At 40.1% G+C, this 143,556-nt stretch overlaps 9 protein-coding genes across 19 annotated transcripts in view; 6 read left to right on the forward strand and 3 right to left on the reverse strand.

The window, feature by feature from the left end:
- Window positions 1-12,456, reverse strand: part of htt (huntingtin) — a 31,644-nt gene extending 19,188 nt beyond the window's left edge. For 2 of the 9 annotated variants that reach the window (XM_084930443.1, XM_084930442.1), the window contains exons 1-29: window positions 12,082-12,456; window positions 11,224-11,307; window positions 10,691-10,811; window positions 10,516-10,575; window positions 10,269-10,348; window positions 9,946-10,084; window positions 9,702-9,843; window positions 9,388-9,566; window positions 8,938-9,142; window positions 8,537-8,584; window positions 8,195-8,272; window positions 7,672-8,075; window positions 5,113-5,304; window positions 4,054-4,180; window positions 3,847-3,962; window positions 3,649-3,760; window positions 3,314-3,451; window positions 2,819-2,977; window positions 2,631-2,728; window positions 2,355-2,494; window positions 2,136-2,199; window positions 1,926-2,026; window positions 1,674-1,820; window positions 1,271-1,391; window positions 1,031-1,176; window positions 751-932; window positions 422-639; window positions 145-271; window positions 1-66 (exon numbers count right to left, since the gene is read on the reverse strand). The exon at window positions 1-66 is cut by the window's left edge and continues 62 nt beyond it. In XM_084930443.1, coding sequence (XP_084786569.1) covers window positions 1-66; window positions 145-271; window positions 422-639; window positions 751-932; window positions 1,031-1,176; window positions 1,271-1,391; window positions 1,674-1,820; window positions 1,926-2,026; window positions 2,136-2,199; window positions 2,355-2,494; window positions 2,631-2,728; window positions 2,819-2,977; window positions 3,314-3,451; window positions 3,649-3,760; window positions 3,847-3,962; window positions 4,054-4,180; window positions 5,113-5,304; window positions 7,672-8,075; window positions 8,195-8,272; window positions 8,537-8,584; window positions 8,938-9,142; window positions 9,388-9,566; window positions 9,702-9,843; window positions 9,946-10,084; window positions 10,269-10,348; window positions 10,516-10,575; window positions 10,691-10,811; window positions 11,224-11,307; window positions 12,082-12,179 — 3,892 coding nt within the window. In that variant the 5' untranslated portion in view covers window positions 12,180-12,456. The remainder of the gene's footprint in view (window positions 67-144; window positions 272-421; window positions 640-750; window positions 933-1,030; window positions 1,177-1,270; window positions 1,392-1,673; window positions 1,821-1,925; window positions 2,027-2,135; window positions 2,200-2,354; window positions 2,495-2,630; window positions 2,729-2,818; window positions 2,978-3,313; window positions 3,452-3,648; window positions 3,761-3,846; window positions 3,963-4,053; window positions 4,181-5,112; window positions 5,305-7,671; window positions 8,076-8,194; window positions 8,273-8,536; window positions 8,585-8,937; window positions 9,143-9,387; window positions 9,567-9,701; window positions 9,844-9,945; window positions 10,085-10,268; window positions 10,349-10,515; window positions 10,576-10,690; window positions 10,812-11,223; window positions 11,308-12,081) is intronic. The other 7 variants (XM_084930440.1, XM_084930441.1, XM_084930444.1 and 4 more) reach the window with 7 other exon arrangements.
- A 4,081-nt stretch (window positions 12,457-16,537) lies between these two features.
- Window positions 16,538-66,515, reverse strand: grk4 (G protein-coupled receptor kinase 4). 2 transcript variants are annotated; one of them, XM_084930450.1, is made up of 16 exons: window positions 66,176-66,515; window positions 53,051-53,146; window positions 43,834-43,946; window positions 42,751-42,828; window positions 42,089-42,189; window positions 35,530-35,622; window positions 34,997-35,060; window positions 34,593-34,733; window positions 30,366-30,556; window positions 27,228-27,265; window positions 26,628-26,717; window positions 25,798-26,006; window positions 22,776-22,913; window positions 22,061-22,198; window positions 21,004-21,135; window positions 16,538-19,751 (listed from the first exon to the last, which is right to left on the reverse strand). In XM_084930450.1, exons 1-16 carry the CDS (start codon window positions 66,225-66,227, stop codon window positions 19,695-19,697), a joined length of 1,731 nt encoding a protein of 576 aa, XP_084786576.1. In that variant the 5' UTR covers window positions 66,228-66,515; the 3' UTR covers window positions 16,538-19,694. The 2 variants fall into 2 exon arrangements, with proteins under 2 accessions (XP_084786576.1, XP_084786577.1); XM_084930451.1 differs by having other exon boundaries at window positions 20,958-21,135; window positions 66,176-66,514.
- Window positions 66,516-71,975: 5,460 nt separating this feature from the next.
- On the forward strand, window positions 71,976-85,101 carry LOC146384958 (target of Myb1 membrane trafficking protein). Its single transcript, XM_084930452.1, has 15 exons — window positions 71,976-72,178; window positions 74,579-74,663; window positions 76,045-76,123; window positions 76,411-76,560; window positions 77,420-77,554; window positions 77,641-77,790; window positions 77,936-78,052; window positions 79,626-79,759; window positions 79,842-79,884; window positions 79,997-80,123; window positions 82,004-82,070; window positions 84,033-84,123; window positions 84,212-84,271; window positions 84,361-84,403; window positions 84,490-85,101. Exons 1-15 carry the CDS (start codon window positions 72,106-72,108, stop codon window positions 84,633-84,635), a joined length of 1,500 nt encoding a protein of 499 aa, XP_084786578.1. The 5' UTR covers window positions 71,976-72,105; the 3' UTR covers window positions 84,636-85,101.
- Window positions 85,102-85,150: 49 nt separating this feature from the next.
- Window positions 85,151-87,103, forward strand: LOC146384959 (noggin-2-like). Its single transcript, XM_084930454.1, has one exon. It carries the CDS (start codon window positions 85,371-85,373, stop codon window positions 86,373-86,375), a length of 1,005 nt encoding a protein of 334 aa, XP_084786580.1. The 5' UTR covers window positions 85,151-85,370; the 3' UTR covers window positions 86,376-87,103.
- Window positions 87,104-87,114: 11 nt separating this feature from the next.
- On the forward strand, window positions 87,115-92,164 carry get3 (guided entry of tail-anchored proteins factor 3, ATPase). Its single transcript, XM_084930453.1, has 7 exons — window positions 87,115-87,292; window positions 88,201-88,348; window positions 88,802-88,950; window positions 89,046-89,196; window positions 89,368-89,475; window positions 90,429-90,626; window positions 90,708-92,164. The coding sequence occupies exons 1-7, from the start codon at window positions 87,150-87,152 to the stop codon at window positions 90,834-90,836; spliced, it is 1,026 nt and encodes a 341-aa protein (XP_084786579.1). The 5' UTR covers window positions 87,115-87,149; the 3' UTR covers window positions 90,837-92,164.
- A 112-nt stretch (window positions 92,165-92,276) lies between these two features.
- On the forward strand, window positions 92,277-106,935 carry best2 (bestrophin 2). The gene is made up of 9 exons (XM_084930455.1): window positions 92,277-93,452; window positions 93,534-93,628; window positions 95,604-95,837; window positions 96,228-96,382; window positions 96,475-96,552; window positions 98,030-98,182; window positions 98,308-98,388; window positions 98,682-98,836; window positions 99,081-106,935. The coding sequence occupies exons 1-9, from the start codon at window positions 93,208-93,210 to the stop codon at window positions 99,853-99,855; spliced, it is 1,971 nt and encodes a 656-aa protein (XP_084786581.1). The 5' UTR covers window positions 92,277-93,207; the 3' UTR covers window positions 99,856-106,935.
- Window positions 106,936-131,512: 24,577 nt separating this feature from the next.
- LOC146384962 (transcription factor JunB-like) lies at window positions 131,513-133,527 on the forward strand. Of its 2 annotated transcripts, XM_084930459.1 has the most exons (2): window positions 131,513-131,989; window positions 132,250-133,527. In XM_084930459.1, exon 2 carries the CDS (start codon window positions 132,288-132,290, stop codon window positions 133,176-133,178), a length of 891 nt encoding a protein of 296 aa, XP_084786585.1. In that variant the 5' UTR covers window positions 131,513-131,989; window positions 132,250-132,287; the 3' UTR covers window positions 133,179-133,527. The 2 variants fall into 2 exon arrangements, with proteins under 2 accessions (XP_084786585.1, XP_084786584.1); XM_084930458.1 differs by having other exon boundaries at window positions 131,513-133,527.
- A 995-nt stretch (window positions 133,528-134,522) lies between these two features.
- Window positions 134,523-138,449, reverse strand: prdx2 (peroxiredoxin 2). The gene is made up of 6 exons (XM_084930460.1): window positions 138,320-138,449; window positions 137,285-137,405; window positions 137,011-137,164; window positions 135,521-135,643; window positions 135,261-135,391; window positions 134,523-134,908 (listed from the first exon to the last, which is right to left on the reverse strand). The coding sequence occupies exons 2-6, from the start codon at window positions 137,385-137,387 to the stop codon at window positions 134,826-134,828; spliced, it is 594 nt and encodes a 197-aa protein (XP_084786586.1). The 5' UTR covers window positions 137,388-137,405; window positions 138,320-138,449; the 3' UTR covers window positions 134,523-134,825.
- A 3,692-nt stretch (window positions 138,450-142,141) lies between these two features.
- LOC146384964 (protein Wiz-like) overlaps window positions 142,142-143,556 on the forward strand; it is an 8,118-nt gene continuing 6,703 nt past the window's right edge. The window contains exons 1-3 of the mRNA XM_084930456.1: window positions 142,142-142,205; window positions 142,730-142,823; window positions 142,982-143,470. Coding sequence (XP_084786582.1) covers window positions 142,811-142,823; window positions 142,982-143,470 — 502 coding nt within the window. The 5' untranslated portion in view covers window positions 142,142-142,205; window positions 142,730-142,810. The remainder of the gene's footprint in view (window positions 142,206-142,729; window positions 142,824-142,981; window positions 143,471-143,556) is intronic.

The following is a 143,556-nucleotide window of genomic DNA, read 5'->3' on the forward strand; positions in this document are numbered from 1 at the left end:
AGAAGTTGCCAAAGGTGGTCGATTTGTTTACAGTTGTTGAGCCTGTACTGTCTGTTGGCCTACCTGCTTTGAAAAACTCCACTTAATATTCTGAGACTCACAGAGATGATCTGTACCCTTTTTTAAGCATGGTGAGGCATTTACCTGTGTTGGCCTCGCTGCCTTTCTTTGGGCTCATAGGGGTGGCACTGGGGTCGGCAACCTCCTTCTCCTTGCCTTTCCTACGAATGGGACTGAGGGAGGGGGTGTTGCTCAGGGAGGGGAGAGTGGCCTATAAAGTTGGTATAGAATGCAACAACAGAACACAATACATCAGACATCCTGTGGATCAAACTTGTGCTAAAATGCACCTGAATGCATGGTGCCAAATATTTTCTTTCATGAGTCTGTTAAACCAAATAACTCTCCTTATCAAACGCACCTTCATTGCTGGTCCTGGTGGTGTATCATCCAACACATGGGCACAGATGTTGAGGACCTTCAGCAGATGGGAAAAGAGTTGCTCCACCATGACCACCAAGGAGCGTTCTGATAGCGCGGCCCAGGGTTCCTCCAACTTACTTGGGCCTCCACTACTGGTCCCACTGCTGCCTTCTTCCTCCCCAACCCAGGGATTACGCATACATTTAGGAGCCACAGCTGAGAACATCATTAGGGTAGTGATGAATCAACAAATGTCAGAGTAAAACATGTTCATGTCATATTAAATTATATGTAAAATACCTGAAACTCTTAAAGTAAATTACCCACCAGCTATGAGGTTTCCAGAAAGTAACAGTGCATCCTGATGCGCAGAGAGATCCAGTGGAAACCAGGCAGAAGACAATAAGGAGAGCACTGTGTTGGCAATTCCTACAGTCAGAGTCCTCCGCTCTGCATCTGGTGCAGATGAGGTGGTTGAAGAGGCTGGAGCACTGCTAGGCTGTGATAAACTGCAGAAAGGAGTGAACAGACAGAAGGTAAGGGGAGTCTAGAGAAAGAGTTGAAATGATTATGTAAAAAAATGTATTAATCGGTGCAGCATACAAACCTGAGGGTTCTGCCCCTACTGCGGTTAAGACTAGAACGGGATGAAAAGTTGCTATTGGAGCTAACATAGCCACAGTGCCAGCCTGTGCTCCAATTGCCCACTGGAAAATTTGAAGCTAGAAGGCACAAGGCCTCACAGCAGCCAAACTGCAGAGAAGACAGCATGATAAATATTTAGATGTTATGAAACAAATGCCATAAACTTGCTTTAGAGCAGGCAAACAATGAGCTGAAAACCTACAGTTAGAGCTCTGGAGGTAGACGAGGTCAAAGCATGCGAGACGGCAGCAACTACTCTGGACAAGTTGTTCTCCAACGTGACATCAGAGATAGTGTTGGACATGTTGTAGCCTCGGTATGTCCTGGCGACAAAATTTTAAGTAATTATTCCAAGGTTCCCTCAGGAATTGTGTATTTAACTGCAAAATCTTATAAAAGCTTGTGGCTCAAAGCATTTCTTATCACAAGAAAAATATGTTTGGGGTTGAAAATAGCTCTTATATTGAGTACAATAAGACACATTGTACTAAAAAAAGGATAACCAGGTCAACAAGGTTGAGAACTTCTTCATAGTAATATAGGCTAAGCTGACCTTTGATGAGGGACGAGATATACTGGAAGTGTGTGCGCGCGTGTGTGTGTACCTTGTGATTGTGCTAACTGTGAACTGGGATGGGGGTTGTGTCTCATGCATAAGCAGCTGCAGATAGACTGAACTCTGGTCTCGGGCGATTGCTACCACTGGGTCAACCTGGCCCTGGTCACAGTCATAGAACAACCTGGAAACTAGTCTGTAAAGAGACAGGAAGAGAGATATGACGAAAGTCAAAAAGGGCTTATTTACAGTCCACTACATAAAGGACATAGCACGTGCTATATGTGAAGAGGCATTTTACCTTCTGACCGCAGAGGCAGCCACGTGCCGTACTCTTGGATCGTCATCTCCCAACAGATGTATGACCACATCATTCAGGACTCTATCTTGCAGCCGCAGACGCTAGAAAAATGTAAACAAACAACACCAGTCAACAGCTGAATGCAGAAACCCAGAAAGGATATTTCAAAGAAAAGATCATAAAAAAAAAATAATCAGAAAATAACCTTACCCCAGTGTAGTGATGAGCTCCTTTATGTAAAGTCTCAGTTTTCCTCTCCAAAAAATTAACTAATCTAAAACACGGGAAAAAGTAAAAAAAAAAAAAACTTTAAAAAGCAATTATAGGTAATACAAAGTAAAGGCGAGCTTAAGTTTAAAGTTGAGTTATTATTATTTTTAGAAAGCAGAGACTGTATATAACAGGCATCAGGATACAAAACTATCCTACCGGAAGTCTAATTCTGCCAGAGTTTCCAAGAGCTCAGTGCGAACAAGCCAATAGGAAGAGTCCTTCAGTGCAAAGAGGTCAATCACCAACTGCAGGCCAAGCTCACTCAGGGTACTGCTGCAAATAGTCGTGATGCAGTGCTGAAACAAAACACACAAAAAAAAACAATGGGTCAGACTCACAAACAAAAGCACAGACACAAAAAAGAACTTGAGGGACAAAACAAGACAGAGATAGAGTAGAGATTACCAACACACTCACACAAAACCATCTTACCCTCACTGCAGAGCAAGCCATCTTGCAGGTGACAGAGGATTCATCTTTCAAAGTCTTCTGAAGCAAAGGCACCAAATCCACCAGGGACAGTGGGTTACCTAGAGTACAGACAGACAGGTATGATAGGCATCTTTAAATACTCTCAATTCTTTGCAAAATGCAAGTAAGACAAAGACCAACACACAAACCTGTTGCACTCTGCACACTGGCCAGCCAAGTGTGTATGTTGAAACGTGTTTTGGTGAGCGCAGCCTGTATGATGGCTGCACATAGGATAGCTGTAGCTCCTCTAATCTGGGGGTCTCCATGGTCAATGAGGCCCAGGACATCACTAATATATTGTTGCTCTGAAAAGGTAAAAATAATAATAATAATAATAATAATAATAATAATAATAATAATAATTATGCCAAAAAGTGTTAAAAGGCACACAAATAAGTTACTATTCTGTAAATGAAAAATGCTTTCACTGTAACAAATGTTGTGCAGAGCGCCTTCAAACAAGACTTTTTTTTCCAAATCAGAGTATGAAACGCACATGTCAAAATGCAAGTAACAATAGCTGGATTCTATTTAGCTTCTTAGTTTCAGTACTGGGAGCATACACACCGGTTTACTATTGCACGTTACTTAGACATCTACTAGATAGGAGCAGTTTTGGGTTTTTTTTCTTCAGTTCTTACCTACTACTGGAACGCCGTCCAGCGGCTCCAAATAGAGGGAGTTAAAGAAGGCTTCGGGATGCAGCGCTGCCGCTGCTCCAACACAGCTGAGAGCCAAGGCTTTCACACTTACTCGCACCTCTTTGTCAGGAATCAAGCCTGAAGAAACACAAAGCAAATAATAACACACACAGATGTCAAAAAGTCACAGGAACAAGCACAACTCCGATATATGAGAGGCCTGAGAGTAGAAGTTGTACTTTGCTGTTAGATATATTTTGACAATCAGATCAAAGAGTCAAATTTTCAGTTTCAAAACGAAAAAAAATTTGGTATTGGGCAGAACACCCACTCACCATTTTTTTGTCCTGTTAGTAGGAAGGAAGCAGCAAGAAGCCGGACACAGTGCACTAGTGGCTCCGCACTCTGGTCTGTATAGTGCCCAATTGGACCTTTTATGCGTGATGGCTGACAGAAAAGCAGACAAGTGACATAATGTTAACCTTTCACTTCAACCATATATGACAAGCACGGAGAGTTTTAAGTCACTTTACCTTATTATCGGGCTCGGGTTCAGCAGGTTCATCCTTTGGTATGAAACGGTCCACACTGCTGTCTGAACCCTGCCGGTTGTGACCGCGGCCGTCGAAGAGATGAGGCTTGCTAAGAGCTATACACAGAAACAATAACCACCATTAAAGCTTTCTATTAGGCAGAGCCCATCTGCGTTTATGTGTGCATAGCTGTGTACACAAACGCACCAAGTGCTGACTGCAGGAATGGTTCTTGGGGTTCTTCTTGGGAGGAAGGTGCTGTTCCTTCATCTTCTTCATCCTGTAGTGTTCCAATCTGCATTCCAGAGTACTGACTCTCACTGCCATCCAGTACCTTATGCACACACAAACAAATAAATTAAAAAGAAACCATCTTCAGAAGGGAAAACTCAAATTCATAAATGTATTAGAACTGGCAGTTTGCCAAACTTTGAAATGTAACTGCATGCACATGATACCTAATAGTTTCGACTCACCGAGTTAGTTACTGGACAGAGGAAAAACATAACAAATGACTAAAACTACAAATTAAATTTAAAAAAATCCCCCCATTAAACAGGTTTACTGAATCATGCTTGGGTCAACACAATTCACAGCAAATCAACTGCATACAGGAAAAAGCACAAGCTTAAAAAGTCAACAATCCAGAGGAAGACCAAGCTTTTGCTCCAACCTGACCCTGAAATGCTAACAATATTTTTTTATTAAGCAGAACTACAGCTCTTCTAAAGTGCATGTTATTCTCTTGGTTTTGGTTTGCATGACTTCTGACAGTAAACCAGCTTGGTAAGAACAACTCTCCCTCGCAAGATAAACCAATTTAATGGTACAATAAAAAAAGAAGAGAGAGGAAAATGTGAATATTGTCTTATTCTCCAAGTTTGGCTGGAACAAAAGCCCGTCACAGCCTCTTCAAATGGTAGGGAGAACCAAATCTGAAGAATTACAAAAAACAAAACAAAAACAAAAACAGTTGGCCTTCATGCCTCTCCTTTTGAACTTCACTCCAGGCCAGTCACACGGGATGTCAAAGCTGCTTGCTTTTATCAAAACGCATCTGATTTTCAGGAGGGAATACCTCAAAATGAGGGGGGAAAGAAAGGTGCATAATCTACTGTCGGTGACAACAGGAGGGGAAAAGAGGCAACAAGCTAGGAAAAGTCTTTGCATGGGTTGAGCCAACCAAAGGAGAAAGAATGAAGAAAGCCAAATGTATTGAAACAAGCAAGCCCATCCCAGTCTGTTCACTGTGTCCTGCAGGCTGACCTTGTCACTACTGCTAGAGGAGGAGGTGGCATAGAAGGAGGAAGAGGAGGTGAAAGAAAATGAAGAAGACGAAGAGGAGGCAGTGTAGACAGATGAGTCGCTGTCTGCGGCATCGAGACCCTCAGTGGAAGCTGGCGAGGGTGGGGAAGGCTCAATCACCCGTGGCAATGAAGTGTGACTGGTACGAAGTGACTGGTACGAAGGATATAGGAAAGGGGAGGCAAGACCACAGAGGTAGAATTATTATGTAACAAAAGTTCTGTAGTTGGGGCCAGAAAGGCAGATTAACCTGACACTCCAGGTACAGCAGCAAAAATCTGCAAATTAAACTTTTTCTTAAGTAACATTTGAAAGAGTTAGAGTTTTATTAAATGAGTGGATGACAGAGTTAAAAATCTAAGATAGAAGTTTTTTTAGTTTTATTTTGCTTTGATTTTATATGTACTAGATTTTAAAGAAAGTGTTGCATTATGCATATGCAGCCTTTATTGTTTCAAGTCCTGAATGCATCATCTAGGAATGATGCTCGTGATTTTTTTTAACCTTAGGAACATGTTTTGCTGCTGATAAGAAAACTGGTTTCAGAAGAGTGAAAAAGCATCCCCCAAAATAATCCTAACAGGAGAAACAGACCGTGAACTTAATCCACAACCAAGTCCAACAGTCAAAATTACTGTGTCATGATTAGGAGCATAATAAAAAGACAAAAAAGTAATGACATAGAAAACAAGTCCAACTGCTTCTGAAAGCATAACAGGGGAAAATAAGACTTATCCGCTTCTCAGTCTGACATCATTAGCTGTTTCCAGGTCCAAATTCCTCTTCGGTTCCCAAACTCAAACAAACACTGGGGCATCATTGAGAGTTAGAAACTGTCTAAATCCTTTCATCTTTGATAAAATGATCAGTGTGGCTGCTCTACCGGTTTAACATCCAGGCATTCATGAAAAAACAGAATTTCTGAAGTTTAACAGAGTTAGAAGTAGGCTGGGAGTTAGCTCGTTTTGATTTCCATCTGAAGATAATGTACAATGTTCTGACTGAGGGATTTCTGAAAAACTAAAAACGCACAGCTCTGCTATCACGTCAGACATGAATGAAGACAGAAAACTGAACAGCGGCGACGTTTGTAGGGTTACTGAAGTTGGACTAGCTGGTATATAATAATGTGCCACGTTGTGGCTAGCTACAGAGCTATGGTTAGGGTAATATAGAAACACATTAGCATAGTGAAGCTAAAGGATAGACGCTGTCTTTTTTCCCCTCAGTAAATGTTAACGTGAGGTTCAGGGATGGGCAGAGACAAATGCAATCGCATGGCAGGAAAAAATGCTGAAAGAGAGCCAAACTTCAGTCAGAAGTGATGATTCATCTCCATCACGAGGTAAGTCATTAATATGGTTTGGATTACTTGCTGTGACAAATTCCTCATCCTCAGCTTCATGTACCTGTTCAAATCTTTATTAGCCTCAGGGTGACCTGATTCAAATATTTGGTGTCCAGCAAATCGTGAGCCAATAGGCTGTAGTTACATCACAAGGTTTTAAAAACTGAGCTTTAAAATGTGCTGCAGATGAACACTAGCAATAAAAATCCAGAGAAGTCGACAGTGATCACTGACTATTTTTAGGGGCTTCTTCAGATTAAATTTAAGAAGATTCAAAGTATTAAAACACCATAAAAAGACAACAGCCTTAATAAACGCAGGGTTCATACATAATCACTTAACAACCAGATTGTGACTTATTAATGTTAGCATTATGGTTGAACACTTAAGGATTTCATGTTCCTTTTTTCCTGCACAAAAGACTTAAGGATAAAAACTGATCTTCTTCTTGAATCATCTCAGGAAAGTATATCTAGCTGCTACTCTGATAAGCTGCTTTTTATCTTTTAAAAAGTCTTCAGAAAGAAATGCTAGTGTAAAGGAAGTTGTTTTGTAATCACCTACTGTTAATATGCTATTCAATATCACTACTGGAAGAAATATTTATTCTCAGGGACAAAGAAATATATTTGACCCCAAAATCTTTTACAATCAATTTAATTCATTTTAAATGTAATGTTATTTTTAGCACCAGTTCATAACAATCTCATGGATTGTTATAGAATATTACAGGAGCATTCCCACCTCTGAAGAACTGAGTGGTAGTGGTGGTGAAGAGAGGAACACCATCTACCACAAGTCTTCAGGAAATCAAGGGGGATAATAAAGTTGTGTAATCACCAATATTACCAATATTCCACTAATGCTGAAGAAAATAAGATGTTTTCAGTGGGATAGAGGTTTCGTAACTCACCCAAGTGACTCAATAAACTACATCTAGATCAACAGAATCAACGTTCTGGGAAGTGAAGCATCATTTTCAAACCAAGAAAAATGCCATCAGAGACATAAAGGTTCAGAGGTAATTAATGGATTGCATGGTAATTAAATCCATCATTGTCTAGGGAAGCACACTGTTCATTGTATTCAACAGAAACCCACACAATTACTGGATGTACAAGCTGTAGTCTCAAATAAAATTAGCCATGTGCAGTCCTACCCAGTCAACTTACCAGTTCTGCTACATCCGAAGGGGTGACAGCTGAGTCCGGTCCCTCTGTGGTGGTTTGGGAGGAGTCGCTGGGTGGAAGTGAGCGATCATTAGTGCCTAGCAGTGTCCCACTTTCTCCTAGAGGCCCTCCCTCTGGAGTCGCATTCTCTGGGGTGGTGTAGTCAGCAGTCTCTGGGGTAACATTTGCCCCACCACTGGAGCTCCGACTCAGCATTTCCTCCTCGTTGTCATTGGGCGACTCTGGAGTGCCTGATGTAGATGTCCCACCTCCGCCACCGCCCTGTTCTGAGGAGGCACTGAGGTCCACAGAATCACCAGGCTGCAGAGCATGCTGGGAAGACCGAGGCTGTTCAGTGATGATGTCCACCTGGGCTGCAGAGGAGCCGTCTGCACCAACAACTGATGCTAAAGTAAGAAACACACAGAAGCTTTATTTTTGCTCCACATACTTACACTGTGAAATTAGGAACACAGTCAAAGTTGACATAAACTTGACAATTTGCTTGCTGGTGTTTGTATCTCACCTGTGAAAGCACCAGTAGTGACCTCAGTCCTCTCAGGGTCATCCTCCAACCCATCCTCCTCTCCAGAGAGCATTTTACCTGGAAATAACAGGTTTATTGTCAATATGAATCTGTAAGATTAACAGCAGTTTAAAAGAAGGAAAGGCACTCAAACCTAAGTGTGGGGATTTACTTTAAATTGAGCACAAGAATAAAATTTAGATATACAGGGATAATAATATGTAATTTTAGGCAAGTCCACGGCCTTTAGTGCCTCACAGTTGAAGGTAAACTTGTTCAAGCGCTGATTGGCACATCTGAGAGAGGAAAGAGGTGAACAGAGGAGAGAAACAGACTAGTCACCTCTCTGTTTCCTGAGGAGGAGTGGACTGCAGGAAGACCCTCCCCCCGCTGCAAAAGGCATGAAAACAGGAAGCAGAAATAGAAGTTGAGGAGTAGGAAAGTAGTACAGGCTCAGAGAAGCTTATAAGAAACAGAAACTATTATTTAAGGATGTTAGAAAATTTGTTAAAATGCAAAGAAAAAGGCCACGAACAAAAGAAGAGGCTAGAGTGGAACCCCAACCCAGTTTGTCCATGTGGTCCCCTGGCAAGGTCAGCATAAGTGAATGAATTATAAACTAGTTGAAACAGATAAAAATCGTGTCTCTAGAGCTGGTTAACTGTGTAAATATTTCTAGACACATATCTAAAGGGATAATAAAAAGCACTGTTTAGATAGTATTAGTCAATTCATGTGATTACCAATGAATTCAAGGATGCTGCCAGAACGTGAGCGGTTCTCAGTGTCCTGACGAAAAACGGTGGCATGTGGGATGCTACCAGCAGTAATGAGCATGTGCAGAAGCTCTGGTGGGGGAGTCCTGAAGACCTGCTGCAGCAGCTCCAGAGCAGCTGTGACCACATTGTGATCCCAGTGCTGTGTGTAGTGTAGGGTTAGCTCATACACCTTTAAAAGACATGCATACAGAATTATTACACATCCAATTATACAAGTGTATACAAACTCTTTTTTCTTATTTTTATATATATATATATATATATATATATATATATATATATATATATATATATATATATATATAGATAGATATAGATAGATATAGATAGATATAGATATATATATATATATATAGATATATATAGATATATATATAGACACACACACACACACACACACAAATTCCATCTCACCTGCAGCAGTTGTTCGGGTGTTGGCTGTACATCAGCTTCCTTTCTCATGACACCAAAGCTTCCTTTAAGACTAGTGGAGTTGACATGCTGCTGCAGCAGAGGCATCAGGTAACGAAGGGTTAGCAACACCCCCAGTATTAGATGGCTGGGGTGTTCATCATCCACCGGAACCAACAGACCTGGAAAAAGGCGAAAAGGGCAAAAATTCTAAATTAGCTCACATATTTTAACACAAATGAGCTTAGTAAAATGTAAAAGGGTAGAAAAGACATGTCCACAGTCTGTGCTTGACAGTGAGCCTGTGTGCGACCTACCCAGAAGCACATTAAGGAGCCAGGTGTAGAAGTAGCTGGTGCGTCTGGAGTGCTGGCAAATACTAACTGCTGAACTGGCTGCTGTCCGTCTAATGGTCGGGGAGCTGGACTTCAGATTAGCCACAAATGCCTTCAGCAGCACCTAAAACAGAAATAGTTGGATTATGTTTAAAAAAAAAAAAAAAAGTTTCCACTGGCCTATGATTTTTTTTTCTACTTTAGCACACAATCAGCAGGTGAATACCTTGATTTCACCATCATTGGCAAAGTGTCCCAGGGCAGACATGATCTTGGGCATTGCTGTAGCAAGTGTCTCCTGCACAGTCTCTTCCTGCCGCTTTGTGATTCTGGTGAGGCACGGCAACAGGTTGACCAGGTAAGGTCTGCGCCATAAGGGAGAGAGAAGAAGTATACATGAAGTAAAAGCAAAATAAAAATATGCATATGCAAGTAAAAAAGCACAGATGATACTTTGATATTGTCCCCACAAAAGCAGCAGACTATAAAATAAGACATGTTGTGGATAATGGTTTAAAAAAAATGTAAAAATATTATAAGTTTGCATACCTGCATTTCTGCGGTCTGATGAGGTGGGCAAGCTCAGCAAACCTCCATAAAGCTGCCCTCAGACTCCGAGAGGCACCATTCTATTGAGCCACACAAGCAATGATGTTACCATGTCTAACATCTGACCGTACTTTCTCTAAAGAAACATCAAACAATTTCTTTTCACATCTAACACTGGCCTATAGTCTGAGAGTAAAGACGTATAAGGTGTATTACAAAATGCTCACTTTACAACCCCATGCCTTACCTTTTTAATTTCTTTGTACAATTCCAGCTGCAGTCTAGGCAAGTTGGAGTCCATCAGTGCCTGAAAATGATCAAAATGAATGATTAACACTACCACCAACAACACCAAACTTATTTTGACAATTTTTGTCATTGATATTCTTATTCATTTTTCCCATCTTGCAGATTTTGCTCACTTTGATTATTTTGTTCAGGCACTCATCGGCTACCATCCGAACATCTGATTCACTGTCATCACTGCAGAGCAGGAACATCTCCATGGCGATACCAAGCAGTTTCTGAAACTCTGGAGATGTTCTATTCCCAGGACCAGAGAGAGGAAAAGCCAAAAATATATTATTTTTTTCCCTTTCTCAAACTGTTAACCCCCTAGCATAAACTCACAAAACTGAGGAGCAATACGTTTTTTTCCAAAAAGGACATTACAGAAAAGAAAAAAAAAAAACTATATGTAAAGACGAACATGTCCCCACTTCATTCCCAAAATACAAAAGTGAAACCAAATATCACAGAAATCAGTGAAATCAGGTGTAAAATCACTACTGAAGAAGCTCTGGTTGCAAATGGCATCACCCTGCACCTCAGACATTCTTTACAGAAAAGCTATCTTACCGTTTATACAGTTAGTGAAGGTGATAGGAAACCCTAAAAGAATATAAAAAGATATGACTCACACCAACACATATTTAGATCAAATAACAAGGAATACCTCAGTGACTGAGCCACAATGTTTTCACATATTGTCAGACAGTGGGTCACCCTGTCCTTCTTTGTGGCAGCTTGCTCCTTTTTTCTGTGGAAGATAAGACAAAATGCAAAAGATGACGTACGCGTGTGTGTGTGTGTGTGTGTGTGTGTGTGTGTGTGTGTGTGTGTGTGTGCACAAAGTAAGACTGAATTTAGGTATCTTGCTTATAGCCATGGAATGCAGTGATTAAAATAATAACTATAAGTCAGAGCCATCCCCTAAAACTGTATTCCTTACGCACCGATCCCATCAATTCATTTCTTTACAAGCTATATAAATGAATTCCTATTCCTGTGTTTCAACCAACAACGGACGAGATCTGTAAAACTTCTTGGAGATGACGCAAGTGCAGGAAGCCCCGCTATGTTGATCATTCCATTCATAACCATTTGCCCCAAAGCAGTTTAAATATTATGAAACTCAACATCCTCTGCTACTGAATACACATAATTACGTCCTTGAAATTGATCCTCCTGACTCTTTCACGTGTTCTTGGCATCAGCCTTCTGTGTTAGCCATCATTCAGCTGTTCTGATCCTAAAATCAAGCTAGCAAACAATCAGATCGCGTTAGGATAGCGAGCATCGCTAAGCAGCGATCTAAAGCATGGCAACAAGTGGACCTAAATGAGCTGAGAAGTATGAATAACACCTTAGCCTCATTCCCAGTTTACGTTTTAGTGCAGCTGACTTAAAGCCATCTATTAAACGTTGGTTATCTACCCGAAATGGACTAACACTGCTAGCACGATAAGCTAAGGGTCTAGCCTAACGGCTCCTCGCCTCCTATTCTGTCACCGCTGGACAAAAATCAACTTACTGCCTCTGAGCGAGCTCCTCGGCGGTCGGTGGTCCCTGCTGCTGCTGGAATGACTTCAGAGACTCAAAGGCCTTCATCAATTTCTCCATGGTGGCCATTTTAGCAATCTACAATAAGCAAGCTTGCTTGACGAGCTAATATTTACTATGTGAGCTAACTAGCTAGCAGAGTAGAGGCAAGTTAACGTTTGCGCACGTAGAGAGCAAGAGGTGCGTAGTGCGGCGAGAGTGCTAACACTGCTCGCGACAGCTACCACCAGCTCTCCGCCTTGTCTTCTCGGAGAGCGCCACTTATTCTTTCACACTACTATTCCTAAATAAATCAAATGCAGGTTGATAATAAGCCATCTTTGATGCAGCATTGCGTTTTCCCACCAATCACACCAGGAAGTAGCTTGTGTGACAGGTTTACTGAGAGGGGAAGGGTGCAACGTCAGCAGCCAATCAGAGTCCGGATTTTTGTTGAGTGGCTTTAGAAAGAACCAATACGACACTGTGATTTTTTTTCTTTTGTTGTTATTGTTGCAGTCACGAGACCGCTGAAATCTGGAGTGCAGGACAGATTTGTTCAAGTGTAATTTACAAGTATTGACTTTAGTGTGTGCGCTGATAACAGGGGGTGTCAACTGATACGAGAGCGTAGGAAGGAAAAACAAATGCACGGAAACCAGCCCCTCCTGACACAGTTATTCGATCATTTATTCATTTGTTAGTGCTATGATCTCTGACAAATTGGAAGAAGCAGGTAATGAATGGAACAAAGGTAGGTCTAACGGCATAAACTTTAAGTATTTTACTTTCGATTTCGTTTCTTTTTTATTTATTTTTTTTTTTTCAGATCAAACTAATTGCAATATTAGACAAACATAACCCAAATGAATACAAAATGCTGTTTAAATGATTATTTCATTTGTTAAGGGAGGAAAAGCCACCCAAATCTACCTGCTCCCTAAACCTAATAACTGGTTGTGCCTCCCTTGGCCGCATCAACTACAGTCAAGCATTTATTGGGATAATTGCTAATGCGTCTTTCACAGTGCTATGGAGGAATTATGGCCCACTCTTCTTTGCAGAATTGTTTTAATTCAGCCACATTGAAGGGTTTTTTGTTTTGTTTTTTAGCGTGAGCGACCTGCTTAAGGTCATGCCAAAGCATTTCAATTGGATTTGAGTCCAGACTTTGACTAGACTGTCCAAAACTCTTTTTTTTTTTTTTAGATGTGGACTTGTTGGTGTGTGTAGAATCATAGTCCTGTTGACCTAAGTGTGCTTGACTTTCAGGGTTTGAGTTAGTGGCCAGATTCTCTAATTCAGGATTGTCTTGTAGAGAGCAGAGTTCATGATTCCATAAATTACGATAAGTTGCCCAGGTCCTGAAGCAGCAAAGCAGGCCCAGACCATCATACTATCACTACTTTAGAATTTATTCTAATAGGCACCAAATCAAAACTGACTAAAGTTCCAACCAGAAGTCTTTCATTATCCAGTGATAACTGTGTTGGCACACCTTCCCCTCCGGTTAAGAGTCTTGGTGTCATCCTCGACAGCACGGCACATATAAATAATATCACTCAGTCTTCTTATTTTCATCTTCATCATATTAACCGCCTTTGTCCTTCAATCACTCCAAACAGTACCGCCATACTTGTCAATGCTTTTGTTCCATCTCGTTTAGATTACTGTAAGTGTGTGTCTGACAAGGTAATCAGCAACACAGGGGCACCACAAGGGACCGTCCTCTCCCACTTCCTCTTCACCCTCTACACCACAGACTTCAGCCACTGCACAGAGACCTGCCATATTCAGAAGTTTTCTGATGACTCTGCAGTGGTTGGGTGCATCAGCAGGGATGATGAGACAGAGTACTAGGCTGTGGTCGACTCCTTTGTCACGTGGTGTGAGCAGAATCATCTTCTGCTCAACATGGCAAAGACCAAGGAAGTGATCGTGGACTTCAGGAAGACCAGGAAACACTTGACCCCTGTTTCAATCCAGGGGGTCAGTGTTGACATTGTGGATGACTATAAATACCTCGGAGTATACATTGACAATAAACTGGACTGGGCTAAAAACACATCAGCACTTTACAGGAAGGGCCAGAGTCATCTCTATTTTTTGAGGCGGCTGAGGTCCTTCAACATCTGCCGGACAATGCTAAGGATTTTCTATGAGTCTGTTGTGGCCAGTGCAATTCTCTACGCCGTTGCATGCTGGGGGAGCAGGCTGAGGGTCGCAGATGCCAACAGACTCAATAAACTGATCCGTAAGGCCAGTAATGTTATGGGGATGGAGCTGGACTCCCCTAAGGTGGTGTCGGAGAGGCGGATGTTGTCCAAAATAAAGACAATGTTGGATAATACCTCCCACCCACTCCATGACATGCTGGTCAGTCACAGGAGCACGTTCAGTGAGAGACTGAGATTACCGAAAAGCACCACTGAACGACACAGGAAATCATTTCTGCCTGTGGCCATCTCTCTGTACAACTCCTCCACTTAACACACTGTATACCGCAATGCAGGATCATACTGGACTAGCTACACCCTTTTTGCACACGGTCTTCTTTCTTATTCAGATATATATGTATGTATGTATATATATATATATATATATATATATATATATATATATATATATATATATATATATATATATATATATATATATATATATATATATATATATATATATATATATATATATATATATATATAGTGTGTGTGTATGTGTGTATATATATATATATATATATATGTGTGTGTATGTGTGTGTGTATATATAAAGTATTCTGATTCTGATTCTCTATGGTCTGCCTCATAAATCTCTCCATAAATTGCAGTTAGTTCAAAATACAGCTGCTTGTATTATATTCCGAATTAGATCTACTAAACATATAACACCTATTCTTAAACAGCTCCATTGGCTCTGTGTCAATCTTAAGATCCTGCTTCTTACTTTCAAAGCGCCTCATAACCTTGCTAGACTATATTTATCTAATCTTCTCCATATGTACTCACCCCCTTGTACACTCCACTCTTCTTCAGCTTCCCTTCTACCTGTTCCACCTGCTTGCCTGACTTCCATGGAGCTCAGAGCTTTTAGTTGTTCTGCCCCAAGATATTGGAATGCACTTCCACCAGCTCTCTGACCTACAAACTCTCTCTCCACTTTAAAACCCATCTATTCAAAATTGCATACCCTTCCTCGTGGTTCCGTCTTAGTCTATTTTTTACCTTGTTTAGCTTTTATACTTGCTTTCATACTTATTTTTTTACTTTTCATTTACCTTATTTATTTATTTATTTTTCTTTTTGTACTCATGTAAGGTGACCCTGAGGGTCTTTAAAGGCACCTATAAATAAATAAAATGTATTATTATTATTATTATTACTATGTTTGATTGCTGATATGATGCTCTTTTTATGAACCTTTGTGTTTTTTCAGTCAGCAGTGGTTTTCCCTTCAGAATTCTCCCATAGGTGCCATTTTTGCTCAGTCTCTTTTTTTTACTGTTGAATCACGAACACTAACCTTAGCTGAGGCAAATTAATCCTGCTGTTCTCTAGATGTTGTTCTGGGTTTTTTGGTGACCTTCTGGATAAGTTGTCAATGAGTTCTTGGAGTAATTTTGGTAGTCGCATCACTACTGGGAATGTTCACCACTCTTCTAAGTTTTCTCCATTTGTGGATAATGGCTCTCACCTTGGTTAGAAATGGTTATGTAACCCTTTTCAGACTGACAGATGTCAGTGACTTTGCTCCTTAATTGTTCTTGAGTTCCTTTAGATTGAAGCACAATGTGTTGCTTTTTGCAATCTTTCTGTCTACTTCAGATTGGTTTCTATTTACATGATTTCCTGATTAAAAAGGCTGTGATTTAGCAAGGGTAGCATTACCTTTCCACATATAGAGCGTGATGGCAAAATGCAAACTGCATCCAGGAGAGAAACAACTCAGTTTTGTTGCTAACACAATTTCGGCTCTTTGCAAGCATCTCAGCAGACAGCATGCTAACGCTTAGATAGCCAACAACCCAGAGTGATGTTAAAGCTGATTGAATACTGACCACAGCCCCAGATATGCTGCTTAGTGATGGTGATGACTTTCAAAGCAGAGCCAATGAGAATCGATAAGGATTTTTAATCCATAAGTGATATCGATAATGGAATTGCTAAATTCTTATGAATTCCCATCCCTAGCTTCATCATGCCTTTAAAATGAAATCATTTAAAAATTGATTTTGTAATTACCCGGGTTATCTTTGTCTTACATTAAAATTTGATGAATGCTGAAACATCTAAGGGTGACAAATATGCAAAAAATAAGAAAAGAGGAAGGGGGGGGATACTTTTTTTCCCCCCAGCACTAGATCATTACATTTTATACTCTTCCAATCGATGGCCTTTTATTCACAGTAATAAAACAGAAAACACAGATCAAATAAGTCAAGACACAAGTATTTTTATACAAATGGCAGTGTATTATTTCATAATTACAAATGTCAGATATGGTACAACAACCAGTGATACAACTTGTACAAGAATTAACAATGACTGCAGTGGTTGAACGACATGACTGTACAGATACAAAATAAAGAAGAAAAATCAAGAAGTCCCAGGCCGAGTTTGAAAACCCATAATCCATCCATCATTTCTCCCTTTCTCGAAAATATTACTTAACTGACAAATCTGGACAAAAGAACGTGAAATCCCGCAAAACCTCCCAGCCTGTGTCGGTGGTCATCCCAAAGCTAGACTTGAGTAAACTAAATAACTTGCGCTTCGAAACGTCGCTGGTGAGCGCCATCCCAGTGTTCGGGAAGTGGCTTGACTCACCATCAGAGTCTTGGAGGAAAGGCAGAAGAGAAGGAATGCGCTTTATGAATTCAAAGACTCAGCTGGTCGCCTTGCGATTCATAAAGATGTCCTCAGATACCAGTGAGATATGTTGGCACTAGAAGGTCATAATTTACATATACAAGGAACCTGAAGTATTACAAACTGATACATGCTTGAGTAATAAAACATATGCATTTTTCTAAACAGGCATTACAATGCACTTAGTGCGGACATTCAAAACTGTTGAGCTGTTTAAAGTTCCTTTACGCAAAGGAATTTCTCTAAGAATGGACGGAAGGATAAAGAGGCTGAAAAAAGGCAGGATGTCAAAATTTAACTTGGTTATTGGCACATTTAATAAAGGCTGTCAGTCTTTCTCTACTAAATTCTTCAGATAACAAAGAAATTCTAATTTAGTTTATGTTGCTTTTGGTATCACTGGCAAAAAAACAAAATAAAAACAAACCAACAAAAGGTTAAAGACACTTTTCCCATAGTCATTGTCAAAACACACCATTAGTGCAATGGAACGAAAAACAGAATTTCTTCACTGCTATATGGAAGGTGTAAGAGTAAAGATGGTCAAAACAATGATAGAGTCATGGGTGGTGAACACAGTTTAGTTTCCTTGTGAGAATGAGTGAATCAGTTACATGTTAGAAATACATAATTTACAAGGTTTTTGAGGCTAAAGAGCTAAAAGGCTAAAATCTACAGAGGCAAGCAAAATCAGCTTCAAATGTGCCTGAGAGCAACAACAAACGAAATAAAGACACTAAGAAACTCAATGACAAGAAGCCAGCGACAGCTAGATGCACCCATCTGATTCCTGATAATGGAATGTGCAACAGGGGACAAACTCTTAGAATAAGCCACTTCTCCAAATTAGGTAATTACATAGGGGACCTATATGTGTGCCACTTTAAATGTATACAGTTTCAAAAGTGTTAGGAATTGAATCAAGCTCCTACATGAGTCTGAAGCGCTGTATTGACAAAATGCAGACTTTGCTTTTCTGTAGAAAAAAAATTGATTAATCATTTAGGTTATACACATAAAACTAACATGTGCAGGTGGGGTATTCACAGCATTAAAAACAGAAGGTGGAAGTAAACAGCAACTGCCTCCAAAGCTAAATTCATAAAATGAGTCTGAAATGCCTCAGAAAAAAGCAAATGGTGAACATGTTTGCTTCTTTTTTTTATATAAATGGGGAAAGTAAAGAAAATGTATTTGCTCTTGGCTGATTAACTTGGAAGGAAACAGGGCTGTAGGAAAATGTAAAACAATCTTGTTTCTGCAATTCAGAACTCAACTGATTGTTAATTTCTCGGCATCTGCGCACATGAGCAACTGTCTCAGGTCATTCCTGAGAGAGCAACATCCAAGCTCTGAATATAGTAGTCAAAGGTGCCCATCATCAGTAACAAATTCTACATGTATCTCAAACAGTTATAGCTAGGGAGGATAAATGGAGGCCAACTAGCGATCAGCCAAGCACAAAGGCCAAAGACGGCTGACATCTGAACCAGCGGATCAGGCGCAAGAGTTTTTGTTGTTGTTTCTTTTTTAAAGAAGCGTTTGTCAGCTGCAGGCCAGGTCTATGTTACATTTCCAACATCGCCTCCTTTATCATCTGTCTTCCTGTTCCAACTCAGTCAAATGTGTCCAAACACCCAGAGGCTTTCTGGTCTGCTTAAAACAATATGCATGCTAAACAATTCAAAACAACTGGACACAGTCAGAAAAGGAAATAAAAGCCAGAGAACACAGCAAAGAAAAAAAGACGAGGAATAGAGATAAATCACCCCAAAAATATTCAACCTAAGTGAATAATGTAACAGACTTTTACTCAATAGCTGTGCATCTAAAAATTAATGTTCTGAGCTTTTGCAGCTCATGAAAAAAAGATTTCTAGAGAGGTCCAGTAATGATGGGGATCAGGCTTCATGTTACTGCAAATGGCCTCCACCATATCATATTTACTATTTAACTCTTACACGTGCTAAATAAACCACAATTAGGAGTAAACTCGCCACCTCTGCTAGAACTGGGTCGGTACAGGAACCTAGAAGTCAGTTCACTACACGGCCACCTGCATAACTGAGCTGAAGAGAGGGATCAGATTACCTAAACCAATTTAAATACACAGGGGCAGTAAGTCCTTGAAACAGACAGGAAAAGTTAAGCAGTGTGGCATTAACACAGCAACGGTAGTCTAGATTCATTTTTAACCCCGTTTCTTTAGAATCTACACACTTCATTTAGAACTACCTGAGCCTTGAGGCATTTGGAGGCTAGGGTTAGTTTGAAACCAGGCAGAGCTGATGTACTAAAAACATGTCACGCTGGCCAAATCAAAGACAAAATTACAGCTCACAAGAAAACAAAAAGGCCTTATGCTACATTGAGAAAATAAAAAGACTACTGGTACTGTGCTTCTTAAAAACAAAACAAAAAAAAGCTCCCCAACACACTTTATCCATACTCATTCCAAAAGAAAATAAAAAAGGAAATAAAAATGTAAATGTATGCATTCAAGTGGTACTTTTATGGCTTTTTGTACAATACAACCTTTAGTGAAAATATACATCTAGACATAAATTCAAGTACAAATGTACAAAATCTTTAAACTCATACTTTTTTCTTTAATTATAATACACTTTTAATACAGCTCATAAATACAGGTCAACATTCACTGAGTTCCTAAGATTTGCGCTCGGTTGGAGTTTGTGGAGAAGTTCTGCGGCGGAAGGGTGCAGGTGAAGGGAGTGGTTTAAAGTCGCGAGGGCCCTTCAGTCTCGTCATCACTGTAACTGCCCTCAAAGCAGATCTGGGAAGGAGTAAAAGTGAGGATATATCACTAACATTGGAAACCTGCATCGCTGCACCAGCTCACATGTGCAAGATGATGTCACCCTTGCCTGTAACCCTCACTTAACCACATTAGATGTGGTTTTTCAGTAGGGCCAAAGCTGGAATTAGTAAAATACTCAACTGCAAGCGAGTTAGAAGATGACATACTGCAAGACATGCAATTCAACGTATCCATAATAACCAGAATAGAAAGTGGGACTGCTATGTAAACGTGTGCTGTTAAAGCACAAGCTCTCTCTAAAGATGTGAAATTTCCTTGACAGAGATCCGTGAGCAGGCATCCTTTACTGCAAAGAGATGGCTGATCTTTGACTGATGTTCATTTTCTGAATCCAAGAGGGACCAGAGAACAGTGTCTGCAGTCTTCATCTCAGTCTTCTATGATCCTGACAGCTTCCACTAATAAGATAAGTTGGCCTGGAAGTAAGTCTAAAAAAGGTCAGGAAGGAAAAATAAATCTGTAACTCTCATTCTCCTTATTATCTCTCATGTTCAGTGCAGCTACTTTTCCACATAGGGCCAGGCATATTTGGATGACTTTTTTTCCCATGATTTAAAACCAGAATTTTTGTATTTACTCTTGTTAAAATTTGTTTGATAACCTGAAACACCCAAGTGTGATGAATATACAAAAAACAAACAAACCCAGAAGACATCAGGAAGGGCGCAAATACTTTTTCATGACATGATACACTATATGCACACAATACTGCCCCACCTAAACCATGGGACCCTAAAGGGCAGTAAGGGCTCACATATCTTCTTATTCAAATCTCTGGGATCAAACAGAAGTTGTGACAAAAAAGGTAGGAATCTGTGTGAAATTACAAGAATTCAAGGGAAGTTTAAAGCACAATATAAGGTCCAGTAATAACAAACAGGAGGGACATAGTGAAAATACCCTGTAAGCTGAACAATCCTGCAAACAAACATGCTGTTAGAATCATTATCATCACTGAATTTACATCACTATTAGCACATCCCCTAAGCACAAATCACCCCTTAAGAATATGCGAAGCGTTTAGTGAGGAAGGGTTACACAGAGAAGACGGGCCTTATTCAAACAAAGTTTCACAGCTTAGAGATAATATTTCAACATGCTGAGTTTGGATAAGGCCTTGGGAAAAAAAAGAAGCAAGGAAAGTAGGAAGAAAGGAAGTACCTTAGCCCCCACCCCCTCGCACAGTTGCCGGAGCACTAGCACTTGCCTCTCTTCTGAACAGGCGGTAGAAGAAGCCTCTCTTTGGTGGAGGGTTAGGCCGGTTCATGTCCAGGTCTGGGCACAGTGTCCCGTCTGTCTCGTAAACGTTGATTTCTTTGAAGCACTCCATCTCGATCATCTACACACACAAAGAGAGTGTGAGTAATTAAACCTCAAACAGGTGGAAATTAGTTAGTAGTCAAATCTGCTGCAAGGAATCTTTTGTCTTTTGAGATTCCCCCTGCTAATAAACACACACATAAAAATTTATATGTTGAACATTTTGAAAATAAAGTCTAAATTTCAAGGTTAAAGCCAAAAATGTATTTTGAAAAAAGGGGAAATGTGGAGATTATCGTTGTTGTTGCAAGACAAGCTGCCATGTTTGCTATACCCTCTACAAAACGCAATGTTTAGAGCACCCAGTTAAACAAATTGATTGGTCGTCTCGTGATATAAAATACATCCACTTTATTGCACGAAGGTGTAACCATCGATAACCTTGCATCTGTCCATTGCCAGCCCTTTCCTTTTGGCCGCTCTTTCAGGTTGTGTGTTTGTCCGTCTGACCAGATGCAGCTTTTTGCACCATCTTTTCATCGTCCTCATATTTATCACCACACTTTATGTGCTAAAAGAGAAATAATTTCTTTCTTGGTTACAAAAACCAATTCTTGAGTATGATTTCACTAACTCAGAGGGTACAGCAACTGCGGCAGTTTGCCTTGAAACAAAGACTGTAATCTCCACATTTCAACTTTTTTCTCAAAATAAAATTACAACTTTAATCTTGAAATTTCAGCTTTATCCTCAAATTGGTTGTTAATATTTTTTTCTTATCGTGGCCTTAATACTCCTTCGTAGGAGTGACTGTCATTCCCTCTCCATTCATGTTGGACATTTAGGACATAACTGAACACCTGCACTTACACACATGCGCCAACTTCACATGCAATGTACACTTATTATTACTCTGTCTTCCAAATTCATCTTAAAGCAGAGTGCACATCATTTATGCAGGGTGTAAACAATGACATCATCTCAACGGCCTGAGCTCGCAGTACCTCGTTCTGCCAAGGGATGGAGACACTGCCTGTGACAAACTTGGAATAAAAGTCGTCATCTGTGGGGTCAAGGTTCACGCCTTTGACAGTGGAGAACTGCTCAATGTCCAGGACATCTTTACAGTACACAGCTCGAGGCTAACAGAGAAAAAAAGAAGGAGAGCATTGGAATGACTCAGTGATGTCTGAATGATAAGGGAAACGCTAAACCAGACATAAGTGAAATCAGATGGATTCTTGATTAACATGAACTCTTCACATGCTTAGGATTTCCACAGTGCTCTGTTTTTCCTCAACGTGGCCTACTCTTGTGTATAACCCAAAATAGAACCACAGATAACACTATCTACTTTCAACTATTGATTTAACCCCTTAGGTCAGTACTCTCCCTCCCTCATTCCATTTACGGCACTGAAAATACAATGACTTTCACTTTTTTTTTTATCTTTAAATCCCAGTTAAAGAAAACATAAACCCAACACAAAATTACAGTGCTACAGAGTTTCTGGTTAAACTAAATTTATCTGGGAACATCATTGCCATTAAAGAAGGGCAGCTAACATAACGACAGTGAAATTACACACCCACTTCTCACCATGATAACAAGCTGCTTATGTGCGTTTGTTTACTGTGACAGTGGCATTTCCTGCAGAGTTTTTCCAAGCTCTGAAATGTTCCTGTGTGTACTGTGAGTTTGGAGATGTGAGGATCTTACATCTGGGATGAAGGGAGGGTCCAACATGTTGGCCTCCAGTCGTTTAAAGTTGATATTTCTGAAGATGGGGTGCTGCTTGACCTCTATGGCCCCGCCACCCTGACAGCCCAGTCTCTCCTTGGGGTCCTTGGCCAGGAGCTAAGACACAGCAAAAGAAGAGGAAGAAGGAAGACACTTATAAACACTGCAACCTTCAAGAATGATCTGCATTTGGTTCAATTGACCGAGGTAGATAATTTTATTGCCTTATACATTTCTCACTAGAAAGGACATCAAATTAAAAAACCCATTTAATAAATCACACACAAAGAAGAGGGAGGAGGTTTCCTGTGATGCAGGCTTTTACGACTAATCCCTCCAGTTCAGTGTATACAAAACACACATAGCTGAGTTGCATGTAATCCTCTTGACTGTTTGTTTCCGACCCCACATAATCTAATAAAGACTACGCAAATCCATATGCTCAAAGGTTAATGCAGCTCTATTATGGCTAGAATTAGAGAGCGTCACTGTAAGGACTTCTGGGTAATATTACCAGCACACCACCTACAGTGCAGCAGGCCGACGGTGCGGATTGAGGGCTGTTGAGTGGTTTGATACTAGCAGACACTCTCACTGGCCCCGTTGTCACCCTGATGCCGATCGCTTTCACAACCAACAAACCGGCGGCGTCTCACTTTTCACCACATCTTTTTTGTCCTTTTTTTTTGTCCTTGTGCAACTCTCGTCCAATTTACACCAGGATTCAAAGCAGATTTTCACTCTCGCTTTCTCCTCTTGAAAACTCACATCACTTGTCTATTTTGGGATGTGGTAATAGCCATCTCTTTGGCACAGCAGATATGGTCCCCCACCACCCCCACCCCTCTCCTTTGCTGCATTCTCTCCTCTTCCTTATTATCTTTCTCCCATTTCTTGCTGAACCCTTTCGTCTCCCTGCTCCCCCAACTCCTCCTCTCCCTGGGGAGTCTTTAAATCTGCTGAACCGTGGGTCACAATGTTCCACGGCGTCACACAAAAAAATGTACCAATGCTGCTTATAAGCAGAGCAGCTCAGTGGCTCCATCATGGAGATTGTGTCAGACAGAGGAGGGGGGGGGGAGAGATAAGCTAAGTGAGCTGAAAGAAGCAGCTCATCTCCTTAAACAAACTGAGACACAGGGTGAAATGACCATGTATCATGTGAATTAGGTAAACAAAGCTTTTCAGCCTTTTTCAGCTCACTGTTTTGTCTTTACAGTGAATTCCAGCCAGTAAAACTGAAAGTGCTCGCCCAAGCCAGTGGTGTGATTCCACCAGATTCAACTCCTCTGAAAGTCTATTTTTGACAGGAGCTGCGTTGAGGCGCACAGAGCAGAAAAGAAAGGCAGGGAAGGCAGGAACATCATATAGCACACAGCTTATGTATGTACACACACGTGTATACACACACGTGTATATATATATATATATATATATATATATATATATATATATATATATATATATATATATATATATATATATATATATATATATATATATATATACACACACGTGTATATATATATATATATATATATATATATATATATATATATATACACACACGTGTATATATATATATATGTACACACACGTGTATATATATATATATATATATATATATATATATATATATATATATATATATATATACACACACGTATATATATATATACATATACATATATATATATATATATATATATATATATATATATATATATATATATATATATATACACACACGTGTATATATATATATATATATATATACACACACGTGTATATATATATATATATATATATACACACACGTGTATATATATATATATATATATATACACACACGTGTATATATATATATATACATATATATATATATACACACACGTGTATATATATATATATATATACACACACGTGTATATATATATATATATATATACACACACGTGTATATATATATATATATATACACACACGTGTATATATATATATATATATATAACTAAACTGAAAAATCTCATCATTGTTTCCAGGATCAGCAGCTATGTCAGCTAAAATGAAGGTAAAACTGATAAACCCTCCACCAACTCAACCCGAGTTTCTCCAGGTCAATGCTCTGGATACTGATGGGAGACATTGCAAAGCTTCTTATGACAGCAGATACATAGATGCCATTCTGGAACAGCTGGACTAACTGTGGAACATGAATGGGCTACAGGTACAGTTACAGGTCTCATACTAACAGCAGTGACAAGGACATTAGCAAAAAGCAAAACCAGTCACAGGGCTACCGAGATAGCAATAGTCTCTGCAATCCCTTTCCCTTTTTGGGGGGTTTTGTGGTTGCTGCCTCTCCATTGCACCTGTTGCCACCAAAGCAGGTGACAGATTCAGAACTTTTGAATATTTCCTAACTTGACAGAAAGATGAAGTTTAACTTACTTCAAATCAAATGTTCCCTTAAGTTTTTGAGCAGTGTAGTCCTCTACCTCAGTGTAAACAGTGTAGCTTTTTCACAAACAGAGAACTAGGCACACACTGACAGAAAAAATGTGCAGTACGGTAATCTTGGCTTGCCTCTCACCCACTAATTTTCTCCTTCCTACCGGAACTGAATGAATGAATATAGTTAAAAACTAATGTGTAGAATTTGGTCCAAGTTAACTCAACATATAAAATAAAAACACCTCTTTAAAGATCTTATAGTAATTTAGAAATTAAGAATTTGTAGTAACATAACTTTACTGTAAAATTCAGCAAACGAGTTTTGCTTTAAACCAAATAAAAGCTAATAAATGAACAAAGAAAGAAATCATGCTACTCAGAACATAAAAGTTGCTACATATGACAATAATGACACGTTATTTAAAAAGACCTGAATATTAACTCATTGCTGCCACCACATCACTTTGTATCTTCATTTGCAGTTGGTTCCCGTCCCTCCACCTTTCACCTATTCTCAAAACTCTCGCTGTCATTTCTTCAGCCTCACCTGTCTGCAGATGTCTTTCGCCTCCTCAGAGAACTTATCAGAATATTCTTCCTGGTCCTCCCGCACTCGTCTGTCCACCTCCTCACGCTTGACACGTTCCTTGCGCTTGCGGAAAGGTGACTGGCCCTGGATCATCTCAAAGATCAGACAGCCCAGCCCCCACCAGTCCGGACTGAAGGTGTAGCTCTCATTCTGGATCACCTCGGGTGCTGAAACGGGAAGGAATCATGAAGGGTGAGGAAAACTGACAGACAGCTGTAAAATCGGAACTTGAAATGTTGGCTTAACGTCGAATCGCATTTTTCCAGAAATTTCAGCGTTGCCAAAAAAACGACCATACACACGGCCCGTTTTACTGACAGTGTCACAAAATGAGAGGACGTGGTATGCTCACCATTAGGTCTCAGGTGGCCATAAAACTCAAGAGCTGCCAGTATGTCCAATACAATAAAACAGAATAATATTATCATAGGTTGTTCTGTCTCGACTCTAACATATGGCACATTCAGTTCAATTTAATTTATGTAGCATGACTTCACAATAACAACAATCACCTCAACATACTTGCACATTGTTTTTAGATGTGAGAATGTGCCAGACTTTGGTCTTTTACAAGTCTTGTCAAACTCTTCCAGTGTATCGGAGGCATAAGGAGAACTGAGATAGATGCTGAAGTTCAAATAAGGAAACCCAATACATGTGAAGAGAAGTTAGCAGAACAGTGCTGTGATTTTGCTAAATCAGTGCACTGAGCAAAGACTTGAGAATAAAAAGGAGGAAGAAAATCGACATCACTGGGCACAATGTAATGAAAAGGAACCAGTTCTTACCCATGTATCCAACGGTGCCTACTCTCCCTCGTATCGTCTCCCCTTCAGGGATTTGCACAGCAAGGCCCAAGTCTGAAATTCGAATATGTCCTAAACGATACCCACAGATAAATCGCAAAATGAGAGAGTGTTCAATTTATGTTTCAGATTTAAATGCATGCTTTCTTAACAATAATTTTCAAGTTATAACTTACAAGGCACACGACAACATGCACACAAGACATCCACAGTGCCGTGGAAATGGCCACGTTACACTGACTTTGAACAGAAGCGGGGAGAAGGAGAACGAGGGGGAAAGAGCGGTGCTAAAAATGGGCACATTCCTCAATTTCAAGATATGCCCAATTTGGAGAATAAATGATCTAAGTGTGAGTCAGAGGAAAGAGCGTGATGTGAGAAACTTGAGATGACTTTTCAGCCCCAAAAGATGGGGAGACGTTCTGCTGCTGTGCTTGAACATTACGAACACGACAAGTTACAAAGTGCGTGTTTGTTTTGGACATCATGAGCCACAAGTTACAGAAAAAAAATAACGGCCCTGGCACACACATGAAGTAAATTAAACAACAAAGCAACAGTGAAAAACGAGCTAGGACATACCACGGTCATCCAGAAGGATGTTTTCAGGTTTCAGATCCCTGTAAAGAGAAAAAAAAATTACACATTAGAGATGAATTCTGATTTTGTGATAATTTTAACAACAGGGAGAGAACATTAAACCCTTGGATAAATATTTGTATTATTTATGAATTTATTATTCTGTTTTCTTTAGTTGCCTCTTCTCTTCTTGAGCTACTACAGCCTTTCATGTATCATATATCTTTATTTGCTTCATTTATTGCACCAGCCTGTAATCTCCTGGCTGAAGCTTTAAAACTTAAGCCTTTTTTAATTAAGCCCAGTCTGTTCTATTCTATTTAACTTGCACAGCAACATGTTATTTTACTCTTTTGTAATCAAATCTATCGGACTGCTGCCAACTTAAAACCACAATGCCAACTGTGAAGGTTACTGTAACACATGCTGAGATCAAGACGCACGGCATGTTGTTATAACTACACCGGCCATGTGCATGTGGGTCTTTTAAGAACATCAGTGTTTATGTTAACATTACTCTCAGGCCCCATTGAGTTTGACATGTGAATTACACCTCACTGAAATCAGTACACCATTAATCTGGTCACACTTCATCATTCAAGATTTCCTTCTGCACCCTTCCCACTGTTACCCTCCAGTGGAATAAATCGCTTCATAACACCAGAGCTGGAACAAATGGTTGGAAATAGTGCTGGGTTTTTTGTTGTTGTCTTTTTCAGCCATCTTGAGCACTGAAGTTTGCCACTTAGGTCTTTTTCCTCAATGTATCCATATTATATTACTCTGCTGGGTTAAATTTGTTTTCAAAACGCATATTATTATTCTCTTACTGTACATTGTTGCACTGCATCTTATCACCCCTGGCCTGTTATGCACCATTATAGTTCCTGTTTCTTTAAGGTCAGACTGGACTCATACAAAGCCCAGTTTGCTTTGACTGGTCTGTTGGAATGACAAAAATGAGGCACAGCTGGTTACATAATGGCGTAAGGTTAAACTATAGCTCCAACCACAGTATAGAGCCACTGAGATTTTTGATGGCTGTGATGACTTGGAAATCCCAAGTTATACATTTATGTTTATATATGTCATCTATTTTTAATCTAAATGTGACTTTTTTCTTTATAAAAAGGAACATCCTGGTGTATTTAATATGAGAGGTTTTTTTTAATGCAGCTACAGAAAATTAAGATAGTACACAAGCTTAGGCCAGAAGGCTACGCCCTCACAGTAGCTGAAAAATATAGCTAACATTGCAGCACAGACATAAATTTGTCACACGGCATAATTAGTACAAGTTCAGGATTTTAACACTTAATAGCTGCAGATTGAAAAATAGCTTTATAATACCGCCTGGTTTACATTAGTCTTTATGAGCTTCTGTCACTATTTTACAGTTGTTCCCTTGTCTGATTAGAAAAACAGAAAAGCGTGTCAGGGAGAATGGGTTTATTAGGAATTCTGCTGTTTTAAAATACAGTTTATAGAAGTACACAGAGTGGAAGAGAATAAACAGACGGTAATATTAGTCCAATTTACCCTTAGCCACACTCTAATGTATCTCCAAATACATATCATGTTTGGATATTGTATATTTCCTACATATTAATTTCATTGGACACGTGCTTCCTTTTGCAGCCGGTAACAGAAAATTTGGTGTGCTGTAGCTCAGACATTTCACAGTTAAAAGTGATGAAAACCAGCTCTATCAAGGAAATAATGGCAGGCTATCCAGGTGCAGATGGGTGCATCTGGATTTAGCTGGGGCAGCTCTTCATTCTTTGTTTAACTGCATTTTAAAGTATACTCTTAGTGGGTGTTATGCCACCAAAGTTACATAGATACCAGAAAAGTCTGGACTACAAACAAACTTTTTTGCAGCTTAACTGCAGTGTTTTCTGATGTTGAAAATAACCACATTTCATCTAAGACCACTATAGGCAAAAACAATTTCTATTCCATCTGCAGTAATTCATATTTGGCAGAAGGCTTCACCTTTCCATTCACATACTTGGAAAGGCAGAGGCGGGGGAGCAGCAACAAGACAGTCAGCCACAATCGAATATGGAAACATGACATGAAATATGGAGCTGGGTTCCAAGCAGCTTGCAGATCTATACTGAAGGTAGGATAAGGTAGCTTAAAGCATGCCTTATGTGAGATTTACTAGTTAGATTTGTACAAGGATCTTAGCTGAGCCACTGGGTGATGTGGGTTAGCACTGAGATCAGGTGATTTATCAGGATCTTGAACTTGACAGAACTGCCAGAAGTAATGTTGGGCATGGACTTTAGCCTTTGTAACTTTCCAAAGGTTTTACTTTAAAATAGTATCCTAAAAATTTGCAATATACTTCCGTAAAGTTGGCAGAGTTTAATCCAACATATCTTTTAGTGAGAACCAAATCAAAAAGTGCAAAATCTTAAAATTTGAGTCAAAACCATTCCCTCTCAAACTTTACGTCCAGCCTGTTAGGCATCGTGTTACAGGTAACTTTGATGGCATCACTGTGAAAACATCACGGTTATTTCTGACTTTAGAGAGTTCCTTTCAGAACCCCAAAAGACATAATCTATTTTTTTTCCTTTTACTGGTAACGATTCACATGAGAGTAAGCTGAACTTTAAATGCCAGGGCATTTAGCCAGCTGTAAGCAAATACTCTTGTACCACAACATGCTTACATAACGTGGTTCTAGGGCTTTAAACCTCACAATATCGTCCACAGAGACACAGATCCTTAAATATCTGTGAACAAGTCCCAGCTCCTAAACTCGGTGCAGCAAATATGATGTCAAATCCATCCATCCATGTGGAGCATATCCACAAGATGTGGGGTACAGCCTGCACAGGTCAAACTCACCTTCACACTTACAGGCAATTTTGAATTACCAATTAACCTAATAAGCACATCTCTGAACTATGGGAGAAAGCCACGGTATCCGGAGAGAGCTGCAGTCATGAGCAACACATGCAAACTCCACCCAGAAAGGCCAAAAGCCAGCCCGTGAAATCGAACCTAGGATAATCATCCTGTGAGGCGGCAGTGTTAACCAGCATGCCGCCTATAATATGGGGCTACTGTTTAATTTACTATCTACACCTATTCCAAACTTTTTTCTGACACCATGCGTGAGCTTACCTGTAAACTATCCTCTCACGGTGCAGGTCCTCAAGGCCACAGCAAATCTCAGCAGCGTAGAAGATGGCTCTTTGCTCATCAAAGCCTGAGTTCCCCATGTTGTAAATGTGAAACTTTAAGTCACCACCATTCATTATGGTCAGCACCAGGCACAGCGCATCCTTGGTCTCATAGGCGTATGCTAGACTAACCTAGGGGAGGGAGGCAAATTTGGGGAAGAGGTAATAATGGGAGGAGGCAAGAAGAAAGGAGAAAATGTTGAAGAAGGCATGAGTGTGCTGGAGGAAGAGGGAAGAGAAGTGCTAAGAGACTAGTGAGTGGCTAGAAGAGCATAATTGCTTTATTTGGTTTGCTTAATGTCCCAAATAATCATCCATTATCCAGAATGGAACGTCAAGAATGTACACAAAAGAAACAAGGAGATATATCACAGATACAGAAAATCATCCTCTCTCTAATCCCACCATCCGTCTCTTTTCTTCCCTCATTCCCACCAGCCTCCCTTCATTTCCCCTCCCTGTGGGTCAGTGACACACAGGGTACAGTGTGCGCATACGTTGTTGTGTACAAGCAGGATGTTGCTGCCATCAGGAGGATTTCCATCTGCTAGAGCATGTAGTCAGAAACAAACCACAAAAGGAAATATTCTCATGGGCCAAGTGAACAAAACACACACACTCATATATACATATATATACAAAATGTACCTAAACAAACACACAAATATGTGCTCCAAACCAAATAATCTTTCTAAATTCTTGTTTATGTGCTGGCAAAATACATCGATTCATTGTGGCACCACAAAAGCCTTTTAGTTTGCTTAGTGATTCATTAAAATGTATGAATCACTATGAGCAGACATCCAAAAACTCTCCCAAATATCGAAGACGTTCAAGTGTGTAATCAAATGTTCAGTAATTGCTACTCTAGTATTATCAGTTCAGCTTTTGTTGTGTATGTCTTGCTGTATTTATGGTTTACACGCATGCAGCAAGACCCTTAACGTTCTGAGCTCTACTCCTTTGCCTAAAAGTTAAGCATTTTCGTAGAAGTGTGGTTTATTTCATTCATTCTTATTTATTTTACTGTGAAAAGGGAAAAATCCTGTTTCAAAGAATATGAATAAAAAGTGTCAGCAAAAATAATAGAAATATTCAGATAATTCTCATATTTATCTTTGTATTTTCATGCTGTTCTTCTATGGAAAAACATGAAATTACAAGTCTGACTTATCTGCAGGGGAAAAATATATATTATATAATAATTTCATCATATTGGTACCGGTATCAAAAAAAATTCAATATGATATGATAGTGAGTCAAATCTGCATCGCAGTGAGGCAGCTCTACCTCATCCTCACCTGCTGGAAATTTTAAAGCAGGGTCACCCTGCTCCGTGTCTCACACCCACACACAAAGAATATGCGGATGGGTTATTGGTTAAAACATACAGCAAACTAACAGTATGCACTGACTAATACCATGCAGTGATCACAAAAAGGTAAAGAAGAATAGCGAGAGAGAGAGAAATGAGGGGTTTGAGAGAGCACTTGACTCTTCTGCTTGCTACTGCTGTTTGGTCAGTGTTGCTAGGCAACAGAGCTGCTCTCGTAGGTAGAGAGGCACATGAAGAGTCATCAGTTCTGCCTGCAGCACCGCGAACAAACACGCACACACACAAACACGCACACACACACACAGAATCATGTGCCAATCCCAGGTGACAAGAGCTGCAAGTCTGAGGTTCTGTAACAAGCCCACTCTAGCCTGTGTGTGTGCGTGTGTATGTGTGTGCACATGCATGCTCGTACACATGCTTCTGCCATGACTCACTCAAACAAGGACAGGCTACATAGCTCATGCTGCATCACAAACCAGCTAATCCAGCGTGTAGTACAACTCAAACGGCAGCCAGTACATTCAAACAGTGAACATGGACAGGCTTTGAGGCAGGGCTGCAGGAAAGCCAGGTTACTGTACTACAGATAAATATCACTGTTAAGTCAAAGTCACACAGTATTTTTCCTTTATGCACAAAGTACACACTGCATACAGACCAGACATTTACATGAGTATTAGCCACTCCTTGCCATGTTCCAAGAATGTTAAATGAGGACTTGGTGTAATTTTGTTGTCTTTGGAACAATCATTTTTGAAATAAGAAGCAACACTGAGCCAAAGCTAAGCTTTCTTTTCCGGCCTGAGCACCTGAGATGTGTTTGTGCATGCAGCTGGACGAAATGGAAAGAGAGGCACACATCCCCAGTTTTCCAGTGGGATCGGAGTCTTGATGGGAATATGTAGTATTTAAGCTGGATCAAAAAATTCAAGCATTTCATTTTTTATATTCATGACATGTTGAAAGGGGAATAAAGAAAATCAGAGCGCAATACAAGAGGAAGCAGTGCACTGCTAGACAGATATGCACAGTCAGACAGAAAAGGGGGGCAAGAGAACTCAATTCAGTTACTCCACAAAACTATCGCTTAATAAAGTCCTACTTTAAATATGAGCCATGACTAATACGATATCTCTTTTAGTAGTAGACTTCTCCTTTTGGTATAGCACTGAAATTAAAAGATTTAACAATAACCTCTACAGCAAGGGAATCTGGTGGCTCTGTTACATTGTGCTAGCATGCTTTCATAGGCAAGAGTGACTGTAATGTTACTGCGGTTATACAATGAAGAAAAATTTTTATCCTGATGTGAGTGGTCTCTTTTTTTTGTCCTAAAGACACGAGGGTTTACTAAACGGTTTAATGAATCTAAAAGTGATTCAAGTCATATGTTATGGCCTTAACATATTTTGGAACAAAGTGTTATATAGCACACTTCAAATCACGCAGTGAGGGAGTATCTCAAAAGAATTGTGTTCCATCCATCCAGCAGACTTCTACAGACTTGGAGAGTCAGTTCAAAGGCACAGTGAAGCTGTTCTGTTAGCATGTGGCAACCCAATACCACACCACGACACTTTATGTTGTTTTTTCCTTTAATTTGTCACCTGTCGGTAGGTGACTCCCTAAAAAGGTTTCCGATGCGCTGCTAGCCAAAAACCACTGCTTACTCATGCCTATGGTTCAATTTATAGAAATCCTCCATAGGAAAATCAGCCAAGAGCAATGGCATCACTAAGAGCCGGAGGCACAGTGGCAGGCTAATGATTTTTCTTTTCCTTAGGCTGGCACACATGCTCAGAGAAAGGATACTGTACCATTTCATTCTGCAAGCAGCTGCTCTGCTCAAATGTGACTTGTGTCTGCAACTCAGATACCGCGGGTTCTCTTTTTAAAAACAATTCAACATTTCTAACGGCCTTTGTTTTAGGTGGTGCGGTTGGACAACAAGGAAGAACAACTTTGATGCCATTTCCTGATGAAGATGGCACCAATACTATTGTGGCATTCTCTGGAGATCGTTTTAGCTTGTTCCTCAGATTGATGCTTCCTCAGAATTTTCAGTTCCTTAAATATCACATTCGGGTTACACACTTTAACATGCTGCTTTTACTTGATGACAGATTTGTTTTGGTGAAATGAATTCCAGTCACATATGGCAGGAATGTCTGAGAAACTTAAGAGTGTCTGTGACGTAATGCTGAGCTGTCACAGAGTGGCAAACTTAAAGTAAACCATCACAGAATTCTGGGGGGAGCATTATTTTAACACCTCTGCCCCAAGAAGGCAAAAAAAAAAAAATTAATCTAAAAATACACAGGAACAAAACAGATTTCAGTCAAATTCAGTAATGCATTGACAGATGATTGAGGGCTGACAGTATGCTCCAAATGAAATCAAATCTGGCGTGTTTGCAGAATAGCAGGTTTCTTATGAAAATAACCAAGCTGGCTTCAATTGCTGCAGCACAATCAGCGAGCGCAGCTGAACTTGTCAACGTGTTTCCACATCCTCCCTAAACGCCCCGCAGAATGCTCTCACCTGCCACTGTTCAATAAGATCATGCGTCTTTTCCCCCCTTTTGTAGTTTTATCTCATCATGTCTTTTTCCACTGTGGCTCACAACCTCACTAAACAAACAGAGCTCGAGTTGTGGCGTCTATCTTTAAGAGCTGATCGACAGCCTTTGCAAACAAGCCATTCCGTTTCATTTGCAGGATCCTGCAGCCGACAGTGCTCTCACATCCACGCATGCACGGTCTCGCACATAGACGGGCAAAACAAGTAAAATTCGGTTGAAAGGTTGAATAAGAAAAAAGTAGTACTTACTACAAAACTACTGTTAACTTTTTCTAAAATGCGTTTTTCGTTTAGTGCCATTGCTTCACCTTTTCTTTTCTTCACTCGCTTCTTTTCCAGCTTTTTACAGGCGTACATCTTACCGGTGGCACGTACTTGGCAGGCACAAACCTGGAAAACAAGCAGCGAAAAAAACGTGATCGCACTCACATGCGCATTAAAAATAAAACACACGCCCCTAAAATATAACTAATGGAAGTTAATATGTCACACTGCAGATTTTCCCACCCAGCATCACTGGAGTGGCGACAAACGCTGGTGCATTAACTGACAGTTAACAGTTACTTGTAACCAATTAACTCATTAAAGTTTAACTATAACTTTAGTCATTATAATTCCACCTTATAAAACATTATTTATTCCTCATTTCTTACCTCGCCAAATCCACCTTTTCCTAGTACTCTGTAATGTCTGAAGGTATTTTTGGTTACTGGTTGCCTGCAGAGGTGCAATGAGGAATAAGAAAGGGATAAAGACAGAGAGACAAAACACAGAGGAGACATTAAATAGGAGTTTATTTCATTTTCACAGACCATGTGATGTTGCAGACAGAGTAATGGTCTAATATATTATTAATCCACCCTGATGACTGCTGTTTCCACCCTGCGTTGGTTTCAAAGCCATTATGCAAAGCATCATCAATTATTAACCACTCACAGAATCACCGATTGGCACCACCACCTGTTTTAGTGCAAAAACCGTTCCTGCTGCTATACTTTAATATTTACTTTTTCGTTATATATCTCTTTTACTGCTTTAGCGACAGTCAAAGACAGTAATTGTTCAGCCTCAGAAGACCTGAACAGGGAACGTTTAGTATGTGCATGTCATGTTTTTGATGTAAATCTTAATGTACATGCTTTGCATGTTTGCTTTTCCAAGTGTGTAATACGCTGTGACTACCCACCTCTCCAACCATTTCCACTGCAGGAAGCGAGAGAAGTACATGGACTCCTGGTAGGAGGAAAATGGAGCTCCACTCAGATAATCACGAACTATTCTGGAGCAAAGGAGAGACAGAGAAGGGGGAGTGGTGACCATTTTAATAACATATCAAATATAACAATAACATCTTACATGTCAGAGTAAACCAGGAAAAAACCCAGATTTCATGTTACCCCTAAACGCTTCCTTTTTTTAAACCTTGGCAGTGACTACAAACAGACACATCCTTTGACTGAATACCCACTGGATTACATACGGCCACATCTGTATATATCTGTGAACTTTTGTGTGTGCCATGGACATTGCAGAGTTCAAAAGTCACTCTCAGTGGAAAGATGGAAAACACTGAATGTCAATATGCCACCATGAAAAACGAAAAATGCCTTTGAGCAGGGAACTTCCACTCAGTTCAACCAGGAAACGGGATTTATGGAAACCGGTTTTTATTGAGTCTGAGGTTCAGCGGAACATCTAATCTCATTTTACCTGCCACGTGAATGTGGGTGTAAGTCTGAAAACACACACACACAAAAAGGACTGCATTTTTCTTAAATTCTTAGCAAAAGACGGAAGCCACTAACACCCAGCAAAAATATAACTCTCTGCGGGGTCACAAAGGGTGACAGTCTCACCGTCTCCTAGCCGTGCATAAACTGGCACTCCGCTGGGAGTTAGGACACGACTCTTTGACATCCGTGCGTCATCCTCGTAGATCAGTGTCTGTTTTCAATGGTCTCACCACAGATGTTTGACTTAAACACCATCTCTTGACACTAAAGCGGTGAGCTAAACAGCACTGATGTGTTGCGGTTACTCTAAGGCTGAGCTATCTACTGTGCTTGCGTTGAGTGTTGGCAGATTACATATTTTAAAAAGTAGACTGACATAACCACCAGGACGTCACCCAGTGGCTTTGGATTCTGCATTTTGAAGCTTCAGCGTTGCTGCTCTTTAAAAAAAAAACCCAAAACCCAGAAGTAACTGTTATGGATGAAAGGGTGGAGTGCTGAACAATCAGTTAACGTTAGCTAGCTTAGTTAGCAAACTGCATTCTTAATCTGTACAGATGCAGCATACAGACACACATATTCAATTCAATTTTATTTATATAGCGCCAAATCACAACAGTCGCCTCAAGGTGCTTTGCATTGTAAGGTAGACCCTACAATAATACATACAGAGAAAAAGCCAACAATCATATGACCTCCTATGAGCAAGTGACAGTGGGAAGGAAAAACTCTTAACAGGAAGAAACCTCCGGCAGAACCAGGCTCAGGGAGGGGCGGCCATCTGCAGCGACCGGTTAGAGTCGCATATCAACTATTTAGTGCTAAATAACAGACTAATGAAATAGTAACAGAAGCACAAACATGTTAGATGATCTGTACTACACAGCAAGTCATATTATTAGCTCTGTAATCTATAAAAAATGTTTCAAAGTGCCTTTTTCAAACCAGCCTCAACAAACCAGCCTGACACAATGAGGAAATGCAGTTTTTAACTACTTTTTTTTTTTAGATCCAGGGGTTGCCCCTTGATTTAAATGAAAGGTCAGTTTCTATTGCTAAAGTCTCTACCAACATAGAAAATGGCAAAACTGCAATTCCTGAAGTGGTCACTTAAGGCTGAGTCAGTCATCATTGAAAATGTCCAAGTTATCAAGATAAAAAGGTCACTGATAGCCTGGTACAAACATTCATAAATATTTTAAAAAGGGTTTCGTCCCTATGGGCAGCTTCCCCTTCAATAATAATCATAGGATGGGAGCATTTTTTCTAACTCATCTTTAAATGCCGGTAGGGCTTAAACTTTATCAGCAGCTACAGTCGATAGCTGTCTGGCGTCACCTCAACTAGCTGAACTGGACCTCTTAACCATATTTGTGGTTTTGGAGTCTTTGGGTTAATTTTTAATTGATTTTGACTCGCTGTTTGATGCAGACTCTTCAAGGACTTTATGCTTCAGTTCTGGTGAGAAATTGAAATATTTTAATAGTCTGTCACAAATTAGAAGGTATTTGTGTTTGTGCACGGATGGAGCTTTTTAACCATTCTTCATCTCATCCAAATACAGAATAATAATTTAAACAGAGAGAGGAGTCATATGCAGATACTAAATTAACTAAACTTTCCATGAATAATAATAATTCAATTATTAAACAATGAAACAGACTCCCAAAGACTCCTTACAGTACCCCTCTAAGCCATTTAACAGTCAACTATAATAGTCAACATGATGCAAAATTATCAAAGTTTCTTCAAAGCAAGCAGTAATCATCTTCATTACATTTATCCTTGTGACACAAGCTGCACTATTCCCAAACTACAAAAACCCCACATGAAATAACAAATACTCTGGGACAGTCATGACAACCACTGCCCGGTGTGATCACAACCTCCTCTACCAGCCAACAACACATGACTAAAAACCAGAGTTACAGCACACATTCTCCTCAGCCACCCAAATGTCAAAGATATGCTCATATTTATCCAGCAGATTTTCCTTGACCATATTTTAAAATTACTTCATCACTAAGGAGGACAAGGATAGCTGCCTGTGGTTACCAACAGTGCTGGAGTAGCTGTTCTTGGCAAAAAGACTTGAGAGTAGAGAGTTTCCATCGGGGAAGCACCCTCAGCTGTGTGAAAGAAAACTGAGTTATGTCATTATGGAACTCAGTTGCTCTGTAAATTAAGTGAACATCCATTTGAATTGTTTGCAGGAGTAGAGTGTCAACAGGATTTTATCAATCTACCCTTTGTTGTTTCTCAGCCTACAAGGGGTTTGTGTACATAAAATCTTTCTCCTAAACACGTGCACTAGCATGTTTCTTGTTCCTTGTGTATCAAACTTCAGTTTCCACTCTGTCACTGAAGAAATCAAGAAACAAAAACTATTTCCTCCCAGATTCTGTTCGCTTATCGGTTTGACAGGCCTGAAAGGGGCTCCAGAAAGGAAAGAGCTGAGCAGAGCTGCAGACAGCCATCACTGGGAGTAGAAATAAACACAGCTACAATATGGCTTTTGTTAAACAAAGGGAGCGGGAGAAGACAAGAAGAGGGAAGAAAAATCAGCAGTGAGACCTTTGTCAACACAGCGGATACACAAAACATCACGATACACATGAGATGGGCCACACACACACTACTCTCAGTATGACATAACAATATGTTCCACTGCACCAAGAAAATAAAAAAATAAAAATCCACAAGTGAGCTAATATATTTCTGTTAGTGGGAGTGCAGCTCTGCCAAAAGTCACGTTCACACGTGCAGCACCATGCTTTCCTACAGGTTTTCCCTTTGAGAGAAAAAAAAACAAACAACGGAGCAAACGCTGGTTCAGAATTACACATCGGAATAAAATATGAAGTTACACAACGGAATAATACAAATAATGATAGTGAAAGGAAGAAGTGATGACCAGAGTTGGACGGGAATCCCATTCAAAAACATCTGAGCTGCTGCTGCACGGCTTCAACACGTGCCTGTGTTGTTCTCTTCGCCGTTTTGCCCCGCTCTCCTTCACGCTCTCTTTCCATTTCTCCTCACCTTTCCCCTAATTCTCCCTTTCGTCCTCCTTTCCTTACTCTGTGTAGGTTTTCTAACGATGCGTCTTCATGCTCCGCATTTCTTCAGACTTATCACTTCATCGCCTGCTGAGTTTTGAATCCAGTCAAGAAATGGAGCAGATGCTGTGCTTCTCACATCAACAAAAGCGCAGTATTCTGGTTATCCTCTTTCTCACACCGTTTCCCTGCTCTCCCTGATGCCCTTTGGACAACTTGGAGGAAGACATTTATGCAGGAAGAAGGAAACTTGCCTAACTGAACATGACTTGAGATGAGAGGCTCTGTGGAGGTTTTTCTGGGTTTTGCTCATCTTAAACATAACCAATGAAGCTCCCAGTTTTAGTCCAGCACAAACCACATCACCTCACTTCTTCTACACATGCATTTGCCAACTTTTTCCTTCACACACCACCTCCTGCTGTGTGTCTGCATTGCTCACTCAGCCTCTAAACCCTCAAGCAAATCTCCCCAACACAGAGAAAATTAAGATATGTGAATAAGCTTTAGATAAACTAAACAAAACTTCATACTCAATTAAAATCATCGGGTCGAGGAAACTTTTTGGGAAAAATTAATCACTGCCTCAAAACATTCTGGCAACCGCACGCTTGTCCCTGTCAGCCACTTTGACTAGCTAACTTTGCATTCCTGTCTTCATGGGTCTGTGAAAGTGGCCGCGCTCTGTCAATCAGACATTTGCATAAAGGTTCCCTATACCTGAAGGAGGGAGATAATATCTGACTGTACACAAGAGTGCATGCTGATGTCATAGCTGGGTGTTTTCTCAGCAATGATCCCCACTTCTCTTGAGCTCCTGTTTGGTGAAGCTTAAGTGAATCAAAGGTTAGTGACAGCATTTCCTATCCAAATCCATTTGCCCTTGTGGTTATGAGCTCAGACTTCACAGAAATTTTGATTTTGCCAGCAATGACAACACATGGCTCCATCAGCCCGCTGATTTAATGCATGCTGTACATGTTACATGTAAACCTGATACATTTGAGTTGTTAATCTTCTGTTGTTTTAGAGTAAGATTTATATTTTATGTGCTATGTGCATAAACTAAATTAATCCAGTTAAAAAAAAACGTGGTGGGGGCGCACCATCTTCCCAGGAAGCCCACAGATCGAGTTTTAATTTGCATATTGCCCAGAAGCTTCCTGAAGATGACCTCATAGATCTTATCATCAGGAAGCTTGAATCTATTTAACACTACAGTTAATAATGTCTTCTTCTGTGATGTGATCAAGTGATTTATCAACCAGAGACTGATAACAGCTAGATGGGTGCACAACATTTCTGGTGGTGTTAAATGCTAAAAAGAAAGGTTGGGTTTTTTTGTTTGTTTTTTGGTAACCAACCAACTGATTCCATGGCAATGCTGTTTCATGTACTAAAAGAAAAATATATGAATTATAGTTCCAGGCACTGATTACAATTATTTCAGTAAACTAGTAAAAATAAAATAAAATACAGGAATAGACCCCAATGTGTGTTAAGCAGACCTGGGTCACCGAGGTGGTTTGGTCAGTTCACTGTTAAATGTCAAACAATCTGAAAACATCACCTTTGTAAAAGTAATCTGATGTATTGGTAAATATCAAACTCGGGATAAAATAAGAATTGCAAAGCTGCTTTAGTAGAGTTACAGAATCACAATGTGCACCAGGAAATTTGGCAGAATAAGCTCTCTTTAATAGTAGACTTGTCGTGGTCCTGGGTCTTTGACCTAGTGTTATCCTTGGTTTTGTTTTTTGGATCTTTAGTTGTGATTACCTTTGTGCTATGGGTTCTTGTTTACATTTTAGTATAGATGTGCATTTACTTCTTTGTGTGTTTCAGGTTAACCTAGCTTCCCTAGTGTTCCATTGTATTTTGTTGTCAAGTTTTTGTCTCAGAGTTAGGTATTTCACTGTTTACTCGTTTCCTGTTTTATTTTGACAGTCATGCATCTTTGGATCTTTTGGAGATTCTTTGTTAGCTTCTGCATTTTGGACTTTGCAATTTTCTGGACCAAGAAGCATGTTGTTTCAGGTCCATGAAGCTTTTTCCTCCACATAGCGTTTCTTAAGAGCCTGGTTAGAGTCTGGTTATCATTTTCCAAACATCTTGCCAAACTAAATTCACCCAGAATCTAACTAAAACAAATGCAATCAGCTAACCAATCGGCACACAGTGCAATCATCTTAGGGATTAGGAATAAGTCACTACAACGACAGTAAGTAATAACAACAGAGTATGGCATATGCTGTTAAAAATATGTAATATGCCTTTTATGTGTGAAATGATTACCGTTGCACTAACCACTGTAATATAATTAAGAAACGAAAACACAAACTGAGATGATACTACAAATATGAGCGCATACCCGAGTATCGCTGAGGTGTACGTGTGTCACTATATGTTCAATAAGAAGTACATGTGTGGGTAATAATCCCCAGTCTGTTTGCTTCTCCTGGCTCTCAGAGCAGGAAGGAGAAACACCTGCAAGTGTGTTTGCGTGTGTTTGTAAACCTGTTTGTGTGTGTATGTGGCGAACACTGAGGTGGCTGTTGTTTTCATGCCAGCCATCCGGATGCTCTCTCTGCCCACTGCTCTTTTTCATTTGGCTCAACTATGCGTACGTATTTGCGAGTGTGTGTGTTTGTGTGTGTGTCTGTGTGTAATACGGCATTCCAGGTGCCCGCTGCCTCATCATCAGCAGTGACAGGGAGCAATGGTCCACACACACACACTTTCTTTCTCTCTCTAAAGATTCTGCTAGTGCCCCTGCACTTAGATGCCCAGACGCAACCATGGCAAAAAAAATAATCATAATAATTATATTTAAAAAAAATAAATAAATCAATGTATAAAATTCCATTTGAATTTTCCCTCCACAGCCTGTCTGTATGAGGGCTGAGCAAATAAAAGAACAAATAAAAGCAGCAAGTTAGATTTAAAAACATACTTGGTGCAGTCATTGAAGAGCTCCTTACACGGACTCTGCTCCAACCTCTCCCGGCACCCAGCGACAACATCCTGGGGTATGTCAGGCAGATGGGCTGCCGACTTGAGGGTTTAAAGAGACAGAAAAACAGCAGGTGAGGCAAACAGACGCAGAGAGACAGAAGAGAACATGCTCAGTGTAACATGGTCACAGATTGTTGAAGATGTGAAAATAGATTTTATACCAGAATTGTGCTTGAATCTTTCTGTTAGTGAAAAAACAAAACAAATTGAAGTTCCCCTGTCTGTTTGCTCCGACTCATTTCAGTCAGTGAGAACATTAGCATTTATGTGAATCAGCTTAAAAATAACTGCCTTGTGCAGCTGTAGTGAAAACACAAAAGAAGACCTAATAGGACAGTGAAGTACACATTCACACATGTAAGAGCCAGAATTAAATGCATGACTTGACCATTTTATCTCCAGCTTACTTTATTTACCGATAGCTGAGCATATTTCCAGTTAACAAACAATTAAATAAACCCTAAGCACTTTTATTACGCTGAATAAAATTCAATGAGACGATCATCTGGAAGTGCATGTATTAACTTAAACTAATATATAAATAATTTATGGCCGTATCATGCAGCCCTGTAATTAAATGAGCAGGTTGGTGCATCTTACCCCATTATTAAAGTATGTGTCTAAAACATTCAGTCCACAGTCCCTCCTTTTCTCATCGGGAGCTAGCTGATACATAGCCTGTCACAGAAAAACAGAAGTTGTAGGAACCACAGCAAGCCATGCTCATTCAGCCATCTTTAAAACTTCTCCAAATAAGGTCAAAGTCACAGAGAAGAAAGCAAAGAAGGCTGAAGCCAAGAGGGAAAGATGCTGCGTTAATGAACAGAGGAAATCAGGGACAGCTGACTGATGGTGAAGAGTTAGCAAAGACAAAACATCTCGTTTTAGTCAAGGCAGCAAACTGGGAACTATTTTCTTCTTTTCACCATCACAGATTGTGTCTTTGGTCAAATATGGCTGTAGGCAGGGACACAGTCTGGAGTTTGACTGCTTTGCGCCGTGTGTTTTGTTTGAAAACACGCTCCGCAGAGACGAATGGGACTGAGCAGCACTACTACGCATCAGCCAAGACACAAAGTCCTCGGGGAGACTCGTGGCACATGTTGACGACTAAAAAGTTGCTCATTAAATTTCAAGCATTTGTCAGTTGGTGTGTATATATGTGTCTGCCTACCTTAAAAAAAAACCCTAAAACTAAAAGAAACAAAAACAACACAAATCTAGGACCCCATTAAATTCCTCGCCTGTTTTCCCTTCTTGCATACCATCAGGGGCCTAGACACAAGCTTGGGCCTGTGTTTGCCTGCTCACCCAGGGGACCTGCCTCTGACGTTGGCTTGACCTCATGGAGGAGTGCATGGAGGAAGGGGAGGAGTCTGCTCCCTGACAGCTTCTCTAAGTCGCTAATCATCCACTACGCCCACCCCACCCACCTCCCTATGTGACTGCCAAGAACAGGCAAGGGGACTTTGCACTGACTTTCCTTTTCTGTCCTGTCCATTGCTCTGCGGACCCTGATCCAGGAAGGTCTCGTGGGAGAAATCATAGACATATGAAGGTAAAAAAGACGGAGAAAGTGAAAGACTGGCAAGAAGGTGACAAAGGGGGTTCTGTAAGACACAAGAACACTTATAAGGATATCAGAGAATATGCAGAGTAGTTGCAATGGACTCAAAGTCTTACCACAGCATCCATAAATTCCATGCAGCGCTTCAGCTCTGGCCTTGTGTCACAGTACTGACGGAATAACAGCCGACCAATGGGCTGCTTCTCACATAGACTAGTGTAGTCCCTCTCTGAGAAGAAGACAGGGGAAGGAAAAAAGATGAGGGGGAGGGAGATAGAAGGAGAAATGTAATACAACACACACTGGACATTACGCTACACCAGCGAGTCCATGAGATGATTACGCTAGGAGGAAATGATAACCCTGCGGCATGAAACTGTAAGTAACTGTATATTTTTGCCCAGCGAAACAAAAAATTGTTGGAAACCATTGAGCTATATCACTATATTAGTGGGCTTAAGGGATAAATTGTTTTCATTTGAATTAACTTTGCGTTGTGAGCCAAAGTGAGAAACGAACTGGTGGATGCCTTTTATAGTTCTCACAGTTAAACTCGAAATAGTCGCAAAAGGGCAATTAAAGGGCAGGAACTGTCACGTTTCCTGGTGACAGCAAAACGGTAAGCAATTTTTTTCTGCTTCTGTTTTGAAACACATCTCCATCCACATGAAATACAAAAAAAAATGCATTTAAAGAAACATATACATTTCAAAATACAGGACAGGCTTAATGTCTGAAAATTTGTTTTGAGGAGCACAAAGAAACACTAAAAATTATGTGTAGAAACACGAATTGTCAATTTTGATCACCCCATTCGCTTGTGAAGCGCCCTTTTAAACATTTTAAACCTCAGCATGAGCATTTTCACAGCTGCCATCTTAGTGTTTTGACGTGGAATGTGACAAGAAGGGGCAGGTCTGTGTGTAAAACCGCACACTTACTACAACAACCTGACTGTCAGTCACAAAATCATAAGCCAACGAGCATACCGCAGATAATCCACCATTTTGAAACATAATACGTATGTCAAACATAGTTTGACCTAAAATGAGTGACTGAGTCCACAAGCTCAGAAAAACAAATGTCTCCAGAGTTCAAGACAGAAACAATCTTTTTGCAAACACACTTACTGTCATCTGGTGGTCTACAAATAAGAAGCTTCGTTTTTCACACCTGAAAGCGGCGTCCATGTTTTACAATGACAACGCACCAGTCCTCTCGTCCTTTGTTAGCTAACAACAAGCTAGCACTAACTAGCTGCTTTACAAAAAATACAATAAATAAATTTAAAAAATTAAACTTTTTCCCCAGCGTATATTTTGGTTTGTTTTTTTTTTTTATTATACAGGGTGAAAGATTTGTATTTGTATTGCTTGGCATGTTTAACCAAAGAAAAGCAGTACTTGCTATAATCAATAGGATAATAGACACTGAAGTTGCTTAAAAGAAAAGCTTAAAAACTGTGAATCTGAGAAGCCATTATCTACAGTACTCTGCAGAGGTTTTCAGCCACCCGTCATTTTTTATATTTTTCTAGAAAAATGTAAAATGTGTGCAGTGATTTTTTGAAACGTGCAAACCTAGATGGAAATATCGTATACAAAGCAAAAACAGGGTTTTTTTCCATCTGAAAATACAGATGGAGGTACTTTGAGCAGACTGAAATGTAGAATGCAGAATGGAAGTAAAATATAAACAAATAGGGAGTGGGTCAGGACTTTTCCTCATTATTTTATATCTAATACGTCTTAGCTAAAACAAGGTTTTTCCTACAAATAAACACACTTTTTCCCCCAGACAGATCTAGCTATTAATTTTACACAAAGTAATGGGGATCTACACAAAAATTAAAAAAATTAAATAAAATGTAAGGGTCAAGTTAAAAGAAATTCAGCCTCCACCTCACGGAAAAAATGAATTCTACCTTTAAAAAAAAGAAAAAAAAGAAAGAAAAGGAGACGTATTCTTTTCTGGAAAAAAAAGAAAAGAAAAACACCACATGATGTCACATATCTGTTTTTTCTGTACATATCTTAGCATTTTTTCATGTACACGTTTCTCTCGCACAGCTGGCCCTGCCCCTATTAGCACTAATGGTGTCCATTTGAGTCATATTTCCTCTTGTACCAGGACGCTTTCCATCATTGGTTGACGCTAAGGATGCGCAGGCACACATGCAAGATAAACATACAAACAAAAACAGGCCACACACATTCATATACACAGAGGAAGAGAGATGCTAGGTATGAAAATTTGGGAGTGCTGACAGCTACAGGCAAACCTCCAACAGTAAATGAAATCTTCACAACAGCCCTCTCTTCTGCACTGTTTATTACACAGGATTTACTTCTGCAGCTCAGCGTTTCCTATTCAAACTTGCCACTTACATGACCACAGCATCTAACTTATCAGGTTGGTCAGCAAACAGAATAGAGATAGGATTTTTTTTATTATTTCCCTTTACACAAAGAGGCTGCTGTATTTAAAATCTGACCAACAGAAACCCTTTCACAAAACTTTATACTGTACTTTGTTACACTTGCTTTCAGACATTATCTTTCATCTTTGATCACCAAGATTTCAGAGGCCTGCTTTGGTGTTTCCCCATCAGCTCTGTGCGGGAGCGGGGAAAGCCCTTTACACTCATAGCTGATGAAGGCAATTTCAGAGCGTTTGAACAGTATTTGGAGCAGTTTATTTGAACTCTGGAGTGGAGTGGTCTGGCCGGAGGAGAACAATGGTGTAGCTGTGTATGACATCTGTATCCCCAAATGTGGCTCGCGCGCTACTCTTGACAATCATTGAAGAGGTTACTGACAGCGTACGATTAAGAGAGCACAAGTGGCTTTTATTTAACAGGGGACAATAGGCGATGCGAACCACAGGAAGTTGGTAAAAAGAGACAGGCCAAGATACTCGTCCCGTATTCATTAGCAGGCATAGAGAAATCAAAATATGAAATGCAAATTAATTAATCATCCAGTTGGTTTAAATAAACCATTCGATCATCGGCACTGTAAAAGGCTGTACTGTGAAGTGGTGTTGGTAGAGGTGGTGACAGAGGAGAACCAGCTCAGGCTGTCTTCTCTATGTCAAGATATTTCATGTGAATTAGAAAGCTTGAAGAGGCCATGGTGGTGCAGTGGTTAGCATAGTCACCTCACATTAAGAAGATTCCTGGTCCAAACCTCCTTTCTGTGAGGATTCTGCATATTTTCCACATGGTCTCCAGGGACCCCAGCTTCCTCCCCCAGAGTCCAAAAGGCATGCATGGCGGGCAAACCGGTGATTCTAAATTGCCCATAGGTTTTAGTGTGAGCATGAATGGTTGTCTCTGTCTCTGCATTGGCTCTGTGATGGACTGGCATCTTGTGCACAGTGTACCCTGCCTGTGTTCCTGTGATAGCTGACAATTTAGGAAAATAGGTAGAGAACACCCAAACTAATAACTGGCCAAAGCACAACATCAACAGCAACAAACCACCAGTGCTAGAAAATTTACCAGTGAAGTGCTGAAGAACTGCTGGACTAAGTGTGAGAATGGATTTTTACTTACTGTTGCACTCTGCTCAACCAAGACTGGCTCCAAATATGAGCACATTCTCTAACTGCTCTAACTTTGTCCTCTTTACAAAAACAAAAGCCAAAGAAGACAACTGATCTTTATATATCTCTTGTTCTTAGACAACTGAATGCATTAACACCCCTCACAGTGGCCGTGAAGACAGTCTCCCAGAATATAAAGTACTGAATATAAAGTGTGTGAAACCGACCCAGAGGCAGAACTCAACACATTTTATATTTTCATTGTTTTAGTGGTTTTTGTTTTTACTTTCAAAAGCATAAGACTGTAACATTTCTGCTATAGCACACAGGGTGCTGCACCGCACCTCGCATAACTCAAAGGCCTCAACAATCAGAAACAGCTCAGGCTGTGCTTTACAATATCGTCCGTGATAAAACCAGAATACATTTTTCTGTATAATAAAAATGTCGTAGTGTGATATAACGGTCTATAACAATACCATGAATTGAAATGCCCTATGTGCTCAACAACAAGACAAGCCCAGGCATGTCTGAAAGCAAGAGCACATGTCAGTGTCTGATTGAGACTAAATATCTAAAAAGACTTCAAAAACATGCAACAAAACAGTACTATGCAAAATACGTGAGAAAAATGTTCCCGCTAAATGTACAGTAATGTTGAAAACAAGGGCTTTAAGCAGTTATTTTACACTTTTACCTGAACATCCCAGGCTACTGTTGCATAACAAATTTCGCATGCATGGGACTAATAAAGGTTATCTTATCTTATTTCGCCTCCATTTCCTACACTTCTAAATGCTGCTGCCTGCAAGCTGTAAGCATCAAGAACATTTTTTCAATCTTTTTTCTGTATCATCAGAAATTTCATTATTATTATTCATTTGTAATTATTACTATTCATTATCCATTACAACAAATTATCGGATAGTTTTGAGGCTAACCTACCTGTCTTGACAAACAGGTATAGATCAACTTTTTAAGCCATTTTTTCACCATTTAATTTCTCACTGAGCATTAGACTAGTGAGTTCAGCCAGCTGACAAAAACATGAAACTTTGGGTTGGCGTCCTGTCGGCCGTTCTGAAAATTAAACAAACATTTCTTTTGTTCAGAGAAAATGACACATACAGCAGTTTCAGTCATTAGTTGCTTGTCTTTTACCACCAGATATCCTGTTTCTTTACTCTGTTATATCATTATAAAGATGGGCGAAATCTGTTTACAAAGGCCCTCTGACAAGGTTTCAGTCTAGCATGAGAAGTTTTTCAAGTATTTCGGGACATTTTCATCCTAATGACGAGTTTTGCTTGTTGCTCCAGTGGTGGCAGTTCTCTGCTGAATCACAACACAACTGGCTGACTCTTTAAGGTGACAACATCTAATTTGCGTAAGAAAGAAGCCACAGAAACTATTGTGAAATTGTCTAGAAAGCATTTTTTTTCCACTAATTGCAAAAATATCCCTGTTTTTCAGTAGGACTGTCAAAATTAAGAAAAGTATCTGTGTCACATTTCATTTTTACTCAGTAAGTTTCTCAGAATTCTTTAAATAAAAAGTACATTTACACCAGTTGTTAGTGTTTGATTTTTGCTGTACCCATTCACAGGTTTGCCACACACAACAAATCTTTTTATGAATAAACACTGGAGAAATTTTTCTTTATTTTTTAACAATGGTAACAAAGCGTTTCTATGACACTGCAGATCCACTTCACTGTTATTGATGTTGTGCCTTCTCTCTCCAGTAGATTTTTCGTCCTATTTGTTGTACATGGTTTTCCATCCCAACCAGTCGAGGCAGATAGTTGCCCCTTCCTGATACTGGTTCTGTCCAGGGTTTCTTTCACAGTTGTGCTTCCTCAAAGGTGACTGCCTGAATGTTGGGGTAATCTCTCTAATGTTGTAGGATCTTTACCTTACAATTTAAAGGATCTAGAGATGATTGTTATTGTGAACTGATGCAATATAAAATTTAATTGGACTAATGCTTTTGACTTTTTGACTATCATTTGTGTAGAAGGGAGTAGTTTAAGCAATTTGAAGCACATACATTTTTTTCTTTTATTGCATACTCCTTATCTACATTTAGATTTCTATGAGGATGTTTACTCATACTTTTTGTGTTCCCCAACTGCAAAAACCCCCAATTTCTCAATAATGTCTTCCTTGCTTATGAGGAACCTATCCAATTTCCTAAATATGAACAAATATGAAAGGAGATTGGGAAAGAGGGAACGCACACAAGGCAACAAGGTGTCAGAGAAAAATGGAACTGGTAAATAAGGGGATTAAAAAGAGAGGAGGGAGCACTGTAAGGCTCGAACTAGCACGGGATACTAACTGTCTGAGCCAGTGAATGCAGCTGTAATTACAACTCAATCAAAACTCCAATTTAGACCAAGACAGAGTAGATTAGTGAGACAGTGAACAGTCAGCTAAATGCTCACAAGCGTGCAATAGGTGCAGGAGTGCCTGCCCGTGTTTGTGTGCAAACAGACACCTGCACGGCCAATGCTCACTGCTGCTATGCAACAAGCATTTAGTCTCCATCCAAAATACCTATGCTTTCAGAACAATGTTTAACAGGCTAACGTGTTTGCAGTGATCAAAACTAAGAGGTGCCCATATAATATATGTATTAAATATGCCAAAAAAATAGAATGGTAAGAAAGAGATGGACAAAAAAGAAAGAAAGATGGAGAGAGAGGTCTAAGGCTGGCAGACAAAGTGCCTGCAGCCCACATAATGTAATCTAAGCTTCCTAGAATTACCGTTCACTTGTCAAGGCTAAGGTCAAATGCCTGACATTATCAAGACACAACAAAGACTCTGCTATCAGTCGCTACACTGTATTCTGTCCACTGTGCCCGCACTCTGAACGGGCAAGTGTGAGTGTTTCTGCACGTGTGTATGTGTGCACGCACATAACTACACGCCTGTGTGTTTAAGCACACCAGGAGGATTATTTTGATCTTGTACTCAGTGTGATAGGGAAATTACGCAATAGCATCTATGTAATAGTGACGTACATAAACCTTAACAGCTGCTGTATGCGCGCATGCACACACACAAGGACAAACACACACACGGGCAGGCACTTATTGCCCGTTTTTAGAATCCTGTGCACATTAATATCCAAATGGGAATAAATACGTGCAAGGTTATATTTATGTGCTGGGTACCATCCTCCTCACACATATTAATAATAATAATAATAATAATAATAATAATAATAATAATAATAATAATAATAATAATAATAATAATAATTGGATTGATTTCAGGTTACACAAAGACATTTTACATTAAATAACCAGAATTGCTGCTTTGCTGTTCTAGGCCTGTGCCTACCAGTTAAGCCAGTGGCCCCCAACCCCCAGGCCATGGACTGGTACTGGTCCGTGAGTCGTTTGGTACCGGGCCGCGAGAGTTGAGGCTCGGGTGTGAAATTTATGGTTTTCAGGGTTTTTATCGGTTTTATTTTGTTGTATTTATCCACGACATCTTAAAGGCCAGTCTGTGAAAATATTGTCGGACATAAACTGGTCCGTGACACAAAAAAGGTTGGGGACCGCTGAGTTAAACTACAGCTTACGAACACGTCTGTCCAGACAAAGGCAGTGGAGGCTGTGAAAAAAGCAAAAATGATCATAGAAACTAACAGATTCAAACAAATAACGGATAAACATCGTGAGTTTTGAGTAGTGATCTGAACATCAGTGCTGGCTTGGAGATAATGGTCCAGGAGGAGAGAGCTTTAAAGAATTCTTTCGCTTGGTCCTGATTGGTGTTGAAAAGAATTTGGCATTAAATGAGTAGAGGCTGATGGAAGGTGTGTGGTGATGAACAGAAGGACTCTGAAATGGATTCTGGTGTGGGACAGGAGCCCAGTTAAAGTTTTGAAGGGACGGGAGTAATAGTGGTTGCAGGACTACGGCATTTAGCAGAGTTGTACAGGAGTTTGATTACTTGTATTGTAAAGAATGCAGTTGCAGTAGCAACATCTGGATGTGCTGGAGGCATGGATAAAAGTTTTGGAAGCAAAGAAAAAAAAATTTCCTGGGAAAAAAAATGTTCTTTGCTGCGACATGCTGAGGTTAAAGGAGAGAAGTGCCAAAAATTACTCAGACGCAGAGTGGAGTTGCTGATGGTGAGGCACATTTGGGGGTTTGGGACCAATCATGCCCTGATTTATCATTTTAGTTTGAGCCAGTAAACTTTCATCTGTGATTTAATGGTGGTGGTGTCCAACCACATCATGTTGAAGCATGACGCTATCAAAGGGAGAGGATCCAGAGGATGAATAGAAGAGGGACAAGCATTAAACACAGGGGATATCCTGTGATAGAGGTGTGCCTGGGCTTAAGTTCATGAACTGTTGCTTTGTTGTTTGAGATACATGACTGAGAGGCTGTGGCAGGGTTATTAATGGTGGGACAAAAGAACAGTGTGGTTGTTGGTATCAAAACTTGTTCGAGGAAGATGAGGATGCAGTGTTAACCAGAGGCCGAATGAGGAAGGGAGAATGGTGAGAAGAGATAAGTACACACTGGGGAATTCCCCAAGGAACTACATACCTAACAAGCATGTAAAGAAATGTGTGTGTGTGTGTGTGTGTGTGTGTGTGTGTGTGTGTGTGTGTGTGTGTGTGTTGGGGGGGGTGGGGGTGGGGGGGTGTAAGGATGTCCATATCCATTGTTAGCTGGTGTATTGCAACTCCTAGACACAACCATGACTGTGAATATGGAAGTTGGTCTCCTGTATGAAACTGAAGCCCTGTAGTGGTTCCAGAAACTGTACAGCCACTTACAGTTATTATTATCATTAATGCGGACATGAAAATCACCTGGGATAGGAACAAAAAGGTGAGAATGCACACAACTGGACCAGAGATGGAGATCGATTTTTTTCAAGATTTGGATAATTAGTTCTATGAGTGAAGACTTGCGATCTGAAATCAACACGACGACGAGTGCAATCAACACCGAGTGTGAGACATGTCCTCCGCGAATATGTGCATCTACATCTTTGACTCTGCCTTCTTCCTATCCTCTCCTGTCCTCGAAAGATCTTTTCTCTCGTTGTAAAAAGCCTCTCTTTCCCTCTGTGTTTCTGTTTTCCACTCGTGCTCTCTGTAACTCTCCTGTTCTGCCACTCTTATGTTTCTCTGAAGTGGCTGAAAGAGTGAGAGAGAGGGAAAGAGCTGCAGATAGTGGGAGGGAAAGGCATGGAGATAGAAAAGAGGGAGGGTATGCGAGTATGTGGGGGAGGGTAGCACTGCAATCTCTGGCAAAGATAGCTGTGACGCACTATTACACAGACACACACACACACACACACACTTGTGCTGTGGCATTCAGGGAACCATGGTGGGTGGGGGCTGGGGGGGTGAGAAGATAATGAAGCCCAAGAGTAGAACTCTTGTCGGGGGCCACAAAGAGAAAATCCTGCCAGTACTTTCAAGTTAGACCTGGAGGTTGAGAAAAGGAAGGAAGCTGGGGTGAGCATGCTTTCATTTGATGTGTGAACAAGCACAGGAGAAATGTTAAAGGAGAGCTTGAGATTCAGAAACAGCAGTGCAAACAGATTCCCTGTCTCAGTCACACGCACACAAACACACACAGGGTTTCCTGTCCCTTGCTTGTAACTACGGGTGGAGACGGGTAGAAACAGGAAGGAAGTCCAATCTGAACTTCCTCACACAGTCAGGCCCACCCCAACGACACAGCATGGCAAGTTATCTTTTTGTCTCACACCCACATACCCACACGCACTACCAGTTTCTTACCGATGGTGCGACGTAGCTCCTCACACTGGCTGATGTGCGGGAGTTTTAGCATCTCTTTCCATTTCTTGCTGCGGCCATTCCTCTTTCCTCCTCCACCTGAGACACAAAAGGAGAGTTTCCTCGTCAGCCCATCTATGCTTTAATATTGCATTTGGAGTCTTTAACAGTTTCCATCCATTGGCATTTTCAACACAAACATATGAATAGGGCTGCTGTGAGGACATAAGCCCCACCCACCTGCTGTTCAAACCTACTGTGTGCAAGGATCAGCCAATCAGAATAAAGAAAGGGAGAGGAGCTAAAACAGCTTGCTTTTATTTAGTTATCCTTTACTTCATCCAATAAGGATTATTTTTTAATTATGGAAAACAATTCTAGTACAGTCAAAAAACATAAAGGTGGAAATATGGAAATGAGCACAATAGGTTCACTTCAAGTGTTAGGAAAAGTCTCAGTTATAACCACATGTTTAAATTAAAACCTCTCACAAGAGAAAAGAAGATTTTAAGACATTTCATGACTATCAAAATGAAACAAAATACTTCCGACTTTTTAAGACTCCATGGGAACCGTGTGTGTGTGCGCGCCTGTGCATGTGCGTGTGTGTGGGTGCGCACAAGCTTGTTCATGTTGACCTTGCTTTGACCAGAGGCCAAAGCAGGTGGTTCATCTCACCAGTCGCCTCCATGCATCATGGCAGGGCATGTGGTGAAGAATGTTGACAGCTTCAAAGATCATGGGGCACACACATATTGTGTCTCTCTCTCTCGTAAATGCGCGTGCGCGCACACTCACACACACATACACTCGCACGCACACACAGTAATGTTGGGCAGTCGTCTTGGCAGATCAGATGACCCTGATATGAGTGGTAAACGATCTCAAGGCCCAACAGCGCTCTTCAGAGGACCCCAGTCACTCCGTATATTTCACAAGGAATCTCATTCCAATAGCAGCAGGGGTGTGTGTGTGTGTGTGTGTGTCCAGAGAAATGGGGAAGAAAAGAAGTCAGAAATGGGAAACAATCCAACTGAGGAGGTTTGCCTGCAGACTGTCTCATCTGGAAATCCCTTGCATTTCCGCTCGATGACCTTCTCATCTCAAACTCTTGCCTCAAGCTCAGCTACACCGGCTATGCTGCAGACATTACATAGTCCACACCCAGCCAGATCCTTTACACAAAATCTACGCAATGTCCAACTGAGCCAATGTAAGAATATAGCAGAAAGCTATCCATGTAATTCATAGTGGGCAACCAGTACTCTTGTGTCCTGCCTGTAGCACACTCATGCTATGTAAGTTGTAAGTACAAATCCAAAGTGGATGGTTTCCTGATATTTGCTAGATGTGAGCATGTGTGGATACTGTTCCAACCTTATTCCGTGGACATTATCCACAGGTCATCATTCCATCATTACTGGATAACACACACACACACACATACACACACACACACACACACACACACACACACACACACACACGCACACACACTTAAAGAGAGAATCTGATATTTTATAACATCTGTCTGCAAACTCAGCCATTATTAAAATTGGTGATCAACATTTCAAAATGTAGCGCGACAAACATTTGCTGATTACGACATCATTTGATTAGGATTGGTATTTTATGGTCTTGTTATTTCTTTGATATTGTGCCTGTGGACCTCTGCCATTACTATTTTTACTCAAATTTACTTCAAACTTGAAAGCTTGATGAAAATTACACAATGCCACTAAAGTTCCTCTGTGCTATCTCACAGCTTTCCTGTCTTCTCTTCACTATCCTTTCTTAATAAAAGCTAAAAAGCGTACATAAAAATATATAAAAACAATGATCCTTGGAGGACCATCCTGACAAAGCACATGGTTCAACACAAATTCACAATTACCCATTTTCCACTATTATGATGACCTAGTTGTGCATCCCAAATCATTGCTAACAAAGGCTGGGGGAATTATACAAGGAAGACGAAAAAATAAATAAATAAATAAAAATATCACAGTTGTATCTGTGAATAATCTATGAATATTCCCTCCCACAGCCGCTTGCGTCAGAGGTTCCTACTTTAGAGCCCAGCTATTTTGTGGTGCCAGCTTTTAGGGACTAGGAGCAGTCCTTTTTTTCTAGTAGGAATACAAAGACCTGGTTCTAGATTAATCTCCATCATTAGGGCTGTTCGATATAACGATATATATCGGATGACGATATAAAAACGTCTATCGTTTAATTTTATCGTTTGTTTCGTGGTGTCACAAAATAAACTGTTTACGGCAATATTTTTTCATCGTTTTGATGGTCACTGTAGCGGCTATATTAATTTCTTAAAGTTCTCTCTTTCTCTTGTATTTAATATTACCACACTACAGATGGGCAAGCGCCTGTATTTATGCGTTGTCGTTAGCAACAACGACGGTAAAACCATCGCGTCACGTGTCTGCTTATTTATTTTCCACATAAACCTTTCACAATAAAGCTCAAGATCCTGTTGAGACTTTTCAAAATAAACTGAATCATGTGAAAGAGTATTCAGAGTATTTACGGATGAGAAGCAAAAAAAGAGCCTTCGGGTGCTAAAAAATAAACCTTGGACTCAAACGTTAGAACAGGCTTTTCCCCGCAGCAGGCTGTGTAATAAATACTCACAAAGAAAACGGCGGCTGTTACAACTTATGTCTAAAAATGTATAGTTTCATGCATCGGTTAAAACACTCGACTCCAGGTACACGACGCCCAGCTGGAAACACTTCAGGCAAGTCGAGCTGCCCGAGATTCACAGAATTTACAAAAAAATGTTGAATTTTTGTGAGTTATATCGTTATCGGACGATAGATGTCTTATATCGGGATATGAGATTTTGGTCATATCGCACAGCCCTATCCATCATCAGTGGAAAGGGGACAATAAAAAAATAAGAAAATAAAAATAGCTAAATGTCTTTAGCCAATTCTCATCTCTAATCATTTCATATCTGCCTCTGGACTGTCTATTATACAAAGAGGATGCAAATACAAGGCAGTCTACCTTCCTGAAAACCTCCTCCCTTCAGACAGGCTTGCGTGTTTGCTTATGCTGCAGACAAATGGATGATCAACACTCTTATGACTATGTCTGAAGATCTCTGAATATCAAGATCCTATGTGTTTAAAAGTAAAATATGCAGACATGTCAAAATCTGTCAACAATCCTGGAATAGATAAAGTTTTTTTGTTTGGTATGTTTTCCCATGATTTGGTTAAGCGGAAGAAAATGGATGAATGGATGGATAGTTGCGGACTTTTTGTGGATAAATGTTTGAAGCTTGTGTTAAATTTATGAAAGTGGTTACCTGATTTTAAAACATGCAATACTGACATTTTATCCGCTCACAGTACTGTGACAGTCAACAAGGAGAATAGGGGCCAGTATTAATGTTTGATAAGTCTGTGCATTTCTAATTCTTAAAATCTTTTCTTTTAAAAATTTAAAAGTAGATGCATTTCTGCATGTTTTAATAATTTAAAAAAAAACATTAGTATTTATATGTGACAAAAAATTCTATCAGGGGAAGAGAGCAACCCATCTTCTTGTTTCACAGTCAGTGAATTTAAAATGATTAATGTTGGTTTTTCTCGATTACTATGTTACATCAGTACATCAGCCAGCCTAAGTGTGAGTGAGCAACATAGACAGTTTGATTATGAAAACAGAGAGGGAAATCCTCTGCCCCAAAGTTCACTAGACACCAGCTGGCCTGGCAGAGACATGTGACAGCTTCAGCACAAAATCTCACAGGAGGCCATGACGGTCAAACACCTGCAGAATGAACAGTGTGCACGCTCAGAACACTACAAAAACAACATCCTCATCCATCTTCTTCTGCATCAAACTACATTAAAAAATAAAATATGAAAGAGTTCAACTTTCTGACTTTGCTGTCTGTTGCTTGTTGATTTTCACCCTGAACAAACTGCCTGAATTTGTTTTACATGCAACATGCAACAGTAGTACACACATTACCAAAAAAAAAAATTTTTTTTTTCCCTTTTAACCGTGAGAAAACTTAAACTATTTAACTGGAACTGCTTGTTGATATATGAAGCTTTTAAAATCATGTGGTATCAAGTTGTTGAAGACAGGTATGCTGACGGACCTGTTGTGAGGCTCCAGGGCGCGCGCGCACACACACACACACACACACACACACACACACACACACACACACACACACACACACACACACAAAGCTATGTTTCCTTGTTGCAGGAAAACTGAATACACAAACAAAAGAGGCCAACGAAGAAAAATGTTGAAGCCAAATGTTGGATTGGCTGTTGCACACGCTGTGTGATGATGGCCAGTTGCAGGAAAAGTCTACAAATATATTGAGCCAAAAACACTGCAAGATTGATGAATACAATCAAACTTGCTCTGCAGAAAGTAAGAAATAGACAGAGATTTACTTCTCTCGTGTTGCCTTCTTATACAGTGAGTAGGAAATGTGAGTGTTTCAGCTAATGGGCTCTATACTGTAAAATTACACGAGACTCAAATTTCCGATAGAAAGAAAGAGAAGGAAACAGGAAAGAACTGACAAAAACACCAGATAGAGAAAGATATTGAAAAGAAAGAAGATTTTAATAGCAAGCTTTTGAAGAATGTGTGTATGCGCGAGTGTGCTCATGCTTGTCAGAGCCGGCTGGGCCACCCCACCCTGTTTAATGTCACTCTGACGTCAAAGCCATGTGTGCAGGCCCTTAATGCAGACAGGATGGAGCAAGTATTTATTTAACTTTGGTTCTCCCCTTCGAGAAAACGGGGCCCTCCATAAACACTGACTTCAGAGAAGTTTTGCTCATTCATAGCCGAGCTACAGCCAGCGCTGAGATCACCAAGCAAGATCTGCAAAAGCCCGACGCATGTACTGCAGTGACGAGACAAAAAAACCTAAGACGGACTGAGGAAGTCTGACATCAAAAACAAGACATGCAGCTTGAGGATATGCGAGAATGCACATTCCTTTCCTGAAAGAAAAAAAGTTATAGAAAGCGGGGTCATCCCGGTCGTACATCAGTAAGATGTAGTAACATGTCACCAGCTTTTCTGGTTTGAATTAGACTGGCCACAGTTGCCTCACATCACTCCCCTCTCCATTTCCCCTTGTTTCCTGTCACTCGGTACTGTCACCCATCCAACCAAAGCAAAATGCCACAAAAAAGGCCAGAAAAACTGGTTTGGCAACAGCTGAATAGATGACCCAACATAACACTCAGCTTGTTTAAAGTAACTTTATGTAACCACGTCTTTCTTTTTGATAACAGCCAACAGTCTGTCATTTGTTAAAGGGGACACAAGTGCCATTTGTGCAAATGTGAATAGAGAAATTATATACGCACAAATATATATAAATAAATAAATAAATACAAATTACAGCAGACAAAGTCACCAGCAGTGTTATTTATCTTCCTGAAGTGTATATTAGTGTATTTTCTGAAGTTTCAAGTCTAACCGGTTAGACACGTATAAAACTGAGACTGCAGAAAAAATAAAAAGAGCACATGTGTACACTAAGTATCTTCATGGAGCTACTGTTTGCAGTTCTGTCTGAGGTGAGTTATGGCTGCTTTAATGAATGTATATTCATTGTCCTCTTTTGAGTCTGCTTTTTCTCCTACTCTGTGATCACTGGTGTGCTTGTAGCTCACGTGCAAGACAAATTCAGTCCGGTGACATCCCTATATCACTGCCTTTACTTCTTTCATCTCTCTTTCATCTCAAGTGAAAGAAGAAGCCAGACTGGAGGTTGCACATTCGACTGTAGCAGTATCGTTTCAGCGCAGCTCCCCCTGCCCAGCCACATCCTAATTCCTGCAGCAGTTACAAATCCACACTTCAGATTTGCCTTTTATTAATACCAGTTCAAACAGAGTTCACTAGTTATTTCACAGAATGTGTAGTAGTAAAATTAGGCCTTACAAGTGAGACAAAAACCATTTCTGCCTGGAAACAGGTGAGACAAAACAGAGACGCAAATCAGTCAGACGATTAGTGCATCGAGGATACATCTAAATCCAAAACAGCTCTGCACTCCATGGACTCCACAAGACGTCTGAAGGCTTTAGGCACCCAGCAGCAGAAAGTTCAGTTAGGTACAAGGTGAAGCCTCCGTGGATCGAACCTGTTTTTCTAACAACTTCTAGAGATCAGTTGAGTCGAGATATGGCGAAACCTTTGTCATGTTTTTCAAAAACATTACATGTTTTCTTTAGCGAATCAGATTATATTATCCCACCATCGCCATGAAGGGTCATAGCAAACTAAAACTGCAATAAAAATGTTAAAAAACTGTAATAACATTTAGGCAGGAGGTACATCTCAAAGTAGAACCACATAGACCCCAAGTTTGCTGGCCTTGATATGGCCCTTGTGTGGCTGGTGCCATTGACATCAAGAGGAGGGCAACTTTTTATCTCTGTGTGCCACAAATGATCATTTTAATACTCAGAAAATACACTCTAACAAAAAAGCGTTATTTAAAAATAAGATGAAAAGTCTTATTTGCTCCGATATTGGGAACTAGAAATCAACAGTTCTAAAACACTTAAACGACAAAACACCATCACCGAGTATTTTCTCTGCTATGATTCCCAGCTTCTTCAGATGTTACCGTAAACATAGAGCAGCGTTGCTGTCATCACAACTCGTTTTTATTTTGAATCACCATATGGCGGAAGACGCTCGGCCATCTGATGAACACATGTCACATGCTGACACTCGGAATAACAGCCACAAGGCCAGAAAATCCAACTCGTCTGTGACAGTCACAGCCTGACCGTGGCAGTAAGCAGCCCGTATTCACACAATATGATTCAGCCAGTTAGGCTACACACTTACGCAGAGTGACTTTTAATGAGTACGTGAAGGTTTACTTCTTTGAACTCTGACATAATAAGCTGCGTGAAGGTCAAAGATGGGGGTCACCATGTACTTTTGGCATAGAGAGAGGTAATAAGCCAAAAACATTGTTGAGTAAATTAACTACATTGCACATGAGAAACGTTTTTCTAACTTTCAAAACACTGATAATAATGTTTACCAGGGTATTCTTAGTCAGTACAATCACATCCTGAATATTCGGCGCTTCTTCTGATTTGAAGCCTGTCCAACAGCAGCAGCATAGGTGGAGGTTTGTATTGGACTGCCGCAGCCGTCTCCCAAAAACACAACTTAAATAGTAGGAAATGAGAGAGGGTCACACATAGTTTAGGCCCATTGTAATACGAGCATGCACACGCACATAGGCACAATGGAGCCTGGCCATGATAAATGAATGGTCTGTTGCTTTCCCAGTCACTCTCTCATACAGTGTGTGATTGGCTGGTGCAGCCCCTGATAAGGAAAATATTAGCTGTGAGTATCTGTGTTGCCTATTGAGAGCAAAGGCCCAGTGTTTGCGTAAGGTAATCCATCTGTATACTTGCACTGAAAGACACACATCAGCTGAGAGAGAGGAAAAGAGAAACACGTGAATATCAGCCAGCTCTGCTCTGCTCTACTCCTCACCTCGCTCACATGTTCTGATTCAGCCTCTTGCTGCCCTCCATATATAAACAGTTTTCTTCTCCCGTTATGCCTTCATTAATTCTTTATAACCAGACTTTCCTCCTCCTCCATATGGCCCTGAGAGAAAGAGTGGCTCGCGTGCAAAAACTGCGAGGGACGCTGCAACATCACAGTAAATTCCAGTGACAACAAACGAAGAAGTCGGCAGTGCGTGGGGGGGGGGGGGGGGGGGGGGGGGAACGGATTTCACATGAGGTAGGACAAGCAATTTCTTACATGAGCAAAATGACAAGCACGAGCACACACACATACACACACACACACACAGAGCACAGCACTTTGCACATAAACAAGCTGCTCATTCCAGCAGCGTGCTATGGTGTTTTGCAAGACCTTTTCTTCCTCATGTCTCTGTGCTTGAGGTATTCCATTAAACCGAGCCGAGGCATGCTTGAAAACTGACCCTTGTTTTCACAGTGTCTTAGGGGAGAAGGGGGAGGGAAGGACAGTACGGGAACATGGTCAGACTAAACTTGAGCAAGATACCGACAGACTTCATGTGGGTTTAAGAGAACAAACTGAAAGGTTAATCATCTAGGAGTTATCTACAGCTGTCTCTTCGATGAAGGGTGGAATGGTTAATTTCATAGCCTGGCAGGGAAAACTGAAACACAGAAAAGAGGCCTTCCCAGAACGGGGCCCTTGAGCACAGGACACATAGAAGAGATTACACCTTGAAAATGAGCTTTAACAGGACAACACATCGAGTCATATTTGAAGGCAGGACTGACGTGAAATTTACCAAGGGCAGAATCTAAAACTGCGACTTTATTAATGTTATAAAAAGAAAAATGTATAAAGCATGAAAAATCTTTAGGGGCATTTAATACACTTCCTACAACTTCTAAAAAACCTCTTTAGAGAAACAAAGCATAAGTCACCACAACACTCCGAATCCGCTCTTACACATAACCTACACATTGTTAAAAAGCAGACTGACAGCTGGGTTGTCGTAGGAAGAATGCCCATTTAACATTTAATAGATGTTCATAAAGTGCTTCAAAAGTGCCTCTTCATGTTTACTCAGCTTGCCAAGAAGACATGTTAATGAACATCCCAGCAGCCACCCAGCTAAGCATCCCTGCTAGAGGTATGCAGCAGAGCCGAGTACGCAACACAGTGCATCTCGTTCTCCGCACAGCCCATTTGTGGGTGTAATAACTGTAAAATGAGTCCCACATCAAGGGACAGTCACAAAGCAATGTGTTTTATGAGCCTCAGCTGGAGGAAACACCCCAGAGTGATGACAACGAGTGTTAGCCCAGCTACAACCACAAAACTAATAAAGCTACGCTGGCTAACGTCACAGAAAAACCCTCACAAGTGGTCTGAGAGGAGTGACGGGATTCAAGTTTGAAGGGTGGTAAGGAGAGGGCAGCGCACGCACAGAGGTTAGTGACACCAACACCAACACAGCCATATCTGCTTATACCTGTATTGTTCTATTGCAAAAGAAATTTGAGAAAAAAAAATATCAAAGCTCATGTGAGCGCTGGACAATCCACATTCCTTCCATTTTAGGTCTGTGATTACATTTAATTCCAGAAAGTCCGAGATTGAAATACCACGTAGGTTCAGTCTCTTTAGCGTAACTCTTGGTGATTACATGTCGAGGTCTCCAGTGGAGTTATCTAACCCTTTACCATAGTCTTCTGTAGATAATTCACATTACTACTTAGCGATTATACTGCGTTTGCGTCCCAAGAGATGAGTGTAAAGTTGGTGACAGCTGAAACAAATTAAGATTTCTGCTTTAATAGGATACAAGAGCATATTTCTATTTATCAAATGCATAATACTTATATTACAGGAAAGTCAGATCAGTGCATTTCCAGTCTCTCAATATTTAAGAATAGTTGCTGATGTTTTTTATTGTTTTGTGATTTTTTTTAAAGCTACATCAGATTTCTGTGACAGCATCGCAGATCTGCTGTTCTACAGAAACAAACAGAAAACACCCATCACATGACATGAAACAAAACAAACTAAATATCATTCAGTCAAAGACAAAATGTTCTGATTGAAGAGATAAATATTTTTTTCCTCTTTGCCTCCATCATGTCATCACCAATCCTCTTACAGCAACTATATTTATAACACACAGCTGAATACAACAAGTCAATGCAGGCTCTCAAAGAGCACTCTGGGAAACGCAGTTCAATAAAAACAAAGGTAACTAATTTCTAATACCAATACCAAAGACTCACCAACAGTAACACACTGTGTTAGCAGTTTCAAGTCAAGCTTCACCAAAAGGCCCGAGAGCTAGCTGAGAAAAAAGTACTACAACACCCATGATCCTCAGCAGTTTAAACTTGTAAAGTGCAGCTTTATTACATATGGTATTACCAGTTAAGGCATTTTGTTTTGTTCTAAGATATAAATTAAGCCTGAGATGTTAAAGTGCTGTCGTCTGTCAGCATTAATGGATACATATCTGGATTTTTCTAGGAACCTTTTCCGTTTTTAACTGTTTACAACACCACTGCTAATATTAAGCTTCAGCATTAGTTTATTTTTCCAGGTGTACAAAGGGAAGACGTGTCTCATAAAGTTTCTGGCTTCCTCCATAATCTCCTAATTAAGACACAGCTGTACTGTTTGCTTAAAAGCAATATACCAGTGTGTGCCTAAACATCTTTCCCATTTCATGTAAACCACTGTTATATTGAAACTGATCACCAAAAGGTCTCTGCAATGCAGCCATTAAAAACACTGACATATAAGTGTAATGGGAGGAGAACTTTTTACAGCAGAAGAGTAAACATAATTTTTCCTCAGCACTCTTCACGCCACCATCTGCTCCTCTGTGATAGGGTGCTCTGCCAACTCAGGTGCCTGCAAAGTATTGTAAACAGTGGAGTCTGCAAGACAAACTATGATAACAGTTTTTTGGGTTTTTTTTTAATGATCTCAAGTGCCCGTGTTTAAATGTCATGTATTAAATATTTTCTGTGAACATGAACCACCAAAACCACACATCAAATATGTAGTGGTCAGGTTTGTTTATTTACAGTTAAATATTGAACATGGTTGCTTAACACAATGATTAATACACTTCATCACGGGATGCTTAATGAAACTATGCTGTGTTAGGAGGAACTCTTGATTTTTCGGTTGAAGTCCTTTTCTTCTCGGTCTTCCCGCAAACGTCTTCAAACTTCGGGACTTTCTGTGTAACTTCTCGTCACAGTTTAAGACCGCCGCCCCATCAATTAAATACCGTTATTGTTACGCTTTTCCTTTTACATTTTATAATGCAAACAAATGCATGTGTGAAATTCGCATAGGCAGGGTGTGGAGCATCAGGAGCAGTGTCATCTCAAACCACTTCCTTTGACGCATGTCATTTCAACTGTGCCAGACTGAACACACCCTATTATAACACTTCTCACTGTGGCCACCCAGTTTCACATGCACAGGTGTATAAAGAATGACTGTATAAAGTGACACTCAACAGTTTTCTGGACACCAACAAATGTGTAGCGGTAATTCAGAGAAGACGAAAACTGTCAACAGAACCCGAGTTGGTTTGCACAGCTTAAGACTAATAATCTGTAATTTTCTCTCTCCACAGTGAGGTCAGAGAGCTACAGAGCAAGTGATTTAATGTCTTGCTGAAGGACACATCAGCAGGGTCACGCAAACGCTGTTATGTACAGCATGGCATGAAGGTAACCAAAGAGAGACTCTTGGATAGAAGGCCACTGAAATGTGATGCATAGAAGCTGCTTTCTGTCTGGATTTGTGTGCTTTTAAAGGTGCTGTTCGCTCTGCAACTAGTTACTCTGCCATTGCTGACAACTGTTACTGTGGCATTGTGAAAGACTTTGCCAGCTGAGAACACCCACCTATGGAAAGATGATTTAACATCCAACTAGTCTCCAGTGCACCTTCCAGACATAAACTGAGGGGCCGTTAGCTGTTTTAGGCTTAATGATAATTAAGACAATGAATGGTGAATAGCATAGCAGGGAGAAATATAAAAACGCAACTCTAACTATACGGAGGATGCTTGTGGTGCTGGTGATTTCACTTTCCACCCTTTCCAACCAAATAAAAACAGTGTAAAGGTGTAATAAGCTAGAGCTTTGTATTTTCGCTCAATAAACTGATGTGATCAACTGCCTGTTAAATGACTATCCGGTTAATCAATAAATCTTTCCGTTTCCAATGCTTTAATTATGTATAGCATTGTGAAATTGTTGACAGATGTGCTCTTCCCACTATCTTTGTGCTCCGAGGGCCTCCGAGGGGGGTGATAAGAGAAGGTGAACTCCGGCAGGTATTGAGCCTGTAGATCCGACTCTTGTGCAGTAATATCGGGACATTCGTGGGAAGCCTTTGCCGAGCACCATTTAAAGGCAGCGAAAGGAGAGCCTGGTGCTTCGTCTCGTACGGAGCAACTGCTGCTATGAAATGGATTCACAGCTGCCGTGAACAATCCATTTCACGGCAGTGTTGGCGTTCAGTCTCCAACTGAAACGCATTCTGAATATAATGTAAACCATAAGCAGGGAAGGCCTCTGCACACCGAGGCGCGACCCCCACTCCAGCCTTTCGGGCTTGTGAGTGAATTTGCTTTCGAGAAAAATGCATCAGCTTGCATAATATCATCCGAAATAAAAAAGCCTCCTGCTCGATTTTGTTTGGAAGGGGAAGAAAGAGAGAAAAAAACACGAGTGGAAATCGTTGAGCAGTAATTACACTTCTTCTCTCCCCCCGCCCCTCCTCTGGCTGCTGATACAGTGTTGCACACCCACCCAGCGCCCACTCACTGGCTACAAAAGTGGCCTCGCTGCTCTGCCATCTCATGGAAAACAGATGGATACTCGCCTCTTTTCCACCTCCAGGTGAGCTGCCTCTGTGGGATCCCCGGCCCACTGAGCAGTGTGCACGATCGAGGCTGTGGAGCCTGGGCCGCCGGGGCTACCTTCTAGTCTCCAGAAGCCCCTCACTATCACACAACCCCCCTTCCCGTCTAATCAACAGCCAATGCAGCCGCATACTTCTGCGTCAAAACACCACACGCTGACTTTACCTGCCTAATTAGGCTTTAAACACACCGAAACCTACAATGACAGGTAAGAAGGCACCGGCGCAAAGAGCCCCGCTGCGCAGCCAAATTTCGCTCCACAGTCAATAACGTGGATATCATTAAATGTCTGTTATGTCATCGTAAATATCCACCAAACCACTGCCGCCTGTGTGAAAAAATTCGCTCGACAGCCTTCAATTTAACGCAGCCATCTAAGCACGATGCTGCAAACACTCCCTGCCTTGTTCATCTCCAGCCTTCGGGGCCTTACGTTAACGTGCCCCGGTGAATCTGCGTGCAGTTCTTGTGCGAGCAGCAGATTTCGGCAGAACATGTTTGGGTTCTGCCCGGAGACAAAGCACTGCGCAGGGATGCGAGACAGAGAAGGCATAAATCCCGAGAAGGACTGGCGGAAAGCTACGGCCAAGTCGCCGAAGAGGGGGAGAAAAGACGATTCATTCTTGAAGCCATTAAGCTGAACTTACCTTCCCGTGCCTTCAGGAGAACCGTGTTGGCCACGATATTTTCAATCTCCATTGTCAGAATGTGAATCCCGAGCAGTCGCGATACATTTCACTCAGAGGAAAAAAGACGGTTTTTCTGATCAAACGTGCCGACGACGGTGAGGCTGCTGCACGCGCGCAAGGCGGACTCTGCGCTGGCGCATAGTAGGACTTTTAATAGTGGTCGTCGTTCCTCTCCATTGCAAGATGTGTTATCAAACCCTACCTACACAGCTATACGGTTACGATGGGGCTTGTTAGCATTCACAGCCTCCCTCCCGTCCCTCTCCGCCTGCTTTCCTTCCTGTTTCAGCTCCCTCCTCCTCCTTTTCTTCCTCCTCCTCCTCCTCCTCCTCGCCCCTTCTCTGCACAACGAACCAGCAAGAGCAGGAGGGATCAATTTACAAGCGGCACAACTACACACAGGTCCACACACAAGTGCATTCATGTATACATGCATGTCCAAGACTTAACCTCCTGAAACTGCCTATGGTTATGTCATTTATTTGGGATTAAAACGTGTTTATGTGTGAGGTTTTCTCCAAGTTTCTCCCGGGAAGACAAACATAACGTGATACATTGAGAGCTTACTGGAAATATCTAGGAAAGGAGACCCCCCCCCCATTTTTTTTAAATGAACCCAAAAAGCCTTTCTAAACATGAATGACTGTGTTAATTGGTAAAGTTTTCCTCGCCAGAATTTCCTGCTCAGCTGTTGCATGAGCCGCTGCTTGCTCAGGAAACACTGATGTCACAGAGGCCTAAAGTTGTGTGAACAATGGTGTCGGGGTTTAAGCTGCTGCAAGTCGAAGCCTGACGTACAGCGATAACAAGTTGGTTTTCCGCCTATCATGTCTCAGAAACCAACTGGGACTGTAATCTGACTCATTGATCTAGTAAACCCTTAGGGGGTGGGGGTATGCAAAAAGCACTCCGCCTCCTGAGATAATGTCGAAGAGGTAACACTTTATCAACTTTTGTTTAAAAAATGTTTGGAGTTTTGTGACTGGTTTTGTTTCTGTGCATGAGAATGAGCAACTACTACAACAACACAAAGAAATCTCTTTCGGTTTATGTTTTGCTACGAGGGTCATGCACGAGCGCCCAGGGGTAGGCTGTGGAGAATCAAAGAGCTCAAAGGTCACTGATTCTCACAGGCTTAGGCTTTTGTTCAAGTTACAGAATCGATCAAACGTGTTCTGCCTAGACTGGATACGCGGTGTGAAAGCAGGAAGACCGAAAGTAAATGTCAGAATAAATGTATTTGTTAATAAGGATGTGTGTTGTGTTGCATAAACAATAACGGCCAGCTTCCTCGTCCAGACCAACACAAATCATACTTGACAAACAGTGGCTCGGGTGGCGCGCATAGATTAAATGCCTCCACCTTGTGGTGATAACACAGAAATACAAAACGTGCATTACGTCATACAGAGTTGCATCGTTACAGTTTAAGTAGTATTTTGAGAAAAATAAGCTTTTATTTAGACAGATAAACGTATCATGTGTGAGTCTGACATGCATCTTTTGTATATTTACTTATTTATTGTATTTAAAGTATTTACAATAGCTAATTTGGCTAATTTTAAGTCATTTAAATTAACATAATCACCATGTTGTAACAGAAACCTGGTTACTCGGATTGTTAATCAACCATAGACAAAGAGTTTTAATTCATTTGAAAACCTGAAGTTTAGCCATGGCCACACTAGCTGGAAAACTCAAAAAACAGTTTTATTTGTTGTTATCTATTGTCCACTGGGGCCTTACTCAGACTTTTGAATCTGGTTTAGTGCTCAGCTCAGATAAAATAATTATTGTGGGTGATTTTAACATCCATGTAACTACTAAACCTCATCCGGTCATATAATCTATTATTAGACTCAATTGACTTTATTCAAAATGTCAAAGAACCCACCCACCACTTTAATCACGCTCTAGATCTTGTTTGAAAATGTTACAAAAACTTGTGACAATCTCACAGATTAATTGTGTGCTGTTTGTTTTAACAGATTGTGATGTTTTCTTGAGGTTAACGATTCAAACAGATAATGGGTGGGATGAGATCAACTTTCCAGGTAACTGTCCAGGTAATGAGAGGTAAGGATGTCTTCCAGGGTAGGTAGCTGTTGGATTGTGATGTTTTGTGAGCTTTTATGACTCTCTGCAGAGTGTTTCTGTGTGCTTCAGTACCTCCTCTCTGTATGCACACTCATTGTTTTTCATAATTCTGAGAAAAAGTCTGAACTTTTGTCTTTACTTGCCTTGGAAAAGAAAACTTATTTACCACAGATCATAACTGTGATTGCAAACGTTGCCAGACAAGACTAGTTAAAAAAAAAAAAGGTTGTGAAAGCAGCCTTCAATTCTAGGTAATTCCGTTCAATTTAACAGCCATACTCATTTAAATATATTTAAATAAAGTTAGTATATAATTTATAAATATTTATAAATATTACAACCATTAAGCACTGTGATCACTGCTGTATCAAAAGAAAATGCCATCTATAATTATCAATATTAAGTCAACATTAATTAACCAAACACAAAAATGCTCTAGTAAACAAATTTGTTAATTCAGAGCAGAATCTTCTTGCTCTGAGGTGAGACTACTAACCACTGCAACACCATGTCTCCCTATTACAGATCTGTGTAAACGCCCCCTCTAGCAAGGCACCTTTTCACCTCTGTAGACCTCTGTTCTTAATGTGCACCACATACTCCCACTTTACTGTTTCACTGCTTTGAGATTCCCACAATATCCTTCAAAGTTCAGCAGGTGTCATATAGGGTATTTTTTTTACTGCAAATGTAAAAAATAGGTCAAATCTTCCTTTAAGGCAACTTTCTTCTGATTGGCTGTGTCTAACAAACCTTAGAAAGTTTTGAACAGTAGGTGGGTGTGGCTACTGTGCTCACATTCTGAGATTAATTATTTATGCCCTCACTAACATCATTAAGATCCAACAGCATGATTCTTTTGCTGACACGGGGCATTCAGAGCAGCCTGGAGTCTGAGCCCTTTGCTCAGAGGGATTATACAGACAGTAACCTCATTAATTGAAACTTAAAATGTGAAATGAATATCCACCATTGTAACAGTATATATAAAGACCTTGTACTTTTTTAGAATAATTTCTTTTATTCCTTGTTTTATACTCCACCACAATGTAGAATTAAATATTGTAAAATTCAGTTTAAACTAATGAATTACTGCCTATGCAAGGTATCTTAGAGCGAGAGGCAGGGTACCCTGGACAGGTCACCAGTCTGTTGCAGGGCTGACACTTAGAAGAGGACAACCATTTGCACCTATGGGCAATTTAAAGTTTCCAGTTAACCTATTCCCACTAACTGCATGTCTCTGGGAGGAAGCCAGAGTACCCAGGGAGAACCCGCGCAAACATGCAAAATCCATACAGGAAGACCCTGGCCTGATGGTAGAATTGAACTCAGGAACTTCTTGCTGTGAGCCAACAGTGCATGTAGATGGGGATTACAGTTAAAAAAGAATTTGCATCTTGGTCCTGTTTTGGACCACAGAGAGCTAATGCTGAAGTGGGTTTTTTTTTTCAAGTCAAGTAAACTTAAGCGAATGGTTTATAGAATAAATGGCGGCACTAGTGGATCTTTTTTTCCCCTGCTGTCTTTACTGGCCTGGTGTGTTCATGCATGCAAGGAATTTAGTGAGTGTGTAGACACAAACATGGCAATAAAGTTGACAAAAGATGGAAGCAACCAAATTATTAATTTGATTATGACACTTAGAAATATAGTCTTTAGTCTATGTCTACTAGCGACTTGATTTTTAAGCATATAGGACAAACAGTTTCTGTATACAGACAGTGCAAAGATCTGAATGTCAAGGTAGCTTAAATAGCACAAACCAGTTTCCCCCTCAACCCCAACCCCCCTTTTAAATTTTTGTGTGGTGTAAATAAGTTTTACTATGTGCTTAAGATATTCACCTTCAATTAACATTCTATTTAAAATAAATAATTAAGGTCAGTCTGAGATTTGAGAAAACAAGTGCAGGTTGAATCTTCTCAGTTTTTCCACATTCAGCCAATTTAATTATAAAGACACATTACTGTATTAAATCAGAGAAACCTGTCAGCAGGCTCATTGGACGTTGGTGTAGGATAACTGGCCATGGCTGTGATGTTTATTAATGAGAAAGCTGTAAAACTGACGAGTCAGACATAGGGCTTGGATTAACTTGCACCTGCAACACAAAGCTCTCTATGGAAAAATACAGTGAAAGCGTAAAATGCACATGTGGTTTCTTTGCAACTTTTGCAATGTGCAAACCCATCCTGTGGGCTAAATTGAACTATTTTGAGGGCAAGCTGTATTAGATGTGGCTTAAACATTAAATAGGTTGTAGGTAGTGTTTAAACACTGTGTTTAAACACTGCTCTGTTGGTATTAGGAGCCAAGAAACTATTGCCTACATCATTAAACCACCAAGGCAGGATGGAGCCATGCTTGCCATCCTATCATCTCGAAGAAGCCTGAACATTCTCCTTTGACATTTCTCAAGACATTTTTGCTCAGAAAAATTACAATTAAATACTTTGTTACTGTACTTTTACAGGTATCTGACTTTACTTGAGTATTTATTTTTCTGACAAATTATTACTTTTACTTCCTACATTTTAACTCAAATGTCGTTGTTTTCTACGGCTCAACAAACATCAGCAAATATCACACAAACTTTTTTATGGAGTTTGTCACACACTGTGTCTGCTTTCTAAATGTACAGCTGTTGTATTTCCCAGAATGAGAGATAAGGTCACTCAGAGAAGGGGAAAGATATAAGAAAGACAGGGTCGGAGAGGAAGAAGAGCAGCTATAGTTAAAGGTAATGTCTGCCCATTGGCATTTAATAAACTGGAAATTTAAAGCTTACATGTAATGTCCTCATTTTTAATCAGGTATTGGGTGTGTATGTTATATTAGATATATATCATATCTGTTATTTTTGTTCACATTGTTAAACAAACTGTAAGTGACTAAGGTATACTAACTTAAGTATTTAAAGGTTGAATGAAAATATTCTGCAGTTTAGTTCAGAATAAACAGATTAGTTTGCTGTACTGTGGTAAATATGCAGTAAGTAACTGTGAATGGTTAATGTTGGGTTACATCAGTTGTAGTAGAAATAATTTTGAATTTAAGTTGACAATATTATGCTTAGATTCATTCTTCTACCAACTTGATATTGTCTAACATAAAGACAGAATAAACAGTACGCTTTCAGCGAAGGTAATGGAAATTAGCCAAGATAGCTTGTGAAATATTAGGTTACATCTTGTTGAAATCAGCTGTGTAAGTCCACAAAGAGCTGGAAACCTCAGAGCAGCACCAGCACATGACAGCTGACCACAGCCAGTACACAAAGAAAATCTGCTGGAGCTCAAAAAAAGAAATGATTATTATGATGATTATATATATATACATATATATATATATATATATATATATATATATATATATATATATATATATATGTATATATATATATATATATAATCATCATAATAATCATTTCTTTTTGTATGTATATATATATATATATATACATACACATGACGTTTAGTTAGCACTGAACAAAAATAGCTGATAAGAAATGCCAGAGCCTGAACTTTTTGAGTAATCGGTACTTTTTAACACGAATATCTGAACTTCTACTTAAATGATTAAAGTCTGCACTTTTTCCTGAAAGTGTTTGAGGTGTGAAGAAGCTTCAGCCGTCGGTCTGTACGCTGATGCTGTTTCCTGGCTGCGTGCGTTTTCACGTGACCCCACGAGCGAGTGAGCCTCAGAGCCAGCGGCTGACACTTAGAGCAAAAGCAAACACAACAAGCAAACTGATTCACTTCGGCAGCGGACGCCTGTAATTTTCGAGGATGTTTTCACTCGGGGAGAAAATGGAGTTTCTCATAGGAAACCCATTTTCAACGCCGGTCGGACAGAGAATCGGTAAGCAGCTGCTTTTTAAAACCGCTCAGAGTTGTGTTCAAGTCGGTTCAGTTTGCTTCCATTTGTATATTTTCCATACTTTTCGTTTTGCTTTTAAAAACTCCGCTAACACGTGACAGTGGCGACAAACCTGTTTACTTACGGCTTTCGCATTTTATTCGATTTATTAATCAACTCCAAATTTGCCAGGAAAAATAAGATAGTTTTTACAGTCAATGACGCAGGAGAGGCGGGATTAATTCCCTTTATTCTTCCACGTGATTGGTCGATATAAATTGAGTGGCAATTCATTTGGCGAATCCGGAAGCCGCTTGGCGTTCCTTCTCACTTCCTTAATCACTGATGTGTTACAGTTTCACACTATGCATAAGTGTCAACAAGTGTGTGCCGTCACACATCTTATGAAGCATCTGCCATTTGCTCGTAATGGCACCGGGATAGTTCTCTTTATCCAGCCACTAAAAGCTCCCACAATCCACTGCAAGTGCAGATGCCTGGAAAGATGTGTAACATCAGGACAGTCATCGGTATTAAGAAAATGTCACACACCCATCTCATGCCTTCCTTCCTCTTATCTCATCCACTCACTTTCTCACATATAAATGTCAGCTACTTCTGAGGCAAATGAGAGCAGAATCAGCTGACAGTCACATGAAGTGGAAGGGAGCTGGGGAAAGAGAGTGGGAGGGAAGGGGTGAGGAGGGAAATGGGAGTAAATGGGATTGGGGAGTGTTGGAAAGGAATGAAGGAGATTTAGAGACTTATGAAGAGCCCGTGTAGGGTGGAGTGGGGAAAAAAGCAGGCTTTGATTGCAAAATAGTTTGGAGGATGCAGGATTTTAGGGGAAACCTTTCTAATCAGCTCAATGCTACAAATAATGAGTTACTGAAACGTTTATCAAGAAAGTGTTATTATATTTTAAGTTTTTTGTTGGGTTAAAAAAAGGGTGGGACCTTTTGGTAAAAGAATATGACCCATATTTTAATTTTTCTGTCAATTTATAGGAAAAATTACTTTAAAGAAAACACAACTTTTTTTTTTATCTTACCCTGGAATTTAAAGTGGTCAGTTTGTCAGACATTGTGTATTGCTTTGTAAGAACTATTCTTCACTTTTCATATTTAATGCTGCACCTGCTTAGTCAACACACAAACAAACGCACAGCTCTCTCGTGTTTGCATCATTACATCCACTGATGAGGATGTCTTCAGTGGATGTAATGTCTTTTTTTCAGGCTACTTTTGTGTCTTGTGGTTAACCAGCTTTAATATGCATGTGGCAGCTGTTTACCTTAGAGTTAAATTAATTTATTTGAATTATAAACCCTGACGTTTAGCTATCTTATAATGGGTAGCTGGATGGGCGGATACGTGTTTTGGCAAGACTCCTGCCTGTGTTGTAAAACTGACTGTCATGCATGTCTGAATTTTAAGAATCATGTGCAGCTCAACTACATTAACGAAGTCTAGTCAGGCAACATTACACTGCGGATTTTTATCTGAAAGCAGTTACATATTTTGAGGTTCTCACCAGTGTTGTCTTCGTTTACGGCTTGAGAAGGCAAAGAGTTAGTTAGAGAAGCATAACTAAATAAGCTGTCAGGGGTTATTTTTAAAACAGACAAAAAGTTCTCATATCTCTGTGCAGGTTTTAGCTGTGCTTTTTTTAGTGTTCTCATGAAGTTCCATATTTTTATTCAGCTTCTGTTACTATTACTGTCCTTAATAAATGGTACTAATCAGTAATTTTATGTGAACAGTGAATGGGATGTCTCTGTGGCATGCACATAGTGTCTCATGTAGGATTTTATCTGTCACATCTTCACTTTTTTGCGTTTTTTTCTACTAAAAGCTCTAAAACCGACTCGACCTAGTCAGCACTAAACAGCAGACAGACACACACTTGGTAATGACCTGGTATACACAAAGGTATATTTAGCATGTGTATTTATGAAGTGTTAATAAGTGTGTTAATAAGATATTAGTCTGCTTAAACGATATCGATTTTACTGTATGTTTCCCAAAACAGGCCTTAAAAATCAGTTAACCCTGGTTTAATCTGTGCTGTTGCTATTTAATTCCTAGCATAATGAACACTACGGTATGCAAATGTGTAAACTGTTTCCTATTGTACCTGATAATCTTTTTTTAAACCCTCCTCGTGAAAGCAGAGCATAAAATGATCACATGGTGACCTTTCTTTTATAAATATAGATCATTGGTTCACATTTTTGTCTTTTGCATTATGATAAGTAGACCTTCAAGTCTGGTCTGTGAAACAGAAATATTGAACCCTTAAATGTGTTGTGTTATGTCTTCTGTTTACTGTGATTTTCAGATATTCCAATTTCAGTATTATCATATTAAATGTAGTTTGATCTCATTCCCTTACTTTTGACAGAGCAAGCGACCAATGGATCGCTACAGTCGGAAGACTGGGGGCTCAACATGGAGATCTGTGACATCATCAATGAGACAGACGAAGGGTAGGGATGATGTTATTTGCTATGTTGGGGTGTTTTTGGTCTGTCAGTGAAGCACACATGCAGGAAGAGACAACAGTTGTTCTATTAATTCCTTATTTCTTGTTTTCTCTGCACAAGTCACATCGAAGTCAAACTTGTTATTACACATGCTCACTATATAATATTTTTAGCTTTGTTTATAATAGTATTAGTAATAATAAATGACACAAACTAATAAAAAGTTTAAATTTGTTTTTTTAATAACTTTAAGAGATAAATAGCAAAGGCAAGTTAGGTAAGCATGTCTCCATGTTTTGCTTTTGCATCACTGTGTCACTTCCTTTATGGGTTTGTTGCTACTTTCGGTGCTGGTTGTCACCATTGACCTACTTACGTCTAACACTGTCTTCTAGTTAATTACGCCCGTTTTCTGCTGAGAAAGCCTCTCTTGACACATGTTTTTCTGAAGGTTTCCTGTTATAAGGGACTTTTTCCTCCCCACTGTCACGAGGTACTCACGATGGATAGTTTAATTGTTGTATTATAGGCTCTTTACCTTCCAATATCAAACACCTTAAGAAGACTGGGCCATAGAAATAAAATTAATGAAACTGAATTGAAAGTAGTTAATTCAGAAGAGACAGAACAGGTGAATAGGGTTAAAAGTGTAGGTTACCTGTCCCAGTTAAGACAGTTATATTTTTTGCTTTGCTAGTTTTTACCCCTCAGCTGTAAAAGGCTAATGGGGTATTGTTGAGCTCATCCCAGCTGTCATGTGGCATGAGGCGGGGCACACCCAAAACAACAATGAACCTAACATACACGTTTTAAAGCTTTCGTGAGATTTTAAAGGAGGAAAGATTTTAACATTTTATGTTGTCAGTGTTAAAGGTTTTTGTCACTGCATATATACTTGTGGTAGCAGATAGTCAGAAAAAAATCAATTTTCACCATGTCAATGGAAGTACAAACTTCAATTGATGTAAGTGCGACTGAACTGAAGATTTACAGTTTACAGATTAAAAAATTAGCTAACAGATATGACCATGAAACTGTGAAATTATGCAAATAATTTTCAAACATGTACTTATTTCATATATTTAGTTATTTGTCCACTATAAATAACTATATATATAGTTGTGCCCACTAGATAAGCTGTGGAGAAGTAAACACTAGCATGTGCATTTTCTTTGCACTCATGTTGAAAAAACAGGTTAAAGCAGCAAAAGAAAATATCTAAATTCTCCATTGCAAAATAAGTTGTTATGTATACTTTTGCCAGAGAAAACCCATTTTTAATTTAATAATCTACAGTCTTTTGTTAATGACTTATGTTGCATATTTTAATTTTTAAACTTTAGTATGGATAAGTAAACAAACATCATGTGATGCTTTTCCCCAGGCCGAGAGATGCTGTTAAAGCCATTAAGAAGAGAATAGTAGGAAACAAGAACTTCAGAGAGATTATGTTTGCTCTCACTGTGAGTAATTGCCTGTCAAAGATTGTATGTTTTTCTTTTTGTGTTATTTGTTCTGTCATGGCCTGTCAGATGTGAGAGGAATATTTTGCAGGTCAAAATGATCTTTGTCCTGGTTGGCTGTGATCCAAGAGGAGATGATTTCTGTGTTTACTTGTGCAAGTAGCTCAGTTAACTCGGGTCTTAGTTAACCCATTGATGTCATGCTAGAGAGAGACTTTCATTTTTGGTGCAATCACATTTTTTAAATATGTTACGTGTTGTATTGATTGTTTTTCACTCTCATATAGGTTCTGGAGACGTGTGTGAAGAACTGTGGCCGTCGTTTCCACGTTTTGGTTGCCTCACAGGAGTTTGTTGAGGGGGTTTTGGTTCGTTCTATTCTGCCCAAAAATAACCCGCCCACTATCCTCCATGACAGGGTCCTCAGCCTCATACAGGTATGTACATGACCCAGTGTTTGTGCACAAGTGCAGTGGTGTCAAACCCTACAGCCTGGGGGGCAGAATCGGCCCAGCAAAGACTCAAATCCGGCCTGCTGGATGGCTTTGGAAAATTTAAAGGAGGGCATCAATTTTTTGACTCTTTTGAAGCTTTCCAACCCCACCACCCCCACAGCCACTTATACTACACCAAAGTATTTAATCAGAATCAGGATACTTTAATAATCCCAACAGACTAAACTAATTAAATAATACAATATATTGCAAAGTTTAAGGAATAGCACTATTATATACAAATCGCTCAATTATAAATATCAAAGATATTACAGAGAATATTACTCAAGATCAAAATGGGCTGTATGTGGTCCTCCATGTAAAATGAATTTGACATCCTGGCACTAGAGCTTTAGCTTAAGATGATTTGTATAAAAAAATCAATTGCCACTGTTTAATTTATTAGTCAATTCAAATTAGACAACCTAACAGAATTGCTTTTTGCTTACATCGACTTCAAGTTAACTTAAAGAGGTCCAAATATTTACATTGTGAGGCTGGAAGCAGTCTCACAGACTCTGTTATGTCTATGGAAATGTGCAACAGTGTTATCTTAAATGCTCACAATCCAGGTGACTACATTGATATGTACACTCCCCTGCTACATGGTCAGAGTTCTTGTGGGTAATCATAAACAAAGACCGCTAACATTAACATAGTCTCAGGCTTAGAAATGCTGTAGGACAGTACACTTCTGTTCTCTGCATGTTGCCTTTTATGTGTTGATCTATGTGCCACTGGATGCAGATTTAGGGGTCAGTCATCTCTTTACAATCTGTTACATGCTCTCTTTCATCTTCAGTCATGGGCTGATGCATTTCGAAGCTCTTCCTCCCTGGCGGGGGTGGTACATGTATACGATGACCTAAGAAGACGAGGTCTGGAGTTCCCCATGACAGACCTGGATGCTCTGTCCCCCATTCACACACCAAATAGGGTGAGACTATCTTCCAGTGAAAAAACAAAAGACCACTTGAACGTTTGGATAGTTATTGTACCGTACCTCTCTGACAAATCTTGCAGAGCACCCCAGAAAATGGAACCGCTGAGATGCCCCCTGTCACTGCTCCTACAATTGAGTCACAACTGGAAGCTGCTTCAAGTATTTCCAGTCAGAATACATCACCTTCATTTCAGCCCAGTGAAGGACCAGTCTCACTTACTGCAGAACAGGTTCCACTGACCAAAAACACCTCTCATTGTATATAGACTGTTTCTGTATCTGAAAATGGCTTATCTTATTTTCATGTAACATTAATGCATCACTGTGGCCTTTCTAGCAGTGTTTGACTGCTTTTTGTATTTTTCTCTAATCTAGGAGCAGAAGCTGCGAAGTGAGCTCGATTTGGTGAGAGGAAATCTCAAAGTGATGTCTGAAATGCTAAATGAGCTACTCCCTGGACAGAGCCAGCCAGATGATACACAGCTGCTACAGGTCTGTGTGTGTGTGTGTGTGTGTGTGTGTGTGTGTGTGTGTGTGTGTGTGTGTGTGTGTGTCAGAAGTGCCTTTAGGAGCTGTGGACTGTGAATATAGTGTATTTGCTGTTGCCAGTTTAAGGACCTAAATTGTGTTCTAAAATCAATGCACCATATAATTTCCTTACAATGTTCTATTGTTGTACATTTGTGGTATTTCATCCATCCATTTATTTTCAGCCACTTATCCAAAGTCGAATTGCAGTGTCAAAAAGCTTAGAAGGAAATTGCAAAATATCCTATTCCTTAGGAACATTTTCTAGTCCCTGCTGGGAATAAGTTCTCAGTCTGCACTACCTGGGTGAGACTGAAAAACCTCTAAAGGGGAGTGTTCAGGAAGCATCTTTATCATATGCTGAACCACACAATTCCTTTTTGACACAAAGAATTGTCACCTTAACGTGGTTGAGGGGTTTCTCTGCTACTGTGATCCTAGGAGCATAACTTGGACACATCTGAGCTCCACCACTTTAACGTTGTAATGATGTATACTTTATTGATTCCTGTGGCGAAATTCCTCTCTGCGTTTAACCCATTCACTCAGTGAAGCAGTGGGCAGCCACCAATCTAGCGCCCGGGGAGCAGTGTGTAGGGACAGTACCTTGCTCGGGGGTACCTCGGGGAATCCAAACCCCCAACCTTCCGATCATGGGGCCACCACTCTACCTACTGAGCTATCACTTTGGCCACTCCTTGAGCCAAATTGGATGGGAAGCTCACTGCTGAGTGTCCAGTGGCCTAGCCTTAAGCCATGGGGCCCAGCCATTCACAGCTCAAATGGGCCCACAGAGATTGGCTTTGAGGTTGGATGCATTTTGAAATGTGTGGGGGACAAAGGCAAGGACCTGGGCACCATGACCCCCGCATTATAGACTCTGGTGATATTGCTAATTGCTGAAAGGCAGTTGCACTACTCAAAAGCTTATGGTGATGATGAACTGGGTGTTCCTCCAAGAGGCAGTCAAGTGTGTGTTGAGTGGCCAGGGAGGCGTTGGAGCTCCCCACTTTTATGCCCCTTTTCTACATTTACTTTTAGGTCACAGATAACAATATCCACATTTCAATCAGTCCTGTCCACTGTAAGACATTATTTGTGAAAAAAGACAAACATAAAATTTTTTGTATATTATTTCACATAGTTTAGTTTCTGTTGTGACGAGACCACATTAGATTACAAACACTGACTGAAAGGTTTCAGAGGTGTTTCAGGTTTTAGAGTGATTGTTTTCCATCCTTTAACGTCACCAGTCTGAATCTAAATTAATGTTTAGCTTTATTATTTTGTTTTTACTGAAGTGCACGTTTGCTTTGATGTCTCATGCCGCCTGTAAAACTGTTGCCTTTAGTGTTATCTAAGTTTAGAGCACGACTCATGTTGTTGTCAATGGATTAAAATCAGGATGAAAACAAAACATGAAAGTAATTTTTGATGTAGCAGGATAATACCAATGACTGAAAATTATCTATTTAAAATCACTCCATCATTTGGCGACAAAATAATTTGATTTTTCTTTCCTCCTCTGTCCAAGCAGCAGCTGTTCTCCGTCTGTAAGAGCATGCAGACTCGGGTGGTGGAGCTCATCCCTCAGCTGCTGGATGAAGGATTTATTGAAGAGCTGCTCGTGGTCAATGATGACCTCAACAACGCCTTCATTCGCTATGAGAGGTGCATGTTTCAGATTTTATTTGTAAGGCAGTGTTGGGATACAACCACAGTGTGCTCAAAAGTGTGCTGCATTGTTTTTTAGGTTTGACAGATTGAACAAGGCACAGATTGCTAATACACAACAGGTAAAAGATCCTCTTGTTTAATTTTCTTTAACATGACATGTGCTGCACCGTGTGTCTGAAAATAGTAAACTGTCATTTAAGCAATGAGTATAAGCTCTCACCCACTTTTCAGAGCTCTTCAACAAACCTTATCAACCTCAGTTCTGAGCCTTCCACTGTCAGACAACCAGCTGTCATTTCAACAACCAGCCAACCAGCCACCAGCACCAGGACCAATCAGCAGCAATCAGCCAATCACAGTCAGTAAACTTTGAGTAACTTTGAGCTTCTTTCCGGTTCAGTTCAAAAAACACTGTCTTTTCCTCATCACGTTTCTTTGAAGTTGTTGGGAAAACAACCACGTAGAAAATGGGAACTATGATACTTAGAAAATCTGATTACATTCACACATTTAGGCGCTTCTGACATAGTGAAACTACAATTCAAAAAAGGGCATTTTGGTTACTTTGCCCTGTATGTTTTTACAAAAACAACCAGTGAAAAATGTGACTTTGTTACCTAAGTTCGAATTTTAAAGAAAAGGGAGTAAATTGAGTGTAAAGTGAAATCAAATGGTTCTCACACTAGTTGCTGATCTTGTTCATATATCACTTCTCTTTCTGCTGGAGAGATGTTCCAGTATAACCCTTGTTTTACTGAGGCTTCCTGTGACTGAAGTCAATTTAATTAATTATCAATCTAAAGACTAGAAATACAGCAATGGACATTTGTCTGTGTAGTTTCTTAGACGTCCAGGTCATGGCATTCCCAGGAGCTTGGAACAAAAGCAACTGAACTTTTAAAAAAACTGTAAAGATGTTTCACCTCTCATCCAAGACGCTTCTTCAGTAATAAAACCAAAAGGTGGAGAGTCCCAGGTATTGATATCCTAGTTGGGGTTGTCCCGTGGGAGGGTCGTTAACCCACTATTAATCATGTACATTATCACATGAACCAAGGTGTGAAAAAAGGCGTGGGTCATTATCACCGGAGGTTTCGGGTGAAACCATTGTGAGACGTTGCCTTACGCTATCATGTGGTCTATTGACGTCACCTGACACAAGACGTGCGTGGAAGTTGAGCCATCTGGGAAGGGATTTTATGATTTCATTGTAAGTGGGTGACAGTTGGTGTCATAAACCACCCCATGCTCGTTCACAGTGGACATAGAGGGCGTCTTTTGCTCCTCTTTCAAACCATCTGTCTTCTTGGTCCAAATGTAAACATTGGCATCTTTGAAAAAGTGACCTTTATCTTTTAGATGCAGATGTACAGCTGAGCCTTGTCTTGTTGAGATAGCTCCTCTATGTTATGCCATGTTTCTATCCACTGAGTTGATGTGAAAAATGAAGGGTTGGAGTAGGTGAAAGGTGGAACCTCTTTATGAAACTCCAGTTGTTTTTTCCCCAAGCTCAGAAGAAAGCAATGAACATAATTAATGCAAACTGAAATATTGCAAATCTGAAAATCCCTGTGATCATGATTACAATTAGTTTTAGGATCTTAATTCAAAGAGCTTCCTTTTAAATAGTGTATATAAATCTGTGTTCCTTAGGCAAGGTGTTAACTTCATAAGAAGCAGATCTTACTGCAGCAGCGTGATGCTCATACTTCCTGTGGGTTAAACATAGCCTGTTGGTGAAGTTTCATAACATATCATCAGGTTATGATATGAAATGATAAACATCCTAACAATGAACACTTACATAATATTCTGCATAATAATCTGCATTGTTATTGTTTTGGGGAACTGTTGGATAGTGTGTCGCTGAAAGAATTTTGGGAGGGCATTAGCTCCTTTCCTTTCATAAAGAAAAGGAGATAATATTGAATAGAAGTAATACAGGAAGTGCTGAATCACCTTTTTTAGTGTTTACAGTTTCCGAGCAGATCTTTTAATAGCAGCTCTATAGAAGCCTCTGGGTAATTGTGCTCCTTGAGCAAAATTGATTATTCAGCCGTAGCGTTTGTCTTATGATTGGTAAAAACAGGATGCTGTGGAATGAACGTCACATGGGCAGGGAATGTTTAAAAATGGTCAAATTTAATACAATTTTGTTTTTCTCTAAAGTTATACCACAATTTTAATTAACAGCAATTAGATAACAAAGTCAATAAAATGAGGACTTCTGCATTGCAGATGAAGAGGAGGAATTTGACATGTTTGCCCAAACCAGAGGCAGCTCTCTGGCTGACCAGAGGAAAAGGTGAGTGTTACTTACTTATGATGGATATAAATGATATCATCACCCCTTATGCGTTTTATATGTTAGGGATCTGCATGCCACTGATAACAAATTGATTTATTAATGTTCTAGATAATGAATCACATTTATACTTATCAAAACAATACCTTAAGGCCCTGACAATTACAATCTTCCTATCAGAGCTGTGTTTCATTTCTTAACATTAAGCTAAGTTTTGAATTTTGGACAGACTGTAAGCAAATACACTTTATTAGAAACACAGAGCCTTTAACAAAGACCTTTCCAATAAGGAAACCCAGCGACCTTGTCACCATTTATATTTAACAACTAGTAAATGATTTAGAGCAGCAGTCCCCAACCTTTTTTGCACCACGGACCAGTTTAATGTCACACAATATCTTCACGGACCGGCCTTTAAGGTGTCGCGGATAAATACAACAAAATAAAATGATACGAGCAGGACAAAAACTGTGGTATTTTGTAAATATAATAATAAATGCAAATTCACTGTTTAATTGTGTAACTTTATTAGCAGCGTCTTTCCTGAAATGCGCCAACAACATTGAGAGTAACATCCTCCTCTCTGCCCCTAAATGCTCTCTGGTCGCTATGGTAACATGTAAATATTTCTTTCAAAGTAAGACACACAACTACAACACGGCAAAAGACGCAGGGAAACAGAGTTAACAATAAAAACCCTGAAAACCATAAATTTCACACCAAGCCTCAACTCTTGCGGCACGGTACCAAACGACTCCGTGGCCCGGGGGTTGGGGACCGCTGATTTAGAGGATTGTGTGGGAAAAGCCCAGTAGATCAGCAGTTTCTGAAACACATAGAGCAGGGGTCTCAAACTTAAATTAGCTGTGGGCCACTGCTGGCACTGTCATCTCATGTGAGGGCCACTTTAGTGTTCACGTAGTACAAAACCCCCCAAATAAACAAACAAGAAAAAGCCCACAAATATTTCCGAAAATGTAGTGTTTTGTTTGTTTTTTAAAATTTCTAATATTTTATAACAAGACAAAACTGCAAATGTGAATGCAATATTTTTTTTCACCCTTAACTAACTGAAGCCATTTAGTTAATTGAACTACCAAGTAATCAAATTGGTACTCTCTTTCTGGCCAAACACGTGGCAGCACTTCTGCTATAATCTAGTCTAATCTAATCTATAAAAAAAATCTATACATTTTTTTGGCTGCTAGTGAAAATTGTTTTCTTTACAAATAATTCTCTCACTAAACTAACAAAGCCAATCCCTCAACATGTTTGTAGTTTCTGTTCATAATGCCTTCATATTAAATAATTTTTTGCTTTTAAAAAACAACTTATTTTAACATTACTCCTTAACAAAAAAGTAATTTCAACGGCCAAATTCCATTATATTTCTTCATGTCAATGTACAGGCCGCAAGCAGGGGGGACGTGGGCCACAAGTGGCCCCTGGGCCACGAGTTTGAAACCCTTGACCTAGAGCAGGGGTGGGCAACTCCAGGCCTCGAGGGCCGGTGTCCTGCAGGTTTTAGATGTGTGCTTGATCCAGGACAGCTGATTCAAATGGCTAAATGACCTCCTCAACATGTCTCGCAGTTCTCCAGAAGCCTGGTAATTAATTAATCATTTGATTCAGGTGTGCTGACCCAGAGTGATATCTAAAACCTGCAGGACACCGGCCCTCGAGGCCTGGAATTGCCCATCCCTGACTTAGAGGAACCCATCTGGTACCAACAGCCATGCATTGTTTAAAGTCACTTAAGTCCCCTTTCTCCACCGTTCTGATGCTTGGTTTGAACTTCAGCCTACTTGTCTACACGCGTAAATGCAGTGAGTTGCTGCTATGTGATTGGCTGATTAGACATTTACAATAACGAGCAGTTGAACAGGTGTACCTAACAAAGTGTCTGAGTGTATTTTCTATGTGCTGTATATGCCTGATCTGTGTGTGGTTGTGTGTGTTCAGTGTTAGGTATGAAGATCCAGGAGCTGTAGAGGGCCTGGCTGGAGCTCTTGATACCAGGCTGCAGGTCACAGGAGGAGGGTGTACAGCAACAGTAAGATGCAGCTGGATTTTGTTTGGAGTAATATCCCTGTTTTAATATTACAAATAAATAAAACTCAGGGTCATTTAATTTCTTTTAGATTCCGCCAGCGACAAACTCTATGCAGAATGATATTGACAAATGGTTATCTTCTGATGTGGTAAGAGAACACATCTGTGTGGATGGATAGATAGTAACATCAGGGTGATAATAGCATGACATAATCTTTATTCTTTGTCTACGAAAAAGCTGGAAGAGCAGTCTTCAGTTTGCGAGGGAGTTTCCAGTGAAGGTATGTCTGGTCCTGTCGCTTCTTTTGAGTAATGATAATATTTTCAGACACACACAAATATTAAATTATATGTGTCACCATTTCAGAGTTTGATAAGTTCCTGGAGGATCGGGCGAAGGCGGCAGACTACAGCAGCCAGACGATTCTCAATGTGCCATCTTCCACACCCAGACGGCCACCACAATCTAGCCAGCAACAGGATAGCACACATGATCATCTGTTCTCACTCTGAGTGTGTGAATAAGCAAGACGACAGGATGGAGGTCAACACAGGAGTATCACAAACTGAAATATGGTTACATTCACACGTATAGTGTGCCAGGTCGGGTTTTTTCTAAAGGACACACACACACACACACACACACACACACACACACACACACACACACACACACACACACACACACACACACACACACACACACAGATGGAACCTGACACTACAGAACTGCTAATCAATCAGCTTGTTTCATAAATGCTGTTGTTAATTGCTCTGTTAATTCTGCTGTTTGTTATCTGTATGTGCGTATATACAATTTTATGTGACTGTATTTATATGTAATATTATAACATGGGAGTAAACTGGATGTTTAGTATGATGCAGAAAATATACTTGATATTACACCAAATGTGCCTTTGATCCATAATGCTGATTTTGTGTAGATGAAAATAAATGGGGCATTTGCCCCATGAACATTTTTCATGTGGTCTCTTTTTAAAATATTTTACTCCTTAGTCCAGTGATTTACACACCAACTTTATCCAATGAATATTTCATTGATAAGTTGGCACTTTGCAAAAGTGTGAAGTGTGGAAATTTTGGTACGTGACACCTTGCATTAAACCAAATTTCAGCATAGTTGTCTTATATTCAGATTGTAAGTTAGTCAAAATATCAGAGTCTTGGGAACTCAAGTGTGCCATACTCAATAGAGTGCTGCTTGTGTGATAAGACACTGAATTCAGTATGTTGTTGTTTAAGAGCCCAAGGATGTCTGGTGTTGGGTACACAGAGTCCCTGAAGCACCTAGCACCAACTGAAAGCATAACTAAAGGACTGAAGGGAAAAGCTAAAAGAGCAATTTTTCATTCTTTGAGCTACAGTCCAGATCTGAAGACCATGTGTGGGCAGTTTGCCATTTGTCTCTGCTGGATTTTCCTATATTTTCTCCTGGATGCATCTCTGGCCTTTATTTCCAACATTTCAACTCAAAATCAGCATCCAAATGTGACTGTTGCTCAAGACCAGGATGACACAGGCTGGGATTCACCATTTCTTCAGCTGGGAGTCAGTCTCCCATCCTTCTCACAGCCAATCCGTCCATACACCCTCATCACAAATGCTGACGACTACCACTACATGCCCAAAGTCAGACATCGCCGGCCTTCTCGCCTCCTGCGTCTTCTGGGATCCTCGTTTGACCCGTTTTGGATGTCCGTAGATTACCCTTCTGAGTCCCCCAAAGGAAGTCAGCCCACCCTTACCGCCTTCAAAGAGAAATTTAACCTGCGTGTGTCTCCAGAACTGAGAAAGGCTTCAGCAAAACATCAGCAGAAACTAGAGAAGGAGGCTGCAGAACTGGACCTCAGTTCTCTGCCATCAGATGCTGCCAATTCAGTCAGAGGATGGCTGGTGCGCTCAGCAACATGCAAATTACAGCACCAGTGGGTCGATCTGGGCCCAACCTTCTGGCCACGGTGGCTGCGGCAGACTGACTGTGAAGGGCTAGATGGAGGACAAAGTTGCTCCTTTCCCAGTGGGATGAACTGCGTGCGAGCTCAAACAACACACATAAAGATTCTGGCTTGGCACTGCATTGAAATCAGAGATGGAGATGATCGCTCCAGAAAATTGAGAGGTGAAAACTCTGATGGCAGTGCTCAGATGGGGACAGGTGAAGCAAGGAAAAGATGTTTATGGAGACAAGTGCCTTATCCTGTGGTGACTGCATGCATGTGTTCATGTAAATGAATGTTTTTATCACTGCAGACCGGCTTTTTTCTGTGCACACTGTGTTTTTTTTATTATTTTGTTGATTTTCAGTGTTATAGTTGAAATGATCGAACATGGCTACTTTTAATTACTAAGACGATGCCGCTACCTGCTCTTTCATTTTCTCTGCTCTAAACTTTCAACATTTTTATTACAAACTGGCTTAATAAATATTTAAGTAAATATTTTACGTCAGTAAACTGCAATTTCTAAGGCGCCGAGTTTTGTGTAGTTCGTGCTACATTCATGTTTATGGGAAATTCGTGGATTGTGCATGTTTCTTCCAATTTTTCTTTTTCACTCTATTTTTGCAGTTTCATATTCAAACAGTATCAAACATTTTTTTGTTTACAGAGAACATTAAAAATGAAAGTGTTTTTGGTAACTCACTGTTGTGTTTGATTGATTGTTCATGCCTGACAGTATTAATTGAAGATATATACTAATCATTCTAAATAATAAAAATCTACATAAACCTGTTTCTAGATGACTTCCTTGCAAACTATTCTAACGTACACATGCGCATGAATATAATATGAATAAAATATAATTGTCAGAACCTATGTGATTCCTTGTCTTCTTCTGTCAAAAATTAATAGTGTCTTCAGTATTAAAACTACCAAATGTCGTACAACCCTGCGGCAGTGTGAAATCTTGCGTGGATCAAAAATCCGTGGAGCAGTGAATGCATCAACTGTGGATACGTCTTTGCGTAACTCCTGAGCTGTACGTCGCTGACTGTACACATACAAGATGGCAGCTTTGGTGGAAGACGAATTTGAAGATGCGCCCGATGTGGAGCCGTTAGAACCAACTCTGAAGAATATCATCGAGCAGAAATCTTTGAAATGGATATTTGTGGGTGGGAAGGGTGGCGTTGGTAAAACGACATGTAGGTAAGTTGATTAAAATGCTAAATTGCCTCCGGATACTGACTCGGCTTGTGCGGCTGGCTAGCATTAGCCGTTACCATAAGTTGACGTTGATCATTGTCCGAAAATGAATTGCGTGGGTAATTTTCCCACGACGAGATTAGACTGGTGTTAAATTTCTACCTAAAGACGCGCTAGCATCAAAGAAAAGTGACTGTTATGTTTTAGATTTGAGTAAGGAGTCCTTTCGCCGGGCAGTTTGGTAGCTGTGAAGCGCAGTCAGCAGCTAACGTTAGCAGCTGACACATGGATTCACGACTTTCTTAACACCTTCAGTAATCACCGTATAAGCCATCATCAATAACCTGCTGCTAATATTATCTGTTCTTTTACTTCACCCAGAGTTAAAGGAGACTCCAGAGTTAGGCTGTCAAGCCCGTATTATCACATCTTTATTCATAACAAGAGGGAAAAAAATATGAATAAATGCGATTCCAAATGAACGTGGATCTAGTCTGTCGGTAGCGGACTTATTTCAAACAAGATAACCAACAAAAATCTAATTAATGTGTCAAATAAATATGTACATCACACCAGAGCAGCCACGATAACATTGCGCATAGATTAACCATTGTCACATATGCTATCCCTTAAGTTATCTACTGTGTTTCAGTTGGAATATAATTGTATGCGAAAGTTGTGTTCCTCAAAGTAACTGGGGTAAGGTAATGTTCACAAAGTGGAAATGGATTAGATTTTTACTTTATGTGCTTGCATGCCGTGTAAAGCACAAAGGATTAAGAATTCAAAACATTGCGGATCTCATTGTTGGTCAGTTGCACAGCATTTCTTACATGCTTACATTGGGCACAATATACTCTTAACAGGCTCTTTAAACACAAACCTGTCCCCTTTCCATGTCCTTCTGACAGCTGTAGTTTGGCTGTCCAGCTGGCTGCTGTTCGGGAGAGTGTGCTCATCATTTCCACAGATCCTGCCCATAACATCTCTGATGCTTTTGACCAGAAGTTCTCAAAGGTACCCACTAAGGTTAAGGGCTATGACAACCTCTTTGCAATGGTGAGTATATGTGTACACCTAACAGCTATTAAATGTTACAAGTGTGAGGTGCTGCTTGATGAGATTAAAAATTGAACTCAAATGTTTGCAAATATATTTTTTCTGAGAAACATGTTATTAATAATATTAATAACATTGATGAAGTCTATGAAACAACAATGAGCAAGCATCCACAGTACAAGGATTTTCTTATCCACATTTTCATCTTTGCGTCATATTAAAGACTAACGTTTAGACAGAGTTTAAAAAGCACAGAGGGTTTGTTCATTCTGTTTTTGGAAAATAAAATTTAGTGCATGAGATCACCATCTTTTCAGAGTCATGAGGCTAGCCAGTTCCACATGTGAGTCTCACAAGCACCACTGTGTAACAAACTCAATCACTGGAGGGCATAAAAACATTTGCAATCTATGTGAAGTGTGCTGATCTTAGGATTTGGGCATGTGTATACAGGAGATTGACCCGAGCCTGGGTGTGGCAGAGCTGCCTGATGAGTTCTTTGAGGAGGACAACATGCTCAGCATGGGCAAGAAGATGATGCAGGAAGCCATGAGCGCCTTCCCCGGCATCGATGAGGCGATGAGCTATGCAGAGGTCATGAGGTAGTTTTGTATTTGAGTTTTCTCGCAGCATGTCTGAAGTTTTAAGGACAGTTAGTGAGTGTTATACTTACCACTGTTGTTTGCCTGTATCTCAGATTAGTGAAGGGAATGAACTTCTCAGTGGTGGTCTTTGACACTGCCCCTACTGGCCACACACTGCGACTGCTTAACTTTCCCACCATCGTGGAGCGAGGTCTAGGCCGCCTCATGCAGATCAAGAACCAGATTAGCCCTTTCATCTCTCAGGTGGGTGCTGAGACGAGCAGATCGGTTCAAACCATTTTCATGATTCTGCACATAAAACATGATTTCTGATTAAATATATACACTTTGTTGGCCTTTTTCTTTCTCCAGTGTTTTCTCTTTCTCTCTTCTCTTGTTTTCACTCACACTGTCCATCTCTTTTGCTGTTTCTAGATGTGTAATATGCTTGGTCTGGGTGACATGAACGCAGACCAGCTGGCCTCAAAGCTTGAAGAAACCCTGCCAGTCATTCGCTCAGTTAGTGAGCAGTTCAAAGACCCTGTAAGTCACATTTATATATTCTTATACAACTTTGGGATTTATATAGTACTAGCTTACTATTGATTTGATGATTGAGGGGAGAATTAACTGCCTTTTAACGGGAAGAGCCCTGTCTGGTGGAGATCAGGTTAAGGGAGGGTGCTCCTCTCTGATTTTATTATGTATATAAAAATATGTGTTTTCTAGTACTCTTACATTTGGGATCAACTGAAAGCTTTTCAGAGAGCCTTTAGAACAACTCGATAAAAGAAAATTACAGTCGTCTAGCCTAAAAATAATAATGATCCCTGGACATTTTTTTTTTTTCTTTCAGCCACTTTCCAATTTTGGCATTATTGTACAGATGAAACAGATGCAACATCATTGTCAATTAAAGATGTAATTGCTTTAATGGTTGTAGTCTCCATGACTACAACCATTATCCATGATGAATAAGCCTTTTCACACTACACTTCAGTCATATACTGTTCTAATGAGGTGCTGTGGTAGCTACATGCACACCCTCTGTAACAAGTCTTATCTGATGACAGAAGAAACTTTAGCTGGTTCGAGTGTCAATAGTGTGTGTGGATACAAAAGAGCTTTTTTGGAGTGACTCACTGTGCACAGCGGCCTGTTGCACATGCATGTATCCCTCTTATCAAGCCCTCTTTATACTATTTTGTCATTAGGACAAAAGAAGTTTCGACAACAGTTTCACCTTTTTATTATTTTCTTTTAAAGTTGTAACTCCACCCCTGTTGAGCCCTAGTAGCTAGTCTGTTTTACTTGACTGCTTTAGGTTTTGTTATTCCTTTTGATTTTGTTCTTTGATGGGAACTCATCTACCTGTTTAGACAAAACATTTAATGTAAATAACGAATTCAGTATTTGGAGCAAATTTGATCTTCATCTTGTCATATTAATAGTTTTTATCTATGTGTGTTGTAACGCATCTTCCTCTCACCCTTCAGGAGCAGACCACCTTCATCTGTGTGTGTATTGCTGAATTTCTGTCACTTTATGAGACAGAACGGCTGATTCAGGAACTGGCCAAGTGCCGCATCGACACGCACAACATCATTGTCAACCAGCTCGTTTTCCCTGATGCAGACAGGCCGTGTAAAATGTGTGAAGCCCGCCATAAAATTCAGTCGAAATATTTAGACCAGGTATGAATCAGGAGAAATGGGAAAGTTTATTTACAGTTCAAAGTCACACAACTTTATTGGTGGTTTGTCTTCTGCCCACAGATGGAAGATCTTTACGAGGATTTCCACATAGTCAAGTTACCTCTACTGCCCCATGAAGTTCGAGGTGCCGACAAGGTCAACACGTTCTCTAAGCAACTTCTGGAACCCTACAAACCCCCAAACAAGTGATGTCCTGCCCCCTCGCAGGGCCGCCTCCTCTCCCCCCCATTCTACAGACACAGCTCTGCAGTCTGAGTTATCATCCTCTGAGCTCCATCCCCAGCAAGCCTCAAATCCTGCAGCAACAGCCTCAAGACGATCCATTCAGTCCTCAACACGGTATCTTCACAGCACAGTTACAGCGAGACACCCGCCCGCATTGAAGGGTACCCCACCCCCCACGACATCACAAGTAAACCCATAGAGAAGCTGCATTATTTTTGGAGATAAGATGGTACATATGCGTGCTGCCTTACTCTCTTGTCTTCATATCCACTGTGGCAGTTCCTACTTTAAGCATTTAACTTTTTCTCGACAGAAGAATTGAAAAATCGTCCCCTCCTCCCCCACACCCCGTGCAGTGTCCGGCCTCAGTTGTGAAAACAAAGTGTTTCCAGTGACAGTGCTGTGTGTTTGAGGAGAAAACAGCTTTCAGATGGTTGATGTTTATGACTTGTTTATTCTGTGTGAGTCATGGTGACTGTGTGTCTTCTTCCATTTGATTTGCAACTAAAAATTCAAACAAACTTATGTATCACACTTTTTCCATCCAGATTTCTATATTCAGGTTGTGGTGGTGGCAGGGAAATAAAAAAGAAAACACTAAAAAAAACAGGAAGACAGCCTGTGTGGTCTTTAGTTACAGCCTTGTTATTGCAACCAAAACAAACTGAAACAAAACAAACTGAGTGTCTTTTACCATTTATCAGATCATTAGATGACAATAATGAGAACATCAGTCAGATTTATTGTTTTCTATCCATAAAGGACACTGTAGTTGCTTTGGTTGGTATGTGGAGGAAGGTTGCAGTTTTATTTGATGTGACTGGTGATGTTTGAGCTGGAAGCTAAAGCTGTTGGGCACTGCTGATTTCCCTGTTCATGTTCCTATACAGCGCTCATAAACTCATCCCAGTGTGTTTCTGTCAAACCTGTGTCCATCCTGTTGACTGAGAACTATATGGGAACACAATTGAAAGATATTAGTAGCCTTATTCAGTGCTTTGTTAATTAAAATACATATTGAATGTCACTTGATCAAATGTTAAATGAACGGTGAGGTGAAGGAAATTTAAAGCATCCTTTCCCTTTTGATTGAATAGCAGATTCCTGGCTGCCTTGATTGGTGCTTCCCAAGTGAAACATAAATAAATGACAGGATAGTGCACTCTCAGTTAAAAGCTCCATTTCCCCTCTCTGTCACGGACAGTTTTTGAGTTGGTAAGAATCTGTTTTCTATAGATTTTCCTTAAATTATAATGTCAGTGTTGATTAAAACAAACTTGCCTCAGCTGAAAGTCTTTCATGGTCATTTCTTTTTCATCTGCGTGCCAGTTGAATTAATCGTTTAATTGGAGGGGACTGAAGCAAATTCTTGCGTGCGCACAGACCACCAAACTGAGCAGTGTGCAGATCGGCTCCGACAGAGCATGAAGCCCCATTTAACCTTCCAACAAAGCAGTTCAGGAGCAACATAAAAGCCTCCCACTGAAAAGAACGCAAAAGTGGGAGGAAAAATGACATCCACAAAATGACTATTGTATCAATGAACGTCAAGAAGTGTCTCAGTTTAAAGTGTGGTCGATAAGTCGTGTTGGGTGCTTTGGAGACATGATTAAAAAAAGTCTCAGAAACTATATCCAGGTGGAGAGCTCCACTCCACTGATATCTCCTTATTACAGTACAACTAAGTTTAAGAAAAGTGGAGGAAGCTTTGACATAAAATGCTCCTTTAAGATGGTATGAGTATCTTAAGATGTTTGTTATTTAAGCTGCAGCACGCAGTAATTACTGATCTGTAACTGGAAAATTGGGTGATTTCTTTTCGTATCACTTAACACGAAACTTTGCCATGGTTCACTTGCTATTGTTGCATAATTTTCTACTGTACTGCACGGTTCTGTGCGCTCCTGGTGCCCCGGCGCTGCGGCCTGTCGCTTGTGTTCCATCACCTAGCGCCGCTCTCCCGGTCGGGGGTCGCGTTAACGAGCTCCTCCTTCTCGTTTTGGGGATTTACCCCGGGGCGCACTGACCACTGGACGCACTGAGGAGGCACGTAGGATTACTGCCACGCAGCCGAATGAGCTTCAACTTAACGGAGCCACTTGATCACAGGCTTCCGAGCTCATTGAAAAAACAGCACGGAACAAGGCAAAGACGGTACTACTAAATTTTACTAAATGAAAATATGAATTCACTTATCCAGAGGTGCCAATTACGCACAGGGGATGCGCTGAACATTTCAGCAAGCTAAATCACAACAAAAGGTAAGTAGATGTTTTTTTTTTTTTTTTTAATAACTACAATCAATAACTAGAAATAAAAACTTTTTTGTGAGATCATGTTCTCATTGTCTCTGGCTCACCTGAGTTTAGCTGTTTCTTCCAAACAGCTGTTTTTTTTATTCTGGAGACTTGTAGATCTTCTGTCACTGATGACGGTCACATACACGGCTAGAGTTGCAAACGCCCGATTCTGTGGCTTCTCCAAGCTGCTCTGGGCCTGGAAAGGGAGCATCTACAAGGTGTTATATAAAGAGTTCTTGGCTTTCTTTGCCATGTATACCGCCATCAGTATTACTTACAGGTGAGAAAGGAGGACTGCTTTATCAGTGCTTTGATCCATTCATCATACTAAACTCTGGAAAACTTTTACTCTTGTTTTTAGATTTTTCCTGTATGATGACCAGAAAAGGTATTTCGAAAAGCTGGCAATTTACTGCAATCACTATGCCAGTCTCATCCCCATGTCTTTTGTACTGGGTAAGCTAATGATCACCTTTTTGCTGTCTCCCAGGTCTGGATCTTTTTCACTTTTATGATTTACTCCTGATGTTTGCATGCAGAAAATAGGAATAGTTTGCTAAATAGGACAAGGCTCATGTTTTATAGATTTTTTTGTCAGGGATCCTCAGCTCTAGACATCGAGACCCTAGTTTCATGGGTTTGTAGCTTCTAGAGTTACATATCTGCTGTTTGTAATTGAAGGTTTGATTATGCAATTATTAGAATAATGTTTTTAAAAAGAGATCTACGCATTTTTAACAGTGATAATAGCAGATTTTTGTGTGGGTCTTAAAAACCCTTTACTACATGAGGGATTTCCAGTTTACAGACTCAGCTTTTGTTGAAGTTCATCTGTCCTTGCACTGTTTGCATGTTTCGTTGGTTTTACTTTGTGGATGTAAATCACCTAATTATTCTTATGCATCCTGTGAGTCATTAGTCAAGGTTACTGGTTCTCTATTGGGATCCATCGGGCTTAACAAGACATTATGTTCATTGCTGTGAAAAAGTATTTGCCTCTAATTTTTAGTTTTTTGGATATTTGTCAGATCATCAAACAAATTTTATCATTAGACAAAGATAACCTGAGTAGATGGAATTGCTGCTGTGTTTCCGATCATTGTCCTGGTGCATAATCTGAGTGTGTTTGATCTTCAGGACATGAACTGATGGCTGAGCATTCTCCTTCTAGTAGATATCAGAATTCATGGTACCGCAAGTAATGGCAACTATGACTACTATGTTTGACTGTTAATAAGTGCTGTGTTAGTTTTACATCATTAAACTTTCCAAAAAGTTCAACTTTTGTCTCATCAGTCCACAGAATATTTTCTAAAAGTCCTGTTTTTTTTTCTTCTTTTTTGGCAAATGTGAAAAAAGCGTTTGTGTTGTTTTTGGTCAGCAGAGAATTTCTCTTTGAAACTCTTCCATTGAGGCCATTTATTTGCCAGTCTTTTTTTTAATTTTAATTCACTGGCTGCCCATTTCTTTTAGGATTCATTTTAAAATTATTTTATTTGCATTTAAAGCCTCCATGGCCTAGCCCCATCTTATCTCTCTGAGTTGCTACAGCATTATACACTCACCCGCTCGCTTAGGTCAGCTGATCAGCTGTGCCTGAATGTACCCAGGACTGAGCGTAAGCTTAGAGGAGATCGTGCTTTTGCCGTAGCAGCTCCAAAACTGTGGAACAATCTGCCTTTAGAGATTAGACAGGCCTCTTCTCTGCCTGTTTTTAAAACACTTCTGAAAACCCACCTCTTCACCCTGACCTTTGACTCCTTGTGAGATGTTGTTTTTTCTTTTATTTTTATTTAAGTTGTTGTTCTTTACATGTCATTTTGAGCTCTTTGGTGATCCTGGTTGAGTCGTCAGTGCACTTTAGGAATAATTTTGGTAGGATGGCCACTCCTGGGAAGGGTCACCACTGTTCCAAATGTTCTCCATTTGGGGATAATGACTCTCACTCTGGTTCACTGGAGTCCCAAAACCTGTGTAATCCTTTTCAGATTAATAGACATCAGTGACTTTGTTTCTCAGCTTTAGATTTTTAGACCACGACCTGATGTGTTTCTTTTAAGATCTTTTATCCTATTTCACTTTGTCGGGTAGATTATATTATGTGATTTCTTGATTTAGCAGGTCTATCGGTAATCAGACCTGGGTGTGGGTACTGAACTCAGTGTTTCAAAAACGTGGTTAATCGCAGTTAATTCATGATTTAACATGAGTTGGGTTACTTTTTCACATAGGGCTGGATAGGTTTGGATTAGCCACTCAGGAAGGGGGCAAATACTTTTTCACAGCACTGTAACAGTAAACTCAAACCACTTGACATCCCTTAGGCCCCTTTATGGACCTCACAAGATAGCATATGATCTCGTGTTTTTTAAAAGTTCCAGTTTGTAACTTAGATCTACAGTAGTAATCATCTGTCCACTGCTGTTTGCAGGTTTCTATGTGACCCTGGTGGTGAACAGGTGGTGGAACCAGTACACCAGCATCCCACTCCCTGACAGACTCATGTGCGTCCTGTCAGGCGGCCTCCAGGGGAGCGACGAGCGAGGCCGTCTGCTGAGACGCACCATGATGCGCTACGCCAGTCTGTCAGCCCTGCTCATCCTCCGCTCTGTCAGCACTGCTGTCTTCAAACGTTTCCCCACCATGGACCACGTGGTAGAGGCTGGTAAGAAGGATGGTGAAGGAGGGAAGATGGTGATGGGAGTGGTGTGGGTCTATTCTTAGCTGTTAATGTAAAATAGCCATTCCCTCGCTGATGCTGATGATGCTGATGATGAGTATCAGTGATCAGATGTTTCCCAGGCTGTAGTCAAGAAGTGACCCAAAGTGTTTTAGCCCAGTCACACACAAATGACTCTCCTGCTTTGATTTGCAATGTGAAGTTATTTCACAGAGTCACAAACAATTCTCAGAGATTTGAACAGCGTCAGAAGACTATGTTTGTTTTCTGACACAGTTCTTTGTGACTATTGTCTATGACCCCTCATCCCAGTTTCTTGCTGTTATTTAAACTGAAGTCTTACATAATAAACAAGTCCGGTTTTGGTCCATGCAGGATTCATGACAAGAGATGAGCGAAAGAAGTTTGAGGGTCTCCACTCTCCATATAACAAGTACTGGATCCCCTGTGTTTGGTTCACCAACTTGGCTGCTATGGCTCGCTGCGAGGGCAGAATCAAAGACAATCACACTCTCAAACTACTGCTGGAGGTACGGCAGAATTAAAGTTGTGTTTTGGTGGATATGCAGGTTTAGATATGCATTCACACAGACAGCTAGTTTCTTTATTTGTGTGTGAACAGGAACTGAATGCATTCAGAGGGAAGTGTAGCATGCTGTTTCATTATGACATGATCAGTGTTCCTCTGGTCTACACTCAGGTAAGTGCTGACTATTATTGCACTGCTATCACACATCTTTAATTAAACTATGATTTTCTTTCACACAAACATTTTTTTTTACATTAGGCTTTTGTATATTATCTGTTTCAATTTTATTCACTGATGTCAAAGAAATGACTGCGATTGCTTCCAGCTGAAGTGACAAAAACTTACAGGTGCATCTCTCAAATTGTAATTGTTCAAATATAAATAATAAATTAGTCCCTAGTGACAAGTCACGTACATTCATTTGAAATAAAAAGTTTTCACAGCACTCTATGCAGTCTCGTGAAAAACTAAGTACATCCTGTGATTTAGTAGCTTGTAGATCAACCTTTTAGCAGCAGTAACTCAAAGTAATTATTTTCTGTATGACTTTATCAGTCTTTCAATGTTCATTGCTTCAGTTGTTTTAGATAGATGACTTCACATTTGACTCTATAACATTTGGTGCACAGGGGAGTTTATGGTGAACTCATTGATTAGAAGGTACCCACGTCCTGTGGCTGGAAAATAAGCCCAAAACACCAATGTGCTTCACAGCTGATATGAGGCGCTTATGCTAATATGCTGTGCTTGGTTTTCATTAAATGAGGTATTGTGTGTAATGTCCACCCTCTGGGAATCTTATGGTTTCTTTCGGGTGTAACTTAAGTCATGTTGCCATGTTCGTTAGAGAGGAGAGGCTTTCTCAAGGGGAAGCTTCCAAACAAACCATACTTGTTCAGTCTTCTTCTAATTGTACTACCATAAACTTGAACATTGAGCGCTAACTGAGGTCTGTAGAGTCTGAGATGTTGTTCAGAGTCTAATTCTTGCAATTTGTCTGAGCACGACACACTCTAACCATGGGATGAATTTGCTGGGATGTCCACTCCTGGAATGATTGCGGCATTGTGTTAACACTTACCTGAATGCTTCAGACTGGCAAACTGCTAAAACCTCTGCTTGTACAGAGGTGGTCACACTTGTTGATTATCATTTCATTAAGTGCATTTGATTAGCAACACCTAGCTGCTACTTATCCTCTTATTTCCAATGGAAACAGTAAGGACGTACTTAGCTTTTACAGTGATTTTTATAAAAAGTAATAATTTTAACTAATAAAACAAATCTATAACTACAGCTGCATTCTAGAGCTTCGTGATATATAGGATCAAAAATGCAACAGTCAAAAATAAGCAACCAAAAAGACTTCTTTACTTTGTTAGTGTTTATAAGTACATAACTTAATTAAGGAATATGCCTCAGTGTATTTGTATGCAGCTATTAAATAAGTTTTTGATTAGTCAGATTGCATTTGTTGATGTTCACATAAACTGTCTTTAATAAACACTTAATCTGTTGTAAATGTAAAATAAAATAAGTGTATTTTAGTGCTTCTTTTTGATAATTTTTTTATTGTAATGATAAAAAAGAGGTTAAAGAAAAGCTGCAGAGTAAACCATAAAACCACCTAAATCCATCTGTCCCTCAGGTGGTGACTTTGGCCGTGTACAGTTTTTTCCTGGTGTGTCTAATTGGTCGCCAGTTCCTGGACCCCAGTCAAGGTTATCCAGGTCATGACCTTGACCTCTATGTGCCCATCTTCACTCTACTGCAGTTCTTCTTTTATGCAGGCTGGCTCAAGGTCAGATTTAGGCTTACAGCACATTTATTCCCTGTTTGATTCTAAAAAAAAAAAAAAAAAAAAAAAAAAGTAACACATGGAGAGTTATTGTGTTTTTTTTTCATATTTTATGTTTTGTTCTGAAGGTTGCTGAGCAGCTGATCAACCCTTTTGGAGAAGATGATGACGACTTTGAGACCAACTGGCTGATAGACAGAAACTTCCAGGTTTCTTAATGCTCTTTTTCTGATCTTGTAGCAATCAACTTCTCAGGGAGGAACTTTGTGGCCTCATTACCAAATGCAGCTTCTTCATTGTTTTGTTTTTTAAATTTCTCCTCCATATCTCTGGCCTGCTATAATGACACTGTGGCAGTTATTGTAATCTGTTTTAAATGTTTGCAGAGAGCGACCATCAGGTAAAATTTATGTTTCTGTTGTGCTTGCTTGATTTTAATTGGACTTTTTCTCTTATTGTGGATACTTATTATGTGTGCATCTCTTTGCATTTCATTCTGTAGGTTTCCATGATGGCTGTGGATGAGATGTATGGAGATTTGCCGATGATGGAGAGAGACCGTTACTGGAATGACTCCAATCCCCGTCCACCCTACACCGCAGCCACTCTCTTCGTCCTGCGTAAGCCCTCGTTCCAGGGGTCCACTTTTGACATGGCGTAAGTTTTACATTACCTTCTCATTGTACGTGTACTTCCTTTGTGACTTTGACACCTTCAACTGGATTCCCCCCTCATGGTGGGAAAATTTCAGTTGTGAAAATGAAAGTAATGTACCTAAATTAAATCAAGTACTTTGACGTAGTTAGGGCTGAGAAATGGTAAAACCTGTTCCCCAGAGGAAGGCTGAAAACGCAAAACACAACTCTGAACATGGAACATAAATTGCTGTCTCACTTGACAGGATTCCTAAAGAGGAGATGCACTTCCAGCCTCTGGAAGATATTGCTGAGAACTTGGAGGAGTCAGGAACTCGCCATCCTAACATGGCGCTCTTCAACCGCCTTCTCAACTCAGCCCCATCACCGACTGGCCTAATGGGAGGGGCCCTTCGACGCACCTCAGCACAGCTCCAGAGACTGCGCCACTCCCCCGGCATTGACCAGTACAACAGCGATGATGAAGACGAGGACAGCTGTAAAATAGGTAAAGCGGGGTCTCTGCCATCAGGGCTCGGGCAGGAGACACAGAGCACTGTGTGCAGTTTTAGGGATGAGAAGAGTGCCAGAACGCCTTTGCTGGAGATTCAGTTTGGGTCTGAGCAGGACTGGCCAGGAGAGCAACCTGCCATCAAGGAGAGGAAAGAGTTGAGTAGAGTGGAGAGTAAGTGCAATGAAGAGCACCAGATTGGGGAAGAAGAAGGGAAAGGAGAGAGTGGAGAGACAACCAGAGCTCCAGTGTCTCTGCTTCCTCCCCCACCTAAGTCCTCCAGAGAGAAGTCTTCTCGACCATCCTCCTCCATTCCCTCGAGTCACCCCTCTGCTCTCCTCTTTCACCAAGCTGCCCACTCTAGTCTGGAGCTCTGCAGCTCCCAGCCAGCTATCAGTCACAACAAAGCTGTGTCCACCCCCAAACCTCCCTTGGGAGGAAACAAAATGTCCTTCCTCACTGTGCCGTCCTTCAGTGAACCTCAGCGTTTTCGCAGTGTGAGCATGGGGTCAGAGCTCACAGGGTCTTAGGTGGACAGTTGGTAGGTTCACATGAACTTGCGATGGTTTGAAAATATAAGGCTTGATGCGGTGCATGCTTTCAGAAGTGAAGTTAGTCACTGAAGTGGGACTTTCAGTCTTACTAGTTAGTAGCACCTTCGTGGCCACAGATTTTGGAAATTAGTTTAGTACATAAAGCACTCTGATTTTGTCATGCAACTTCTGAAGTTTGGCTTTCAACAATGATCTGTAATTAATTTCAAAAATCAAAAGGAAGAGAGGGATAGGAAATATGAATAACACTATGTTTTGATATGTTTAAAGGAATACGATGACCTTTGGAAATCCATGTTTTTACTCTCATGTCTGAGATAGAAAAAATCTATTTAAGTTTGATCATTTTGAATTACTGTAACCGGAAGCAGGTGGAAAATTATTGTTATTTCTATCATTTTTAAAAGGGAAGAGCTCAGAGTAATCTGCATGCTGCATCTTGATAGCCGATGAGAGATACCAGATTTTATTTTAGAGTTGTAAAACTTAAAACTTTTAACATTAACCAAAGTTTATTCTGAAAAGAAAGCAAAATGCATGCGTGACACAGTTTTCTATGTTCATCTAATTCATCTTGATTATTTAAAAAAGTAAATACATACACATTTATGACTTATTGTTTTCATTTTCTACTACTTATTATAATATATTCATAATAATAATATTGGCTTAAATTAATTAACACAATAATTCAACAAAAATTATACATTTGATACACTGTTTCAACAGACCAATGAATGAGTATTTAAAAACACATTTATAGTTATAATATAGCTACAACACTGTTATCTGCAAGTGTACCAACAGTGACCAGCAGGGGGCGATAGCAGCAAACAAAAAACAGCACAGGCACAGAAGTCAGTTAAAAGAAAACTCAAAGTACTTAAGCAAGCCCGATCTTAGCCTCACACAGGCTTTGCTCCTACAAGAGGATACAATAATTTTCACATTTCAAACTAAGGGATGTTAACTACAGTTTCTCCCGTCACGAATCACCATTTCGATCATGTCTAACAGTTGCCTCAGAGCTATATCGGCTCTTTGGATTAATAAACGACATTTTTAACATCTAATAAAATGGAACTGATTTGGGTGCATGGGTTGCCCAGAGCCAAAACAAGACTAAGGCGCAATCATTTTAGGTGGCTTGGTTAATTTATAGGCAGTGAAAGACTTATTATGGGTGGAAAAGAGGAGTGCAAAAGGTCACCTCAGTAAAGTGGGAAGTGGGAGTTGTTTGGTCGCTCATATTTTTAGATTCGTATTGATGCTGGCTCAGTCTGATCTTCTTAGAAGCAAAGGAGATGGGTAAATAACAAAAACAAGAAACAAACAGTGATATTGTTTAATCCATGCAGTCACTTGTGGACTTGTTTTTAAGTTAGTGTTATCCTCAAAGCCATTCTTCTTAACTTTTATGTATGCTTTCTGAACAGTACTGCAGTACTCGTAATGCTTTGCCAGGCTGCCAGGATCCATTTCCCCTCTTCTTTCTGTCTGGACCTTGTTTAATAAATCTGTGACACTTAAAATCAATTTAGAGAAACAAGCAGATACGAGCTCACCTCTGAGATAGATGCCTTTGTGCAGACTTGCCTCTGCGTTGCTGCTCATTATTTCAGACGAATCAAAGACAAATATGAGCAGAATATAACCAAAATGCAACTGCATGACTGACCCAATGACACAGCAGAAGGCCCATGACCTACCCTCATCACGGCTCAGTACTGCTCTTGGCTGTTTTGGAGCAGAAGACCTTACGTACAGAACAATATGGAGAGGTGCTGCACTCTGAAGTGTTCTGCCTCCTCTCCAAAGTCAAGGATCCCATCCTGCTGATCTGGGGACATTCAGTCAGTCCCTCGGGACGGGATTAGTGCAGTGACACAACACAATAAGCTTGACACACGTGGAAATAAATAGGGTATAAAGCTGCGTGTCGTAAAGTGTTATCAGCACAAAAGTTACGACCTGGAAAACAATGCTAATAAATTGATGTTAGAGATTGAGACTGAATCTTTTTATGAGCTGCATCATGTCGCAACAATCTGATGTTTCTACAAAGAGCTGGCACTTACTACGCATGTTTGTTTGTCTGTGTAACTGAATCATTACCAGTTTCAGTGACCCAAAAATTCTGTAATTCCCCTCATTATCACTTGACCAGCATCAAAGGCCAGCAGTATCTGCATATCAGGGAACATCAAGAAACACAGAAACTGTCCGGCCACATGTGGCTATACTTTTGTACTGAAGCCCTCTTTTGTCAGTCTCCCAGAGTCAGTTTTTACAAAGGTCAACCCATTCCAGTCTTTGTGCTGGCTTCAGGGGAAATGTGGTTGATGCTTCTGTCATTAAGTGTGAAAACATGAGTGTGGGGGAGGATTCCAAAGAAGTGTGCATTTCTCTGGAACCAGGAGAACTGAGGTCAGCAAGCAGGCTTACTGAAACTATCTCAGTAAGCCTAAGACTCAGAGCTGCTCTGCCGTCCAACAATCAGCCCATATTTACCACATAGTAGTGTGTGTTTGCACACTTCAGTACTCACACTGTTTATATGTGTTTGCCAATGTGTAGTTTCAGTTTATGGACTTTGTGGAAAAAGAAGCATGTTCCTGAAACAGAAAAAAGCGAAAGAAACAAAAAATGTGGGAAGAAAGGAAACTTTCACAAGATAAGCTTCTTGGAATATGAAACCTGTGAATGTTTACTTTGTTATGACAGATGTGGATCACAAGACCACAACAGACACAAGAAATGCTGCAGATTCCTGTTAGTTAGCATTGCTTGAACATCAGTTGTGAAAGCTTCCTCCTACTTACTTCAGTTTCTGAGCTGCAGAATCACAGAAATTTCTGCTTCATCACAGTCAGTTTCCTCGCATCAGCTTACCCATACCAAAACCTATAAATATAAAAACACTCAAGTTAAAGGAAATTCTTATTTATTCCATCTATATTTATAGCTTTCACTATAACTCGATCGGGAATGATACACCGATACACTTTAGTCCTGGGAACACAACACACAAGTCCAGCAGGTGTATTAAATATGAGTGGGTGGATGATCAGTGAGGCCAACCACAAGAAGACGGAGCTCCTAAACTGCTTTATTTCAAACTAAAACTGAAAGTGAGCACGCCCAAAATGTCAGTAATACGTTTACATTGCTCAGGAAAACAGGGTGTGTGAGCAAATATACTGTAAGTACAGTAGAGAAACTCTGGATCAGGAAGACGGGTTTTGAAATGTGGCAGCTTACAACAGACACTCATTGTCTGTGTTTTGTTTTCAAATACTTGGGAAACCTGTCTGTCCACCGGACTGCTTGTGTTTCCTGTCCTGTTAGACTTTCCTGTAATTTTGGAAAAATCTCAGGGAGGAAATCGCTTTTGTGTTAAATGAAAACAACACAAGACAACACTAATAAAAAAACTGTTTAAATACAAAGAGAATATTAAATATATGTTATTGCCACTGAAAGAACTTAGAGCTGCAGTGTCTTCATGATTATAATAGATAGTAAAACACACACACAGACACGTGAATGCATGCACACATTAAAAACAAGTTGTTAATGTGGCAGCAACAATATTTTTATTGATTTGATTTTCCAGTGAACTGTGCAGACACTCCGTTTACTACCTCAGCAAAGTCTAACGTCCTCTTTCAACTGCGTAAACACACATGTGACTGCAGTCAGTGTTTGTTGTACCGTTTCTACCCTGTACTTTCACATTTGTTTTTGTCTGGTGTGTGTGTTTCGGGGCACTCCCTGTCTTACACGCCCTGCCTCGTGAAGCGGTAGCTTCTGTGCTTAAGGACTCGTCTGTCTCGTTCTCCCTGTGTGTGTCTGTCTATCAGCCCTGTCTGTTACAGACTGGTTGTCTCTCTCGTATCTTTTTGCTCTGTACAAACTTTGTTTAAACAGAACCACTCTATCAGTATCGTCTGTCAGAACAGAATGAACCTACTGTTTCTGAATGGTCTGCTTGACAGTGTGATGTTATCAAGATGAATGGCAGAACAAAGACTTGTTTTAGAGATTTAAGACGAAGACTTAAAGCTTTGCTAAGTGTGTCTACAGGAATCTTAAGTGTGTATTTAACCCAGCATGTAGCTTATTTCCTTATTGCACTTTTTTCAGCTGGTCAACAGTCTTCTTATCTTTCAAAGGTAATATTTGATGCAACGTATTAATTAAAGTGCCTCGCTCGTGGGTGGATCTTGTTACCTTCAGATATAATCAAGCTTCTCGTTTCCAATATTTATGCAAAGCTAAGCAAACCAGCTTAGCTCCTGTTTGAAAACATACACTGATTATCTGGTCACCCACATACACTGACAAATATTTCATCACAGCAGGGTGCAGGAGACCCCAGGGGGCCCAGGGGTTGAATATCAGGATTCCAGATTCAATATAAGCATGTCTTATTGCCTAAGCAAAATATGTAAATATGTGGACTATTCTCTTGATGGTTCTTGTTCTTCAGTCTGCTGGCATCAGATGACAGTTATATAATTCTCTGCCAATTTATATTTAACAACAACAACAACCTTGTCAGATGTACTTCCAAAGGATCATTTTTAAAAAATCTAATTAAACAGGGTCCATGGTATAATCCGAATCAGTTTTTTTTCCTTTTGGCAAAGGATGAGCTGTGGGTGGAGGTGAAGAGACTTTGATATGAAAAGGTTTGAAATCCCTACACCCAGTGTGCTCGCTACAGGTTCACTTTTCAAGTGTTGGCATGCCAAATGACAGCTCCCCAACAAAGTGACTCTGTTTCCAGAGCGTGTTTTAAATTTGGTGAGTTTGCACCTGAGTGTCACAGCGCTGCAGACATGTTGGTCACTGTCTCCGTCTGGCTGCCAATCTTCATCCGCAGCAGCAGCGGCGGCCTCAGAGCTTCCTCTGCCCGGCCACATCGATGTTTATGTCTGGGCTGCAGCCCTTCAGAAGTGGCCAGAAGCAACAAAACATGTTTTTTCCCCTTTAGGGTCTGAAAATTGGGCAGACAATGTCTCCACAGTCAGACTGCAGCTTATTATCCAAGTCAACCTGAGCATGTTATTATTGAGAGTGAGGTGGAGTAGATTTTAGAAAGGGGAGGGATTCAAAGTAGAATGGAAAGGATAATTTTCTTGCGACACTGCAGGGTGGCATGGCGATGCAGTGGAGAGCACGGACACCTCACAGGCACACAGTTGCTGCTTTGAATCCAGAGTTGGATGGCTGCATGGGTTCTCTCCGGGAACTCCTGCTTCCTCCCACAGCCCAAAGACATGCATGTTAGACTAGCTGATGATCCTAAATTGATCACAAGTGTGAATGCGAGCATGTCTCTTTGTATTAACCATGCTGTACACTGACCTGTCCAGAGTGTACGCCACCCCTTGCTCTATGGCAGCTAGGACAGGCTGCAGTTCTCCTGCAACCCTGAATTGGATAAGCAGTTAAGAAAGTCAATGGATTAAGATTGCACTTGACATTAAATAACCAGTCATGCAGGGGTTCCCCTTTAAAATCTACTGGTGGCAGTTCTTAAAAATATTCCATTTTATAAAAGTACTTTGCTTTTTTCTCAAAAAAACTGACAGTACTGGTTTTAACTCCCCAAAAATAACTAACAGAGCTTAATTCGAGGTAGAATTTAACCTAAAGATTTTGGACGCAGAGATTAGATTTAGAAACTGGCAGTTTAAACCTTAAAAAAATCACCTAAAAGTCTGCTGACTGCTGTCAACGGTAAAAAACAAGACAAAAAACTTTCCTTAAACACTCCATCATCAAGTACAGCTGTCCAAATAACAGACAAGAGTTTATTCTATTTTTAAAGAAGTGATACCAAAAACTGGTGTCCATTCAATGGTTTATTAATCATGTAGTGACAGCATATCTTTATCAGGACTGGTTTAAATAGCTTATCTTTTGTTGTCACTGGTGAATACCTTTCTAAATCAGCCCTCTGAGCCGTTATGCACCTGAAGGGGTTATGCTGAGTCCTCTGTTTTCACTATACATATATATTCTGTCTATTTTTAAAACACACAACACGTCTCTGACGACACTCATGTTTTCTGAATCCGGCCACTTGCTCTCACTTTTTGTCAGTTTTCTAGCATTTAAGCTGATCACGGTTCTGTGAGGTAGTATTGCAGAAATCATGGAAGGGATCTAGTCGTTCTTTCTTCTATTCTGTTTAAAATGAAAATGAAATCTATTCTTAACTGTTTGTCAGGCACATAAAGCCAATCAGGCTTTCTCCCTGTGAGCCCTGAGAGTTTGAAATAACCTTCAGATCAGGCTTTATTACTATTAATTAGTTTTAATTTCTGAACTGAATAGCCTAAGTTGTGTTTATTTTTTTTAAATGTGCATCACTGTATTTGTTGTGTGTTACATGTAAGTGCATTATCTAGATAATATTACTAGTAAGACTGATCTGATTTGTTTAGTGGGCTTGTTAAGTATTTACCGTCACAATATTTGAGTCATAAAGTGACCAACAGATAATGTCTTCTTTAATCTAGATATTAATGAGCGGTTAATACAAATATGCTTATCTCACTGACACTTGCATGAGAAAGTTGATACCATGGGAGACTGAAAAAATCCTTAAATAAGGGAGAAATCTTCAGCAGCAAAGATGGTGGTGCAAATATAACTTCTAGGGGGAAAAGATCACGTGATCTCAAAACAATCTGAAAACAATGATTGCTGGAATATTTGGCGCAGATAGTGTTAAAAATCAGTCTGGTTTTTATACTCATTAAGCAATCAGCCCAGCTATTGCATGTCTCCCACAAAATCGTCTGAATTGGTTGCTTTATTTCTCATTTATTCTGATTTTCTACTCTCCCAACTATAAATGGTATGTTGCCAGTTAACATCAGTAGCGTGTCTGAATTATTTCCAGTTAAATACATTTGGATGCGAAACAAAACAACTATCATGGCCCTGCGAAGAATATCTTGATAAATCCAGCAGCTGGAGGACTGCACATCTGCACTGTGAACAGATGGTAAGGGCAGAACAAACAAGGCTGCTCCAAGAACTGAGGGATGACTAGTTGAAGGCCGACTCCCTGCCCCGACCTCTACCCCCCCCTCCTCCTCCTCCTCCGTTTATTCTTCCTCTTTTGCCTGCTCCCATGTCACCCCTGGGCTCCCTGATGGATGCTGACAGTAACGGCTGTCCTCCGTTCCCTAACCCATCACCCCAACCCTTCCGCTCCCATCTCTCCCACCCCCTTTCCTCATCCCTCCTTCACTCTTCCCTTTTTCCTCTTGCCCATTCTGGTCTGACCATGGTGACCTCGCTTTTTGAAGATGTCATCCTGTGGCTTGGCTTTGAGCTTCTCGAGGGACAATAATGCCTGAGCTCGGCTGTCAAAAGCACATCGAGAGCAGGATGTGCTGCCCATCCATGACTATTAATCTCTGGTGTTCAGTTAGATTTGCTAAGACTGCAAGCAAATCACTGCATACGTCTCTGAAATAGCAAAAATGTAGTTTTACAGCAGGTATCAATACTTGTCTCAACTCAAATGAAACACAGAAATATTTTTTGAGGTGAGTCATTTTGACATCTGTGTTAAGATGAAACGGTTACTCAACGTGTCACAAGTGAGCTGATCACCATATGTCAATTGTTTCTTAAAACTAGGGTGTGGCATAACCTTAAAAAAAAACCCTCGCACTCAGTCAGACACATGCACGCGTTCTTCTTCACTTCCTGTTGTGCAATTTCATAAACCTCCGACAGCAAACTTGTTGAACTGGATAGAAGATGGCAGATAATGGGCACAGAAGCTTGAAATAAAAGTGGGGCAAACTTACACACAAACACTCCACATTTCCCGCTGACATGGGTCAGTAATGATGAAGTAAACTTTATAAAACAGCACATGAGAGGGAGGGGAAAGTGGGAGATGTCATCTTTCGGTGAGGACATGCATTATTCATGCTGTCAGAGGAGACGTTGGTGAAATCACAAGAGTGTAAGTAATAGCGTGTGTCACATATATCAACAGCAATGATGACCTCATTTTTAGCGCATAACTATGCCCGCCCACACAATCTTTAAGGAGCCCCAGATGCACGAGGGTGCACACACCTTAAAAACACGTGTGTGCTGTTTTTTTCTTTTTTTAATCATTAAATTATAATAAGTCTAAAATAATAACATTAACTTGTGTTGATAACAGGGAGTAGACATTCTGTAGACTTTCTTAAAATGTAATTACTCTGAAGCATCTTTATCTTTCTTTCGCCTGCATATAGACACACACTTTTATAGGCACAGCCAGTGGTGCAAGAAGAACCCTTACTCTTTGCAGCACCACAGCTACATAAAATAGCACTCTTTTATTTAGTATGCCAGTTAATATGTCCCAATACTTATGGTATGATAACAGTAACTGGTCACATTTTGCAGGATGAAAGCCAGCACGCTTTTCTGCCTAATCTGACCTCCTGTGCAGGAAACTACAAGACATACATCAAGAGGGAGCACAGATGCTTTAAGTTATATATCACATGGTCATGTTGCGTACCTTTTATTTCAGTTATTATGCTATATTATATTTAACATAATATTTAGGCAGACAAATGTATACCCACACTCATTTAAGGGTCACAGCTGGAGCGTTTTCCTCCATTGGGATATATGTTTTCTATCGCTGCATACCAGGCAGCATATGACTTACAGCTGTGCAGAAAAAATGCACATATACTTTATAAGTAAAGTCATGTGAAAAGAAAGTTTTCATGCACTAAGTACTCTCTTATTTCTTCAGTGGGAAATAAGAGAGTAAGTAGCAGCCAGGTGCTGATAATCAAATCCATTTGATCAACTGATCATTGACACGTGTGAAAAGCTCTATAAAAGCAGTTTGCTGGTCTAGAGGATTCAGGTGTGTGTTAACACAATGCCACAGGCTCAGGACTGGGGTGAAAAAAAAAACCCTCAAGAGCTACATCTCAGACTCTAAGTTAAATCTTAAAGTTCATGACAGTTGGAAAGACTGAAGCCGGGCGCGGCAGCAAATCTGCAACACAATGACAGAAAAAGAAAAGAAACAAGGTGTTGCAATGATACAGTCAAAGTTTAGACCTCAGCTTAATAGAAGTAGTGTGGTGAGATATTATGACTTTTGCATAAACAAATGACTGCAAACCTCAATGAAGTGAAGCAACATTATAAAGAAGAGTGAGCCTAAATTACTCCCCAATGATGTGGGAGACTGATAAAGTCATACAGAAAACAGTTACTTTGAGCTATTGCTGCTGAAGGTGCTTCCGCAAGCAACTGAATCTTGGAGTGTACTTTGGTTTTTCTGCTCATAAATTGGTGGTTCATGATGATAAATGAACTTCTGAACTGGTTTAACCATAAGTGCAGTGGCTGGTACATTCTTTGATGTATATGTCAAAGTTCAAAATGATTAAGATGGTCGCATTGGTACAATTCAATTTTATAAAGAAATCCTTGTCTCATTCTGCGCTTTCATAGTATGACATGCACTTTCTTTCTTTGCTGCGCTCGTGGGTGTATTAAATGCGATAATCTCCCCAGGAGTGGACCGTTGTGGGCACAGCCACACTTAGGGAGTCCATGATTTAGAGCCACCAATTAACTGAGCAAACATGGAGAAAATACACCCTTTGTTTAGAGGCCAACAGAAAAAATATCTGAGAGTAATTACATGATTAAGAAAGGAAAGAAAGAATATCACTTGGTACTTTCCTTGGTCTGTGACATAATAATGTCTTCTTTCTTTTTACTAGGAAAGTGGGCAGCTTTCTAGAATCTTTTGTAATGTAATGTATTGAAAACATGCAGCATAAGTAAATGGTGTGTGTCCTTGCACACACACACACACACACACACACACACACACACACACACACACACACACTAAACTGTGTTCAGCTGTTTTTGTCCACATAGGTGTAGTACCTGGCAGCACAGCTAAACACCCGTCCGTCTACTGCCACACCTGACTGGAACCGCAGACAACCACTTGGCAATAAACTCTCTTTCATACAAGCAGACATGAGTGTACATAACAACACACACCCACTCACCACCACACTCTCATTTGTAGCCATGATGAGATGATATCTGGGGCACAAGTCATTGCCATTGTCACAACACAGACATGCTCACAGACAGACAGACAGTGAGGCCGCACGAAACATTTCTGCAAACATGAAGCAGACTTCAGTACACTCCCACCTTCTCAAGGGGAAAGAAACTCCTCTAAAGTAGTGAGCAGTATTTTCCCATGGCCCTCAAAGCCACACACACACAAACTACTCACATAACAAAATATAGTCATCAGCTTTGTGGTAAAGACCTTAAAATATTGTCGACACCTATCAAACACATCTCCCTCTCTTTAGTTTCACAAAGCAATATGTTCAGTGATTGCAAATACTTCTTCAATGACTTCTTCAGTGAGGAGACTGCGGGGCAGGTTCTTTCCCGATTCCTCACCTCAGGCAAACCTGAAGCCAGGAGGGGATGTCAATAATTTCCCAAGCCTTCATTTTCCACTTCTGTTCTTGTCTTGTCTTGCTGCCTGTTGGTTTGCTGTTCAGGAGTCTTGAGAGGTGATCTCATCTGTGCCATGCTCCTCAGCCCCTGCTCCCAAAACAACAGTGTGTTTATCTGACCAAAATAGCCACCTCAGGCTGGAAAAACCCTAGACAAACAGAAATAGTCCAAGAGTTTCCAAGGAAGCTGGTCTGGACTGGAGGTGATGCTTTTGACTGACAGCAGCCACGGGGCAACAGAACAAGACTCTACATTTCCAACACTTAAAGTGATGTTTAAACGCAGATAAATAAAAGCTCCTATCATTACAACTACTTCTTAGAACCACAACAGCTCTAAAGTGCAGTTCAAGGGAGGAAAAACAGAGCAATTTAAGCTCATTTATATGAATTATTATTATATGAATGATTCTTTTATTACATGCAACTTTTATTATGAGTCCCTTAGAAGCAATGTTATTCAACGTACTAAAAGCTAAACATTAAACAATCCAAACTATGATAGATTTATCTGTATTTATGTAGTATTCATATCGGCAGCTTAAAGCATTGGATTGGAGATACCTACCGAGAAACAGCTGCTCCATTTTCACCTGCATTTTTGATTTAATGAACACTAATGAGTCTATTCATGAATTCCATCAAATGTACTTAATAACCAAGAAGTTCTTAAACTGTGGGTCATGGGGCCACTGCAGGTGAGGTGTGGAGGACCAGGGGAAAAACTCTGAGTGTAACTAAACTGAACAATGGAAGTACAAGACTTTGTTGATGTTACATTGCTGACTTTGGAGGGTTTTTCCTTCATTTTCTATGACTGATAAAAAATGTGGGGTGCTGAGTGTGAAGTTTTTCAGTCTGAAGTAGGGTAAACAAAAGCCTGCGAACCACTGACCTAGCTCAACTGAACAACTTCCCCCATATATCTGTAGACCTTTGAAGAAGTTGTTTACAGCAGCATGTTTAGACTGTCTTGTGTTTGAATCCAGGTGAGGCCCCCGCATGTTCTTCCCATGCTTGAGTAGGTTTTTTCCCAGAGCTCTGGTTAATCCCACCATGTTGTAAAAGACACTCGCGAGAGTGTTTCTTAACCTGTGGAGTTTCACTTCCAGATTGACAAAAAAAAAAAAAAGAGTTCACTTTCTAGAAAAGTCACATAGGTAGCAACAGTTAGTAAATTGTTCCAAAATATTAGCCTTTTGTAATAATTTTGAGGCAAGTGTAAGACAATTATAATATATTCCATCATATTCATCAGTTTAGAAAGTTCAGATTACTCTGAAAAATGCAATGGAAAATACTGGTGTATTTTAGGCTATTTTAAACCTCTGAGAGGAAAATTAACAAAACAACAAAAAATGTTCTGGGACTGAAAAGGTTAACAGGAAAAAAGGAGACAAACCTCATGATTTTCACTTCTGTTTTTAACTTGTGCTGTGGTTTTAAACCTGTGTTCACCCCCCGGTACTGCCTTGAAGAAATTGTTTAACCTATCTTCCTGTCATTATAAGGTTATAAGGCACGAAACCAGCGAAAACTTCAGGAAGTCACTGCATCCAGCCAAGAAATAATGGCATCAATAGAAACCAAGCTGCAACTTCCTTGCTGTAAAATAAAGTCAACATGACGTGGTAAAAACTGCAGTTAATGAAGTCGCTGCTTGAGTCTGTCTTCTAAGTTACAATGCCCAACTTTCCATTAGAAATAAACATGTTTATGGCTATTTTGCATGACAGGTTGGTAGCTGTCCGCTAGGCTTTACCTTAACTAATTCAAGTCACTGAATCAATGTTGATGCCTCCAAAAATTAGTCAAAATTGGTTTGCTGTGTGTTGGTAGCATGATCTGATATCCTCGTGTTGGTGTTGTTCCCAGATCATCATACTAAATGTTGTTCCAGGATCAACATTGCAAGTGACCAATCAGAATGTTGTGACGTCATACTTTTGCGACTTCGGGAAAAACCGGCGTAAAACAAAAAACTGTACTTAAGCTGCATGAAACCGCCTCTGTCCGCCGATCAACGGACCCTGACCCTAACCCTAACCGTAACCCTTTAATAAACGGTAAGCAGAATTGATATTGTCCTTGCAACATTGGAATTTCATAAATGCACGAATGGCTTGGTGCGCAAAAGAATAACGTCACAACAATGTGATTGGTCACTTGCAATGTTGAACCTGGAACAACATTTTCATGATGGTCTGGGAACAACACCAACACGAGGATATCAGATCATCCATGTTGGTATTTAAACTCACTTTATCCAATACATTTCTGTTCCAGTTTCAGTGAGAGAAATTCTAGTATTTCATATGTGTCACTTAGTAGTAATTAGCAGGTATCTATGTCTATGCAATGCACCCATGCAGTCTATGGATACACCTTGCAAACCAAGATTTCTAGTTAAGCCTCTATTACACAGGTCTAGAGACTTGTTACCCAACCCCTGGCAACCTCTTGGTCTCTAGAGAAAAATGTGTAATTGGTGTTGCTGAAAACCTCTTTGTTATTTTTTTGTTTGCTAGAGGTTGCCTTGGTCACTAGTGGTTTCATTTCAGTTCAATTCAATTCATTTTAGCTGTATGTATATAGCACTGAATCCCAACAACATATTGTAAGGTAAAGACTACAATGATACAGAAAAAACCACAACAAATAGACAATACCCTATGAGCAAGCACTCGGCGACAGTGGGAAGGAAGAACTCCCTTTAAACAGGAAGAACCCTCCAGCAGGAGCAAGCTCCTATTGCCAAGTGCTTGCTCAAAGGGGGTTTGTTGTTGGATTGTTGTTTTTTTTCTGTATTATTGTAGGGTCTTTACTATAAAAAACCTTCCGGTGACTATAAATAAAATTGAAATTGAAGGGAATTAACTTGAAGTGAAATGTTCTCTGCTTCTGGTTTGCATCACACTTTTTAAACTTTTACTACCACTTAGCATATAGCTGGCAAGTGTTTGCAGACAACTGAGTATCTTCCATGCAACTTGCTAGCTACCAGAGCGATCACAAAAAGGTTTTCACCACGCACCGCTTTGTGATGAGTTTCACCTAGCAACAACCAGCAAGCACTTACAACTGTGAAATTACAACCAGTGGGGAATTTTGTGTTTTTCGCTACCGACCGGTGGTCCCTGAACAGGCCTTGGCCAGTAACTTAGCAATCGTCTAAATAATGATAATTGTCTAAAATTATGTCACTTATGGCTCCACAAAACCAATAGCTGGTCACATAGTGGCTTTTAAACGTCATAATAGAAACATGACAGCTAGTGAGAGTAACCTAACACGTCAGTTTTACATTTCAGTATTTGTACAAAATATGTTGGCAGATGTTGGCAAGTCTATTAAAATTACTACGGAAAGAGGTAAGCTAGTTTCTTCCCCATATTCTCATTGGTAAGCTAAGCTGTACCCAGTATGACATTTAAAAGTTGTTTTTGTTGGAAGCATAACCTTTATTATAGTTTCATTTCAGTTTCAGTTTGACAGTTTAACAATGTATTGTTTTTGTTATTTTTTTGTTACTTTCAGTGTTAGCTGGGAATATTTTTCAAGGGAACTAATATGGGATTAGATGTTATAGGTTATATTACAAACAACAATTTCAGAGGAAAGTTGACTCAATGTTACCCCCAAGTCCTAAGTTCAATAACACCCCCCTCATGTTTACCATGTAAAACATTTAACCCAACTAACAGAAACTAAAACTCAGTAATCTACTCTATAGATTTATTTTTAGTTTAGTTTCTTGTTTTGGTTTTAATTTAAGCTGATCAGAATAGCTATATGTACTTATGATTTGTGCTCTAACTTCAATTATTTACTTGATTCCAAAGCAGGTCTTATTCTCCCACAGAAGCACTTTCAACATTTCAACTTTCTCTAGACACCTGTGAAACAATTTGGGTTATCTGCCCTGAGCTATAGACTTGAGACACACAGACGAACAAGCAGACACACCACAGCATTCACACAGACAGACAAACATTAAACCACAGTCTGACCCTCCTCTGCTCCACCTGAGCATGCAGCAGGAAAAAAAAAAGGCGAAGAATTAAAAACACATCCTGTTCCCGTAAAGCCGGGAGAAGGAGCAGTGAGTCACTGGAGCAGTTAGAAACTGGCCCTTTTTTTTGTCTTTGAACATCTCCACAAGGCACTTTCAACCTCCGTGGGTCGTCTCAGACGGATGTTGTTGATTTTGTCGCTCCTTCCATCGTCACGCCTCCTGCCATTTGTCCAGTCTGAACTGAAACAACTCATTTGCTGACTGCGGTTCCTTACAGCTGAAAGTTATCATTGATCTCATCTACTCAGTTCATCTGGGGGTCATAAAGGTACCGCATATTCTGGGAAGAGCTATTTAACTCTAAAAAAGCTACACATTCATCACAGTTTAATATGTTTTTAATCTTTCAGAAGACTTAAACATCTAACACACATATACAACCACAAAATTACACACATAAGCACACATGATGTAAACTCCCAGCAAGAAAACCGCACGTTTAATCACAGCTGAGTGTTTGTAAGAGGCTACTGTTTCTTTTTCCACCCTTGATGATGCCAGGAAAAAGAGTTTTACAGTAAAGTCATACTAAATCGTGGGAATATACCCTGCCCTTTTCTCTCTTTTCATCTTTTACATCTATTCCCCCAGTTCAGACAGAGACACCCCCAAAAAAACAGACAAAACCCCAAAATAATTCTGGTTTTCCGTTTGGTTCACAGGCATCATCCTGAGTCACAGACTGCTGGTCCCGCTACAATCACACACACATGCTGACAGCTTAATTGACTCCACTAAGGAAGAGACCATGGTATCTGTTCTCTACCAGCTCTCCTGCTGGTGGGACTGACTCAGACGTTGAAGCTCAGGTGGAGCAGCTCTCAGCCGAATCTGTTCGCTCTTAACAGGCGGTCTGATTAATGACCAATCACATGATTGAGACCAGCTGGATGAGGGCTTCTTGCTGTTGTTAAGTCATCATCGTGTCCATGCTGTTCTCCAAATTTTCAGTTCTTGCTATAATGACTTACTATCTCACATACTTGCTATCATTGTGAATTCAAAAGGGAATGAAAAAATGGCATTCACATCAAGTTTATTCTTTCAATAAGACATAAATCTTTAAATGTTAGACAGCTGTTGTATAACATTTGTATAGAGGTATTGGGCTTTTTCCCAGTGTCAATCTAATACACTAGACTTGTTTATGGACTGAGAGTTCACTGGCGATTTTGGACTATTAACATGATTTCTTACTGCTAAAGTAAGACTACTATTTATACCTCACTATTCTTATTTTATTCACATCATTTGTGATTCAAAAAAAAATTCTACTCATCCTACTCTGTTGGGGCAGTTTTAGCTACTTTTTCCTTTACTTTAAGAACACTTTCTCCTGATTCGCTGCCCCTCACGAGCAGAAACTTTTAACACCAAGTGGGTGGAGTTTCTGTGCTCACAGCCCCGGCTTTGTGCCTGAGATGACCGTATTAGGAATATCTGCTCTCTATGACATCATGCAGTGACAAGAACTGAAAAAATCTCAAGCTTCAGCTTTTGTCTCATACGTCTTGGTTTGATAATCTCATTTCCTGAACCTTTGGTCGTGTTTGATTTGAACACCACTGTGACATTATGACAGATAATGTATTAAATCACTTGAAGAAAACTAAAAACTTTAAAATGATGAACTTTAATGTGAACTGTGTGTGGGAGAAACTTAAACCAGGCAGTAAAACTCTCTTGAAAGAATATAGATTTGAACAGATTCAGGACTGGATGCACTCAGTCTTGAGTCATCCGAGGAGAGTGCTCAGGTCTGGGCAGCTCCACAGGACAAATAAACACACAAACACACCAATATATGGATGCTATTATCCACACATGTGCATACAAACATGTGCACTCTCCTCACTCTCACTAACCCACACTCACACATAAACCCGTGTTCATTGCCCTGGCTGTGCACCCAGAGGGGCAGCGGTGACTCAGAGCGAGTCATATGCACACACACGCAGCACAAACTCTCACATACACGCAAACAAAATGCCAAACTGCTACAAACTTTATTGGTTGTGGTCCTCTGAGCTCCCGTAGATGCGAGCTGATTATGACGAGTGACGTTATATTTAGTCTGGGAGTTAAATAAGCTGGACTCATATAAGTTGAAACAAAGAGTTTCCTAACCTCACTTCGAACAGAAAGGTGGAAGATCCGATGGCATATGACTATGTGATGTGTCATCACATGTGCTCACTTCTGTTTGTGATTATAAATGCAGCAGGAGCGAATAAACATCTTTAATATATATGTTCAGAAGCTATAAAAGTGTGAACACAAACATTTAAGTTACTTATCAGTAGTGAAGGATGGATTTGATGGTGGATTAAGGATTAGTCTTTAAAAATAGCTATTGTTGTCATGTCAGAATTAATCCATATTAGGTGGCACAGCCTTAAAAAATGCCAAAAGTGTTATACAAGATCTTGGAGCCGCTCAGATTTCTTATTTACGGGGATAATTATCAGATCAGCAACAATAAAATCCATGTCATGTGGAAAGTGACAGCTGGGCAGCCTTTCACTCAACAGTCAGATATGAAAATAAGATTTATGTTTGCCACCAGATCATCGTTGTTGTTGTATAAATGTAGGTTGTAGATGCCTTGAAGGGACAGAGGAGAAGGGATTCTGGCTGAGCTTTCCATCCTCCCCCCATCCTCATGTCGAACCATTAATCAGAGACAATATGAAGTCATCACTCCCTCATGAGATTTTACTGCCTGTAAAAATAAACCTTACATGGCTCATAAGCAGAGTTGCTAACACTGATCTCACGAACTAACAAGCTTTGGCAGCCTGTGGTGCATTCTTCTCTTTTCCCGGTGAAATATTCTGGTTTTTATAAACTTTTTTCAACACACATTAGACTTGAATTGATCAGTAGTGTTTCTGCTGAGCCAATAAGATGTTATGACTGAAAAGAACAGTAATCGATCAAGGAGATGTAAAGAGAGCGTTGGATACGATGAAAGGAAAGGAGGAAAGACAGATGAGAAGTAAGAGACCACCAGAGCGAGAAGGAGAAAAGAGAGAAAGACTGAAGCATGAAGAGGAGAAAGAAAAGAAATGGAAAAGGAAAAGATCAGAGGACAGATGGATGTATGTTGTAACAGAATGGGGAGGTGAAAGAGGGCGGTTAGCTGGCATGGTGCGAGCAAATGTATGCGTCACTGAAGCTATTCCAAGATTTACTAATGTGCACACACACACGCGCAAACACAAACACACACACACACACACACACACACAGAATAAGCTTTGGCTGTTTCCTTGACAACAGTATAGTATTTTCAGGGATCAGAAGTAGCAGCTCTGTGTGTGTGTGTGTGTGTGTGTGTGTGCGCGGGCATGCGCTCCATGCACCTTGTTAGTCAAGAGGGATGTGGCCGCAACTGCAAAACAAGGTCATGTATTCTGGTGAATTCGACTGTTTACATCACTAACAGAAGGACTACTTCTCCATCTTAAAGTCATTACAGGTGTAAAGGTTTATCAAACACAAGTCGATAAAATGTAAGAAAAGTGCGATGTATATGTAAAGGGCCTCAGGCAACAGGTTTGAGTTTTTATTTAGCAGCACAGACACCTAATCTTATCAGTGCGTCAAATCTCTTATGTCAGATGACCTAATTTCTTAGAAATTTACTGACATCATTTAAGGCAATAAGAAAACAAAGTAATGACAACAAAGCCGGATTGATTCTACAGTATCAGGTGCTCTTGATTAAATGACTGATGGAGGTGATAAGAAAGATTTTCACACTTAAGTGATGCTAATGCATCTGTGGCAATCTAATAATCACCCAGAAGAGCCCTGCCCTTATCCCATGTTTTAATGTTTGAATGTGTTTTTCAAGTTGCCTTTCTAAAAGGATCTTTCTAAAAAAAAAAAAGAAAAAGAAAAAGAAAGAAAGATAGTGGGTGACAGATTTCCAGATAAAATGTAGATTCTAACAGAGAATCATACACTCTAATGTGTCAAATATACACAGCGAGCAAATATGTAATAGCCCCCACCTACACTTCACTACAGGAAATTAAGCATTTCCTGCTGCTTTTACACAGGATGTGAGGTTAGTGCCTTGCCGTGTTTCAGTCTCTTATGAATGAGAGCTACTCTCACTGTGTACCACAGTCTCACTCACAGTACTTTTGAAGTACTATAATCAGTGGTAATCATATTTATATGAGGTCCTCGTTCCCACATGTTTAATGAATGAAGATCTGTGTCTTTTAAAATGCCACAATGGTATGAGTGTGAGAGATGGTAAATTAAAAACAAGATGCATGCTGAGAGAACCAACTGAGTATTTTCAAAGACAGGAATTAGATTTAGCTCATTACATTTATTTATTTCAAAGATTTTTCAAAGGTTTTTTTCATGCAGGGCTGCAGTTGTTTTCTTGAATAAAGCCCCAAATCCCTCCTTATGTGTAGTTCTTTTAGAGTAGAGTGTAAATGCAATTTAAAACTAAATTATGCACACTAGGTCACCATGATTTAGTACTTTACTTCATCAAACTGTCTGTGAGAAGCATCGTCCTTCATTTATGAAAGTAAAAGTCTGTAAAATAACACCCAAGATGGTGAGCTTCATTCGACAAAGAGGTGCTGCACATCTGAAGTGTTCAGCCAGATCATTACTGATTATAATTAGTTAGATTAACAGGTTCTCATTGTGGCTTTGTTCATTAACACTTATCATTAGCATAGCTGGCTAATTAGCTGACCACATACAGAAGCAAACTAATCCTGGCTTTTAATGAACTTATTCACCACACGTTACACTTTTATTACTCACCATTTAAAACGTGTTTTTAAAGCTCAGCCTGTAAAGTGGAGTATACCTACATTATAATCCAACACAACACTGGTATATGAACAGTGGTAGCTAGCTACACATTTCTACATTTTAACTCTTTTCTTTTAAAACAGTGTTTTAGGAAAAACTGGGGTAAATTCCAGCTTCTTTATTTTCATTTCATCTCATGTGGTATGAACTGATTACTACTTTGTTTTCTTTTAATTCTGGGGCAATCAGATTTAGCATCAGTGTCTCAGGTTTGGGCTATGGGCATGTCAATGGTAATCCATCCGCTTGGCTGCAGACTTAGCTTTTTGTCATGCAGATAGCTTATAAAATAAGATTACGTTATTGTCTACGATAGAGAAGAAAATCTTCTTGGATTAGGCAACTGTTGCACAGCAAACCAGACAATATCAAAACCCTTAAAAAGGCACACTTAGGGAAGAACGTAGCAAGTAACAAATTCAGTTGTCAACTTGAGATTTCATTTTCAGTCAAGGTACAAAGTCAGTGCAGTAAAACAGATTTTTTTTCAAATAAAAAGCATACGTTCAACAACCTTTGTACAAACTTAAAGGCTTGCTTAAAGAACTATAATGATCTCTGTGCCATGCTGGTGCAGTAGGCGAGGCGTCAGTTAGTCGAGCGTCTGCATGCGCACACTTGCAATCCTGTTTAGTTTTATAAAGTTAAGTAACAACATGACAAGAACACTTAATCTCATCATTATTGTGGATGCACCTGTGCTGTAAACAAGGGTCAAGTGTTGCCCTGGGCAGAATTTTAAGTACTATGCTTGTGCCAAGAATGTCTGCATTAAAAAAAACACCCAAAGGGCACACACCATGCTCAGCAAAGCACGCATAATGTATGCATGCGCACAAGAAGAAAGAGGAAGACAAACAGGTAGAAGTATGGATAGATAAGAAGAGAAGACAGACAGCAAGAAACAAAGGGAAACAGTTTTCCCGAGAAAAATCTCAAAGACAGTTTTTTCATGCATTGCCTAATGGTTACTATCATACCCATCTGATTGATAACACCCTCCACCTCATTTCTGGGCATCAGGCTCCACCAGTAATACCAGACAGCTGGGAGGCAGAAAAAGCAAAAGTGCAGTTTAACCGTTTCACTGCCAGACAGAATTGAGCTGGCTGTGGTTATCTGACTAAAAGCTTTCTCTCTCAGTCTCTCTATATTAGTAGTTTCATTCTAGTGAGTATTGATGAAAGTGTCCCTAGCCCTCTCCCAGTCACGCCCGTCTCTACTGCTACCTGACACCCAGCTGAACGCTATGAGGACGCATTTTTAAGCCTTGTGCCTCGTCGCTAACGGCTGGGTGTTTGCTCTATAATTTGCACCTTTCTGAAATGAATCCAAATGTTTTGATAAACTCAAGAGTTCTCGAGACAAGCGCATTTCCTTCACGTCTTGTGAAATGCTGATAAAGTGTTCACCACTTATGTATTTCAGTGCTAGTGCAGGAGGGTGTTTTTTTATGACTACAAATGACTCTGCATTTCCCCCTTGCTCTATTTCTGTTTCCCTTTGCTCTCATGGGAGTCTAAGGGGGTAAATATGAGGGGTGAAACTATGTAATGAAAAACAGATGAGGATAGAGAGTAGACAAATGAGTTTTGCTAGCATTTACAAATAAATGTGAATAAGGAATAAGCAAATTGGTACATTAACTGGCATGTACATTGCACTTTCCTTGAAGCACTCTAACTCTTCAAACCACATTCAAACAGTCATACAGCTCGTATTTTACATGTACACCACATTAACTGTCACATTCACACTCATACACTGATCGATGCATCAGGTGCAATCTGAAGTTCAGTACCTTGCTCAAATGCACTTGGACTCCTTTTTTCTTTTAATTTGTGGAGCAAACTGTGCTAACCGATTAATTAAATGTCGTGCTATCTGAATAAGAAGGCTTGATTTCACAAAATCTTTGCTGTACTGAACATTTTTGCCCGTGCACTGGCCAATGGAATCAGGAAATTATGCTATCAACACTGCTCGGTTTTGCAATAGTTGTGCAAACTGGAATTATAACACCAAACAGAGTCGTGGTTAATGATGAAGAGGTTTATGAAATCAAAGTTAATGCAGGCTTTCGGTAAGTTCTGCCTTACTTCTGTTTTAAAGTGAGTCTCTGGAACTTTGGCTAACAACCACAGTATGTGGTCAGAAGTGACATTTCTGAGGAATTCTGAGCTGTTAGAAAAGAGCAGATCAGCAACACGGTGAACTTACTCAGTAACAGCAGTCAATGACAGAATCCCACTCACGGTTCACCATAAACTACTTGTCATAACAGAAAAAGTGGGTCTGTGAGGGTGATTTACTTGAAAAAAGAAAGATATGGTGGAGTTTTTAAAAAAATTTATTTCTAGGATGAGCATGCTAATTAGCGCTAACTTGCTCATTCATAATATGCAGAAGATTGTTTAAAAAGTAATCAGACCGCAGAAAGCTAACCACAGTGGAATCCACAAAAACTGAAAACAAGTAAAACCAAAACACTTCACACCTATGTAGTTGCACATGTATTTTTTTGAGGTGACGCAGCTGAAAGAGTTTTACAATCCCACAGCCTTGAAAACCAAGTTTAAATTCATCATGTAAAGTTACATGCAAATGCACATTCAATCTACATTTGCTCGGTTTAACAAATCTGCTGCACAGGGATAAAAAGTTTTCATTCACATTAACACTTGTTTCCAATTGTAGACCACTTCTGCACAATCAAGTTAGTGAAACTACTTTTTCTCTTGACTCTCTTTATCTTGACTCTATAAATGACAAAAGTTTCCTTATGTCTGTTTTGCAGGACTTGTTTCAAAACTGTAGTGCTTCAGAATCAGTTCAATGAGTTGGCAGCTATTAACTGAAAAAAGACAACACGATCACCTTTGCTTTTCCCACTGATGGTATATTAACAGTTACTTTAAAAAACAGACTCTTAGTTATTCGGAAAATGTTTTAACTTTTCCCCCATAAAGACAGCATGTGACCTCCTGTGTACCCTTGATGACGAATTTTGACACCACAGTATATACATCAATAAAGACGTGGTTTGACAACCATTAGAATAGGTTCTTGGTTTTTCCAAGGGTAGCCCTAGTACGCTGTATAGGCAGAGATCACCCTTACTAACTTCTGATGCACACCCAGCCGCTTTGTTCTGAAAGCAGGCCTGAAATATGACAGAAACTTCTCATTTCAGAAAAGAGAAACAAGGCATTCAAGGGGGAAAGAGTTAGAGTCACGTTATCAATAGCAGCCTCCCCTGGAGAGCCGTCCACTCTGTCATATTGCAAAACCTGGTCAGAAATGGTTCAACAAGCCAGGAAGCTTCCACCTCCTCTGAACCCAAAAGAGCTTCTGCAGGATGTGCTGGAACAAACTCGATTCACGTGGGTCTGCAACCCACAGAACCCAAAGGATCAGCTGCAGACGTCATACGCAAATGCCCACAGTGGACTCATACCCACGCCCCAAAAGGGTCGGGGTCGTTTAAGTGGCACAGGGGCAATCCACGGAAGATTAGGCAGGTGGTTTTAATGTTGTGGCTGGTCAGTGTTCCTTGTGGCTAGGCAGAATTTTACAGCGGTACAAATATGTCTTAGATTTGGTTAAATACTGGGTGCTAAAATGGCTTTCTGATATGTGTCACATGATAATTAGCATATCTTTCCCTGCACACTGTGTGGCGGATCAAGGCAGCCACCTATACACCTTTACATATGTATTACACTACAAGATCTGTAGGCTGCAATATGATGGTGAGTAATTTATCAGGAAATTCTTTTTACATCAGAGAGCTGTCAGATAACAGGCATCCCAGTACAAAAGGCTGACAGAATTATCTCACACACACACACACACACAGATTCACACTCACACACACACAAACGTCAGTAAAAAGACTTGAAAACAGTAGATCCAGTAAATGATGGAGCCGGCTGCTCATTTAAGGACTGAAATGCCTCTTTTCACAGTTTGATTCGTTTACAGGTTGGCCCAAATTATTGCGGAAGCCAGTTATAGCGCTGCGTGAAGGCATTCAGTGCATGTAGATATAAAAAGCAATCCCCTTTGACCGCCTTTGTACTCTCTCACTTGGCTTTCTTAGTATGAGAACAACTATCCTTTGACAGGAAAGTTCCTGTTGGCGTGTGTGAGTGTGTGTGTATGTGTGTGTGAGTGCGCGCACATATATGCGACTGTGTGTGAAAACCCAAGCTGGTGAACCACTTCTGGTAAGTTAAATAGAAGTGGGCTTCACTTGCTGGTGTCATCGCTACATTGCTGTGAAACAGACAGTAAATAATGAGGTTGAGTGAAACGCTTCTTACTCCTGAATTCAGATGAAAGTTTGAGGGGCTTGAATGACTAATTAGGAGATTAACTTAGCATGTATTATGACTGTAACCCCTCTCACTGTAAGAAATTTGAATACGAAAATAATATTATCTTAGTTTTGTGTTAAATATTTGATATTGTTGGTTGGTACGCTGTAATGAAATTGCTTTAGAAATCGAAACAGTAACTTCGAAGTTGCACGTGCTTATTTAAAAGTTTAACAACATTGATAAACTGATTTTGAGTCTCTTTAAGAAGCGGTCATCTGGAAGAGAGTGGCCATCAGGATTCAGCACTGTTATCAAAATGTACATGGCTGCATTGAGTACAGCATGATGAACTTGCTGTTCTGATGAATGAATCAATGGGTGGGGAACCACCGTTGAACCACTGAACCCACTGAACGTAAATTAGCAAGTCGTCTAGATTCCCTCTCTCTGTATATATAGCTCCCGTTTGCTGGTGCACAACACTCAGACTTTGATGATAATGGCAACAGCTATATTATTATACCATGGCATCTGTTTCTATGCACGTCTCTTTCTTTTCCAGGAAGCAATGGAGTTCAGAAGTGCTGAGTTCAATGATCATCAGTGACAGTGAGTGCATCAAAAATGCGCTTTTGGCGCCTACACAGTTTCACCAAGACTCGCAACATTGATCTCTAGTAAACGCGCAATTAGATAGACTGTCCTCCCCCTTTGTGTGTCTCTTTGGTAAACATTTCTCATAATGAAGGTGCTCTCGGTTGCATGGCAGTTAACCTTCTGAGGTCTAAGTCATCATCGGTGATGACCCCAAGCCTTTACTCTAACCCTAACTCTCACCACTACTCAGAATATTTCATTTTTGTTTTAGAAATCAGGGAACAATGAAAATTACACACAAATCAAAAACTTTTAAAATTGCATTTATGTAAATACAACACACGAACAGATTTCCAAGATATCCTGGAAATCTGTTTCCTGGGTATGCTGTTTGGGTTTCAAACTTTTTTCTATATCAGTAACATAATCTAACATTAGCAACACTAACTCTGCCCTGAAAGATAAACATAGCTACCATTTCTCATTTAAATTACCTGCTGGGAAATTGTGTAGGCTGAAGTGAGGCTCTCACCTCAAACCAATACCACAGCTTCTCATTTGACATCCCGAGAGTAAATAACCAAGTCATTTACCCGCTACTGTGATTAATGTTATGATCAACCATCATGTGAATGAGTTCTCTTTCTCACAGGTCAACATATATTTTAGCTCTTTCTTAATTTCACAGGAGCGATTTGCTCCTGTGAAATCGCATGCGCACAAATCCAAAAGGCACAGATAAATTCATGCCCACAGATGAAGCCTTAACATGATGAAAATAAATCGCAGCCCTGCTCCTGCTCTCAATAATAATGTTAATTACAGTAATCTAAAATCCAAGATAGACATGCAACAGCATACTGTGTCACAAGTACATGAAGTAAGTTACTCACTACAAAGGAAAGCTATGTAAGAGCTTATTGATGGAAAGACATACCGTCTGCATTGAAACATTTTTGGAAATGGTTGATTTTCTGCCAGAAGCTGTGACTGTATTCCCAGATATGCAACAGAGCTTTTAAATGGAAAACACAGATATGCAGATTTCCTTAGTCTTCTGGTCATCTTGGAAGTTTGTGTCTGCAGAGAGACAAAATATTCCTCTCCCAAATTATTATGTAATTATTATTATATTATATTATATTATATTATAATAGAGCTATTGCATGAATTGTCAGACAGGCTGTTCAGATGCTTGTAGTGATGGACTGTTTTTGCACAGAGTCACTTCCTTTTTTGAGTTTTAGGTGGGTTCCCTTGCAATTAAAATAAAACACTCTCTCAGCAAAGAAGTTTACATCACTCAGATCCTGTTGGATAAAAAACAATCAATAGTAAGCCTGCCTTAGCATAAAGACTGAAAACAGGAGGGAAAACTGCCATGCACTGAGTTGCAGTAAGACATCAAATCATATATCCATGGCAACTAAGACATGGCAAGCAGTTACAGCACTGCAATAAGGACTACTGCGTTATGACTTTGTTTATGACTTTAGAAAGTCATTTGTGACTTTTAAAGGTCAATAAAGCCCATAAAGCACCTGGAGTTTCTCATTGAATCATTAATATTTGTTCTCAAATGTGTTTTGGGCTTGTGAGTCCTTTTGCTTGATTCCTGATCTGAACCCTTCCTTCAAAGCTTGCTGTTGCCACACTGGCACCACAGCTGACCCATTACTGCAACTTACTGGGGAAATGAAAATGTGGTGTACCCAAATCCTCCACACCCTGGCCCCCTGCCAGCTCACATTCACTTCTCCAAATTTCACACAAAGAGGAACTCTCGGTTGGTGTCAGACAGGAATCAAACATCCGCAATACACAGCATCTCTTCTCCCTGATCCAGCAGTTTAAAGAAAGCCTGAATCCCACTATAATCTCAGTTCAGATTTTATCTGACGATTGTATTGCCTTGTATTCACAATGACATGGGCGTATGTACTAAAGGTTAAGCCACTCTTTATGTCACAACAGTCTGAGTCTTTTAGTCATTTACAGTATGTCAGCCCTCCCTCGTAGTTTCACAGCAAAGGTTTGACGTGTCTTGTTTGGATGAGTTTGCGGAAAATGGAGTGTTTGACTTTTTGCTCACCTTTTTCATTTTAGCACTATTTTTAAGAAATCATTAATACAAGTCACGGACCATTTTGAGACAGTCTGTGTGTTTTGTTTTAATTGTTGCCATGTTTACTGCAGGAACAGAAACAGGGGTTATAAAGTCGGGGTTTTGTAATTAATCAAAAAGTCACAATTTTCCTTTAATGTTTGAGTCAATAACAGGGGAAATTTGCAGCTTTGCAAACAGAACCATGTTTGCAAAGCTGCTGAAGGACTGAAAAGGATTAGATAAATTAGACATTTGTGATCATTATAGGATGTGTTTTATTGATTTTTGGCTAATTTCTCCCAAATTCCAGTATAAAGCTGATATTTGTGGTTTTGAATAAAATTTCTTTTAAATTGTTGAAGGAATTTTCATGTTAAAAAAAAGAAGAAAAAGAGCTGTTTGTGTTTCCTTTCACACTTGTGGCACAAAACAAGAAATGGACTTTATATTATGAAACTAGAGCGTTAAAACATTTTGATAACTGATCCACTGATTGTGCCAGACATTCGTCCTCTCACTACACCTCAATCAGAAAATCTCTAGAAAACTTCAAAGCTGCAGTCCGAAAATGACTTTTGGTTTATCTCCCTATTTGTGACAAAACTCCTGAACTTTATGTTAGAGCTAATTAGAAAACATTAGCATGTTCCCACTAAAAGTTAGATTGTGAACATTAACGAGTTAACACGTAACACTGTCATTGTTCATGTTGTTATGTAGCATTTAGGACACACTCCGCATAGCGCCTCAAGAAGCTGCCAGCAAGGCAATATACTCGAGTTCTGGTGTTAGGTAACAGATCAGTAAGCAATCATTAATAATGGATTGACATTGATATTGCAGTCTCCAACTGCTTTGATTGAAAAGTGACGCATCAAACGATTCTGAAGCTCGTGGTCAACGTCACTGCACTCACAGTTCTCCTCTTACTGATGATAATTATGATATTTTCATCTTTTTGAAACAAAAAAGCAAGAAGGAGCCAGCTCAATTAATAACCAAATGAGCATGTAAAATCAGATTAGAGCTAATTGCCCCACTTCCTGCTGTTTGCCTTTTTTCTTTGAGACTGGCAGAGTGACATGGAGTTAAAGCATCCGTGTAGATGGAAAGGAAGTGGGAAAGACAGCTCCATATGTGTTACGTCAGCCTGCGGGGACAGCTGGGTCTGACTGTCTTTTCCTGCCACGCTCATTTGGCCCCAGCAGTCATCATGCCTTGTGCTAAAGGTCTCTCATTGCTACAAGGCTACTTGGCACTATCTGGGAGCTAAAGATGAAAAATATGCTGATTAAACATGCATTCATTAAAGCAATTACATGCACAGGGCGGCTCAATTTCCCACGGGCAGCCAAATAATAATGAAGGGGAGGAAGAAGGAAAGTAAAGGGCTGTTGGTGTATGGAGGGGTTTAGTGCGGAGGGAAGGGTAGGGGGGTGGAAGAGAAATTGATTTAAAATGCGATGATTTAAAATGACCCTCACAGTCTTTAAGGACTGACTAACAGTCCTTTGACTTATTATGCTGCGCGGGGCAGTGAGCTGTCCACTCCTTAAGGGGACAGCCAGCTTTTTTGCCCTGACGAACACCCCCACCTTACTCACCACACCTACAGGCCCCTTCCAGGTCATTGAGCTTCCAGCATGGAAGACCTTGCCAAAAACACAGGAGAGATGTTAGTTCTAGTTCATTTACTTAAGCCGGGAAGTGTTTTAGTGCCTGAATAAGCTGTGTAGGAGAGAAGGACAGGAGGGAGTTAAAGTTGAGATCAAGGCCAAATGAACATCAGCAGCTTACAGGCATTTTTTCACTTTTGTCCTTTTTAAAGTTTTGTTTAAAGTCAAACAGACGCATAAAAGAAAATGGTTGGAAAAGACACAATCAAACAGCATTTTCCTTCTGGCGAGAGAACATTTACACAAAAGAAAGGAATTCAAGCCATCACTTTTCCTGTTAATTATTCCAAACAACCTGAATTTTGCAAATCAGACTCTCTAATTTCCTGTAAACTCATATTGGCTCTAATGCTTCAATTATTGCGCTTCATTTCATACTGTGGTTAAATGTCAGCAGTGCAGGCAATATCCAGATCGTTCAATTCTCAGTAAAAAAAAATGTTTTGGAAGTCTGACTCAGAATTAAACTAATACAGGTGTCTCACTGACATTATAGACTTTCTTCTAAATGACACACTTTACAGCTGTGACAAATTTAATTACTTTCTCTTATGTGCTGTTAAGGACTCCTACCTCACTTCAGTGTCTCTGCTGGGTTCAGTCAGTGATGTGCTAATAGCCACTGACAAACCAAACAATCAGAAAAACCAGAAACTATCTTTATACGGTTTAGCCACAGCTTCTGTCGACGCTGATGTGGTTTATATCACCTATATGCTTCTTGGATGCTTTCATCCTTTACTGTTCTTATTTTTTGTGGCTGCTGCTTTTGTTCTTTGCCGTCCTATCTGTCAACCTGAATCACACCAGTGTTCAAAGAAAGTGACAGAATTGCATGTATGAGGTGTTTGCTCAGTAATTCTGTGAATTTCTGTCTATTGCCATACATAATCATGTGCACGGGAGCAAGAAATGTTTCAAAACAGAACAACGATGCCAATTAGGGATGCCAAATAAGAAGCCTTATATGCTGTAAATATCTCAGCCAGAGAAAGCATTTTCATTTCCTTGATTAGATCAGGTATGAGATTCTCAGTCTCCTAATCTGCCAAAAAAAGAAAAGACAAAAAAACTCCATGACACAATAATATACATTAGAATATATCATATACAAAAATATTACCAGAAATAATCGCACTATTTACCATCTTATCTGAGGCAAACAGCTGTCAGTATCAAGCCATGAGTGAGAAGAGGTCACAATTTTGTGCTATCTCAAAGCAGTGACTATCGTGACTTTTAGTAAGTGGATGAGATCACTCTGAAAGTGGAACTGACCACTGACTGATACCTTGCCCTGTTTCCCTGAACTACTTCTGTTTCTCTGTTTCCCCTGGTGTTGTCCGCACTGACAGGCTGACCACTGCATGACAGCTGACCAAACTTCAACTTAGACTCACATAATTTTTAAAAAAAGTGGGTGTAAAGTATCGAGGATAATAAAACAGTAAAAGTAACAGCAACACATTCGCACCACCTAGAATGTGGTAAGAGGCACAGCTGAATCAAGGTAACTTAGAGCTGTTTTCAAGTAACTACTGCAATTTTCAACCGAGCCTGTCGCTGATGTGGACGCCGCATTCAGTGAATGCCGCATTCAGTGAATGCCGCATTCAGTGAATGCCGCATTCAGTGAATGCAATCTCATGAAATTTGTGTGGCCACTAATCAGTACCAGGCATCCTTCAATCAGGAGGTGTGTGTTTTGGGTCCATTTAAAAAACAGAATCGGTAGCATTTTTGGATGGCTACAAACTTGGATCTTGAAATGAAACATTAAAATGGATATATTGTTTATTTTCCTTAATTTCTGCAGCAGTTTTAGGTCTTAAAATAGCCTCAGTAATATCAGTGTCTCTGTAGTCTGTAATTTGGCTTCGATCAAGTGGAAATAAAAATGCAAGTGCACTCTGGAGTTTTTCCAGTCTTCCACTGGCCTCGTAATGGGGACTGGGAGGTTTATTGTATTCATTGTATCCAAATTCCCCCAAGAGTCTCTCAGCCATGGAGATCAGGGTTGTTCATTTTATTGCTGTGGCGATATTTCAGACTGAATTTGAGTATGTTCATTTTTCTTCTTGGAGGGTTTAAGGTTCACTAAACCAATTTTCCACATGAAGATCAGTTTTTTCACCAGTATCTTCATGCATTGCTGTATTTGTGTATTTTGAGGAGCTCACAAAAAGTCTGACAAATAACCCTGACAAATAACTGTGATAACATCAGGTTATCTCACAAGAGACTTAAAATAATAATCAGGTATTTTCAAACATGGTGTCTGTGGCTTGAATTGCAGAGGCAAAGAAAGATGTAGAAAATGTAGGATTCAGAAGTAGAGTTGTTCAGATTTATGGAGTTCTGTGAATTTCGTTTCCAATAATTCCATTCTTGGAAATAAAAGTCAAAATATCTCACCTTGTGTTTTCTGTGCTTTCTACATTGAGTTTTCTTATTTAATCTGCCTTTTGTGATCAAATTACAGCACTAAAATGCTGAAGTAATTCTTTGAAACCACAAATGCAGACAAAATTGCTCAAATTGCCATCCAAAAGACCTGCAATTACCCAGCTATCAGCCACATTTTCCTTACTCACATGGCGCAGCCTGGCAGAAGTCTCTAATATTATACAAGATACCGAAAAAAAAGTTTCAAACGATTAAAGAATGCAGCTAGACTTCTTCTGGTTCCGCCATAACGGAAACACATGTACACTCATGATCAAAACAGAATGTGACCTAAGGACAAGTGTAAGCAGAAGACAGAAAAAACTGAAGAAAAAATATGGATGTGCGTGTGCGCATGGCCTTCTGGGTCGTGATTCAGAAGTCATTACCATACGGGGGAGACAAAGACGTCTTTCTATCAAACAGGTGTTGGGGGCACGTGACGTGTCTTTAGACTGAAATACCTGAGAGGTTGTGTCATGTTTTTATGCTGCCATAGGAACACAGTAGGTTCAGAAGGCTACACTTACACTGTTAATTAAACATAAATAACATATGAGCAAGTAAACATGGTAAATTCAAAGTACTGAGCACTGAATTCAAGTTGGCTGACTATTATCTCCCTCAATCTTATGAGTGTAAGCCTTAAAGGTTGTTTATTACATTTTTTTGCTTTTTTAAATGCACAAATAGTTTGCTCTGATTCACCGAACATGTCCTCCCTTGCCAGACACCCGTTAGGCTTCGTGCGTTTTTGAAGACATCTCGCCCAAGAGTTACCCATCCTCTCCCTGCCTGCGGGGTAAAGCGGGGCAGCGACGAACCTCCTCCCCCTTCTCCTCCCACATCCCGCAGAGATGGAGCTGGAAGTGCGCCAGGATGGGATTGGCTTCCTGCTCCTGTCATTGAGGAACCGGTGCGCCAGGATAGCCAAATATGGACTGGCTGATATCAGTTTGTAGCACATGACTCAGCACCAGATTATATATCTTCACTGGTGGGATTACTGTTAAGGATGAAAGGCAAAGTGGCAGCGGTTTAGGTGTCCGAACAGAGCTGGAAAGCGCTCGTTGCCGTTTGTGGTTGGCTTTGAGTCGCTTTTGGGCTGTTGGTAACATTTCAAGTGACTTGTTAAAAATGACTATGAGTGTGAATACTTGAGGGAGCCTATTTTATGTGTTTATGCTTACCTGGACTCAGTTTCCCCCGCGCCGAATACGTCTTGTCGTGTTTACAGTCCATTTTTCCTGGAAGCTGCGTCAAGTCAAGTTCAGACGGAGACAACACAGAAACAGCCAATCAGAGCGTCTTCTGGAGGGCTTATATAAATACAGCAGAGCGCGTCAGCCGCCTGTCATTAACAAGGAAACACAAGTGGAGCGCACACTTGTAGAAGAACAGACTCTCCTTCTCACGAGTGGAATGAAAACATCTGAGTTAGTCACTGGACTCCGCTTTGATTCCAACTAAAGGTACAAATCGACGACTTGGTACAGTACAGTTCCACTATTTGGAAGTTTTGCTCTGTTTTGATAGCTTTGGTCTTCAGTATAGTAATACAGCGGGACTTTTGTGCTGGAGATTGACTCATTTTGGGACACTGAAGCCTCGGTGTCCGAGCAACATCTTTTGCAGCGCACTCTTGTATTTGACTGTCTGATTTGAAATATGTCCACAATAATGGAACAGCCTTTTTATGACGACTCGTTTCTCTCTGCTTATGGCCATCCAGGCGCAGCCCTGCAGGACTACAAGCTGCTTAAGCAGAATATGAACTTGAACTTCTCCGATACATATCGGAACTCAAACTTCAAGTCACAGCACCTGCGCGCCGACAGTGATTTCTATCCAGCGGGGACGGCAGAAGTGGGCTCTCTGAAGCTCGCCTCTCCTGAATTAGAGCGACTGATCGTCCAGAGCAGCAACGGGGTCATCACTACGCCGACACCTGCTCAGTACCTGTACAACCGCGGGATCACGGAGGAGCAGGAGGGCTTTGCCGAAGGTTTTGTTAAAGCGTTGGACGACCTACACAAGATGAACCAGATGGCTCCTCCAAACGTGTCCATCGGCACAGGCGGGGTTGCCTGCTCGGCTCCAGCCTCGGTGTTCGGCTCCTCCATGCAACCGGAGCCGCTTGAGTATACAACCCTGAGCAGCTGCACCACGAACCCCAGCCTGACCTCTGCTGCCAGCTATCCCTCCACCACCATCAGCTACCTGCCTCATCACCAGTACCACCAGCATCCTCAAGCCGTTGCGCACGGATCACACCACTTCCAGCACTCACTGGCCGGGGCCGGCATCCACCCTCAGCGGTTCGGAGGGATGAAAGAGGAGCCCCAGACAGTCCCCGACATGCAGAGCAGCGACAACAGCTCTCCGCCCATGTCCCCTGTCGACATGGAGAATCAGGAGCGGATAAAAGCGGAGCGCAAGCGGCTGAGGAACCGGCTCGCAGCCTCAAAGTGTCGGAGGCGCAAATTGGAGCGCATCGCCCGTCTCGAAGACAAGGTTAAAGTGTTGAAAAATGACAACGCTGGACTGTCAAGCACGGCTTCTCTACTGCGGGAACAGGTGGCCCAACTCAAACAGAAAGTCATGACGCATGTGAGCAGTGGCTGCCAGCTCATGCTAGCACCCAAAGTAAAGTCTTATTGAAGAAATAATGCACTTATTAAAACACTGGACAGTACCTGGACTGACAACCCAACCTGGTCTTTATACGTTTTTAGTATGAAAACTGGATTATTGTGATTTCTGCCATCTAAAGAAACATCACCCATACACAGAAATAATACAAGACTAAAACACTTAGGGCATTTTTGAATACGTTTTTGAAAGTGTCGTCTTGGCGTTTCCTGTTTACATTTTCTTTAATTGCTATTTGTGATGCTTTTTATGTAAGTTATTTGTGTTAGAGTTACCCTCATGGACCATTCTTGTTGTTTTTTGTTTTTTCTACCTGTATAGTAAATATTTAAGTAAATGACATTATGAAATTAAGAAATGTGTTGCTTTGTTTTTGAGGTCGTGTATTTTTTTTAAGTGCCACTTCAAAAATTATTGTATTTCTCGTGAACATTAAACCACACCGCTGTCTCTGATCAGCAGTGAAGTTTACAACACCAGAAGTTGGTTGACGTTGGAGACGTCCCAGCGTAGGATTTTTCCTTACTGACGCACAAGCGTCAGTCCATATATGGTGCATGTTGCTGTTAAACGTCACATCACGATAGGTTTCCGGGAACTCCCTCCCACATTGCCCGTCAGAAGGGCTGCGCGCTCCCCTTTACACCACAGTGTGTGTGTGTAATTGAAAAGGTTTGTCAATGAGTGGTTTATTCGCGTTAAGGGAGTTTCCCCATTCTGCTTTCATTTTCCCAAAACAAGCCGTGAGAACACTAGGTGAGGAAAAATGGTTAAAAAAAAAAAGTTCCAGATAAACATGTTAGACTGATTACTGAGAGCTAGTTTGAGTTACAAGAATCGGCTCGCGTAAAACTGAGAAAATGTTCCAGTAAGCCGAGAACATTTGGTAAAACAAGCAGGATTGTGTACTGGAGCGTTGTTCTCTGAATTAGTAAATAAGACAAATGTTATCAGGAAATCGGAAATATTAAACAGTGAGATATCAAAAATGTTTGTGGAACTGTGAAATGCAGGTTGTGGTTAGGACGGGTGTGCTTCAGTACCATTTGGCAATAACAGGCTGTTGTGCTGAGTCAAACACAGCAACTCCAATATTAACAAACTCTTGGCAGCTTCGTGACGCACTCAGATCTTCTGCCAGGTACAGGAGCCAAGAATGATACACCACAATAAAAAACACAAATAAAAGGTTTATTCCAAGAACTTTAAGTTCTCAGTCACCAAGAAAAAGAGCCAAGAGTAGCTTTAGAAGAGTTCTGCCGCCACCTAGTGGTTGCAAGTGGACAAGCACTCACATTTTGATTTAAAACAAACAAAAAAAAACCCAAAATAAGCCACACACACACTTGATCATAACTTTCCTCCATGTTTTAATAAAGATGGTAGCAAATTATTATCAACAGCCAGGAAACAAATTTCAGTGCTTTCTTTGAAAAAGGAACAACAAAACTATACTTTCAGTGATCAAGACGATGAGGTTACCCAAAAGTTTGTACAATGGACATGAAAAAAAAAAACATTTCCTTCCCCCTACAAGAAGCTGAGGTGTGTTTTAACAGGTTAGTCTGGACGTGATGATACTGCTTTATAGGCATCCCTCTCATCTGAGTTCAAGTGCTATGTTGAGGAAAACAGCTGGGTAGGACACGTTCACATTTACTGCTTGGAGAAGAATGCTTTGCTCTTCTCGACGTCAGGGACGATCGTGTCACTCCCGGGTTTCCAGCCAGCAGGACACACTGCGTGAAGTGGCAGGAGGGACAAAGTTTACTTTAAGCTGACATTTATACACACCGAACTTGGTATAATCTAAAGGACAAAGTACATATGTGACTGGTTGGGAAACACAGGAAGGACTAAACCGCCAAATCTAGCCACAGCTACACAGTTAATTTTACCAATCAACTATTTCCATTTTAAGTGTGTGATGTGCAGTTTAGAGCATCTGAAGTTACAGATAAAATTAATGACATGTATTTGGGTTATTTTTATGACAAATGCATGATTAATAAGTTATACCACTAAACCTGAGCACCAGTGTATGCTGAGTAAACACGGATGAACTGAGGGAAGGTACGGCAGTTTACTCACCCTCTCCAAATTTGTCTGTGTGCTTGAAGGCTTGAACCAGGCGCAGAGTCTCGTCCACAGAACGACCCACAGGCAAGTCGTTAATGGTGATCTGCCTCAAGACGCCCTTGTCGTCAATCACAAAGAGACCCCTGAAATTCACAAGATGATGTTGCAGTTTTTACAAATACTTTAAAGTATCAGTAGACCAAGCTGCTTTTTAACAATAACCAGTGGGTTTTTATTAAAATAATTTTATATTAAAAGGGCATTTAACTGACCTGAATGAGATGCCCTCATCTTCCTTCAGCACACCATACTCTTTGGAGATTGACTTGCTGAGGTCCGATACCAGGGGGATTTTCATGTTACCCAGACCTCCCTGTTTTCTTGGTGTGTTGACCCTGAAGAGAGAGAAGAAAAAACAAACAAACAAACATTTTTATTTTATTTGTTTTATTATAAACAAGTACAAAATACGTAATGTCCACAGGGAAGGTCTCCTGGTTGATAAACCTTGCGTTTGCCCCGCCACCCCTTCGACCTTGTAGTTCTCTGAAATGGGAGAGTCATTTAACACGCCGTTAGAGATGAGATAAGATACAGGTGGTGTCTGAGAGGATAACATATCAGTTGTTCAACTTTATGAGGACACACTGCATTCAGAGGTTCTCCACAATGCTTTAAAAGACAGTCTGACAAACACCAAGTAGCAAAATAATAATGTGGGGAAAACTCTCCTCATACTGCAGTTTTATGTAGTTTACAGGTGTCTCACTTCTGGTCTCTGCTGCCCGTTGTGAGATTCAACACTCTGAGGTTAACTAAACCATCTTCAGCGAAGATACCACTTTCCTCTGCTACTGGTTAGCTTTGACCCTGAAATATCTTTCTAACCTTACCTAGCCAGTCAAACAGAGTAGCACAGGGCCTAATAGGGCACGCAAAGATGACGGTGAGGAGTCAGGTTGGGTTTAAATTCAATATCACCTAAAGTTTTGATTGATGGTTATAATATCAACTCATTTTGCTTCAGATTGATGAATGGAGGTTTTACAGCTTATTCAATCTCTTCTCATTGAAAAAACAAAACACTAAAATAAGTGTATATAATATATTTAAAGTAATGAATCTGATCAGGTGAGTGAGGAAACATACTGACTGATCTTCCTAATCAAATATAATGCATTTAAACTTTAACACAACATTCCAAATGAAGACCTGTGCAGGTTGTGTAATGCCGCATGTCTTCTTATGCCTTCTAGAAGCTGCTGTATGCTGCCCTTATCAACACGTTGCAGATAAACTGGGCTGGGCACTCCTTCACAGCAGCCAAAATCCTTCACCCTTAACTGTCTAAACAGAAACGGCCAACCGAGGACAGTTTGATGGACCTTGTATAAACGTCTGATAAGTTCAGCCTAAGACGGCCTTGCTATAAAAACAGCAAGACAGTCAAGTGCACAGAACAGCTTTCACTTAACTGTTTTGTTAAGTAGATTTTCCAAAGTTTTTGTTGTTTTTTTCAAATGCACATGTGAAGATTCACTAAGGTCACCTCTTCCCAGTTAGTATAAAATTACAAGAGTCAGCAATACAGTTCACCTGCGAAGATAATCACTGTAATACAGGTAAAAAGCCTTTTGTTGAAGTTCTGCTTAATCCACCTGCTAACATGTGAGCAGTGTGGATGTTATTATTGGTAAAGAGCTCAGGAAGTAGTCAAATTCCCACAAATGCTCATTATGTTTCATTATCCGTGAGTTCTTACCATGCCAAGTGAGAGAAGTGAGAGTCCACGGAGCAGCCAATAACCTCACAGCCGATGTTGCGGAACTCCTCTACCCTGTCGCTGAAGGCCACAATTTCAGTGGGGCACACAAATGTGAAATCCAGGGGGTAGAAAAAGAAAACTACATATTTCCCTGCAGCACAACAGGAGGAAATAAAAACAATGTTAAGTATTAATTCTAGTCGAATAAGCTGTTAGTGTATAGGCTTATAAAAGCCAGAATGAGCCAATTAGAACAGATGTAGCTACAAACCTTTGTAGTCCGACAGCTGGATGTCCTTGAACTGTCCATCAACTACGGCTGTGGCTTTGAAGTTTGGGGCAGGGAAGCCAATCTTAGCGTTTCCAGCAGACATGGTGTTTGAGACAAATGACTGAAAGAGAAACAGCACAAACAGTTACCAGAAAACTAATGCTTGCAGACCACCACAGATAAATTCAGCTGGGTGGTGCCTGAGATAGAGCTCTGATAAACAAAAAATATGAGATTTAGACTGGAAAAAGAAAAATAAATGCGGTGAGGTTCAATCCATGAGCCAGGTTTTACAGCTCTTAGGAGGCCCAGAGGTTCAAAGACTTGGTAACTTAAGCAGACCCATAGTGTCACATGCAAGTCATGTTCAGCCTGCAGGGAACAATGGCCTATTAGCAAGGTTACATAACCATGATACGCACAAACCAACGGCAGGGTTCTCGCTGTGCCTATACAGACGATTTCCGAGGATTATTGCGCGGTCAGCTACTTTGGATAGTTATTATGCAAAATTAATGTGCAAATAAACGATAAACTTGCAAATAAGATACGCTGTACTAAATAAATAGCAGTCGGTATTAATCCAAAGGCCTATGCTTTTCAGTGATGTATGAATAAATCTGGATTATTTCTCCCTCGTCACAATTTATACGAAGAAACGCTAACAATCGTCAAGGAACTGTGCTTGGTTTTAAAGAGATAAATGCACGTAATGGGTCAAAGTTCAGTCATAAAAGTTAAGCTTTTAATGTTTAAATTTCGTTTTCGAAATGAAACAGAAAAAGCTGTAGTAGAACAGAGCGGAGAGGAAGTGAGTAGTGCATCCTGCAAGCTGCAGCACAGGGACAAAGAAAGACACCATGGCCAAACACTTCATGAAGGAGCCAGCCGCTCACCCGCCTGACAGGCTAGCTTAATGTTAGCTTTACGTACGAAACTGCTTTCTTTAGTTTCGGTTTGTTTCAGAGGAAATACAAAGTCGAGTTTACAGACACGCTGTAAACTTCTGACGAATCCCATAAACATCCTACTCACCTGTCTTGAGGTAAAGCGCGAAAGAAGTTGAAAGCAGAAGTCTGCAGGCTGCAAGAGAATAGAGGAGTCAAAGTGGAAAAGCGAGCGTGCGATAAGTACGCAGAGACGGCTGAAGCCACCCGGAAGTAAAAATAACTCCCTTCAGAGTAAAAGTTAAGATGAAAAACGATTAAAAGTTAAGATTAGCTGTTTCTAAATATGTATATCTCTGATATAAGATCATATTTTCCAAGTACACCGTGTAAACACTGTCACATGAACAAAAATGCAGGGATGTCGTAGTGAGGGAAAAGTGTGACTGGCTTCTTGGGGCCCCAGTGTTAATGTCAGGGTCAGTTTTATATATAAAGCTCAATTATTACTTGTAAATTCAATGTTCTTAAAATAAAGATAAAAACAAAAAACAAAAACGATGTATGTCTACGACACCTTAGGGCCGGAGTGTCAAGGCTTTGGAAAATGTGAAGATGGAAAAACATTTTGTTTTTTTAACTGTATTTTCACAAGTTTTACAGCTTTTTCTACTTCATGGCCATTTTTACTTGAGACATTAAATATAGACTTATGAATTATAAACTTTTTAAAAATATCCAATATAAATAACAAAGATCACAATGGGTTTTTCAGCCTAACCACTGACCTGCAACACTGTTTTGATTAAAAAGTCAGAGAAACTAACAATAATTCAGACTTCTGGCTTGGATGAAAATAATCCATTCGTAAAACCAAAACCAAAACCAAAAGTCCAAAACAATCCTTGTTTACAAGATTCACTTTGCAAAGTAATCCAGTACCCTTTAGCAAGCTAGTTCTGGCACCTCTAGATTAGACTAGATTAGGCTTTTTTGTCCACTGTTCAACAGATTTCCCACATGAGGGACTAATAAAGGTTATCTTATCTTATCTTATCTTATCTTAACTGATAATCTGGTGGCTGACTCAGACTGTCCACAATGAACCTCATCTGGAAAAAGCATAAAGATTTGATTAAGTAGCGCTTAATTCCCTTCTATGCAGAAGATATCTACTACAGCATATTCGTTGTTCCCAGGAAAAAGCGGGAAACCACTGAGTTCTCTTACACATATCTAGAACTGTAAATAAGTTTTAATGTATCGAAGAGGTAGAAGTGAAGAACAATATCTCAAATCCACTGTTTTAAGTTCACTTTGCAAAGTGAAGCAGTTGCATATGAGGGCAGTTCATTTTTCAAAACTTAAAAATGCAGTTTTCAGCTTTCAGTGCATATTTTTAACATTATTTGTTAGGTTAACGAGGTTGCATGTACCACATGGACTGCACACATGATCTTTGCACAACATCGGAGACATGGTGAGCCAGGCCAAAATCAATGAGCATGACTTGCAGTGGCTGTTGTCTGCGATCCAAAACCATAATATTTTGAGGCTTTATATGAGCATGGATGATTTTCAGGGTCTCGAGCAGGAACAACGCTGTGGTCAGCTGGAATCACACAAATGTGTTCTAACTAAACACATCTGTGCAAATTAGTATTTTTTTCTTTAAAGTTTGTATTTACACAGTGAAATAGGTAAAGATGGCAAACCTGATGTGAAACTGGGTGAGAGTCTCTCTCTTGCATATACACCTTCAGACTAAGATCAAGGAGCTCAAATTCAAGACAAATGAATCCTTCATGGAAGAATGATCTATTCCACCTTACAAAATCACGGGGCTTGAGATCACGGGCTTGTCTTCAATTTTTTTGATAGGAACCTCTGTGTTGGATACAGTGTGGACACACTTGACGACTTTTCCAAAGCTTCCTTCCCTGAGAAAGTTTTGCACCTCATTGCTGGAACTCAGTAGGTTTAATTGAGAGTCTGAGAAATAAACTGTTACAAAGAGCATGTCAAAGCCAACATTTAATTATATTGTCAACACATAAATCCACATACACAAATTCCCCAGGGATTAATAAAGTTTTCAGTTTCTGATACATAGATTGATAGAAACATATATTCTGATACATATATATGATTTCAATTTCATATGTCAAAATTATGTTAATTGCTTGCAGCAAACTAATCACACTTTGGCACTCTCAGTTTTCAACAGAAACATTACAAGATACTAAATCATGTTTCCATTTCTGATAGAATAGCCTGGAAATCACAAAGTTCTGTGTTTGTTGAGATGATTATCTGCCACAGAACCTAATCCTTATTTCATAACCATCTAGACTTGAGCTTTGTTCAGTACTATATTTTAGTTTTCCAAGTTTACTGTTCAAAAATTTTATTTTTTTGGCTTAGCTGATAGGCTAGTTGATGCCATGTTTGAAGACAAATGTTGAAACATGGATGAAAAAGATGACAGAAAAGTGTCTGTGTGGGTTTTCAGTTGCTGTGAGGACTGATGGCTTTTCTCAGTACTGTCTGTGATTCCATCACGTCACCCTGTTCTACATCTTTCAGGTCACATAATGTCCCCACTGGTCAGAATGGAGTTCTCCACCTTTTACATCAATTTAAAAAAAGTACAAATACTGAATGTTTATTCAATTGTGAGACATACGCCTCAGATTTAGCATTTTATTTTTTAAAAAAAGAAGAAATATATATTTTACATAACAATTAGTAACCTTGTAACATTTAGGCAAAAATGACACGAAACATAAGTACAAAAGCCATTAACTCTAGGCATGTTCATTTTAATTTACCTGAATGATTGACTGCATTCATATTATCAACCTAAAATTATCATCATTTAATTATGTGAACACAAAAAACACATATTCTTTATAGATGTCAAAAGTATTACACCGTACTTCCCATCTTAACGCTCAGTTTGAACACAGGTTGTCTTGACTATATCTATACGCCACAATGGAGTTGTGGTTGTGCAGTTAGAAATTCTTTGGTTGTCTAGACTGTATTCTGAACAGCCACGTTACAAAACACCTAGCCTACCAAAAAATGTCTGATGTGTGCTGATGCTGATGAGAAATTCAAATTTTAAAAATAGACCTTAAATGTGATGCTAGCAACTTAACAGTCTGCAATTTACCGTCACAGACACACAAGTTTCTTCTCTTCTTGTGATACATTTGGGTCGAAACTAGTTTGATTTATTTCTTTAAATTTACTTTACTGGAGAGTTTAAATAAATACATATATACATTCAATCAAACTATAAAAAAGTTGTGATATTAAAGTTAACCCTTTAACTTGCAAAATCTGCCTAAGAGGTGAAAGTTAAAGGGTTGAACACTTTGCAGTAAATCGGATCCACCACTAGATGGTGACAAACATTGTGACATTCTAACTGAACTTAAAGGTACAGGCAACACCCTGCTAGCAACAAAGTGTCTGAAGACACTACTTGGTTCTTTGGTAAGCTGTCGTGTGTAGACACAACACTGGTTCATTGGTTGATTTAGGTCTCTTTTTGTGCTTTGATAATCTATAGGTCAATATCTGAAAATGGTCAGGTACAAAAACTAGTCTGACAATGAATGAAAAAGCAGCCAATGAACAAAGTAAATGAAACTTTGAAAGACCTCCAGAAAGGCTGGGGAACTATTTCTTAAGACCACTTTACCTGAAAGTTTAGCTGCTTATAAACAAAATGTAAAGAAATAAAGGGTAGCTCAAAATTTTTTCCAAGTACACTATGCATGTGACATATTCAGCTTAAAAATGTTCAATCAAATCATAAGGGGAGGATTAAAATCACATTTTTATTCAAATATGTTCACATGTCTGTCAGTTTTGTATTGTATTTGTTTGACATGACAAATACCACCCATATAATTCAAAAGACATTATTCCACCACTTTTATTTTGGAAAAATATACAGCCCGGAATGTGTGGAACACTACTTCCGCTGAGCTTGTTACTATAAGGAAAACAGATGCACACAGGTAGTATATTGGGGTTTTTGGCAAAATTTGCTATATTTTAAAGAGAGGATTTATGATTTGTTTCCATTTAAGGCCTTGGCATTTGTAGCTTCTCTTCTCTAAGCTTGAATAAGATTATTTTAAGGCTAGCACAACAGCTAAAGTTAGCATTATAGAGCAAAACAAAGGCTGTAACAGGGTTAGCCCGAGTTAGCTTAAAGTTACAATGTCTTTCAACTGCTTACAGATGGTTTTGTTAAAGTGTGTACAGTAACATTTATAGTAGATGAGTTTATTTAACTGTAAGCTGTGTTAAGAGATGGAGTCCGGTTTTCATCCACGGCTGTGAAGACGTTTGTGAACAGGGCTTTCTTCATGCTAGGTGTCAGTCGAATCGTGTTGTTTAAGCAACTAGTTTGGATGTTTTTGTTATAAACTGTAGGATTTCAGGGAAATTACATTGCACGTTTATTTAATGAGCTATAAAAATGACCTGCAAATTGTTGTCAACACTAATACAGCTCCTCTGCCTTTAAAAATTTCAGCTTTCATTCAGTATTAACAGGATCCAGAGGAAGACGACACTTTCATCTCTCAGAATAAACCAGCAGCATTTTTCAGCATCAATGGATTCACAAGGTAAAAAGACAAAGGATGCTTTTAGGTGAATTACCAAAAATTGCATTATTCCAGGTAATTGTGTTTAGAGTGTCATTTAGAGTCTGCTTGTGCAGTTTCTGCCCATTCTTGTTAATTTCATTTCACTGGTCATCATTAACTTCTAACTCCCCCCACAGCAACCCCACAGCCAGTAATGTGTGAAGTCTGCGGAACGTACTTTGAGACACGGCGAGGACTTTCCAGCCATGCCCGACTCCATCTGCGCCAGCTTGGTGTGACGTTGTCAGAAAGCAGCGGGGCTCCCATAGAGCTCCTCTACCAGATCATCCAGGAGAGAGATGGCTGCCTTCCAGATTTCAAATCAAACTCATCTGCACCTGGGCCAGTGCCTCAAAAAAATACAATGCAGCAGGAATCAAAGACCCCTTCAGAAGAAGAAGACGCTAATACCTCTTACAAGGCCGGGGTTAGACTCACGACAACCCCACAAAAGGTAGATCATCAGGGATCTCCAGCAAAACTGAATGAATCTTCAACAACTGTCCCCCCATCATCTCCTTCTCCTGTTAAGCCAGCTGAAGGCGGCAGCTCATCTTCCTCAGAGCACACAGCCCCAGCAAAGCCACTGTGGGCACCACGGGAAACTGACGCTCCTATCACGTTAGGTATGGCTTTTACAAAATATCTAAACTCATACATACAAGATGTGTGTGTCAGTGTATTTATCTGCAAAGACCGTGCCCTGTACTTT

Source organism: Perissodus microlepis, chromosome 6 (genome assembly GCF_051167445.1).
Source record: "Perissodus microlepis isolate ML-2025 ecotype Zambia chromosome 6, ASM5116744v1, whole genome shotgun sequence".
NCBI classification, from domain to species: Eukaryota; Metazoa; Chordata; class Actinopteri; order Cichliformes; family Cichlidae; genus Perissodus; species Perissodus microlepis.

Coding starts and splice junctions, on each gene's coding strand:
- LOC146384959 (XM_084930454.1), top strand. CDS start 85,371: ATGTTGTTGTTTAAGAGCCCAAGGATGTCTGGTGTTGGGTACACAGAG.
- prdx2 (XM_084930460.1), bottom strand. CDS start 137,387: ATGTCTGCTGGAAACGCTAAGATTGGCTTCCCTGCCCCAAACTTCAAA. Junction 135,644..137,010: donor CACTTCTCTCACTTGGCATG/GTAAGAACTCAC, acceptor CTCTCTCTTCAG/GGTCAACACACCAAGAAAAC. Junction 135,392..135,520: donor GATGAGGGCATCTCATTCAG/GTCAGTTAAATG, acceptor TGTGAATTTCAG/GGGTCTCTTTGTGATTGACG.
- best2 (XM_084930455.1), top strand. CDS start 93,208: ATGTTCTCATTGTCTCTGGCTCACCTGAGTTTAGCTGTTTCTTCCAAA. Junction 96,553..98,029: donor TTCCTCTGGTCTACACTCAG/GTAAGTGCTGAC, acceptor TCTGTCCCTCAG/GTGGTGACTTTGGCCGTGTA. Junction 98,837..99,080: donor GGGTCCACTTTTGACATGGC/GTAAGTTTTACA, acceptor CTCACTTGACAG/GATTCCTAAAGAGGAGATGC.
- LOC146384958 (XM_084930452.1), top strand. CDS start 72,106: ATGTTTTCACTCGGGGAGAAAATGGAGTTTCTCATAGGAAACCCATTT. Junction 76,124..76,410: donor AGATTATGTTTGCTCTCACT/GTGAGTAATTGC, acceptor ACTCTCATATAG/GTTCTGGAGACGTGTGTGAA. Junction 77,555..77,640: donor CCATTCACACACCAAATAGG/GTGAGACTATCT, acceptor CAAATCTTGCAG/AGCACCCCAGAAAATGGAAC.
- LOC146384962 (XM_084930458.1), top strand. CDS start 132,186: ATGTCCACAATAATGGAACAGCCTTTTTATGACGACTCGTTTCTCTCT.
- grk4 (XM_084930450.1), bottom strand. CDS start 66,227: ATGGAGATTGAAAATATCGTGGCCAACACGGTTCTCCTGAAGGCACGG. Junction 35,061..35,529: donor CAGTGGAAATGGTTGGAGAG/GTGGGTAGTCAC, acceptor GCACCTCTGCAG/GCAACCAGTAACCAAAAATA. Junction 22,199..22,775: donor ACCCTCCCTTCATCCCAGAT/GTAAGATCCTCA, acceptor TTTCTCTGTTAG/CCTCGAGCTGTGTACTGTAA.
- get3 (XM_084930453.1), top strand. CDS start 87,150: ATGGCAGCTTTGGTGGAAGACGAATTTGAAGATGCGCCCGATGTGGAG. Junction 87,293..88,200: donor GTTGGTAAAACGACATGTAG/GTAAGTTGATTA, acceptor TCCTTCTGACAG/CTGTAGTTTGGCTGTCCAGC. Junction 89,197..89,367: donor TTAGCCCTTTCATCTCTCAG/GTGGGTGCTGAG, acceptor TGCTGTTTCTAG/ATGTGTAATATGCTTGGTCT.